General features: G+C 43.8%; 1 protein-coding gene across 8 annotated transcripts; it reads right to left on the minus strand.

Moving 5' to 3' along the window:
• Positions 1–22,315: 22,315 nt before the first annotated feature.
• PDE9A (phosphodiesterase 9A) lies at positions 22,316–89,335 on the minus strand. 8 transcript variants are annotated; one of them, XM_054973800.1, is made up of 16 exons: positions 89,235–89,335; positions 80,736–80,790; positions 74,895–74,965; positions 69,008–69,092; positions 61,131–61,212; positions 55,570–55,644; positions 51,580–51,666; positions 49,938–50,042; positions 39,458–39,540; positions 37,864–38,020; positions 37,080–37,193; positions 35,129–35,233; positions 30,764–30,892; positions 30,054–30,149; positions 26,778–26,818; positions 22,316–25,702 (listed from the first exon to the last, which is right to left on the minus strand). In XM_054973800.1, the coding sequence occupies exons 3-16, from the start codon at positions 74,914–74,916 to the stop codon at positions 25,651–25,653; spliced, it is 1,233 nt and encodes a 410-aa protein (XP_054829775.1). In that variant the 5' UTR covers positions 74,917–74,965; positions 80,736–80,790; positions 89,235–89,335; the 3' UTR covers positions 22,316–25,650. The 8 variants fall into 8 exon arrangements, with proteins under 8 accessions (XP_054829775.1, XP_054829769.1, XP_054829770.1 ...); XM_054973794.1 differs by lacking the exon at positions 89,235–89,335 and adding an exon at positions 88,165–88,181; XM_054973795.1 differs by lacking the exon at positions 89,235–89,335 and adding an exon at positions 81,033–81,130 and having other exon boundaries at positions 22,316–24,952.
• Positions 89,336–144,179: the final 54,844 nt, after the last annotated feature.

The raw sequence follows: 144,179 nt of genomic DNA on the forward strand, positions 1-144,179 counted from the left end.
AAAGGGAATTCAAAATGACAATTTTGAATTAAATTCTCTGCCAAGCAGTAATTTACACCTACAGGTATTTCATCCACAAAACAGATGCTAAGCTTGCTATTACTAAAAAAGAGAACTTAATTATTTTAAGTTCCAAGCGGTGTTCATTCGTCTTCTGAAGTTTCTCCAAATGCTTGAGTAACCATTGGCATCTTAGTTACTTCAAATACTAAATGCATAAATGGTCCCATATGCTTGTAGATTTGTTGTTTTTATTTGCATCATTTATACTCGGCCTTCCTCTCCAATAGGGACCCAAAGCAGCTTACATCCTCTCCTCCATTTTATCCTCACAACAAACCTATGAGGTAGGTTAGACTGAAAGTGGGTGACTGGCTCAACATCACCCAGTGAGCTTCCGTAACAGAGTGGGGATTTGAACCTGGGTTTCCCAGATTCTAGTCTGACATTTTAACCACTACACCATAGTCAGAAATTCACTGCATAGTTCATTGTCGCTGTCCCTTTTCATTCCCATTATTCATTTTGCACACTGATTTCTAGGTCACAGAGCTCTTGAAATAAACATTTAAATGGGGTTTCAGCTTTAATAGAATTAATAGTGAAAAAATGTGTCATTTCTTGCACATTCATGACTTGAGACTGGAATACTGGAAGGGCCTGCCCAGAATTTATGGTATCAGTTCAACAATTGAATGTTTTTGATTTTTGACAGGTGTGTAGAAAGCTTGATTCTGGCAATAGCATAACTAAGTTCTAGACTTGGAACTACAATGTATCTGAACGATCTTGGGCAGCACTGAGGACAAAGAATTCTGTTAGGGTAAAAGTTGCTTCAGTAATTGGGTCCCTAGAGATCCCATTAAGGTACAAAATAGTAGACAATCTGAAGAATTTAATTCATATGACCAAAGTAGTAAGTCTGGCAAGGACAATCTTGAAAGGAACAAAAGATGGGACAATAAGCCTAGTGCCAGCATAGAATAGCAGCTGCAAATCAGAGAGTCGATCTCTGCTATTCGAAACCAGATAGCAGTAAAACTTGAGAAAAGCAATGACCGCATCTACATATTGAGTCATGCACTGCAGCTTAAATTGGCTCCTCCTTTGCCTAATATAGGACATCCAAAGGTCCAGTTTTATGCTATGTATATTCATATGACAAAATGGCAATTAGTACACAAGTGGAGGAGTTCTGTTGAGCACTGTTTTCCCCCTGCTTGATTGCGATCTGGCCATGTTTTCAGACTAGTGTATTTTAATAATTCCGCCCTTTCTCTAAGGAGCTCTGGGAGGCATGAATAGTTCTCCCCTCCTCCATTTTATTCTCACAGCAACCCCACAGCTTCAACTGAAGCTGTTAGGCTGCTCTTGGACTTGTTTTCAGTCAAGGAAAAGATGCTAGGTGTTTTTCAGAACAATCCTTAGGTCTGCAGCGGTAGTTGGCTGTCAGTCCAACTGTGGTGCTGCAAGCCCACTCCCTAAAGGTTTCCAGCAGAGGCCAGGGACCAGGCAAAGAAACCACCAGAGGTGCCACGTGGGCCACAACTGTGCTGATGTCCCTAGCAACTGCAGTCAGGCCTACAAGACGTCATGGGGGCACAGTGGCGAGACCTGGATGGATGGGGGAACCAAACAATCACAGGACTGGAGCTGTGGGAACACAGCTCAGCAGATGTGTAAGCTCAGGCCACACTTTGCCAGATGAGGCCTGTGGCACACATCCCACCCCTTAAAGGCACAGGGCCCTGCCGAACAAAACATGGGCAGCGGCAGAAAAGCAGAGGGGAAGGGGAACCTCCCACCCAGCTTGGGCACCACAAAAGATCCCCAGCAAATCCACAACTATGCCCCTTGTGGCTCAAATGGGGGAACCAACCCAGGAAAGTGGCATAGCAGGATGGTTAGAGGTGGCTGGTGATCACCAGTGTGGGGTTCCAGGCTGCAGAGGCCAGCTCCAGGGTGCACCCCAGGTGCCACATGCTGCTGGAGGGGCAGGAGGGAATCATGCAGGGGTGGGGTAGGACAAGGGTATGGAACCCTGCTGAAGGGTCCCCCAGCAGCCCCTCCCTGTGCACCTTCTTGTCCTTGTCCCTAGCAAAGAGCCCCCAGCCAAGAACCAAGTTGCCACCCCCAAAGACATTGCCAGCCCCTCCATATTCTAGTAACCCCAGGATACAGCATCCTGCCACTCATGGTGAGTCTCCAGCAACTCCGGCCCTATCCCCACCCCCATGACAGACAGGGTGGGGGTGCACTTTGCTGACTAATAGCCCTATACCTGGGGCCCAGCAGCAGATCCAAGTCCATCATCCCTCCAGGGCTCACAACAGTTGCAAGGGGCACCACGCCACCTTCCCAGCCTCCCCCGTCTCTCATAGCTCCCACACCTCTCTGAAGATGTTGAGTTTGCCCACTGCAACAGCTTCACAGTCACTGCCTCTGGTGAATTCTCAGTGCCCAACATCCAAGGATGACCCATCTGCTAAGGCATGTTTAGAAGAGTTCAGGGCACGAAGATGGTCCACAGCACCAGAGACCAAAGGGAACGAGGTGGGGATCAGAGAGCAAAGCCTGTGTCATCAGACAGGGGTCATACCACACTGGCCCAGGACCATGCCTTGTGCCCACAGACACCTCACCATCTACCTCCTAGAGGTCCAGTGGCTGTGCATTGGGGGCTGCCACCTGATTGCTGACTTCCATTGTCTCCTGGCTCTCCTCTGTGGGATGGGCAGGGGGAGTGCAGGCTGCTGGGGCCTCGGTGGAATATCCCACACTGGCGGACAAGGGGTCTCATATCCATCTATTGCTTAGTGCCCGGTCCCTGAGGTGTCAGCCTCAGCAGCCCCCTCCCTGGGCCTACCACATTATGGCCCAGCCATGACATCAACACTGAGCAACTCACCTGCCAGGGCAAGGGCAGGTGCAAATGCATGCATGGAAGGGCCACTCCTATCCCAGTGGTGACTCAAGGCTCTGAGGCCAGACACCCCATGACCAAGACCTTGATTCTGTGGCCACTTATCCCAACAGGCAGGATCACTGAGCACATGATGGCCTTAGCACCAGGCAAACCGTCTGCCACTGACCGCTTGTATGGGACGATCTGGGTCATGAGGGGGGCATACACACTTCCAAACCAGCTCAAAGGAGTCAGTCCACCACTTCAGGCGGGACATCTGTGTGGGCAGCGTGGCTCAGGGCAGAGACTGCTGCCATGTACCAGAAAAACGGCATTGAGTGGTGGTAGAGCTGCTCCTGGCAGTGGCAAGGGCTACTGACATGCTCCATCACCAGCCCCAAAAGGCACACCAGGGTCGAATCCACATTCACCCATTACCCGCCTGTTTATCGGATATCTTCCGTTTGCCTCCAATCCGTGATTTTTTCCTCTTCGTTCACATCCCTGCTTCCAATCCGCCTTTCTCGCGCGTCCCTCTGGTCACACGGCCACTCAAAAACTGCTTTTTTGGGCGGGACCTTTTTTCCCGCCCATTTTTTAAAAAAATTTTTGAGCTCACTTTTCCGTTATTTCGATCTTGTGTTATAAAGAAACATCATTGAAGATAATGATGCCTCTCTTTCCCCCACTGACAGCACTGATGGCTCTTCTGTTTCTTTTTTGGAAATTTTGAAGCATGTGGGAAGCTTTCGTGGGCATTTCCTATGCAGGACAGTTCAGTGCTTGAATTTTACTGAAGTTTCACAAAGCCAAGCTTTGGGCAGGTTCAGGCCGGTCAGTCGCTTTGGATGAAGAGGGGCCGTACAAAGGCTGGTTTGAAAGGTGCGGGTTGCATGTCTGTGCGAGTGGAGCGCGCCGAGACGCCGCCCAGCCGTCCGCTCCCCCTTCCCCCCTCTCCAAGACTGGAGCGGCAGCGCCTGCGGAGTCAAGCCGGCTTGGCGGCCAGAGGGCCGTTTACCCCAAGGGGGGAAGGCTGCGCCCCCTCCCCTCCCGCGGACCGCCGCGCTGATGGGCGACCTCGCAGGGGCAGGCGCCCCTGCGCCCCGCAGGCCGGGCCTCTGCGTGGCGAGCGCCTGAGCCAGAGCGCCCGCAGTGGAGAGCGCGCCGCGCCGCGCATCCTCGCCCCCCAGTAGCGCGGCACTGGCTTACTGCAGAGAGAGGCTTGGAGGGACGCGGCTGTCTCCTCGGCCGGCATCCCCGGTCCGCCGCCGCCCGCTTCCCTCGGCAGCAGTTTTTAAAATCCCTGTTCGTCTTCAGCCCCCCTCCGCGGCCAGCCCACGGGCCAAGCCGCCTTTGCTGTCCCGGCAGCCCCCGCAAGCCCTGCCGTTCGGCTCAGCCGGGGATGCCTCGGCCAGTCCCTTCTCCGCTCTGAGCCGGGAGCCTCCAGCAGAGACTACGGCGATGTCGTTCTCGCGCTGAGGAGCGAAGAGGAGCCCTGCGCTTGCCGGTCTGTTGGCTGCGCCCGGGCTTCGACTCGGTCTGCCGGGCACCTTCTTGACCCCGGCGGGAGGGGAGGCGAGCGATGAGCCCTCTGGCTTCCCAGCGCCTCCAGCCCCGCCACTGGGGTGGCCCTCGGCAGCGACTGTTTTCTTTATTTTGAATGATTGATTCACTGTAATTTTGATATTACAGTAATATAAAATAAAAAAATAAAAAACAGTTAAAAAGGAAGTTTCGCGAGTCCGTTCTGAGGATGGATTCACCCCAAAATGATTTTTCAAACTACCAGATTTGATTCAGAAACAGCATAATCAATAAATCCAATGCTATGAAGTCAAAAATAGTCTTTTGCAGACTACGGAGCACTTGCAAGTTGAATCAGCCAATAGGAACTCTCGGAACGGCCAGAGAGACAGGAAGGGGGGTGGTTTTTAAAAAAACCGCGTAAATTGCGCATTGGCCCGTTCACGGCAACCGTGAAACTCCCGTTGAAAAACTGTGACCACATATTCGGGAGAAATGCGAATGAAATGCGTCTGTTTAATGAGGTAATGTGACCGTGGCTCGGGATTGCGGGGAGAATGCGGGGAAAACGCGGGAAAAAAGGGGTAATGTGGATTTGGCCCTTCTCTACCTCAGTCTAGTTGAGAAGGCAGGAATTGGTACGACTGTTGGCTGCTACAGCCAGACTACCCACACACTGAGAAGTACATAGCTGGGGCAAGGCAGCATGGCAACCTCCAGAGTATGCCTCCTCTCCCCAACACAGGATGGATGCAGGGCAGCGGGAGGGTGAGACAGGTTAATGGAGCACAGCCATTGAGGAAGGGGGTATGGGAATAGGACAAGGCTGGAGGAAGGGCAGGGTCCAGGGCACCCCATAAAGAGCACAACATGGCACTAACTGGCACCCCTTCCCCATGTCTTCCTATGGATAGTGATCCTCACTGCTACCGCTGGGGGTCTGGCTCATCTACCTCCTGCTAATGCAGTTAATTTGGGTGGCACAGTGAAACCAGAGTAGGCCTCAATACAGGAGATACCTGGAGTGCAATCAGCATGTTGCAGCTCTCCAGTGGCACCGGCCTGGACTGGTTCTGCCTAGTCCAGGCAGTCATCCAAGCCCTGTTTGAGGAGTCAGGCCCATTGCCTGCCTCCTGTGTAAGGTTCCCAGGTGCCTGCCAGTGGCAGGCAAACTCTTAGGGATTTACCCCCTTGTCTGCCGATCATAGCAAGCCCCCCTCCCCTCCAGAGGTTGCCTGCTACCAGCAGGCACCCAGGGTACGTGCACTGTGCGCATACTCCCTGGGGGCGTGGCAACCTCACTTCTGGAAGTGAAGTTGTGCGGGCCGCAGGAGCGTTTCTGCACTTTCTTTGGGGGCAATTTGGGGCCCACCGAATCAGCCCCATGCAAAGCGCCGGAGCGCTCACACGGCCAGCACAGTGACGTCACTTCCAGAAGCGATGTCACCATATCAGCTCTGGGGCATGTGTGCACTTCGAGCGCATGCAAAGAATGCCCAACACAAGGTGAGTGCCAGGTACCCTACCCTCCCAGTGGGAGGGGACAGGGACTTGGCAACCCTACTCCTGTGTCATCGCCATCTTTCAAAGAGACTTGCCCCTCTATTTCCTAGCCCCTGGCTCCTTTCAGGAAGTCATAGCCAAGGTCCTGGAGATGTTCCAGTCATTGTTGAGCCACTGCCTCTACTGCTTCCTGGATGGCATGCTGAGCCACCTGAAGGAACATGTGCGCTTCCCCACAGAGGAGGCCAAACTCCCAAGCTCCTGGGCTGTGTTTGCCTCATTTGAAGGCTTCCTTAACATGGTGAGACAATAGATTGTATCCACATCACCTTGGAGGAGCGCCGTTTACCACAGCATCACCACTTCCACAGCCTGAATGTGCAGACCACCTGCAACCACTTGGGCATCTTCATGGTCATGTTCTCAGACAGCATGTACAATGCTCAGATCTGTTTCCAGCCTCAACCACCTGCTGGTTGCATGGCTGGAGGGCAAGACCTGGCTGCTGGGGCAGTAGCCTTCTTGTAGAGGGGACAGTAGGGCCGCGGCAGTCTGGAGAGTAGGGTACTGACATCCATCTCCCTCCCTTCCACAGGTGACTGGGGCTACCTACTACTCCTGTACTTGCTCACAAGTTGTATCCCAGGGATGAACCAGCAGACAGAGCTGCCTACAATGATTCCTGCCATCAGACATGTATGGCCATCAAACAGACATTCAGGCAGCTAAAGATGCAGTTAATAGAATCATAGAATCATAGAGTTGGAAGGGGCCATACAGACCATCTAGTCCAACCCCCTGCCCAGTGCAGGATCAGCCTAAAGCATCTCTGACAAGTATTCATCCAGCCTCTTCTTGAAAACTGCCAGTGAAGGGGAGCTCACCACCTCCCTAGGCAGCTGATTCCACTTTTGAACTACTCTGACCGTGAAAAAGTTTTTCCTAATATCCAGTCGGTACCTTTGTGCATGTAGTTTTAGCCCATTGCTTCGCGTCCTATCCTCTGCTGCCAACTGGAACAGCTCTTTTCCCTCCTCCAAATGACAGCCTTTCAAATATTTAAAGAGAGCAATCATGTCCCCCCTCAACCTCCTCTTCTCCAAACTAAACATTCCCAAGGCCCTCAGCCTTTCCTCGTAGGGCTCAGTCTCCAGACCCCTGATCATTCTCGTCGCTCTCCTCTGCACCCTCTCGATTTTGTCCACATCCTTTTTGAAGTGAGGCCTCCAGAACTGCACACAATACTCCAGGTGTGGCCTGACCAAGGCAGTATAGAGAGGGGCTATGACCTCCTGCGATTTCAATGCTATGGCCCCTTTGATACAACCCAGGATTGAATTAGCCTTTTTTGCCACCGCATCACACTGACTGCTCAGTTTACAGTCCACTCTTACCCCAAGATCCCTTTCACATATACTACTGCCCAGAAGTGTATCCCCCATCCAGTATTTGTGTTTCTCATTTTTGTGGCCCAGATGTAATACTGTGCACTTGTCTTTGTTGAATTGCATCCTATTCACAGCTGCCCACTTCTCCAGAGTATTCAGGTCTTGTTGAATTTTAATTCTATCTTCTGGGGTGTTTGCTACCGCTCCCAATTTGGTATCATCAGCAAATTTAATGAGCAGCCCTTCCACTCCTTCATCCAGATCATTGATAAAAATATTGAAAAGTACCGGGCCCAAAACCGAGCCCTGTGGCACCCCACTAAACACCTCCCTCCAATCTGATGAAACGTTGTTGACCACCACTCTTTGAGTGCGGTCCTCCAACCAGTTCCCTATCCACTGAACTGTCCTATAGTCTACTCCACAGTCTTCCAGTTTGCCCATCAGAATGTCATTAGACAGTTTAGTAATATTGTGTTAATAAGAAATTGCTAAAGTATTTTTTAGACTGCTGACAGCTTGGCCAAAAGGGCTGTTCCAATTTCATACATCTTGTCAATTCTACTTTTTAAAGCCAGGTTTTTATATACTGTGAAGCTTTTTAAAAAGCAACATCTTTTAAATATTTAACCAGTTTAAGAGGATGAGGAAAGAAGCAATATTTTTGTTTTTAGCATCGGCAGAGCTGTTTATATTCCATTTCCCTGGAAATGTTCCATGCAGGTTGGAATTGGGATTCTGGATTTCTGAGAATTTCAGATTTTCTTTTGATGCTGGATTTGGATCTGGATAACATGTATTTGCTGGGCAGCCTTGGAGAAGTCATTAATGACCTATTTCACATTACTGTTGCGAAGATGGAAGAAGAGGAAGTACCTTCCTGTAAGTTTGAAAAAAATTGCATAAAGCTACTTCCCAACCCAAACACATAGAACAAAACATTTGTATAATTGTACCCCAATTGTATTTATCCAGCTGGAGAACAACCCATGCTCAAGAGTCTTGCTGTAGATCATGGGCAGACTGTAGCAGAGTGGCTGACATGAGACAGTCCCTCATTTTCCAAGCTTAACGCATAAAACTCAGAAAGAGCCCAAAAGCTCATTTTAATTGCACAGGCCATCTATTGGCTGGGTACAACAGAAATTATTCAAACTGGGCATACTAAACAATAGTGGGCATACTAAATAATAATGCATATCTGCATTTGAATGGCTGTAGGAACTCTTTCCCGTATCACAAGAAGTGACAGTAATTTTAAAGTAGAAGTTGTGGACTCTAAATTACCTTTTAAGACTTTTTGCACTGGGGAGAAGACCGTTAGATTACTTGTATGGTGGAGTCCTCTTTGACAGCCAAAGAGACTTTGCTAGGGATCATGGGACTTTCATGCACAAAAGCCATGTGGGAAGTAGGCTGTACTAAAGAAGTGAACTGAGTAAGATAGAGCAAAAAAGCTGACTGGATCCAACTCAAGGTAAAGTACTGAAATAAATTTGGGAAGTAAAATTTCCTGAATGCACTGAGCTAGTTTCCCTTCTCAGATGTCATCATATCCAAAATGAATTTCTACCTACAAAATCAGAATGACTACTAACTTACAGATGCTATTTATTTTCCATTGCCTCTACCAGTCACCAAGTGGCAGGGGAGGCCCCCTGGACTGGAGACCCAGATAACATGCCGTTGGAGTCAGCAGTGGTAGTCCAGAATGTCGGTGGCACTGCTGAACATGAGCAGGTTCAGGAACACACATGGCACCAGGGCTGCTTAGCCACTGTGGCCTTTGAGACAGTCAGCACCCATGTGGCTGAGGGCTGTTTGTTGATGGCCTCCTTTCCAGTTGATAGTGGTCTCTCACTCTAGTTGACACTTTCTCTCATGGTTGTATCCCTGCACCAAGGATAAAGGACTTATTCTGTAAGTAAAAAGTACTGTTGGTACATGCCTATGTAAGACTGCTGCTCCATGATGAGGGATGGTCCTGGGGCGATGGCAAAGCTTATTGACCCACAGTATTGGGATGGCAGGGCCAGGTCTCCTGGCCCAATCCCCACATTGTAGGGGAGATAAGAGGCAGGTAGCAGCCCAGGGTTGAAGTTTTCCCCCTGCATACAGGGAAAAGAATGGCCCGGTGGATGGGGTGGCATGGTGATCCATCATAAGAGCAGGGAAGGTGCTCCACAACCCCTTTATACCCCATCTATGGCAGCAGCTCCCTTACATTCACCATGGTGCCCTGCTCCTGCATCAGCAAACTACGTGGCTTATTGCCAGCAGTTTTGTGGGGGAACGTGGAACCCCGAGAACCCCCTTCTCAGAGCAGCCACACATTCCCTTGGACCACCCACTAACTTGTTCTCCAGGCAAGCTGCCCACAGCAGGCAACAGTGTGTGTGAGTGGAGGTGGAGAACTCCAGGGTGCCACTGGACCCTTGTGTTTTGCAGCTGACTAGGTCCAGTGGCACCAGAAGGACCAACTCCAATGATCCCAGCAGCACCATCTTGCTGAGAGCCTGCACTCTCAGACATGTGAAGGGGCAGACCCAAGAGGGAGGCAGTGGGGCAGGCAGAAGCATGGAGCTAGTCTTATCTGCTCATAAAAACAAGCAGGAAGGAGCTGTAGAACACCCCAGACTTCACTGAACTGCCAATTATGAAGAGGCCCAGTGTATAGAGATGCAACCTTCCTTTATCCAGTATGGTGCTGTGCCTCTGTGAGCCACTCTCAGGGGCCAGGTGCAAAAAGGTTGAGCCTTCCCTGGCACAGCATGCATCTGAGTGAGGCGGACTTGCTGGTTGGGAAGCTGGGCGAGACAAAATGATGGGGGCTAGGCTGGAACCAGTGAGTGAGCACAGTGGCAGGAATGTCATTGGTCATGTTCCCAAGTTTTCCTGTTGAATTACCACCTGCACAGATGTGAAACAAAGATGTACCCAATGGCAAATGGCACAGGTGCAACATTCCTGTCTAGCTCCCCAGCAGGGTCCACACACCATGGACTTTCTGTAGGAGGCTTCTCTAAGAACTCCTCCTTGGGTGTTTGTGCTAAATTTTCCCTTGATGTTGCTAAGTGCCCTCTCTGCCTCTTGCATCACCGAGGTGTAATGCTGTGTCTTCTAAGTCCACACAGCTCTGAGATAGGGTCCCATTCTGTGTGCCATTTGGCGTATCCTGGCTGGGGTTTTTGTAGTACTTGGGGGAGCAGTGATTTGGTGCTGGAGAGGTGGCTTATCTGCTGCTGGGGAGGGAGGTGGTTGGTTGTAACAGTAGTTGGAGTCTTGCACTCTTTGGGGGCTTTTGGGCTGTGCTGTGCCTGGAGGGGTGGAGGAGGGGTGCTTTGCCTTTTCTGTTGTGTGGGTGTCTATGGGCTGTGACGGGTATGACTTTTTTGCTAGCATAACTTTTTGCCAATGTTGGGGGGTGTCACTCACTCATCCCTCTCTTTCATCCCACTCTTCATCTATACCACAACAAGCATTTAAAGACACAAGCACACATTTACTTAAAATCATTACAGGGGGCATTCCCAGGCTGGAGCATCTTAGGGAGCTAACTCCAACCACGCTTCAGGTCCACCTCTTCCTGCACTAGCACAGGAGTTATGCAGCTGGCCAGCTGGCAGGAAGCTACTGCAGTGCTGCATCAGCAGCATGGACCAGCATGGCAGTGCAAGGGTGTGTGAGAGTGTAACTCCATCTTACTCATATCTCTGCCATTGTATGGCCTAGTATGCCTACTACTCAATCCTTAGGATTGTGCTGTTTGTGATGTAGTTTTATTATGTGAGTAGCTGTTGCAGAAAGTGTCGGTTACCTGCAAACAACTTTGCATGAACTTTCTGTGAGTGGGTCAACATGAGATATCTGACACATGAAGAAGACGTGTTGGGAGATACAGTGTTAGCCGAGAAGGGTAGTTTAAAAAGACGGAGCCAGTGGCAGGTCAAAGACTTTGCTATACACTGCAGCTGTGTGAAGGGGCTGTGAAATGCCAGAAGGGAAATTTTAGCCCATTATAATCTCTCCAGGTCTAAGCCCAGCTCTCAAAGGCAGCACCAGCCCATTTCCATTTCTCACTGCCCTCTGGTTGCAATCCCACACAATTTTAGAATGGAGTGGTAAAGATTGACAGAGCCTTCAGGGAGATGAAGATGAAATTAACAAACCCTCTGAGGAGTGATCTCCAGCGGCCCTGTCTTTTAAAGCTACACTTCCTGGCTAACATTGTGTCTATACTTGACGAACACTCTCCGAGGCATCTTGTGTAGAAAGACTTTATGCAATGCACGTTTACTTAGAACTCTTCTCTCTTTTTTCCAGAAAACATTTTATTTATAAAATGTGATACACAAACATATTGTTACATTTAAAAAAATCTTTTGTTAACCACTAAACACTAAACATCATTAAACTATTTACATCAATTCTGTTCTTGCTATCTTCTTTGTGTAACCATTTTTGTTTACTATGATACTAAAGAACTTAGAACTTTTCTGAGGGAACTTTGTGAAAGAAATTAACATATTTGCCAGACTTAAAACTATTTAAATGTTTGTCTCATTTGATGGTGGAGGTGTGAGAAAGAATGATTCTTCCTGTATATGCAAAAATGGGAGAAGATTGTAAGATTAATTTATTCCTTAAGCCTCACCTAAAGTTAGCATGATTCTATCTTTGTTCTTTCCTTAGACATTCTGCACAGGCTGATATATTTACCATGTTTTGTTTTCTCTCAAAGGACAGAATTTTCAGAGCCAGAAAGGATTCAATTGAAATTGCCAAATGTATTAGTAAATTTTGAAATGTAACTTTAAAAAAATTGCTTAAACAGCTTCTTAGTTTTTGGACTGGAGTGTTGTCATTAGCCCTTTTGATTGCTGTTTAATTGTAACTGTAATGTTCCTGCAGTTTAATGTTCTGCTTGCTAAGTTTAAAACGATCGACACAATTTTCTTTTTTGGAGTCATTGCAGATGATCATTCTTTTTTCCATAAAAAAATAACACCATAATTATTACTGAAGAGGATCCAAATACCTTTTCCCCAGCTGGACCTCTCCTGTGGAGAATTAACATTCTCTACCCCTCAAAGTGCTGTTCCTAGTCCCTCCCCGCTTCACACCTACTTTTACTTGGAGTGCTCTGTGAAATGTTAGGGTAAGGTCATGCATAGCTGCTATTGGACTAAGCTTGGGATATTAGTCTTTCACTATCAGCCAGCAGAACTTGAGAGGGGAAGGGAATCTCTCTTGCTCTGACTATTTTAGTATGAATGTGTGTTCTGGATTCAGGAGTGGGCCTACCTATCAACTCAAATTTATCCATTCATTTATTCATTTCATTTATACCTTGCATTTCTCCCAATGGGGTCTCCACTCCTGTCTAACTCCACTGCTGTCTAACATGCATGTGAAGAGACCACACATAGTAAAAATATGGTGTCATGGGAACAGTGTTAGTTCTAAAACTTGGGTCTATGCTATGGTAACATCAAGGCTTGACTATTGTAATGCTCTATACATTGGCCTCCCATCTAAGTTAACTAGAAGGCTCCAGTTAGTGCAAAATGCTGCAGCTCGATTGTTATCAGGAGCGAGCAGGAGCATGAACATCACTCCCATCCTACAGTTGCTCCACTGGCTACCCATCATTTACCATGCTCAGTTCAAGGTATTAGTTATTACATACAAAGTTCTTCACGGCTTTGGTCCAGCATACCTATGGGACCGCCTCCCTCCCCATGTTCCTCCACGGCAGCTTCGCTCATCTGAACAGGGTCGCCTACAGGTGCCAGGCTGCACACAGGTGAAGTCAGCAGCAGCCTTTACAAGAGCTTTCTCTGTGGTGGCCCCTATCCTGTGGAATGACCTGCCTGAGGAGGTAAGAAGAGCCTCCACTCTCCTGGCTTTCCGTAAATGATGCAAAACCGAACTATTCAAAAAGGCTTTTTATTCAAATGAGAGGGCTGTATTGTAAGGATGGGGTCTCAGATGCTTCACTAACAAGTTGGGGATTATAGACTTCATAACTATTTTTGCCTTATATATTATCTGCTGCTTTAAATATGTACTCCTATGTACAGCCAGTGCTCCATGTTGTCTAATGTTAGTCCTAGAATTGATTGTTTTGTTCCAGTATTTTTTCTACTCTGTCTTGGATCCTTGCTAATGCTATGTCTTTTAAACTTGCATCTGTTTACCTTATGGTACTGTATTGAAATGTACTTGATACTGACTGTATTAACCTCATATGTGTAATCCGCCTTGAGTCTCAGTGAGAAAGGCGGACTATAAATGATGTAAATAAATAAATAAGCTGTCTGTTCTGAGTTCGCAATCTTATTTTTTTTTAAGAAGTGCTTGATTGATTATTTTGGTCAGATAGTTTTTACTCTCTATTCTTTTCATATTTCATTTTTTATACTTTAATAAACATACAATTTGTTTTATCTCTGGTGGGGAAAAAAGAAATTCCAAGGTTTGTTTTGCTATTGCTGATAGCTCATATGACAAGGACACCTGATGCAAAAAAAGACAGCTGAAATAGATTTAGTATTAATTGTATTATAATAGCTTTATAAAAGCCTGTGAAGCATAGAATTGACTTTGATGCATTTACGCACACGGCATATATTAGTCTGATCTTCAAAAGAGCTTTAGTGCTGTGCCTGCTTCTGCAGCTACAACTGGGCAAACATACAATTAGAGGGATAAATGTCTACAATTAATTGCAGGTGCAAAATTGTGCATGTGGTATCGGAATGGAACATACTTTATATCACAATAATAGCAACAGTCCTTTTTAAAAAATGCAAACCTAGTTAGTTCTAGTCACTTAGGTTGGTTCTATCACTTCAGTGTCTTTTCAGTCCTGGGATGTACTTGTTGCCCCAAACTTCTATTAATGGAACACTGTTATCTGAATGCAGCCACTTTATGACAACTTTAAGTAGATTAATTCTGAATCATTGGAAAAACCTTTTCATGGTCAGAGTAGTTCAAAGGTGGAATCAGCTGCCTACGGAGGTCGTGTGAGCTCTCCTTCACTGGCAGTTTTCTAGAAGAGGCTGGATGAATATGTGTCAGGGATGCTTTAGGCTTATCCTGCATTGGGCAGAGGGTTGGACTAGAAGGTCTGTATGGCCCCTTCCAACTCTGTGATTCTGTGAGATTACTGTAAAATGCTTTACAGGGGGTTGCCTCTGAAAATAGTTCAGAAACTGCAACGCGGGCTGAATGCGTTGCAGCCGGGAGCTGAGTGGAACATGTTGCCAGGAGCATATCTCCCTTGTGTCTATAAACCTTGTAATCCAGAGTAAAAGTTTGTGTAAGGGAAACTTTTGTCCCCCTTATTCATTTTGTTCTATTCTTATTATTTTTATTTATTCTCTTTGTAAACCACTTTGAGTGCTTTTTAAATGGATGAAGTAGGATTTAAATCTCACAAATAATAAATTAAGCCAACCATATGCACTAACCCAGCTTATTGTCTTGTGTTCACAAACTGCTCCTTATATGGAGAATATTGATGAACTGTGAGATGAATGCAGGCATGTGAGTTGACACCCCCCATGAGTTAATAGGTTGGAGCCAGACTGTATGTTGGAAGGGGTGGGCTAATTTCCAACAATTCCTTCTTCCTGCAACCGATCTCTGATTTCCCTCCCATACTATTCTCAAGGGTCCCTGACCCCCAGGAGCAGCATTCCAGGGAGATCAGTGGGTTGCAATGAATCAGAATTAATTCTTCTTTTACCCAATTTCTCCTTGAAATCCAACAATCCATTTCTTTCCCTCTTTTTAGGGATTTGGGGTCTGTTTTGAATCAAGTCCATTTTGATCAAAAGAGAAGTTCAAAGAGGGAAGCAGCAGAAAAGATGTTCCTGGAAGATGTCATAATTTCACTCTACTTGCTAAGAGGTAGGGAGTTTCTTCTCAGACTTTCCTGCCCTTCAACTAGAGCATTACCCTCAGTGTGTAACATCCCCAAAACTGCAAGGGCTGAATTTACAAAAGGGCATATATAGCATCACCATGAGGTATAACAGAAAACTACAAAGAGAAATTAAAAAGAAATTTCTCTTTTGAAAGAGTAAGAGAAATCAATGGCTGTGGAGAAATACCTTTTTACTTCAGGGTTTGGGCTTGACAAAAACCCCACATTGAGTTGTAAAAGTTTTTTTCTCTCCCAGCAGAAAACTGGCGGGAGGGGGAAGTCAGTTGCTCCAAAGCATCACCTAAATACCAACCATCAAAGCTTTGTAAATCCAAACAGCTCTCCTGGCTGAAGGCAGTTAAATAGCCAGCTCTCACATCATAGCTAGAATCTGCCACCTAGGAGTTGGCACAGGGCTAGATTGTATCTTCCTAGGGATTTGAAGAAAGTATTCAGTAACCCACAAGGGGGTGGGAAAACAGAGGAGATAAAGTCCCTTGGCATAGAGGGAGAGGGATCCATTTTGCAGATCCACATAAACTCTCTCTTGACGGCTGCCATAGCACATGGAACTGACAAAGGGCTGACTGCCTTGACAAAGACTCCAGGGAAATGGGAAGCTCTTAGCAAACTGTAACTTCTGACTTAAGCAGCCTGCCTTAAAACAAGATTAGGTCAGGCATGTATAGAATGAGGGATGGGAACTGCATGTTTGCACCTTTGTTTTGTACTTTTTGCTCAATCCTTTGCTGTACTTCTACTTTTAACAAATTCTTTACTACTTTAAGTGCTGACCGTCGTCGTCCATACCACATAGACCTTCACTGTTTGAACATGTTATTTAAAATGGATGCCAGGAAAGGGAGAAAGTCTGTTGCTAAACTGCCATTTCCACAGGACTTTGCAAGTACAGCAAGTTGTCCCTTTAGTAACCAGACCTTGGGTAATGGGAGATGTGGGCACTGGACAAAGCCTTAGAACAGCAACACCGAAGGGAAGCTGGGAGTACTGACCCTCTTGGCAGGTAATTCCTAAAATGACCGGTTGGTGGTAGCTTACTGAAGAAAGAGAAAAACCTCTCTGACAGTCCAGCAAACCAGGAGAGTGGTGCACTGCCAGGTGGAGACTCTAGATGGTCCCTGGTGCCTAATCAGAGGGCTTGTGGGTCAACAGGGCCATTCTGCCACAATGGCTATATCTAAAAAAGTAAACTTGGGGGGAAATTCCATTCCGCATAACAATGCTATTCGTGATCCAACCCAATGTAATCCTAAACAGGCTTAGAATCCCAATTATTAGAGAGAAAGTCAAACTCTGATTAACCTATTTACCAGTAAATATGTTGTGGGTAAGTAGTAGAGGTGTGCACCCAAAAAAGATTCGGATTTCCCATTTCGGATTTACCCACAGTAGGAAAAACAATTCAGATGTTTAAACTGCTTCAGTATGCTCCATAAAGATTCAAGAATCTTAATGGAACACATTGAAGCTCAAAGCAGCACTTTTCTTGCCATTTGAAAATGGCAAGAAAAGTGTTGCTTTCAAAGTTCAAACTTCCTGCCCCGTTGCTTTTTTCACCTGATGGGAGGGGGAGGAGAAAGTTTGAAAGCAATATTTTTCTTGCCACTTGCAAGCAGCAAGAAAAGTGTTGCTTTCAAAGTTCAGACTTCCTCGCCCCACCACTTTTTTCTTCTGATAGGAGGAGGAAGTTTGAAAGCAATACTTTTCTTGCCACTTGCACTTCCTCGCCCCACCACTTTTTTTTCACCTGATGGGAGGGGGAGGAGGGTCCCCCCTCCTCCCCCTCCCATCAGGTGAAAAAAGCGGCAGAGCAGGAAGCCAGTTGAAGAAAGCAACACTTTTCTTGTCATTTGCAAACCCCCTTCTCCCCCCTCCCATTGAGTGAAAAAAGCAGCAGGGCAGGATGTTTGAAAGCAAGCAGCACTTTTCTTGCTCTTTGCAAATGCAAACAGCTAGTACTGAGGCTGCTGCTACTTTGCCTGAAGCTTTCTGAAGTGATACGAATCGCTTTGGAAAGCTTTGCATCGAGATTCCTGAATCGGCTCAGCAATGCTCAGAATCCCAAATCTTTCCAAATCAGGCCCGATTCGGTTTAAAAACCTGAATCAGAAACCCAAAGTGCACATCCCTAGTAACTAGAACTATAGTGCAGCCTTAAGCAGAGTTACCCCCTTCTAACTTAGAACTGTGCTGTTGGTTTTTTTAAACAAGATTCTCTGTGTGAAGAGGAAGGAAGGCACCTGAACATGTCTTGTGACAAGCTGAGTTCATGCACTTTAGCTTAATCTTGGCAGCATAAAGTGATATCAGAATACACTGTTTTGTGCTAGCATCAGTAAATGTGGACAGATTTCCATGAAAGGTAATTATTTTGAAGGTATAAAGCTTAGGTAGCATCTCTCGACTAAATAGCAGGCTTAATTTTTTGTTTTAAAATAGTGAAACATTCATATTAAAACCATTATATGGAGGGAGAAGCTAAGGGAGATGCTTTATAAGGATCCTGTAAAAACACCTAAACAGTAGAAAAATTGTCAGGCAGTTTTTTTTATTTGAGGAGAGGGGAATGTACACTTTGAGAGAGAAAACTGAAACTACAAGAAATCTCTTGTTACAGGAAGGGCCAAATAATTAACTGAATTACGATGTGATTACAGATGAGGGATTATTAAAAAATGTTATTTGTGTTTTTGTTGTATTTGATATATATAAGTAACATTGTAAACTGCCTTGAGTCCAGCAGGAGAGAAAGGCAGGCTAAAAATGCCTTTGATAAAATAATAATGTCTCCAAATAAATGAAATAAAAGGTCTCTAAATATTGGATGAGGTCTGAATAGCAAGGAGTTTGGGATTTCAGCAGCAGGCTAGGAATACACAGCATATTTCACTGAATTTTCAGTTATTGCTTAAGTAGATTTTTAGGTATCCCCTGCTTTTAAGGTCTGATGTGCTTTAGATGAGAGAGCAATAAAGACTTACATAGTCTTAGTAGCATTTCCTTAATTTACCAATATACATGTAGAGATGGGCAAAGGATCTATATGGGTGCAGAATTTCTTCCAACAGTGTGACTTTATCACCTCCCCATCCCCTGGCAGCCTGAAATGTCCCTTGAATTTGAGGAAAGGGATGATGATAAAGTTACACTCCATGGATGGAAATGGTAGCCAAGACAGATTCTGCACCCCAGGCAACTGAGAGTTAACTTGCTGTTCCAAACACAAATTTCTGTGTACACACACAGCATCTCCCCACTCCCCAAACTGGGACTGGTCACCATCTCCAGACTCTCATGGGTCAGTTATTTAAACAATATGCTTGCATGTATTTGAAAAAAGTCTTCAAGAAACAGCACTGAATGGACCAATTTGCAGGTCACCATATGCGACCATAACCAAGTAAGCTTCCCCAGCTATGTAATGTTTCAACGCTTTGGCTTGGTGCTGGTTGTAATGCTCACCTGCACCCTAAAGGAATTTTCATTTCTTAACAATGTTAGTTCCTGTTGCTTAGTTGTCATTGAACACCTACAATATTTTCCTTTTGGCGTGGCTTAATTATTGCATGATATTTTCCAAAGACACTTTAGCAGACCCCTCTGTCTGTCTCTCCTCTGTTGATGGTGATGGAGGGCATTCTGTGTGGGCAAATTCCCATTTTACTAGAATGGCATATTAATACAGAGTCAGACCTAAATGGGAAAGAGTCCAGTAGTACCTTTAAGACTAACCAACTTCATTGTAGCATAAGCTTTCGAGAATCACAGTTCTCTTCGTCAGATGCATCTGATGAAGAGAACTGTGATTCTCGAAAGCTTATGCTACAATAAAGTTGGTTAGTCTTAAAGGTGCTACTGGACTCTTTTTGCTTTTGCTACTACAGACTAACATGGCTAACTCCTCTGCATCTAAGACCTAAATGGAGTGAGTAAAGCCAGACACCTTCATCCACTTGAAAGCGGAAATCTGCAGTTGTGCAAACTATGTTGGTCTTTCATTTGTCATTTTTTGACTGTATGGGTTAAAGTGTCCTATATGTGTTAATTGTGGAGCTTGGCAATATATAGTGTGTGTAGTGTGCACCTACTTGGGAAAGAACCATTATGCTCATGGGCATAAACTGTCTCATATTGCAGCACTGAACAGAGAGGTAGGGCTAGTGGGATATAGGGGAATGTCTGAGCACATTGCTTGTGTGTATATTTTTCACATGCACCATGGCCCTATTGAACCCACTGGGCAAAGTTTAAAATAGGGGAACAGATAGGTTGGCTGGTGAGTAGGAAGGAAAGATGGAAGCAGGAAAAGGAAAGAGGTCATAGAGGCTTTCAGGAAAGGAAAAAAGGAAATAATGGCGAAGAGGAAAATGAGATGCTTCCAGCAAGTCCTTCCATGTCCCCCATTGTAATTACTTAGTAGCAAAGAATCCTGTAGTTAGAGAGATAACTATTCAAAGACAAGCTGGCAGACTACACAGCTCTGTCCACTCAGTGCTGTAATAATATATGTTTCAATAACCAATAAAATACTAGTTTGGAAAGCAAATCATACGTTTTACTGTGCATCTGTATTTTTAAAAAAAACATTCTTCTTTAAATAAAAAATGTGTGGAGGCAAATCTGAGAACTGGAATTATAGAAAGGAGAAAATATTAATGGCCTCTTCATGTTGTAGTGACACTCTGAGTGATTTTAATGTGCTTCATATACAATATCATGATTGCAATTAACATATCTGAATCTGCTGAGGGCATTAATGAGAGAAACTGGATCACAGCCAAGTAACTGTGTCCTTCGTTTGTCATTCCTCTTCTCTTGGAAATATTTAAATGTTTTCCCATTAAGGAAAATGTCAACCAAGGCCATACAAAAATTGAGACCTGCAGAAAATGAGGTCATTTATAATATGGCTTCCATAGATGCCTTTTCATTCACTGCTTCTGGAGGACAGTCACAGAATATTCTCTTAGTGCAGTCTGATCCTAGTTGCATTGACAAATTTCTGTTGTGGGCTGAGGAAGTTGGCAAGCACCTTGAAGTAGTCTGGTTGCTACCCAACTAGGCTTATGGCAGCATGACAGTTGAGAAAGTGGCCAGATGATTCCAGGAGGTAATTGATGATGCTTTGAAGGAACAGATAGGCCCAACCACCTCTATGAACTCTAACTGAACTCAGCTGGAATACAATCCTATTGATTCTCCTAGACATCTCTGAAACTTTCAATTCCATCAGCCATCGTATCCTTCTAGTGGTTTGGTAACTAGCTAAGGAAAGTAATTTTGTGAGATAGCTGCGTGACCTCATGTATTAAAGGTTCCTTCAAGGTCCTGTCTTGGACTCTGTGCTGTTTAATATCTACATGAAACCACCATGATATGTTGTCTGAACATCTGTAGTGAAATGTTAGTGATATGTGATAAACATGGTTCTAATGATCCTTTTCAGCTGCTTCAGGTGAGGTGACAGATGTCCTGAACAGGGTGGTAATGGACTGGAAGAGAGTCAATTCAAAATCTATTATTGTCTGAAATACAAATAAAATACTATTGGTTGAGAAAATACCTAAACAAGGATTGAGATATCGGACAGTCCTAGAGAGAGTTTCATCCATCCTTGAAAGAGTAAGTTTGCAATTTAAAGGTGCTATTCTATCTGTGTCTGTAGATCTCTAGATGACAGAACTAACTTTCCTGTAGAAAGAGATCCCTAGAATCTTCAAGTATTTCCCAACCCAGAGTTAACAACCCTTGGAAGGGGGCAAGTAGAGCTGGGAGAGGGCAGAAGATTGGCCTGTGACCTGAAACCTCAGCTCTGGGAGACATGTTGCTGCTTCTCCTCCTCTTTGTGCTCTTCTCTTGCAGGGCCTAAGGTGAAGCAGGAGTGGAACGTGCACTGCTGCCACCACCGCTCCTTCCAGCTCACTTCTCTGCTTTTGTTCCATGTCTGCTTGGTGCTCTTCCCTGCCTGCAGATGGTTGCGGTGGCTCAGGCAGCTCCTGCCCTGCCCAGTCTTCCTGCCAAGTTATTGGATGATGGTGTTAGAGATAGCTAGTGCTTGGGTGGGGAGGAGGAAGTGAAAGGAGGATGGTAGGCAGAAGGTGATGGCCTTCTTTGGAGGTTGCTCTCAAAGTCTGGTATTGTAGGCACTCACCCAGGTTTCCTAGAGGTCAGGCCAGTAATAATAATCTACCTTGAGTCTCAATGAGAAAAGCGGCCTGTAATTAAAATAAGATATATTTAAAAATCTGTTAATGAGTCTTATTGAGAGCCATTACACATGCAGACCTGAGTGCACGTGTTGCTTCCTAAAGACATACCTCTCTTTGCATCTCTGGAAACCTCATTTATGTTCATATCACTTTTTGTTTTCTAAACCATTTTAATGTGAATAAAACACCAGGAATAGCTTTTAAAAGAACACATCACTTTTGCTGGATCAGATCATCTATGGTCAAACTTCCTCAAATGTGAGCTAGAATCACTGGCTGGTTTCCTACCACTCCAGTCAGCAAAGTTTGAAGTCTTTCTTCCACATCATTGAATCATCTGGTGAATGCAGTGATAAGATACACACAACTTTTTACATTAAAAAACTACACAGTTGTTTACATTTTTACTTTCTCAATAAATCCATCTTTGGGGGGAGCTTCTATACCCGCCCTCCTCAGGATCGTCCCATAGAATACCTAAGAAGTTCCCAACTCAGATTTGGCAACCCTAGGAAGGGGCTGGGAGAAGGAGGACAGGCCCAAACCCTAAGAAACTACCCCAAAATGAAGTTCTGATAGCAGCAGCTTCCACAGACATAAAATACCTGGTGCCCAGAGGATTGCTGTGTGTTTGTATAAATATATGCTTCCTTGCTGGAAAAAACCAATAAATCTTGCCACTAAAAATATGAAGCAAATATAATGGCCATGATCCAAAGAAAAGTGTGTGAATTCTAACGGCATAACTATTTTGTTCCAAAGCGGATTCAACTGGGACGGAGCATAGTAGAAAGATTTCAGGAACATTTGACAAATGCTAGGAATACGGTAACATTGAAAATGGTATCTTTTATTCTACTATTAAGTTTGTTCTAGTTCCATGTTAAAAATAAATTACAATTATTTGGAACACAAAAGCAAAATGGTAGAACTACAGATATTTGTTGGCAGCCCCTTCCTCCTGGAACAATGCTGAGAAAACGGCCAGGCAGTGACAGAGAGAGAGTGTGAAGGAGGAGATGCTTCCGAGGATGAGTTCACATCATGTGTGAATTTCAGAACAGCTGGAACAATAGTTGCAATGAATAGAAATGGATAAAAATGGGATATAGTGAGCCCCCCAAATATGTTAGCTATCTCTAATTAAAACCAATAACATACATAGATAAATTCAGGAGTGATTAAAAGTTTGCCATTCCAAAACATCTTGTCACAGTTAAAGTGATAAGACTATTAGTCAGTGCTAGAGCACCCAGCATTAGTCACTGAGGTCCGTTGGAAAGGAAAGCCAGAGCTGAGCAAGATAGTTCCTGTTTTGGTTGGAAGAAAGTCTGGGTGCCCACCTACATGTTTCTTTTTAAAACAGAACTCTACTGCTTGGCAGCATATGGCTTGGGTACACGTGCCCTTCTCTTGAGCACAGCGCCTTCCTTGTGTGCTATTTTGTATTTATAGTCCACCCTAATGAACAGCGTAAAACAACCCCATGCAGAAATTACCATACATTTTCAAGTTAAAATTTACATCTAAGATTGGTACTCAGAGTGGTGTGTTTCTTATACTAGTGTCTCACCATCAGATCCCAGGTGACTTATACATCATGCACCTTTGGTTCAGAACTGTAGAGAATATATACAAGAGGTTCCTTGTTCTTTCTAGTTAATGTGCCTCTCTGGTGGTACAACTGTCACACTCTGGACAAAAACCTATGGCCTTATTCTGTCTTTGGTTACAGTAGAACTCCATTAGGAATGCTGGTTGTGTCAATTGCTCACACTCGCAGCCTGACAAACCAGAGTTTCAATAGAAAAGTCAGTTTTCCAGAACCCTTAATTGTATCTTTACAACCACCTCATCTTCCAGATGTGGGAGCAGAGACACAGCCTCTTTCTCAGTCCTACCTGCGTAGATAGGCTTCTTCAGCTTTTTCACATATCTCTTCCCCAAGTGCGCTACAGCAGGCTAATGCAACTTCTGCTGTGTATTTAATATAGTAGTACACTGCTTTTTCAGAATGATCAAAGCAGTTTCCAGCACAAGCCTAAAACAATGTAAAGCCCAGAAAACTGACATTGATCAATACCACATCCTAAGAAATATCACATTAAAACCATGTGTACACCAGAGACCAGTGCATCCAGGCCTTGTGGAACCTGATTCCCTGTAGAGGTTCTGACTCCCATCATATTCCACTCCTGCCTTTCTATAGCTCCACACATCTTGTGGTTTCATGTACAAATCTGCAATGGGACACAGTGGACAGTGGACAGTACATGTGGCCAGAAAGCGGACTAATGCATATAGTCTTTTACATGTACTCAAATACTGTCAAGCCTAGCCTTTGAGAATTCTGTACTATTAAGAAGTAGGTAGAAGGGAAAATTGCACCTGCTTTAAGATTCCCCATCCTCTCATTAATGCAAAACTTTAAGATGCAGAAACTATCTGTATCCTAGATGCCACATGTAGAGACAACTGATGGTTGGCAGTGGCACTGAAGCCCTGTCTATATTTGAAGGTTTCTGTGTGAAACAACAATTTAGTATTTTCATGCATCAATTACTCTTCTGTAACCAGGGAACAATGATGCCAGTTTTCAGTTGCTTACATTGGTCCAGACTCTCATTGTCTAATGCTGAAATGAATACCATAAACATACCTTTACCAAGTGCCTCAAACAGTTGCCAGCTTTTCTCCAATATAGGATGCCCTAAGAACATATGGTGACGCCTTATACAGAGACAGCAAAGAGATCCACTTTCAAAGAACATCTTTTGTCACACAGTCTGTGATTCTTCTAACTGTTAATTTCAGGGATTAAACTTTTTTTATATTTTGCAGATAAAACATGTGCTCTGCCTCTGAGCAATGTACTGCTCCATCCAGAACCACTCAGGCATATCATGCATACTGTTCATTATAGGAACCTCAGTTATACAAATTTAACCAAATTCTCAAATACTCATCTCTATGCACACTTAGCACAATTTCTGAGAGTATTTTGGCTAGCAGAATAGTCTAGCCACATCAACAAAGAGTTTGATAGCACTTTAAAGACTTACACACTTCCTGAGGCATAAACTGTCAAGAGCCAGGGACCCTTAAACAGAAAAGTATGTTACATTACCATGCAAAGCACTCTGGTGTTTGGCTGCTGAAGACTAATATGGCTACCATTTGGGATCTTTGTATTTTAGACACACACACACTACACACCATTATATATATTCTAAATAAATTAGCAGTGATGCTGGAAATGCCAAAAAACAACAACAAAAGAGCTTTGTTGGAATTTTAGTTATTTATTGCACTTATACCCTGTTTTTCCTCAAAAGATTGGCTCGCCTCCAGCTCCCAGGTGGTCTCCCATTCATATAGCTTATAGATCCAAACTTGCTAAGCCTCAGATTGGGTCTGCTTCATGTGGCTTCAGACGTTTCCCAGGTCAGCTGACAGTCTCCCAGCGCTGAGAGGTAAGGCAACAAGAAAGCCCTAAGCCATGTACATCCTTCTAAACTGCCATCTGTCCCCTCAGTCACCCTCAGAGAGGTGTGCAAAAGTGCCATTTGTGGCAATGAGAATAGGCAGAAGACCACGAGCAGTAGCTTAAAAACTTTGTCCTCCATTTTTCATTCTTTCCCCAAAGGCTCTTTCAGGTACTATTTGCTGACCAGGGAAGATACCATTATGGTTCTTCTGCATGGCCTGCTATCAGATTTTGTCTGAGGCTTCAGCAAAGTGACAGGAAACATCAACTAGGGTAGAGTCTGGCTCTTAATATTTAGATAGGCACAATGAGAGTAATGGTTGTTATTTTAATGGTCTACAACACAACATAAATCTTTCTAAAACAACTGTCTTAAGAAGTACAAATTCCCCCAATATGTCTGCATGGAACAAGCAGAAGTTTTTCAAAACATATAAAACCTACAAAAGAGAATAATTACAGCAACTTTTTTTGTATAAGAATATATTATTTAGAAGACAACTCTAAAAATTAAAAAAAAAACTTGTACAACAGCAGAGGTTCCTTATAATTCGCATCCATAAGGATACAAGCTAGTCTTTAGATAAGGAACTTGAAAAGTGCTTATGGTGATATCAGCTCTCCAACTGCATTCTTTTTCAATGCCATGCTGTCCCATAATGCTCAGCTGCACTGCCTCACAGCATGGACCTGGCAAACCTCAAAAGGATCTTTGTGTCCATTATAGTGCTGGAATTAAAACACAGACATCATTAGACCCAGATAATGTGTTCTCATCTATCCAGAATTTTTGGCACAGCTCAGATATACTGATTCAGCATCCCTGCTAGCCACACAAAAGAGCTCTGCTAATCCCTATTGTGCCACACAGCAGATCAGAGATATGGTGGGATTGGAGCAGGTAGAGGCATAGTCCAAATGTAAGACTGCTGTGTAAGCCATTGTAAAATGGTGCCACTTTTTTTGCGCATTCTGCTTCCATACAGTTTAACACTAAACATTCTTGTGCATACATGCTCAATAGGAAAGAGAATGGGTTGGATCCATACTAAATTTTCTGCTCATGCAAGGTACTTCTGTCAGTAGAACCATCCTTTCCCTACCCCCCACCGCCTACTGATCTCCCCGAAATGTTGCTTGTGGGCAACATGGGAGCAGCACGAGAGGCAAACTGGGGATTTGCAGCAGGAAGCAGAAACTGGTCAAAATTACCACACCGCTTCTGTTAGTGGAAAGTTGAGTCTGGATCCAACCCTGTATCTTTTACTATAATGAGTGAGACTACTATTCTGCCATGCAGAGAACTCTACAGGACTTGGGATCTTGCATCTGCTCACTAATGAATAGCATCAATCAAGGACTAATGGCCCCAGAGCTGGCCTCACTAAGATCAGAAACTTTTTTCAGGCAACTGAAGAGGTTGTTGTGGGTTTTCCGGGTTGTATTGCCGTGGTCTTGGCATTGTAGTTCCTGACGTTTCGCCAGCAGCTGTGGCTGGCATCTTCAGAGGTGTAGCACCAAAAGACAGAGATCTCTCAGTGTCACTGAAGATGCCAGCCACAGCTGCTGGTGAAACGTCAGGAACTACAATGCCAAGACCACGGCAATACAGCCCGGAAAACCCACAACAACCATCGTTCTCCGGCTGTGAAAGCCTTCGACAATACATCAACTGAAGAGGGATAATGCATTTGGCTATCTATTTGAGATATATATTGTTTGGACAATGTACTGCAATTCTTAATTTGACAGAACAGGCATTACCTTGATATGCCCTGTCATTTGCTTTGCTTCTTACTTTTACCTGCCTTCTGTGGCCAAACTTTCATTCTTCTTCTTCTGTAACTAGAATTAAGAGTAGAATAGATTAACTGACTTACTGACAGATTAATGGCACCTGCTTCCTTTATTGAGTCACTGGGCATAACCCATACATTGTCACAGCATGAGCGTCATTCATTCTAATGGACTTTGTAACAGCTCTTGTACAGGTTTCTCTAAAACCAGCTCAGGTCATAAAGAATCAGTGCTTTGGTGGGCACTGGGCAGCAGCCATTATATTTTTCTCTGAGACTTCAGTGTTCCAGCAATGGAAAAATCTGTTCACCCAATTGGACTATATTCTGTCCAATCTCTGCCTATATGTGATGAGAGAACAAGAGCACAGTTGGTATGCTTATCCTACAATCAGGGCCACAGGACATCCACCTGTGGGCTCAACGTTTCAATGAGGTGTATATGTGTAGAATCTAATCAGCATAGTCCAAATTAAGCGGCTGCTTCCTGGGGTTTATCTAGATCACCCATGCTGTTTAAAACTACACATCTAGAATAGTGCATATGCCATAGTCAACCATTACACTAAGAATGAACATCTTCTGGCACTGGAGGTGGGACAGACATGTTGGATAGGTGGATGAGGAAATGCACAATCATGTGTTGTTTCCACTGGGTCACTGAAGTATGGTAGTGATACTTAATGTTCCCAGCACCCTATCAACAGTTCCATAAAACAAATGATCTCATAATTCAGGTTGCAAACAGACATTACCACTGCACATTAATGCTAATTGTTATTCAGCTGTACAAGCTATCTTTGTCATATGGTATCAAAAGTGAAGACAGAGCAATTATCTATACACTCATCCCACTATTGTCTGTCTACAGTTTCCCCAGTGCTGCAAAAATCTATAAAACCTATTTTGACTAGAGAAAATGGTAGGATAAAAGAAATTGGCGTGGACACCGCAGGACTTTATGTATCCTGACACTTTCAACCCTCTTAAAAGTCTTTTCCACCTCTGACTTATTGGGGCTCTCACAGCTCACTTAGTCACTTGAGAATTCCACTTCTGAGACAGAAATCACAAAGCCAGTTTCAACAGGCATACTTATAATCATGTGAATTTGCTGCTTGCTTCAAAAGTTCCCATTTCCCCCAGCAGTTATGGTGCAATTTAATTGGAACGCAGTATGCCCCTGCATTTCAGGGGAGCTTCCACACAATGTCTCACTCTTTCTGAGTACACCTCTTTGGGCTCCCAGGGATTTCATCTTTGGGTTGATGCAAAAGGGGGGGGGGTTGCTCTGGTTCCAAGGAGGATGTATGGGATGCCTGGGGGTGGAGCATCTCTGCCAATCTGGGGAGGGAGGCAGAGCTAAACACTGCCTTCAGAATGATGGAGTTCAGCTTTGCATGCCCCCCTCCTTTTCCAGATCTTTAAAGGGCTTTTCCTCCAGTTCACAGATGAGCCACAGTGCTGTGAGCACCATGGCTGAAATATGAAGGAAAAGGGGGTGTGTGTTGGGCTACAAAGAGGCCTAGCACAACCGTTGATGTGCTGGTGCTTCTGCAATGACACAACAGAGGGGCAGGGGGATTGGTGGCAAGGACAGCAGCACAGGAGAAGGCATGCAGACTCTGTCCCCACCTGCCTCCACCCTATCTGTAGCGGCTTTCACAGTGGGGTTGGCTTTTCCAGTCCCCTTAGGTCCCATTCAAATGGCCTCTTTAACCTGCTTTGGCCTCTGAAGGCAAACAGATTTTTAAAGGTTTCATGCACCTTAAGGATAAAACACACACACAAACCCATTGGACCAAAAAAAGTTTTGGAAAACCTGGGTTAAGGCTTCATTAATTGCAAGAGGATAGTGTTTTATCCTTATGGTCTATGAAACCTTAAAAACATCTGTTTACCTTCAGAAGCCAAAGTGGGTTAAGTAGCCCGTGTGAAAGGAACCCAAAGCTGAAGTTTTATGGACATTTATCTGGAAGTAAGCAAGTATGCATAGGATCAGGTAGCATGGCTTTATCAATAATCATAACACCTTCAACATAGAGAGGTTTTGAACTTATTGGAAAGGAGGCATGAGTATTTCCATAAGCTCTCATTCTCTGTTCTGATTCACAACAATATTCTCAGGAATGTAACTTTTCATTTGAACCAGCCCAAGGGCTGAGGAGCCAGAGATCTTGTTGCTCTGGACTGCTGCCTCCCACACACAACAGTGCACAGTAACAAAAAGAATTCTTTCAGCATTACTAAGTTGGTCGGTGCATTTTCAGCATGGCTAAACTGTGTGAATTATATGCACTGTGAAGTCTCACACATTTTCCTCCATATAACCACTTTTACTGGAAAACAGATCTACTAAAGTTTAAAGAAATAATCTTTGAACACGCACACACACAACCTATGTGCAGCAGACTTCTCTGTAGGGATGTAAGTTGGCTTGTCCTGGTAAAGAGCATCTACCATTATATGCCTATGTACTATATAAACCTCTCTCTACGGATTGTATAAAATACTGAAACTTTGCAATATCTTGCTCTGTGAACATGAATCTATAACGATGCAAAATACTTTGTATACAAAGTAGTGTGCTTGTTAGGACTGCTATTGCCTCCTGTTAATTCCAGAAGCTCTCTCACTGATTCTCAACACTTTTTATTTGACCGTTATTAGGGAGTTGGATTTTCGGATGCCTTGATAGCACTTGGACTGGCAGGTTGCAGTATTATTAATGATCAGGCTTTGAAAGCCAAACACACCCAAGAAGACAGAGAGACGTGGAAGTTGGAAGTGCAGGCTGGCTGCACAGATTGGGCAGAATGGCATTAGAGGAAACGGGGAAGATAAGGAGAGGAAGCTTCCTGGATCTTGGTAGGAAATAGAGAGCACAGAAGGGCACGAAGGAAAAAGACAGGTGGGAGACAAAGATAAAGTGGGTCCTGAGAACCTGTTCTTCACAACCTGGTTGCAAAGGCAATGAATGCCTGTAAGTCAGCTGTCACTAAGGGCTGGCTGAAAGCTATGGATGAGACCTGAGGAAGAATATCCATTGTCCCTGAAAACGCCTTACCAAACCAGTCACTGACTAATCTCCAACAGGCCCCACTTTTTTGATCCACAGGGCTCAAAGATTACACCTGTCGTAGTATGCAAAGTTTTAAAAAATAATGGTTTTTTTAGGTCTTATTTTTCTTGCAGTAATTCCCAGGGTCCCAGTTCATGCATGGAAGTCTGCACATAGTCCTTTATGTCTCTGAGGAAGGAATCCCATGAAGGAGCCGCCTTACCTCTTTCATAGCATCCTCTATTTGCTTCAGCTCCTCATAGCGGTCCCTGGATTCCCACAGGGGTTGGAGCAATACTTCTTCAACCTCTGGAAAAAGCTAAGATAAAACAAAAAAGGTCAGTTAAGTTTTCTTCTCTAGAGTCTGTGTTTAAATTCTTTATGTTACAAAAGTGGGTCAAGTTGGTATTATAGATGTAGGATGGTGTTTGTTTCTGCTGCCTGACGACTAAAATTAATATTTTCTCTAATTTTAACAGATATTAGTTACTTATTAGGGTTGTCATCTGGTTACATTGAGTCATCTTAATCCTATGAATGTTAATCCTTTAATATTATTTAGTCAATTAAGGTTGTACTCCTATGGGTACTTGGTGTTAAGTCTCACTTGAATTAATTCAGATTCTTCCAAGTAAACATGGATAGGATTTGGCTGCAAAACTGTATATATTTGCATATGGATAAAATAAAAGTTTTGAAGAAAAAGGCACACTCTCTTCACTTTTAGAGACCAAAAGTATTCCCTCTTGTGTGTGAGAAAAAAGGAAATGTTTATTTTATGATGGTACCCAGTTTTTATAAATATGTACATAAAAATAATATTTTTAAATGCATCACCCAATTAAACAGAAGCATTTTCTCCACAAACCAAAAGTTTTGAATCAATTAATCCAATTGATTTCGGACATTAAACACTGCCATTTCATAGTTTACCTTTGCTATGGTTTCAAACATTGGAATAAGGACAAACTTCAGGAAACCAATCTGTGCTGTAGGTTTGGTCACTTTGTCTCGGTCCATGAAAGGGGCCACTGGAAGGCCTTCAGACTTTTCCCGGTCACTCTAGGACAGAGGTAGCAATTCATTATGGTAATTCCCACAAATGGGTAGCGAAGACAATAAATCCCTTATTGATTACTACCAGTGCAATCCTAAGCATGTATACTTAGCAGTAAATCCCATCGAGTTTAATGGGACTTACTCTCTCGTAAGCGTGCTTAGGATTATAGCCTATATCACAAGACATTCCAAACATCTCTCTTCCTCCCCACAGTGAAGGTAGGGGTCTTAAGTGACACTGAAACAGAGGTAGCATGATGTAAAGCTTGACCAGTGTGGTCTCTACCTCCAACCTTCTACATTACAGACTTAACCCAAGTGGCTTCTGAATGTATTAAGTCCAGCTCCAAGAAAGAGAAACAGGAAAAGAACAGTAGTTTTTTATTTTTTCCTCAGGGTTAGGGGAAGAAGGTAGTTCAGAAAAGAGGATAGGAATTAGAAACTATTTATAGGTGTAACCCACCCAGCCTTGCCGGGCACGTTCATTTATAAGGTTACTTTTATCTCAAACGGATGGAGATCAGGCCGGTGCAGAGTGCAGGAGCACTCCAGGGCCTGTCGCACCACCCCGGCAGTGTTCCTGCACTCTGCAGCAACCCAATTTGGCCTCAAGCAGGCAGAAATCAGGCTGGTGTAGAGTGTCGCTGTACTTCAGGGCCCATTGCGCTGCCTGGCAGAGTTCTTGTTCTCTGCACCAGCCTGATTTGGCTTCAAATGGGTGGAAATCAGGTTGGTGAGAAGTGCGGGAGCACTCCATGGCCCATTGCAACACCCTGGCCTGCTTGGGGATTGCTGAGGGCCAGGCTGGCATGGTGGGCCTCCCTGGTGCCTTGGCAGCTGTAGTGGCACAATCCTTCGGAGACCCCGAGGAGGCTGCTGCAGTGATGGAGAAGGCCAGTGTGGGAGTGCAGCCCTCCCCACCAGTGCACTGGGTGATAGTGCCGGGCTGCACCGGGCCTTCCCACAGCCACGGTGGAGCCTTGGGAGGGGTGCGCCACTCCTCCCCACCCCCTCCTAAGCGAGCCATATTGGCAATGATTATCCTTGCACAGGCCAGAGTGTGCCTGCGTGGGGATAAAAAGTGAGTTGTCACCAATACAGCTTGCCTTTTACATAGTAGGATAGTTGAATATTTAGGATTGCAGACAGCAAGTTTCACTCAAAAACTGGACCCTAAGATAACACAGCCTCCTAGCATGGTTTTCCTTCAGCACCCTGCTATGGATGCATAACCCTTTCCTCTCCTGGCACAGCTCTTTTGGCCATAGCCTTAAGCCTAATCCTGCGTTAACAGACAAAGACCAAAATACTAAAACGACTATTGCCAATAATAGTGATAAAAGAATCTCACTCCAGTCACAAAAATGTCTTAATTTTAGGCTGGATTATTAAAAGGTAGGATGCCAGTGACCAGGTTATGTACGGGTTCTTATCTTGTAAAAGAAAGGAAAGACTCTGATTAATATTTGTGAGCTTATTCTTCTCAAGTATCAAAGTAATCCATCTTTGTCTCTCCTCACTGAAATTTTGGCATTCAATTACTAGATGAGCCAAGGTGCCTATCTTCCCTGTATTACAGAAACATTTGTGTTCTGAAAAGGGAATTTTCAAAAAGCAACCTTTCCATTCTGGCGTTAGTACAGCGTTCAATCTAGCAGCCAAGACAATATCTCAATAGTGAGGTATCGTCATGGACTTAAAATATGCTGGTAAAGTATCTGAAGGTTCGAGTCCATTATAGGCAAGGGAACAGACCCTTCTCGCTCGCTGATTTGTGCTTCTGAAATCTAGCATCAATAACTGCTTTTTGACCCTTTGGAATGCATTTTTCTCACTTCCTTCAGAAAGTAGTAAAACTGGAGTAAAGCCTAATTGTTCCAGTCTCTGGTCAACCAGTCTCTTCCATTTACTCTGGAAGGGATCTTCTCTTAATCTAAAAAGGAGTTTGGATGCATACTCCTATCTCCACCCATTAACTATTTTTGCCTTTCCCCGCTCAAAAGGCAAACTTTGAGACTTCTGGATTTTCCTGAGACAGGACAGAGAGAACCTCTCTCTCTAGAGATGCAAGCCCTATCTAATGAAAAACTGAGTGTGTCTCCTTTTTTTATCTCACCCCCACCCTTCCATTTGGCCTCTCCTGACTGACTGTTAGCTGCTCAGCTCTCACACCAAACAGGATTTAAGGGGACTGGTGGGTTTTTTCTTTTTCTTTTTTCCAGAAAAGGCAGGACCCTTTTCCCATACCCTCATCATACAACAGAAAGTGAAAGTTCCAAGGCAGGTGTCCAGAAGAAGATGGGGAGGACTGGACATGTTTGAGAGTAATGGAAGGGGAACATCATAATTTTGCACAAAACTAACTCAAACTTAGCAGCAAGAAAAGCAGGATTCTGCCACCTGTGTACATTATGGACATTAATGTGCTAATTTTGAATATTTATTCTAATGTTCATCACAGAGAGGGATAGAGTTATGCCTGGCACTAGAGCTCACACCATATTTTATAAAACTCCACATATTCATATTAACACTAGAAATTACATATTCCAGGGCTAACCAGGCAATCAATGCCAGTGCTGAAGCCTGGACAGGAGAAAACAAGAACAGAGGAAAGTTCTGCTGAGCAAATGTGGACTTGTTCTACGTGGGACTGACTTGGCAGTGGTAGATCCAGGGCTTTTTTTCAGGGGGAACGCGGGGGAATGGAGTTCCGGAACCTCTTGAAAATGGTCACATGGCTGGTGGCCCGCCCCCTGATCTCCAGACAGAGGGGAGTTTAGATTGCCCTCCACGCTGCTCAGCGGTGGCGGAAGGCAATCTAAACTCCCCTCTGTCTGGAGATCAGGGGGCGGAGCCACCAGCCATGTGACCATTTTCTCCAAGGGCAACCCACTAAGTTCCACCACCTCTTTTCCTAGAAAAAAAGCCCTGGGTAGATCCATGACAGGATAAGGGAAGCTCTGAAGAGATGCCCGCATAAATTAAAAGTATATGCAAATTATCCTTGCTGAAGATTGCAGCCGATGTCTAACCATGTTTATGCAGAAGTAAGGGGGGGGGTCTCAATTCAAGTTGGAGCTATGATGTGGAGGAAAGAGGAGCTTTAATCCATTCCCTGCATGCTGTTGTGGAAACATCAAATGGCCTTTCTGAGGTTCTTTGTGCCCTGGTACTGCCAACACAGAACCAATCTTTATATTTCCCCAAATGGGGCAAATAGTGGCTTTGTGAAAGTGTTTAATCTGGAGAATGGCATGAGCAAGGAAGGAGCTATTAATCCAACCTTTGCTGCAGTCTTGTTCCAAATGGGGACACAACTGCAATTTATCAAACAACACACTCAACGTTGTCCAGAGTTTTCTTTAATATGAGCTTTACTTCCAAGTGAGGTATCCAGGATTGTAGTCCTAGGCTTTGGAAATGTCTTTGCCATTTCCAAATATGGACCCATGTTCAGACACTGGAGTGATGAGCAGAATAAAGTTACTTAGAAATGGTTTTCGTCTGAGTGAAAAACAAGACTGTTTAAGTCAAGTGAGGGCAGCCTCAACACTTTATTGAGAGCAGTCACTTTTTGACTGGTTTGGTCCACTGAATATTTCTGATGCATTTTTCCCTCATAAGAAATAACAGAACTGCCTACTTGTGCTTTCTGTCACAATTAAGCTTTGCTTGGCATTGGACCAGCTACCCCAGTTTATACACACACTAATTTACTAGCATGTGGGAGGACAAGTTGGCTGTCACTTTAATTTTGTTGTTGTTGTTGATTCCTGTAAGAAACCACCACCAGTGGAAATCCAGTGATAACTGAGGCACCATAAGGTGTTTTTTAAAATTCTAATGAGAATGTCCTTTGGATATGATCAGAGAACTTACTTTTCCTTTCTCTCTTTCCCCTTTTCTTTCTCAAAACACTATCCAGTCCTTAGTTTTAGACTTAATCATGAATGTTTCAAAGAAATCTATGCAGATATAAAAAATCCAAACCTGACCCACTTAGTGCTGCTCATTTAATTGACTTTTTCTAGGCTGTGATTGTCTTTTTAGGTTACAAAGTACAGTCAATTACAGTCACTTTTATTTGGTGACTATTGTCACAATGCAACACTTCTCTGAATTTACAGAGAAGGAGCTCTTTAATTTAGGTGGATATAGCATGTCTCTGGATAGATGGCTTTTAGTTACAGGGCTGAAAGAAGAACTATGGCATTTCTACATGAGATGCACTCTCACCTGCATAAAATACTCCTCTAACAAGCAGTCTACCCATGGTTCAGCCACTTCTATTGGGCGTACTTCATTGGAGATATCGCAGCATTTGATCAGTACCATTTTCAACTGAAAGCAGGAAAGCACCATGGTTAAGAAAGCTGCCATATTTATTTATGCCATTTATCAGACAGTGTTTCCTTCATTTTACACTGGGATCAAAGTAACAGAGAACTACAGACCTGATCAACTGAAAGCAATGAAGCATTTGCTACTGATTGCAATAGAATATAGTTTGTGCTTATGCTGCAGCCCCCATTGCACTTTTGTCGTGCTATAACAATTATTTGTGACTAGATTGTCTTGTTCACATGGGAAAATCCAGACTCAAATTATTACTATCGCTCAACAATAGTGAATATCCACCAGTGTGTGGGAATAATCCTAGTTCTCCCTGCCTAGAACCCCACCTGTACTCCATCTGACACATGGTGCTCCCAGATCTGCTGGTCGCTCCTTCCAATATGAATGGAACACTTCTTGTGGGGAGATGAGGCATTGTGCCTACAGTATGTTAGTATTATTATTTATAGCCAATTTCTAATTTGCTCTCTTCTGTCCACTATAAGGGTGTCATTTAAACTTGACGTGCATGGTTTCCATGTTCTTTGAGAATTCGTAGATTTGAAGAAAAACTGTTACCATATTCAAAAAATACTCTAGCTCATTGCTATTATTGATTGATGTATTTAGAAAATTGAGGTGGCTTAAGGTGACTCACAATTCACAATTCAATAAAATAAACTATAAAATAACCCCGCAGCCATATAAAATGCAGAAACAGCATAAAAACAACACAAAACATTATCAACCTAAAGTGAGCCTCATAAAATAGTTTCAAGCTAGAAGCAGATTATAGACATAATTTTAAAAGATCAAATCTCATAGTAAAAGGCCTGAGTAAAAGAAATGTTTTGGACAGTTGCTTAAAAGAGAGTAAGACAGGTGCCACGCAAGCCTCAAGGGGCAAGGCATTCCACAGGAGCAGCATCAACAGTGAAAAAGCCCTGTCTGTGGTCACTGCCCACCTCATCTCTGCAGGTGGAAGCACAGAAATCAGGACTTGGGAGGAGGGTCTTGACAATATTCTCTCTCTTTCTGTGTATAAAGTGCTGTCCAGTTGCAACCGACTTATGGTGAACCCTGCTGGGATCTTTAAGGCAATAGATAAATAAAGGTGGTTTGCCATTGCCTGGTTATGCATAGCAACCCTGGATTTTCTTGGTGGTCTCCCATCCAAGTATTAACCAGGGCTGACCCTTCTTAGCTTCTGAGATCTGACAATATTGGGCTAGCCTGGCCTATCCAGGTCATGGCCTTAGGAGCCATTGGGTGTCCACCATGTGCAGAAGGGAATGGTGGCAGTAGCACAGGGAGACAGACATTCCTTACTCTGGTATGCTTTGTATTCAACACCTAGCCTTCAACTGCAAACATCAAACTTCATATTCTCAGCTTGAAGCTCCTTTCCCACTGTAACCTTCAATTTGAAGACGTTCCTATCTTCACATATGATTTTTCAGATAGTACCTTTAGTTTATCTCCAATGGAACATATTTCCTATGAAAATGGAAATAATCCCCCTCCAACCCTGAGAATAGTGCAAAGGAGGAGGAAAATTGGCCAGTTTAGAATTTTTAAGAGGAAGTAGATTGGTGCTTATAGTTAGACCATTCTAATTAAAACCAGGTAACAGGAAGATGAGTGAAACAATCCTATAACTATTAAAGGATTGGTGGCAGAGATAAGCAGAACAAATGTATTTATCTATTTACAAAATGTGTCTCTCACCTTTCTTTTATAATGATACTCAAGGTGCATAAATAATTCTTTTGAAACAGACAAATCACTCCTATACCTTCTCCTTACCGCCTTACTTCTTCATCATACACTGAAAACAACAATGTTGCCTTACCTGGGTCACATGCCCTTCATTTGAATAATCAAAATTGTCCAGTATTTCCTTAAAGGATTCTAGTATTTCAGCATGTCTTGCCATGTCTGTTGCTAGGATTAAAGTAATTATTCCCTGTGCAAAATAAAAACACCATAAAGTATAAACTCTACCTTGCACACGTGTTACCTCCGTTGCCTCCTGGTTCTCCCTTTTAAAAGCATTTGCACAACCCATCTTTGTGGACTCAGGGAAAGTGCAACGAGTGCACCTTATAAGGAAAAAAATCTCTGAGAAAAATTGGAATGCATTACAGCTTTGCTGGGATCTTAGCCAATCAGTTCAAGTCACATATGATTTTCAAAAGTTCAGTTTCTCTCACGTTTGAGCCCACAGTCTGTGAATGCTTATTTCATCAAGTTTGGCTACTTTTCTCCAACAAAAAATTTTGCTTCTGAAATGAGAGGTTCTAATGTTCAAGCAACACTGACCTGAAAGTTCTTCCTCCTAACTCCAGATTATGACTGGCTGTCATTCCTCAGAGTGTTTTCAAGTATAGTTTTTTTCCTCTCAATGAAGGAGGAATATTTTATATATGCTTAAAACACTCTTGTTTACCATTGCTTCATGTATCCCTTATTTATACCTAGACAGTTAAACAAAACCTGTTTGGAGCTGAGCCCAAATAAACCCTAGTACAAATTAAGCCCTGGAAATATCCACTAAACAGAGGAATCTATCAAATACAGATACCTACAATACTTAAATGTACACAGAAGGTAACTTTGTCTTTTGTAACCCATACCTGCCTTATCTTTTTAAACGGTTCCTGATCAATATTGGAAAAAATGTTGCATTCTGGCTGTGCAAGAATCTGGAAAGCCACAGCACAGTGATGATTCTCGAGTGGAGAAATATCATTGTAGCGCACAGCAAGCTCTGTCCGGGCATTAATCTGGTACCTGACATGAAAGAAAAATACTTTAAAAAAAAAGGCATTAGCAATCTCATTCCCAAGAGGTCATACTTACTTGTGTTGTGAGAATAATAAGAGTTTGGCAGAGATCCGCCCCCCACCCCACCCCCACACACTTGAATCTCCTTGAAAATATGATACCCAGTACAGCTAATGAAATAACCTGGCCTGGATCTAACGAAAGGGCCTACATCTATGGAAAACACACGCACAGTTTGCTTACTGGTTTTGCTGCAGCAATGCCCAGCACAAAAAGAGAAACTGCTTATTAAACTGAACACAGTAACGGGACCTCTACAGTAAGTGCAGCAGACAAAGCTCCAGAGTATGTGTGTTTGTATATATGTTCCTTCCTATGTATATCTGCCCTTTCCTTTATCCCTAGTCCATACCATTTATTTTTGATTGCTTCTATTTCTAAGTCTTTATATTGTTTATGATAGCTTTTTAATATGAACAATGTATAATATATAAAGGGACATAACTATGGTCAGGGCTGTAGTTAGCTATAATGGGTTTCTGTGACACAGAATATTTTAACATTCCTTGTGAGGTATTTTTAAAAACTGTTTTCAAAAGGCAGAAATTCAAACATAAGAAGACATAATATTCTAGACATCCTGAGTAAGAAACATAGGGGGAAGTCACATATTTCAAACTCTGACCCCAACTAAACATGATGGTGTCGCATGCCCTCCCCCTCCAATGACTCTTTTGGCATTTGAAAAGGTACACATGGGAGGGAGCTCCACTCCATGGGCCCAATCAGGATTAGGCCCTCATGGCATTTTAAAATTACTTTAAACTGGAGACAGCTTCCTTGTGGCAGCCACAAGGATGCCATCACTTTTAGTTTGGCCCTTTCTGCCTCAACAATGAAATAATTATTTTGTTTGGCACAAAGTATTTTTAAGTATGTATTTGTTACACATATATTCTGCTCTTCCTCCAATAAACTAATAATAACCATAATATCACCTCGTGCTATTCCTTTCAATGGGCTTAGCTTAAAGTTTAGGATTTTACTGTCAGTAAAATAAACATGCCTATCTGCTTCATATCTTATGGAGCACATGGTGGCTACCCACTCTATAATATGGTCCTGGAACTATACCTATGAAGTCAGGCAGACAATTTTCCGTTAGGTTTTAAGTGCTGGTCCTTGTAGGACCAGACAACTGTTGTCTAACCAGACTACAATTAGGTAACAGTTTCTTTGTGATAGTTTGATTATGCCTGCTATATACAGGTGAGAAAAATAAAAAATCTATCCACTTAACATAGGCATCAAGAAAATACTTAAGTGCTCTCAGTTGGATTTAGACATGCTTAACTATGATCTTGATCACAGTGCATGTTTTGGTCTGCATTTGTACAAATATATGCTGTATGACTAACGGTCCCTGCCTGAAAGGATACATACGTGTTGTTATATCCTGGGTGATCCAGATCATGACACACAGATGCAGTCATTAGCATCAAGATATCAATCTGGGAAAGTTTTACCTAAGCAAGAGGGGAAAAATGCATTCTTATAACTTCCATATAACTTTTTTAATAAAGTAAAACTACATTTAAATGTTGAGGAAAATGATTTATAACTATCAGGGATGTGTGTAAACAAAATCCTGAACCACAAAGTCACAAAAAACCCCGTTTTTGAACCTTACTTGTGACTCTCCAGAATGGAAATGATAGTCTTGCCTGCTTGATAGTCATAGAAAACTTTCCTCATGAAATCCATGTTTTGTTCCAAATTCTGGCATTTACCAGCATTGCAGCATGAGCTCGCAGAACAGACCCATTGACCCGTGAGTGCTGCCCCTTTTTGCCTCTTCTCTTTGGTCCTGCTGCCACCACTCAGCCGTTGTCAGAATTACCTGTGGGGAGGGCCAAGACTCCCCACTCCCCCCAGTCAGGCTTGCCCAGCCTACTGCTACCAAGCACCCAGTTACCGCAGGGATTGCTTTCTGCACTTATGCACCACTGGGGGATCAGCAAATTGCCAACAGACCCCCTTCCTGTGGTGCCTGTTTTGAATAGCATGGATGAGCAGTGGAGGTCTATGTGGTACAGAGACTAGCCATTCGCATTTAAGAATATAAAAAAAGCATTTATTAAAAAGAGAAGAAAAGTTCACATTCACACTTTTAAGTACAGCACCAAAATGATCAAGGGGACTCCAAAGAAATAGGTAAAAACACAATTCCTCTGTCTCTCTCTTTCTACATGCCTAACTTTTACATGCCTAACTTAGCGATGATGATGATGATGATGATCAATCTACCTTTCTCACTGAGAGCCAAGGAGGATTACACAGTGCAAGTGAAAATACAATATAATCAGCAGCCAGGACATTCAGTGAGCAAAGTACAATAATGAACAACAGTTAGAACGATCAGTGAAGAGAGATACAATATAGTACAGTAGCAGAAATTTTGAAAAACAAGCATAAGCCAAGCATAGAGATGAAATCTTTTTGAAACAAAGAATAACTAATTTTCATGGCATGGTTAGCAATGTGGAAAGCTCCCTAGTAGGTGTATATCAGCAGACAGTACTCAACACAGTAGTGTATAGTCCCTATGTCTACCAATGCATCTTTCTGAGCTACTTCTTACAACACAGCCCTATAACCTGGGTAGAAAGCCATCCATAATGATTCAGTTTGGTATAGTTTGTGGAAAACCAAGCTAGTGGAAGCTTTCCTGATCTCCTCAGCCAGGCTGTTCCATAAGGTGGGGGCCACCACAGAGAAAGCACATGGGCAAGCAACAAATTTTGCCGAACTGCAGGGAAGTATCTGCAGAAAGCCCCGTTCAGAGGAGTGAAGCTGCCATGGTGGAACATAGGGGGAGAGACAGTCGCACAGATATGTGTGGCCTAGGCCATGAAGGGCTTTGAATGTGACAGTCATGATTTTGAATTGAGCCTGGAAACTGATGGGAAGCCAATGGACTGCCTGCAAAATGAGAGTCATATGCATGTTTCATCTAGCTCCCAAGAGTAAATGAGCTACAGTGTTCTGTACCAGCTGGAGTCTCCAAGTCATTACAGTAGTCTAGTCTCAACATTTCTGTGCCACGAATCCAGTGGCCAGATCAGCCATGTCAAGGTAGGAGGTCATCTTCCAGGCTGGTCTGAGTTGGGAGAAGGCCTTTTTTGCAGTTGCATTTACTTGCGTCTCTAGCAGAGAGCTGGATTGACTATAACCCCAGGCTCCAACTGAGACAGCGAGGGTCAGGTGAACCCCATCAAAGGGTGGAAGCACAATATCCTTCAAGATCTTTGCTTTTCCAATCAGCACCACTTTTGTCTTGTCTCTGGATTCAATTTGTTTGCTTTCAGCCTTTTGACAACAGCTGTCCAGCAGCAACTTAGTATCTCTACTGCATCACTAGGGGATCTGGATAAGATACCGCTGGTGGACTCTATGTCTTAAGGTAGCCTCTCTATCTTAGGAAGTTCCAGCTTACTGAGAAGTCCTCATACCTTTCATGGTTCAGGCCTTCAGCCTCCATAGGGCCAATGGCAGCTGCCTGCAAATAGCCAGCACCTTCAGCTTCCAGCTCAGATTAGCCAGGTTTTATTATCTCCCTTGGCCCACCCTTTGGGGAGGTCAGAAAGGCTCTTTCTGAGAGCTCCAGGAAGAAACCTGGCATTTTAGTCCTCCCCTGCTGCCCTCCCATCTGGAAGGGTAAGCTTTTAGCAGAAAGTCTTTTGGTCACATCTGCATGACTAAAGCCCAAAGCTGGGTGCAGCTTAGAAAACACCTGGCTCTCCCTCCTCCTTACCTGTTCTCAGCTAAATGGTGGGGGGTGAAGGTTTTGATACAGTCCATGTCTACAAATAAAAAGCTAAAAGACACTTCTTAAATTGAGGGTGAAGGTTTTGATACAGTCCATGTCTACAAATAAAAAGCATTTCTCCATAATCTGTATTCAATTTCTCCCTTTCAATCAGATCATTGCAAGAGAAGAGCAAAGAGCATTCCCAGAAATTCCAAAGACAGCTGTCATTTTCATGATGATGATGATGATGATGATGATGATAATAACAACATTCGATTTATATACTGCCCTTCAGGACAACTTAATGCCCACTCAGAGCGGTTTACAAAGTATGTTATTATTACCCCACAACAATCACCCTGTGAGGCGGGTGGGGCTGAGAGAGCTCCAGAGAACTGTGACTAGCCCAAGGTCACCCAGCTGGCTTCAAGTGGAGGAGTGGGGAATCAAACCCAGCTCTCCAGATTAGAGTCCCGTGCTCTTAACCACTACACCAAACTGGCTCTGATGATGATGATGATGATAACAACTGCGCTCTTCTAGACAGATTAGTGTACCACCCAGAGCAGTGAACAAGTGAGTGCTATTCAGGGCTTTTTTTCTGGGAAAAGAGGTGGTGGAACTCAGGGCCAAACTACAAGTGACGCCTGATGCTAGTTGGACACTTGTCAGCTTCCCTCAAGTTTTGATGGGAAATGTAGGCAGCTTGGCAGAATGTTGACAGTTGAAAAGTCCACTGGACAATAGTCGGAGAGCCAAGCTGCAAGACCATGATGCCTACATTTCCCATCAAAACTTGAGGGAAGCTGACAAGTGTCCCAACTAGTGTCAGGCGTCACTTGTAGTTTGACCCTTTGTGGGTTGCCCTCAGAGAAAATGGTCACATGGCTGGTGGCCCCGCTTCCTGATCTCCAGACAGGGGGGAGTTTAGATTGCCCTCCGCACCGCTCAGCGACGTGGAGGGCAATCTAAACTCCCCTCTGTCTGGAGATCAGGGGGCAGGGCCACCAGCCATGTGACCATTTTCAAGAGGTTCCGGAACTCCGTTCCTCCGCGTTCCAGCTGAAAAAAAGCCCTGGTGCTATTATTATCCCCACAATGCAGCTGGAGAGCTGAGGCTGAGAGGAGTGGCTTAGCCAAAGCCACCTACTGAGCTCATGGCAGTAGTGGGATTCAAACTAGTAGAGTTCTGAGTTCGAACCAGTCGAGTTCTAGCAGCCAAACCACATAACCACTGTGCTACAGCAGCTCCAGTTCCCCCCCGCCCCCGCCTCCGGAAATCCTCCATAGGAAATAATGGAGCTAAACTATGATGCGTGTGTGTGCGTGTGCCTGCACACACACAAAAAATCTGGGTTATCGGAATGGGGTTCTAGGGATACCAAAAAAAAAATCTGGGATCCTTGAAATCCAGATAAGATTCTCTAATCTGGTTTGGCAAGACTAGAGGAACTCAAATTTATCTGCCCATTATTTCCTATGGGGAAAACAATCTGGGCGTCTGGGGGGGACAGTTTTCAAGCAAAATCCACCAAATGTTCAGGGAACTAGTCCTGATTGTCCACTAATTGCCCCCACCCCAGTTTCAGGAAGATTGGACCCTGGGGGTCCAGATTTATGGACTCCTGAACAAAGTGCCCTCAGCCATTCTCCATAGTTTCCTATGATGGGAAAAAGCCAAGCAGGCTCTCAGGCCTGCCTTGGTGTGACGCTGCCTTGGTGTGACCTGCCTTGGTGTGACGCTGGACTCCTCTTTGTCAATGGAGGCCCAGGTCAAGGCAGCTGCCAGAATTGCCTTTTTCTATCTTCGGCAGGCCAGGCAACTTGCCCCCTATCTCTCAACCCATGACCTAACGACAGTGATCCATGCAACGATCACCTCCAGATTAGATTACTGTAACTCGCTCTTCACAGGGCTTCCTTTGGGCCTGACCTGGAAACTGCAGTGGGTCCAAAATGCTGCTGCTCGTGTCCTGACAGGAATTTCATTCAGGGCACATGTGACTTCAACTCTGCAGCAGCTGCATTAGCTCCCCGTGGAATTCCAGATCAGGTTCAAGGTTCTGGTTCTGACCTATAAAGCCCTAAATGGATTGGGACCAGCATACCTGAGGGACCGCCTCTCCCCATATGCACCTCGGAGAGCTCTTACATCTGCAAGTAAACACCTACTGGTGGTCCCTGGCCCCAGGAAGGCTCAGCCGGCCTCGACCAGGGCCAGGGCATTTTCTGTCCTGGCCCCAACCTGGTGGAACTCTCTGTCGGAAGACACTCAGGCCTGCCAAGATCTTGGTCGAATCCACATTACTCAGTCTAAGACGCATGTTCCCCGCATTCTCCATGCAACCGAGTGCCGGTCACATTACCTGATCCAACTGACGCATTTCATTCGCATTTCTCCCGAATATGTGGTTACAGGTTTTCAACGGGAGTTTCACGGTGGATGTGAACGGGCAAATGCGTAATTTATGCGGGTTTTTTAAAAACCACCCCCATTCCTGTCTCTCTGGCCGTTCCGAGAGTTCCTATTGGCTGATTCAACTTTCAAGTGCTCCGTAGTCTGCAAAAGACTGTTTTTGACTTCATAGCGTTGGATTTATTGATCATGTTGTTTCTAAATCAAATCTGGTCGTTTGAAAAATCATTTTGGGGTGAATCCCTCCTCAGAACGGACTCACGAAACTTCCTTTTTAACTGTTTTTTATTTTTCTCTGGATTACTGTGATATCGAAATTACGGTGAATCAATCATTCGAAGTTAAGAAAACACAGAGCAGGACCTCCATCACGCCCCCATGTTTCCCCCAAGTTATAATCGGTCCCCAATGACATTTTACATTTCCACGAAAACTGTCAGGGATGATGTTCTATAACCTCACACCAGGAAAATGGGGCGCAAGACGTGCGGGCACACTGTTGGGTCTCCGTCAATGCATCAGAGAGACAAGACATTGATGTTTCCTTATAAGGCAAGATCGAAATAACGGAAAAGTCAGTTCAAAAAAATAATTTAAAAAAATGGGCGGGAAAATTTGTTCCCACCCACAAAAGCGGATATTCCAGTCGCTGTGTGACCGTAGGAGTGCGCGAGAACAACGCATTTGAGGATGGAATGTGAACGGAGGGGAGAAATTTGCGGATTGAAGACAAACGCAAAAATACCGGGAAAAATGCGGGTGTGAGGTGAATGTGGATTCAGCCCTTGTATCTTTTTGGCGGGCCTGTAAAACAGAGATGTTCCGCCAGGCATATGGTTGAGGCCAGCACTGGATCCATCTAATTAGCCTCCCTGCTGGTCTCCTGTCAGTGGGGGAGGGGGGAGCATATGGTCCCTCTGCCTCCCCATGCTTGAAGAGTTAGAGGTTCACCAACCCACACCTCCACCCTTTTCTTCCCTTGTGTATGGTGGGTAGGGAAAGGGGGAAGTGTGTCCCATTTGGAATGTGGATATCCATGAGATGTTATTTTATTGGTTTTACTTATTGTATCTTATTTATGATTGTGACCTGCCCTGAGCCTGCTTGCGGGGAGGGAGGGCTAAAAATCCAATAAATAAATAAATAAAATAAAGGCCAAAAATCAGAGAGGGACAAGGCTGCCACTGGTCAAAGGCACACTCCCAAAAGCAAGCTCAACTCAGAGAAAGCCCAACAGAATCAAATCAATGTGCCCTCTGAATATGGTGCCCACAGCCAATCTCCATTGTTTCCTGTGGTGGGGAAAAAGCCAAGCTGGCTCTCTGGGAAAAGCACAAATGAGCAGGACAGCCAGTTGCTAAAGACATGCTCTCAAATGCAAGCTCAACCCAGACAAAAACGACAGCAACCAAGTGAAGCAAGGGAATGAATGGAATGCCCCCAGAACAAAAGTGAAGCAAGGGGACCAACATCAAACCAGCGAATATATTATATCAAACCAGCGAATTATATCAAACCAGCCAATTATATCAAACCAGCGAATTCCACCCAAACCAAACTGAAGCAAGGGACATGCTTGCAATTTAGCCCAACAGAACCAGTGCCTCACTCGCCTTCCCTTCCTTCCCCTCCCCTCTTGGAAAAAAGTGGGAGAAGTCTGGGAACCAGCCAGTCAAGAGACGGACGTCTCATTTCCTGGATTAACCTAGATTCATTTGGGATTCTTGATCCTGGTTCCATAGATTCAGGATTCTCTAAACTGAAACAGGAAAGCTGGATTTAGCCAGAGGTCTGTCAAATTGTACCCCTTTGTCCAATCTGCTTGAAACTGAGGGCCAAGCTACAAGTGACAAATGACACTTGAACGGCAAGTGGATTGTGTGGAGGGCAAGTGAACAGGGAGAAATACACTTGCCGTTCAAGTGTCATTCGTCACTTGTAGCTTGGCCCTTAGAGGTTCTATAGATTAAAGGGAGGGTAATGTTCTATGTCATTTTGATGTGGTCAATGCAAAAACAGCTGCCCCAGAACCTCCAGTTGGTCCCCTCTCTGTTTCCTGTTTGAAAAAGAATAGCCACGAAAATTATGAGATCAGGAATTTCAAGTTCGACCCAGCAACACTCCACCAGAAAACTATCAAATCACAATCTATATGCGCCCCCTCGCCCAGCTGGTGCGAAATTTTGGGCTTGGGTGTCATCAGTACGCTGTTGATGGCTGACCGGCCTGGATCAGCCCTGGATGTCCTGGAGCATGCATTTGAAGTTGTGGCTGGATGGTTGAGACAGAGGCGGCTGAAGTTAAACCCCTCGAAGATGGAGATCCTGTACTTGAGTTGCAGGAGTGTGGATTTGGGGCCCAGGCTTCCTACACTCGATGGGGCAGTGTTTATACTGGCTCTGAGAGTTAGGAGCCTGGGGGTGATCCTGGATGCCTCCTTGAAAATGGAGGCCCATGTCATGGCGGTTGCCAGGATGTCGTTCTTCCATCTCTAACAGACCAGACAACTTGCCCCCATCTTTCGACCTGCACCTTAACTACAGTGGTCCAGGCAATGGTCACCTCTGGTTAGACTACTGTAACGCGCTCTACGCAGGGCTTCCCTGGAACTTGATCCGGCCTTTACAACTGGTCCAAAATGCAGCAGTACGTGTCATCACCAGAGTGCCTTCTAATGCACACGTTACACCAGTATTGCGGCAGCTGCATTGGTTACTGGTGGAGGACTGGATCAGATTCAAGGTTTTGGTATTAACCTATAAAGCCCTATGCGGACTGCGACCGGCGTATCTGCGGGACTGCCTCTCCCTATGTGAGCCCCAGAGGATTCTTCGATCCAGTGACAAACAGCTGTTAATGGTCCCTAGCCCCAGGGAGGCTCGCCTAGCATCAATCAGGGCCAGGGCCTTTTCGGTCCTGGCTCCAACTGTCTAAAGAGACTAGGGCCCGGCCAGATTTGTTATCCTTCTGCCGGGCCTGCAAGATGGAGCTGTTCCGCCCGGCATATGGTTGATGCTGGTTGGGCCTCCCCACCGGCCGACTAGAGGAAAACATGCCCCCCTACCCACCCAGCCTGTTAAATACTTTGGAGATGGTTGGGTGGTGGTTATTGGAGACATCTGCTGCTGTGTGTTTTAAATATTTATGTGGTTTTATTGGTTTTAAAGTTATATGTATTTTAAATTACTATACCGATTGTAATCCACCCTGAGCCTGCTGATGTGGGGAGGGCGGAATATAAATTGATTTAAATAAATAAATATAAACAAACAAACATTTTACTCAAAAGCCATGGATTTGAAAACATCATGAAAATTTTCAAAAGGCACACCCCCTAATAACTATAAAGCTTTACAATACCTATATGTATTGCAAGCAAGGTTCAAAATGAGGTCTTTTTTGGGTAGCAGAGTCTCTCTACATGAGACACCTGGGCACGTGCTCATCAAGTGCCAGGAGATGCAATGATAGTCAGGAAGTATAGTTTTTAAAAGACAAAGCCAGTGGAGATGGCTCTGGAGGGGACGGATTCTCTCACACCCCTTTGCTGCCTCTGGCATGCTAGACTGTCTCTCCTTCTGGAGCCTTTGCCCTGCCGCCCTCACTGCTTAAAAACTTTGACAACAGCTCTGCCAGCTCTGTCATTTGAAACTATACTTCCTGGCTAACACTGCATCTTGTGTAGAGAGACTCTCAGTTAGAGCATATGGTCTGCTTTTAACAGCAGAGGCTCTCCAGTCTTTCAACTGATCTTTTTACCTGGAAATTCTGGGAACTGAACCTGGGACTTCCTCCATGAAAAGATTTTTGCCTCTGCCACCGAGCATTTATTTATTTATCAAATTTATACCCTGCCCTTCCAGCGAATGAGCTCAGGGCAGCTAAGAGCAGGAAAACATTATACATTAAGATCATCAACAATTATTTAAAAACAATATTTAAAAAGTTCGATACAACAGAAAGTACCAGACTGGTGCCATAAACAGTACAGGCTACATTGAATTAATGCATGGCCTTACCCCAACCATTAAGCTGCAATAGTGACAGTGGCTGTCCCAAGTCCAGGGAGGCAGGTCTTTCACATCACACATCACCGAATACCTCAACCTTTTAACTGGATATGCTGAGGACTGAACTTGGGATGTTCTGCATACAAAGCAGATGCTTTATCGTTGAGCCACGGCCCCTCCCTACTATTTTTCTAATAAGTTGCAGATGGTGAGCCATGTTACTTTCAGGCACTCAGTAGGAATCAAATCAGGATTGTACCAGTTGGTTGGAAGCCAAGGCATTGCCCCCTCCTTTGTATTTTGATCTGGCTGACCATCAATAAGATGTTGCAGGGGTAAACAAAATCATGTTGTGGACTTGCTGCTGTTCATGAGCTGACAGTTCTCTCTCTGGTTGACATGATCAGGAGTCCCTGAACTTGACAAGACTGTTGACTCCCTTTCAACTAAATTCACGATCTGATTCATTCACTCAATGTAAACCAACGAATTGACTTCTGGAGTATATACTCCTTCCCAACTCCATGGATAAAGGAAAATGATTCTACATTATGTTTTTCAACACTAAAGCAAGAGAGAACATGGCCGTCGTCACACGAGCATCTCTTCCATTAAATTTACAGCATATAGCGTCCTACCTGTTATTGGCACAGTAACGTTTCTTTGGGTCACCTAACGGCTCTTCGCGCCACCAGCTGTCCACACCGAAGCCCTCTGTTCTGTTCTCTCTAACCGCACAGAAGCAGCTCCCCCCCCCCTTTTTAAAAAATTATTCTGGCGTTTAATTCCGCTATAACGGAATAACAGCATATAAACATTCCGTTAGAGCAAAACATTATGACCCTTTTGTTTTTCCAACCTTGAAATTATATAAATAGCCCTTTGCCCGCAGAAAACTCCCTGTCCGGCATGATCCCCATCGCTGAAGACTCTGCCATGGCGATTGAGTCATTTTTACTTCAGCAGAAAGTGTGCATTGTGTCATGTCGTTATGGCATTATAAGTACATAATAAAATTTAAAAAAGGGGAGTCGCAGGAAGAAATGGATTCTGGGATTGAAGGGAGGGCATAGGAAGTTGCGAGGCGAAATACATCGATGTGAGGCATTCACACTGAGGCACAAAATAGCGCGACTATCAAGCACAAAGCAGAAGAGAGAAAATCGCTACAGTGTTGGAATAAGGTGGGTGTTTGCCGGGAAATAGCACCATTTTAGCGCTAAATAAAAGCCCGTGTGACGACGGCCCATGTGAGCAAGAGAACATGGATTTCATGAACTTTTTAATACGAAACAGATCACATATTAAAAACTTTGCCTTTTAATTCTAATTCTAGTGTGGCACTGCTCAGAGTCGAACAGGCTGCAGAAGCCATATCATTAAAGTAAGTAGAACTTTAGTATACTAGCAAAGCACACACGTTGAATGCAGAAGGTCCCAGGTTTAATTCCTGACATCTCCAGGTAAAGGATCTCAGGTACCAGGTATTGGGAACGATCTTTCTGTGCCAACACTATGGACAGCAACTGCCAGCAGTAAGAGCAGACAATACAGAGCTAGGTGGACTGGGGCCTGACTTGGTATGAATGCAAATTCATGATGCTCATGATGCTTTATGAATGTAAATCCATTATGTAGTAACACCAGGGAAATGGAGAGAGCTAAAGTGGCCAAATAAAGACACACCTGGAGACTGCAGAGTGAGATCATGCTGTACATCATCTGGGTGACACAGAAGCAATGTCGAAAATTATGGAATGGATTGTTTCTGTAATTGTCATGAATGCACAGCTATAAAAACAAAGAGGGAAAAATTGATAAGGAAAATAAGGATGGTACTAAATCCCAACAAGCAAATCTTTAAAGCCCATTGCTATGCTAGTACTTCCCTCCCCCTTGGTTCTGTAAGGGAAAAAGGAGATTTAATGCAGAACCTTTAATTATTTGTTTGTGGTTGTCCTCTATTTAACAGTTCCTTCTGCCTGCAGTGACAGAGTGTAAGTTCCCCCGTTTGCACAGTATTTGGAAGTGCAAAAAGTCACTCGTGCATCCATTTTCCATTGCACCTCTGAATGTGAAAAGCCATCCAATCACTAGAGAAGCTGAGGCTGTAGTAAAGAGGACACTCTCGTGTAGCCTCAGGAGGAGTCAGAATGAAGGTTATGATATGGTGGTGGAGGGGGCCAGTACCTTGCTGACTCCTGTTTTTTTTTCTTTACAATATTCTAAAGATGCAGATAAACTCTGTGCTCAGGGGCATAATATGGAGTTTCTGGAATACATGGGATGTATGTTGCTCTGAAAAACTTTTAAGACCTGCATCTGTATAGAAAGAGATCTGTCCTCTGTCACAGAATTCAGAAACACGAGGTTACAGAAAGGAAGACAGTGCTACAGATGAATACATTACAAATCATTTCCCCATGTTCTAGCAATTTCAAGTGACAGGAAGATTTGATAATCATAACGAGAAGAATAAAATGCAGTGTTTGGCTTCTATTGAATAGTATTATTCATAGCACCCTTGTCAATTTGAGAGCATGCTTGGTTTCCATCCCTCCCTCCGCCCCCACACAGATCTTTCTTGTTTTTTAATGGTGCTGCTTCCATTTTATTCCCACTAATGTTTTTATTATTATCACATATATATGAAAGCATAGGGAAATGGTCTCATCTATTCTTTATAAAGTTGTTCATAGGAAGTATAATTGATACATGATTTCAGCCTACTTGGGTGGAATAAGGGTGTAAACCAAGGCTTAATGCCAACACCTCTAAGTAAAAATGATGTGAACTGATGTAAGGCATGGAATGGCCAATGAGGCAACAGGTAGAAGAATCTGGAGGTAGTAGGAACAGATGCATATAGCTGTTATCTGCACTAGTTCCTGTCATTTGGATATACCAGTCACTGAAGAGGCTTAGTTAATCTTTTTACTTCAGTAAAGTACCAAACACATCTGAGATCAGGTCTGGAGGCAGACACAATGGTAATCCTTAAGTTGTAAAGAAGGCACTTGTGTTATAGTCTGGGACATTTTCAGGAGCTGTTTGGTATTTTTTTTATTTTTATTGTTATTTTAAGTTATTATAGTCCACCTTTCTTCCTGAGACTCAAAGCAGATTTCACAGTGTAGTTCAATATAATCAACAGCTGAGGCATTCAACAAATAATAGAATAGGGTATAGATTGCAGAAATTTAAAAAAGCAGAAATCTGAAATGCTTTACTGCAAGTACCTAAATATGGGCATACATTTTTGCAAGTGTCTAATTTTTACCATCATATGCATTTTAAAAACCTATACAAAATCCAGTGGAAGTCTTACCAGCCATCGTTTCAGTGTGATAGGGTTGATGTTAAAGTCTTTCACTAATCCTAAATCATGATACATATGTTCTAAACAGCTCAGCATCTGGGGAAACAAGAAAGGTTATTTTTATATGACTATCTCTTCTGCATTAAAAATATAGGGCTGCCTTTTGGGAAGGCGGGGTGGTGGTGGTGGTGGTGGACCTCAGCAGGGTATAATGCTGTAGAGTCCACCCTTCAAAGAAGCCATTTTCTCCAGGGGAACTGATCTCTGTAGTCTGGCTATAATTTGCAATTCCAGGAAATCTCCAGGCCTCACCTGGTGGTTTGCAACCCTATTGTACATCTAGCTTGGGAAGGGGGAGACAGCTTCAATTTCCTTCTTTTCCATGAGGATCCCTGAGAAGCTTAGACAAGCCATGATGACTTGCACATTAAGGATGTGCACCTCCTCACAAGAGCAAAACAGTGCCTCAACCGGGCCGTTTTGGGTTAGTAAAAGAGCATGCAGGGTGGAAGCTCCTTCCCCCACACTGCAGTCCCAATCTGAATTGAGCCTCTACACATCTGAGAAATGAGTTCCCATCTGACTGCCTCAATTTGGGGAACCCAGACCCAACCTGTGAAAACACTGTGATGTGTGAAACACCCGTTAATATGTGGTTTGGTTCTTAAGAATAGGAAAGAATTTTTCAATTTATTTCAACAGAAGTAGACTTTGTTTCTCAATTATTTGAATAGATAGCTGGGTAATTATTTTTCTTCAATAATGTAATGACAAAGCAATGTTAATTATATTCAGATTTTGCCTTTTGTAATTTACAGATAAGAAAAAAATAAAAAGCAAAATAAACTGTTTTTTAAACAGCTCTGTTAATCCTGCTAATAGAGTGATCTGAATCCCTGTTAAGCCTTTGAATCATGCTTTAAGTGCACAAGAATGCCTCCTCCCAACAAAAACATAATAGCAGCAGAAGATAATGGAGGTTGGCAACAAATGCACGCTAAGCCTACTGATGCATGTGTGTCTTTCTGCAATTATTTTTATCTTGCATTCTCCATACAGGAAACAGAACCGGGTATCTGTACATTCCAGCTCTTAAAATGCATAGGGGAAATATTATGTTAAGCCAATAGACATAAGGTATGTATTTCGCTTTTTGAGAACTGTATTCTGATCATGCAGCATTTTTGGCTGCAAATAAAGGCATCCTTCTTTATGTCCTATTATAGATCTTTGCTGAGCTTTTTTAAAATTCCCATTATCAGGGAGGGGGTGAGGGATGGAAGGAAGAATGAAACATGCTTGTTTGTCAGTCACCTTCAAGAAGGCCATTATATTACTGCTTTGCATTCAAACAATGTTACTGAGTTGTGATATATAATCTTATTCACAACACATGGGAGGGACTGCACCTCAGTGGTAGATCATCTGCTTGGCATGAAGAAGGTCCCAGATTCAATCCTCAGTGTCTCTAGTTAAAAAGTTCATGTAGCAGGTGATGTGAGAGCTCTACTTGAGACCCTGAAGATCCACTGCCAGTCTGAATAGACAATACTGACCTTGATGGACCAATTGTCTGACTCAGTATAAGGCATCTTTCTGAGTAGAGGTGGGCACGGACCTGGAAAAACCCATGGACCGTTGGGCCCATGGTCTGTGGCGTTTCACAGACCATGGACCATAAACTTTTCACGGTCCAACGCCAGCTCATGAACTGATCGATTTGTCAGTCTGGGCCAGCGCTGGGAGAACTGTTTGCCAGCAGGGTGGAGAAGCTTTAACAGACCATGGACCAACGAAAAGTCCGTGGGGTCCATGGAAAACAGGTGTCCACGACCCACCGATTCACGAATGCCAAACTGACGCGGTCCGTGTTAAATGTTGGTCCATTTTCCAGTCCATGACCACCTCTATTCCTGAGTCCATATATCTCACAAACTCAGGAGGTGTTAAGATAATTGAAACACCTTATAGAAAGGTCAAACAAACAAGATGGTGAACCAATCAGAGAATACCACATGATACTATGTTTATCCTGGTTTATGTGATTGCTTCTGAACATAAAAGCTATATAAGATGAGCTACTAGCGTGTTCCTAAATATGTGACTGCTGTCAGTTGTGAGTAAGACAATCTATAGAAATAATATCCAAAAATCCATTTGCAATTACTCTTTGTCAACTATTTTTGGGAATGACGTAACAGATAACAGTCCATTTTCTTTAAACAGATGCTGAGAAACTGCATTCATTTGAACAATGGTGTCATAGGACAAATCTTTCACAGATATCTCCATTAATCTAACAAGTTTTAAAAATAACATATTTGGCAAATTCCAGCCTTCTCATGAAAGGGAGGGTAGGAGGGATTACATCATTGCTTAGTTCTTATGGCTCCTTCTTACATACTCAGGGAAAGGCCGATCGCCACCTTGGGGTCAGGCAGCAATTTCCCCCAGACCAGTTTGGCTAGGGATCCTGATGGTGTTTTGCCATCTTCTGGGCATGGTGTAAAAATTGGTGGAAAAGATCCCGTAGTTACTGCCTCTTGCATAGCTGTCTTCTTTGCTGCTAATTCCTTGCTGCTAATTCTCTTATTGCAAGGATACCAATTCAGGTAACAATGGAGCAGGGGTCACTGGGGTTTAGGGAGGTGAGATAGTTGTGAATTTCCTGCATTGTGCAAGGGGTTGGACTAGATGACCCTGGAGGTCCCTTCCAACCCTATGATTCTATGATTCTTTGGCTGGTGTCTATATACACAATCAGAAGTAGCCTCAGAATGGTTTGAAATATATTGGCATACAAAATGAAACTTTTATGTCAATCTATCAGATCTTAAAAAATATATATTTTTCACATTCCTGTTTTTCATGGGCTGTTTTAGTATGCTGATGACCAGCCAGTATGCTCTTGTAGACCCACTCCAATTTAGAAATGTGCATACAAAAACTTCAAAACTACATTAATCCAGCAGCTCTTTAAAATAAAATGTATTGAAACAATGGGGGTACTTTTGTGGCCACACTATGGCAGTTTCCCCACATCTTTAAAACAGTGCCCCACTCTCAGAATGCCGGCGGCTTCTTTGCACGATTTCTGATGTCACCTGGATGCAAGCAGTGATGATTCCATTTTTGTGGTACCACGAAAATGGAATCATCACTGCCTGCATCCGGGTGACATCAGAAATCGTGCAATGAAGCCGCCGGCATTCTGAGAGTGGGGCACTGTTTTAAAGATGTGGGGAAACGGCCATAGTGTGGCCATACAATATGATTGCCTGAAATTAACTCTGTGCAAATCACTTACAAGCGAAAGGAGAAAAAAAAGCAGAAGAATATGAAATAAAACACTCCAATCCACTGGAAAAAGGCTTGGATGAAAAGCCATTCCAAAAAACAACTATGCTTTAAAATTCCAAAAGAATTTGAATATTAAAGCGGGAAATGCCTCTGTTGGTTGCAGGCCTGTCATTTACTGCAGATTACGAGGTGAAGGCACTTCATAAGCCTCCTACCATAGGCTCTTTACTTATCTATTGTATGAATGTCCTGTTATTTACGTTTAATATGGAATTGCTTTTTATCATGGGTACAGTAGGTGGCTATCTACAAGGCACTGCCTGATCCTTATCCATTTTTGCAAGCTACATTCATTTACAGATGATTCACTGGTGTGGCCAGTGCTATTTTTGTTTTTTAAAAGTTGCCAGCACTCATATATAAAGTTGCACTGATTTCCACCAATTCCCCCCTCAGGACTTAGAAAAGTAACCCCACCTCAAAGTGCTAGTATTCTGTACAGTACCAGTGAATACCACCACATAAAAAGCTATGAGTGTGGCTCTTCCCATACACTCTTTCTTTGGGAAAAAATTCTAACATTCATTTACACCTTTTCAAACCAGTTTCCATGGCATCTACTTATAGGCAAACATTCTCAAATGTTCTGGAATACCCCCACAGAATAACAACCACAGTCGGTGTTTGCCACATCATTACCTCATTGGGTTCCCATAGCCAGACATCAAAACTTGGTTTTCTAAGAGCTTCAATTGTCTCCTGAGAAAGCATGTACTGTAGAGAAAGTAAATAATTGTTATTAACTGTTTTTTAAAACAACAGTTTTATCTTTATCTTGAGATCAGCTATTTTGATAAATTCCACATTCAGCTCAAGTTCTTCTGTGTTTGAACTGGAATTCATCAAAGGTTAGATTGGGGAGAAATGGTGGGAAATGGGGGACACCAGCAGCATCTCTACATGCTGATGTCACTCCTGTGCACTCAGAAGTGACCTCAACAGATCATGGGAGATCCCCAGGGATGCCCTGATATTTAGCCCCTGGCAATGCACTGACTTCACTTCTGGGCTCATGGGAGAGACATCAGCACACTGCCAATGATATGAGGATTTCGCCAGTGAGCTGCCCATGACTGGGTAAGCCCCACCCCCTTTGTTAATTGTCAGTGGGGACTTGGCAATCCTATTCTGAAAACTGTTGGCAGTGTGGGAAAAGACAATTGGTGAACTAACACCAGTTAACATTGCCAATGAAGGATCTGAACCAAGTGACCCCTGAGGCTCTGGCAAAGTTGCTACAGCTGGGTTGTGCTTGCTGCTGGCCACCAGCAGCCCTCTAGGGCAGTTGGCCACTGGGAAATTTCCCTATAAGTTAAATGGTCTGTCTTTCCCGATAAGGATCATGGTGAGGAGGTCACACAGAATGGAGGAACTGAGGAAATCTGGAACTGAACTGGCTGCTAGCAAGAACTGAACTATCAAGTGTAGCTGCTGTGGCTATTGAAGGTATGTGATGAAAGGAGCTCTGACTCTCAAAAGTTCATACCCTGGAAATTATGTTGGTCTTTAAGATGCTGCTAGAATCTTGCAGCTCTAGCTAAGAGGTTGAATTCTGGCACTTCCTAGTTGCAAGACAGGAAGATCAATCCATTACATTTGCTAAACGCAAGATGGTGCAGGCTTGTTTGAGACTGCAGCTCCCCAGAGAATCTTGAGGTAGGGACTGGCACTCCACCATCACACCAGTTTGCTGATGTCACTTCTTGTAAAACCCAGAAGAGATGTCTTTAGACACTCTGGCATTTACAAAAAGTGTCACTGTGACACTTCTGGAGTCATACATCCCACCCACCCCAAATTTCCTTCCACTGGTGTCAGGAAGCTGGGAGATCTCCTGCTAGAGCAGGAGGCCTGGCATCCCTAAATCTATGAAGTGACTCATTACTACCTGGGAACCATATGGGCTCTTAAGCTTTTTTTTTTTGCTTTCAGCTTTAATAACATTAACAACAACAAGAACAACAACATATGTCTCTAAGGCTTATAATCACTTAAATGTAAGGGAAAATATGTGAGCTGAATTCTGCCTAAACGCTTAGTAAGATACAGCCTGCTCCCACTTTCCAGTGTTCAATGAGAGAATTATGTCACTGTGATGATTGACACATATGGGAATCAATGATATCTTGTTTCCTATTTCCCAGCCTCAGATGATCTGACCAACTAAGAGGAGACACATTCGGGATGCACTACTTTCTGTTAGAAAAATCTGTCTTCAGAAAGCAAGACCTCAAAAAAAATGACTGACATGTTGGTGATTTCCTAGTACTCAGTCCATTTCCTTTTTTACTTCACACCTTCCAGATCTGAGACTTGTTTTTGAAATTGCTGAAGAAGGAGGTGGGTTCTGGGCTCTTTAAAACACTGTATTAGGACAAATGGGATTTTAAAAATTAGTTTCCTATTATGCAGGCCAGTTTCAAACATTAATATTTGCTAAGATTCCATATAATATTGTGTTCACATTTTAAAATACAGTTAAAATACAAAAGACTTCAGTTTATCTGTGCATATACAGTATTACATGAAATTCTGGCATATATTAATGGGAAGTTAGGGTAGAGTGAAGCTCTCCAGACATAGCTATTTATGGGGCATGACAGTATGGCCACTCAGGCCTGCCCGAAGTAGAGGCGCCTGTTATTGTGTGATGTATACAGAAAAGTTGGCTGGGTCCAACACTACATTTCTTACCTGCTTTAATCTTCCTAGACACAGACATCTGGGTTCATGGGAATGGCTCACCACCCCTAATCCCTACCCTTTTCCTACCTCCATTTCTCTTTGCTGCCCCCTTGATATTAGTGTCTACCATAGCATTCCCTGTCAAGTCTCTTCCTTGCTATAGTCTCTTTCAAAGTCTCTCTACACAAGACATCTTACACGAGTAAGATCCAGTGTAAGATCTCACACTTGTTCTCCCACTGTGGATACATGTGCACTGCTAGGGAGACAGAGTACACTTGAATATAAGACCACACAGAAAATAAGTCACTTGAGCATAGAGGTGGGCACGATCCAAAAAAAATTAACGATCAAGCTGATCGTGGATCCGCACCGGTGATGACCCCCAAATCACCGATCCACACCGATCATCTCCCGTTTCCGATCCGTGGATCGGGGATTGGGGAGGCCAAAGCGGGGCGCTCTGCTATTCCCAGCTATGTGGGAAAGTGGGTGGTGGCAGCCGCCGGGTGCGTGCAAACACTCCCGCTCAGCTCCCTTGAGCCCTCTATTTACCAAGTATTGCCCTTCTAGTCATGAAAAAGCCAAATCATTTGTACCCCCTGTCTAATTAGAGTTCCAACCAGCTGAGAGTTTAAAGGCGGCTGTATTTTCTTTTGCACATTAACTTCTCCCCCTTCTCGTTCTCAACTGCTTGCAAAAGGGATGCAGTCGCTGGGCTGAGAAGCCAGGAGGAGAGAGAGATCTCTTTTCAGTGTTAACTCTTTCAACACACTAAATGAACTCAGAGAGGAGCGCAAAACAGCTTCAGCTGATAGACGCTCTCAAAGCCAGGGGTTTTTGTTTTCTCTCTCTCTTAACCCCTTCCTCTCCCAATCACTTTGCTTGTATTTTTCTCAGGAAGCCACCTTTTCACTCACAACTGTTTGCTTTTCCTTCCTAGGGGAAATATTATCAAGTTTCTTGCCTTAAATTTCTTTTGCTAAAAAGTTAACCTCAAGCTGCAGTATGAAACCTCCGTGTGCTTTCCAGACTGCGCGCTGCCCGTTTCTCTCCCTAGCTCAAGCAACAAGTACTGAGACACAATGTTTTTTTAACCCCTGATTTTCCCTATTCCAAATCACAAAACAAGTTTCTCTCCTCCTTAATTACAGAAACACCTTCTTTTACTCTTTAGACCTGGTCTCTCCCCAGCGTTTCTCCTTTATACACATATATTAATAAGCAAAACAAAAATTATGTGCCAAGACAAAGGGGAGGGATAAGGAATGGGTGTGTGTGTGTTATGGATGTGGATTCAAAGCCAAAAACCAAAACAAAACAAAGAAATCCCTTCACCAAGTGCACAATTAGTACAAATCTGGGACGGAAGGTGGCTCGACTCTCACCGTGCCACCCCCCCTTTTCTGTTCTCTCCTATACACACACTCACACAAACATCAGGATCCCCATAGTTTGTTTTGACAAACAAGACAGATAAGGACAGGGGGGGCAGGAGGACTGTGTTTGGCCGTCAGAGCTGCCTATCAGGGTTTGCAGGGATGAGATGGAGTGCCCATGGCTACAGAACACACCCTTCCTTCCCCCTCCTTCCCCTGGGTCTCTTCTCCCAACTGGTGAGTGCGTTGCTGCTCCGTGGTTGGAAGGAAGCCCTGCTGATCAAGGAAAGCTGGGCTTCCATTCAGGTTTCCAGGGCGACAGAAGGAGGGCAAACACAGCTCAGGCATTCCCCTGGCTCCGTTGCCAGGGGAATAGATTACTGCCGCCTGAGTGTCTGGATCCCCAATCAGATCCCGATGGCCCCGATCAAGCCCGATGAAGCCCCCCCCCCCGAACGCTGGATCGGTCGCCGTGAACGAACCGATCCACCGGGTCCCGATCGCGCAAATGCCATTATCATGGGTATTTTTCTATCGTAATGCCGATCATGCCCATCTCTACTTGAGCATCCCCATGTAAGATGTCTTGTGTAGAGAGACTCTCAGTTATACCCCTATTAGATATCCATACTATCCTTGTCTGTTTCTGTACTTTCCCTGCTAATTCTAGTCCCACCTCATCCTCCATACATAGCAGTAATTGCTTTTCTTGTTGGGGTTGGGGGAGTGGACTACAGCCAGTGTTTATGTTTTAAAATGGGAATCTGGGACTCTTTCTGGGACTCACAGCCTTGACCTGAAAGCCCTTTCTCCAATCCTATCTGGCTTGGGGTGATTATTCATTACTGAGAAAGCATGCCACACATGTTCAATCACTCATATGTTTTAAGGGCCTGAGCTGTGGCACTGGAAGAAGGTTCTGGCTCTGGATTTTATCCTCAAGGACCGTGAAATGCCCTACATGGTTAAGTCTGTTAGGATTGCCTTTTGTTTGTTGTCTGTGTGACATGGACGAAGGAAAAGATATGATACATGTACAAAGGTGGTTGGATCTTAACTTGGACTTGGTCTATGGTCCCTTACAGCTCTGTGATTCTCAGTTTTGTATGATTTGTGTCTAAAGGCAGGAAAAGTGTTGGCTTTGAGATTCAATTGGTACATGCTCTCTTTAATTTCTGTTCTACTTGGCAGCTATTGACCACCATCAAGTTTTTTTCCCAGTGACAAACATTACTGGGTTGAAAGAAGGCTTCAGTATTACTGCTTCACCTAATAATTTAAATTTTAGTTAAATATTAAGAGTTTTGTTCTATTTTTCAAAATGTCTCCCTGATTTTGAACAGCAAGGTGGCAGAGAATATTTAAAAACAAATTGGCGCCAAAGATCCATCACCACTCAAGTCAAGCAAATTCTAATTTTCTCAGCAGAGGGAGATGGTGTGAGGGGAACAATTTAACCATCCCCACATACACAATGTAGTATCGATTCCTGTAGATTCTATCTGCTGTGAAAAACTATTCTGGATAATGGATCTTCCAGTTTTTTGTCTGATTTGATCTTTAGTCACAATAGTCCATAGTTACACCTACAGTCTAGTAGTTTAAGGCTTCATACCAAGTATACATTAAAGTATATCTTATTGAACTAAATGAGACTTGTGTCTCAGATAAGACAGTTACGATTGGGCAATAATACTGTACTCCTATGCACACTTTGTTAGGAATAAATTCCACTGAAATAATCTGCAGACTGAGTGCTGGCCATTTTCCTTCTAACCAAGGTTAAATTCTACAAGTTAAGAGAGAATGTTTTGCTTTTACTGGTACAACTGACAAAGAAGAGTTTGGGGAAAAAACCCAAGGAGAATTGTTATATTTAGAATTTCTAATTCTACATCCACTTTAATGGAAAAGTAGATGTCTATCATTAAAGCAGAAAAAGCAAGAATGGTAGGAGAAAATAACAGAATGCTATTGATTGTTACTTATAGTTTCAAGCTAAAGTGTCTCCAGGCAATCTCTTGAGGTTGAAAGCAATTCAACAATAATTAAAGAATTACAGGGACCAATATATGTGATTGAAATGAACTGATTAACTGATGTAACAATCTGCTCTGTAAAAGGATATAATTGTACCTTGGGATAGGATGGTACATCCCTTTGGGGTATCAGCTTCTTGTTTTCATCCAGAAAGCTATATTTACAGGGACAGTTGGTCCTGTATATAAAACAAAACCAGGCCCTCAGTATTTATACAATAAATTTGTATTTTTGAGCATACAAGTGAATATATCAATCATCTTGTAACTGTTACTAAGAGCTCAACTATATTTCTTGTAGCCTTTTTCTTTTGCTAATGCAGCTCCTCCGGGGTTGCTTTATCAAAGAGGCATGGGGATAGAACAAGAAGAGAAGAGGATTGTAAAACTTACCTCTCCTGCCCTTTTCTTACAGGGAAACCCCACCCCAAGTTGCTGTCACTCCCAGTGGGGAAAAATATGGATACCTATAAGTATTCCCCAGCTGAAGTAAAAACAGTGTAGGGAGACATTTACCAACAAGAAAATGGCTGGGGATTAAATAATTAATCAAGTTTCCTGCACTTCCCACATCATTCTTCCCCTTGACAAAACAATCCCAGTACTTGTATTTGCAAAAGAAAAAAATCCTTTAAAATAAAGACAAAATATGTAGTTAAACCCCAAATAAGTTCAACAAAACTATTATTGGATCCAGATAAAAAAACAAGAAATGCCTGCAGCTGTTCAGAAGACTATCATATTTGGAGCTATGGAAAATAATCTAGATACAGTTGCCCATACCTAAAGATTAATTCATAAACTTCCCCAAAATTCAGTTCTCATTTCACCACCAACTACTTTTCTGTAATATAAAAAGTCTGAAATATAGTTGCATATTTCTGAACAAGCATTTAGGACCCAAGTCAATTGATATTCCTGTTGATTTATTTACCAGGCATTTTCAGAAATGCAAGTATATTCAAGAATCAAGACACAGAGAAGAGACATGGTAGAGACTGAGAAATCCTCTTTTTCCCCTATAACACATAGTAGTTACAGAAAGCATCCCTAAATATAATCAAAAGTAGTGAGGTGCCCTACTCACATTTAAAAACCAGTTTGTACTGCATTGTACTTAATATATTGATAAACTCAGAGACACTTTATATGTATGTGTGAAGGTAGAGATCTGCTTGCGTAAGAATAACCACTGTAATATTGGTGGGGTGGATTTGTGGGTGAAAAATTGTATGTGGTTTTTCTAATCACCCAAGAGAAACTGGAAGGTTCCTTCTCCAATTTTACTGTGATGATGACACCACTCAGCTGGAATGCACTGAACAGCTCAGATGCATTCTCTTCACTTTATTGTTTTACTTGAGCATATTTCATAGGTGAAATTTTAAAGCAAATAAAATGCTGTAATTTTTTTTTTACTATTTGCAATATCCATGTGGTTTCCTTCCACGTGAGAAAAAAGTGTGAAAGCTTCCTTCTGACTGCATAACAAAACCCTCAGTTTTCAAAGTTTTAGATTTCAATAGATTGGATACTATGAACAAGTTCCTTGCCCACTAGATAGTCTCTGTCATGAAGAGCACTGTTTCTTGTGCAACCATTTCCATTTGCACAAGGGGTCACTGAAAATCATTGCTTGTGTGCAAATGGAAGGATCAGCTCAAGAGGAAGTGTGCTACACAGCATAGATTATCTAGAGTGCACGGAACTTTCACATAAGATCCAAGCCACAGTTATTTCACATAGGATCAGTTAAAACCTGTGGTTTTTCACAATGCAAACAGCGGCTATCCTGGAATGTTTTTTCTCAATACATCACAGCTAGCCTCTCTCTCTTAGCTAATTTGCTTTTTCAGTATTATGCTGATTAGAAGGAACAATAGAGGATAATGACATCCACAGTAATGACTTCATAGAGTCAGGAATTTGATATGAGTGGATTATCACAAGTAAAAATGTATGCTCCAGCATGCTAACTAATCCCAAGAACTCATAATCAGTTATTTATGTTATTCTTTAATATATTTATAGTCCGCCTTTCTCACTGAGACTCAGAGCAGATTACATTGTGTAAGTATTTCATACAAAGAGGCATCTAATAAGCACAGTGTAGGTTGGTTTAATCAACATGAGGAGATATCTAATGAGGAATTAGGGTTGCCAACCTCCTCTAGGTGGGGCCTGGAGACTTCCCAGAATAGGGTTGCCAGGTCCCTCTGTCCTCCCAGTGGGAGGTGGGGAACCCGGCACCTACCTTCCTTGTTGTCTATCATGCATGCACACTTCCAGGCCCACATGATGATGTCACTTCTGGGAAGCGATGTCATCGTGTGGGCTGCGGCCGCCCTGAAAGGGCTCCACGGGGGGGGGGGGGCGAATCAGGCTACTGAGGAGGGTGGGAGTGCTCTCACAATCTGCAGCGGCCCAATCCAGCTCAATCTGGGCCGATCCAGCCAAATATGGGCTGATTTGAGCCCGAATTGGGCCAGATTGGGCTGCTGTGGAGCGCAGGAAGGCTCCCACGCTCCACAGTGGCCAGATCCGGCCCAATTTGGGCCGGATCTGGCCCAATTCAGGCTGATTTGGGCCCACAGAAGCACATGTGCCACCCAGGAGCACACCTCTGGGAGGCCTGTGCCTGCCCCACCGGCGAGATAAGCAGGGGCAGGGGGTGGAGGGTGCCTGCCCCCAGTGGGGGACTGGTAACCCTATCCCAGAATTGCTACTGATCTTCAGACTGTTACAGAGCTAAGTTTCCCTGGAAAAGATGGCTACTTTGGATGGTGAACTCTGTGGCATTATACCATGCTGAAGAACCACTCTCCCTATGCTCCATGGCCAAATATCCAGGAATTTTGCAACCCAGAGCTGGCAACTCTATGAACAATGTTCTAGGATTACCAAAATCTGAATGATTACCAAAATCTGAATAAATATTAGGTATGATACAGAGTGTGGATATAATGAAGAAAATGGATTTACATTTGTAGAAAACAATGATATTATGACAACATGGCTGTTGTTGGCAGAGTTCAAGAAGTAATCAAATCCATGCTTTGGCATTTGCTTTCAATGAATTTACTGTAACAGGATTTTTGCAAAAGACAATGACTGTATGCCATTAATGCAACAGAGAGACCTTAAGAACACAAGCACTAGCACATACTAATACACAGCAGAGAGCAAAAACAACAAGAGGTGGCTTAAACTGCAAGAGAAAACATTCAATAATCCCTAAACACTAGACAATGCTTCACAGCTCCCCCTAGGGTACAAGTGGACTAAACTACTTTTTTCAGCAGTATTTACAGTAACTAGACTCTTAGCAGGCTGTCACTTCTCCAGCAAGGGTCATATGTAGGGTTCCTGGGTGCCCAGAAGTGGCAGGCAAACTCCTGGCAATTTGCCTCTCTGCCTGCCAATCACGGGCAATTGGCAGAGGTGGCAAGCCTCCTGGTGATTGCTCACCACTAGCAGGCAACTCAAGCAGGCAGGGCATGATGACATCACTTCTGGAAGTGAGCATCATGTTGGCTGCAGGACTGCTCCAGCGATTTGTGTGGGGCCAATCTTTGGCCCCAAACAGGCCGATTTTTGAAGAATCAGCTCCATGTAAAGCGTGGGATCATTCCTGTGGCAAGCATGATGACATCTTTTCAACATGCCCAGCTGGGAGCACACGCAAAGAGAAGAAGGCCGGTAAGTACCACCCCCTCTGGTTGCCAGGGAGATCTGGCAACCCTAGTAATATGTGTAACAAACTGATAATACATATACAGTGGTAGTCTATTTCTTTTTACAGACAGCCTTCCTGAACTATTCTGTTATAGTATAGCCCTATTACTTGTATATAACTTGCTGAATGACAGGAGCACGGGAGCCCATCTCATCTCAGACAGGCCATTCCACAATGTGGGGACCACTATACAGAAAGTACATATATGAGTATTTGTTCTCTTTTTTCCCAGTAAGAAATGAGCCAGTCCTTTCTTTTTCATAAAAATTTGCATGCTTTGCTAAATGTCCTCCATTTTCATACACACAAAAGAACATAAACATATAACTCACCTTAATGTTATCCAGGATGCGCTTGGAAATGCCCTATAGGTGTCCATGAAATGTAATTATTGTGTACTGGATAAGGTAACGTCTTCACCATGATGTAAAACTGGCATGTTCAACAGCCAGACTGGTCAAGACTTTATAGTCTATGATCAGATCTCTGTATTTGGAAAGGTCTATACATTGCAGCTGTGAAGGGGGTGGGGAGGAAAATTTGAGCAGGATCACAATGTTGCTTGGGGGAGGATTTTTAGACACTTTTTCTCAAGCTATTTCCTGAAATACATTTTCCACTTGAAGCTGCCATTATCCTTGATGCTTTGCTGGATTTTAATTAATATATTTTAAGGTTTTGTTTTCATTGTTTTTACTTTGTAAGCCGCCTTCAGCAGGTCCTTAAAGAGGCAGCACAAACATTTTCTAAAAGAAGGAAAACAGAACACTACAGGGACTCTTGAAACATGGCAAGCTTTCATTTAACCTCTTTGCTGTGAGAACAGGTGGTATGTAATAAAACAGGTCTACCCATTCATTCTTTTCCACATATTCCCCAGGCATCCCCTTTTCCCTTTCATTCAGTTGCCACTTTTTTGGGGGGGGCAGGTATCTCATGAGTAAACAGATAGAGACTGCCCAGTCTCTGCAGTATCTTCATGCCTGTTGAATGCTGTGCTTCAAATTTCTGCTGGTAGTGTAGCTGTTAAAGGCACGGAAGTCTTCTTGGTCAGACCAGTGAGAGAGTGGCCAGCTAGCAACCTTAATATTTTCTCTCAGTAAGGAGAACAGCATGCTGTTAGCAAGCAAGACATTCTTGAGACAGTTAATGTTAGGACCAAGAATGGAAAATTAATGCTAGATCTAGGCTGGGCCTTTGAAGTCTTTCAGTTTATCTCTTGGTATGAGAACAGTTGGTTTGCTCAGTGACTCCAGGATCAAGATACGTTTGCATTAAGTCAACATTCATTTATGCTCTAGGTTTCAAACTACTGAGCAACAGTTGCCTAGGAAACCAAAAGCTACTTGTAATTGTACTCAATAAGTTCAGTGGAGGTCTTTTTTAGGGACAAAGGCCACACACACAAGGCAGACCCTTTTCTTTCCATGCAAGGGAATAAATGAATGATTCATAGCAATCCTGGAGCATATCAGCTGTGCGCTCTGTGCTGCGGAGTCTCCAGCTTGGCTGCCAATGCAAGAGCCATCTGTTTAGGCTGGAGATGGGTAGTGGGTGGAACATTGTGCAAGTTTTAGGAGTTGCATTGTTTTCAGTTTTGGCTCTTTGCTCAAGCCAAATGCAAAAAAAGTGATGTTTTACACTGATTTTCATGATAAGGCAGAAAGAGGTGGAGTGTGTATGTGGGTGTAAAGGCATGTCATGGGAAATAGGCTTCAATGGTTTCCTTGGAAACAAAGGAAAATTTTCAGTCACAAACTATGCAAGTTATTTCAGGTGTTACACATAGGCATCTGGGTTTGAGGTCTATTTTTTAAAATTAAACTAAAAACTCAGAGGTTTATATCCTCATGGGTTTACTCAGATGTCTCAGATTTTGGGAAGTATGCCCTAGACATTGTCAATTCAGAATTGCAATAAGATTCCAGACCATTTAACTAGGTTTGAGATCAAGTGAGAACAGTTTTCATCCTTCTGAACAAGAGTATAATGGGGAATCTTAACTTCTCATTAACTATATAGATTTCTATATTTGTTTTTAACGGAGAAAATATCCAAAATTGAGCTCTGCAGTTTATTTATCTTTTAAATGGTAATAACAAAGCTGAAAGATGACTACACATTAATCAGTAGAGTGAGAACCAAAATGAAATGCCACTTGGTATCTTGACAGGTAATGATTAAGGGTGAAGGAGCATTTGCTGTACCTTGTGTACCTTTGGAAAGAAGTACTAGCTATGTAGAATAACCAGCTAGACTTAATTTGATCAATTAATTCAGAACATGCAGCTTAACCTTCTGTTTTAGCAAAAGACTTTTCCTGAACCACTAGTCCCTGATCTCCCCTTACTTATTCTAGCAGTACAACCCGCCTTCTACCCCATTGCCTCTTCCCATTCCCTAACCTTTTCCCCATCCCTGCCTTGTCATCTCTGATATGAGCTGTAAGCATGGGCCCCTCCAGACTAGTATGCTCATCACATTTCCTTTCCTTTCTTTTCATGTTTTGTCTCCACACTATCCTGGTACTAATCTTCAAGCATTGCCAGTACTGTTAAGCTTCATTCTCCAAGAACTGCAGGCTTGGATTTTCAAGAAATCACAACAAAACCTATGCATCTTTCATCCCACCCACCCGTATCCCCCATTTAATGCAGTTAAAACATAGGAGATGCAGGAAACCCTTGAGACAGTATCATGAAGAAGCTAGATTCTGGAACTGTAGATTTGCTTCTACTGTAATGGGCAAAATTATCTAGGGATCTAGATGCGATTTCTTTATCACAGCCTTTATCTTTAAAGGATAAAACAAAACAAATGATGAAGAAAAAGCAGGTGAGGAGATAAGGACAATAGCCAGGTACAGAGACAGCGTGGTTAGTGTCAGCTTAGAACCCGGGAAACTCAGGGCAAACCCTCACTCTGCTATGGAAGTTTTCTTAGTGAACTTGGGCCAGGCACTCTGAGGGCCAAGCTACAAGTGACGAATGACACTTGAACGGCAAGTGGATCAAGTGGAGGGCAAGTGAACAGGGAGAAATACACTTGCCGTTCAAGTGTCATTCGTCACTTGTAGTTTGGCCCTCAGTCTAACCTACTTCATAGGGTTTCTGTGAAATGAAATAGGGGGAAATGGTGTTACTAGTTGTTTTGGATACCCATTGGGGGGAAAAGCAGAATATAAATATCTAAATAAACAAAGATCAATTGCACAAATGTTTAACTTATTGAATAAGATACAAGGTTTTCTGCAAGACAACCAAAACATAGCTTGAAGTGCAAACACAGTTGAGCAACACCCTTTAAGTGATTCTGTACAGCAGATGATGTGAAGAACTCCTGGGCACACCCTAAACTCTTGGTGAAAAAATCATGTTAAAATACCATGATACCACAGAGGGAAGTCATGACAGTGAAACCTTTAGAAGGCTGCAGTACAGAAATTTTGTCCTCAGGAAATATCCAGCTCCTCTCATTTAATAGCAGCTCTGATGTGTCTTAGCTGCCATCCCTTATCCTAATGAATTCAGTGACAGAAAAGGCTCTGTTTTCCAGTTTATACAGTCTACCAAACAAACTCTGATTGTTTCTGCTGTTGCTTTAATTATAACTTCAAGTTTGGTAATATAGTAGATTGGCGTCTTTGGTCAAAAAGGAAATACCTCATTTTTGGGTAAAATATAACATACACATTTGCTCATAGTACAAGATTTTAACTAGAGGTGCTTCCATGTGTATTTTGTGATATTCTCTCAGATTACATTTCATATCTGAGCAGGTTTATTTAAAATAATAGGCTCTTACCAAACAAATGTTTTTCTTGGCAGAAGATTTTTTTGTTCTATGCATAAAACTAGGGCCAGAATTTTTTATTACCGGATGGGTAAACAGAACGAAACCAAGATGTTAATCTCTCTCTCAGAGTTATTTTTCCAGTCAACTGGAACAAAATACTTTAACTATTAGCTTGCCATATATTAGATTAAGGAAGCAAGTGTTTTCTGAGTACTTAATAAGCTGCATACAACCTTATGTTTAAAAACTTCAGAATGTCACAAATTATAAATATATAGTTGCACGCTTATGTGGGAGTAATCCCTATAGAATGGGAACAAAACCCATTGAGCTGAATAGGGTTTTCTTCCGAGTAAACATGCTTAGGGCCCAAGCACTAGGAGTTTAAATCCAGAATCTTTTCTCAAGAGGTGACCTTAAGGACAGAAAAAGACAGAACTTACCTGGTGTTCCTTGCTGCCATTTCATCCCTCATCTTTTTAATATCACTCTTGCACTTTTCAATCTCCACTACTTTCAGTCCTTCCACTGTCAACAAAGTGAAACAACAGGGGGGTTACCATGGAGAAGCCTGGAGGATCTCATTTCAGTCATTGTGCAGAATTTCAAAAGGCCTGGAACAGTGGAGTTACCTAGTGATAGTGAGTCAATGGATCTTTTGGCCAGAAACCTGCTCCTGGACAAGCAGGTGCTGCTGCTGCTGGCACCACAAGTCTTTGTAAACTACCAGGATTTTAGGAGATCATAAAAACAGTTACCATCGCTATTGTGAGCAGGCTGCAACATTCAGTTGATCTGCTGCTTTTCAGCTTTTCCCTCAGAACATGAGTAGTTCAAAGCACTAAAAAGCCCACTGCAAATATTAACATGAAGCACGATATTGTATGGAGACAAACTTCCTACTGTTCTTAAAATCCCTCTAAATGAGACGGGAACATAACAATGTCCTAAATATCCAAGAGGAAGTTGTGAAAATCATAGCTACAGAAATCCCCAAGGGAAAAGTAATTTCAGTTCTCTTTATTTAGACCTGGTCAGCCCATGCAGCTCTACAGAATGTGATATAATGGTCTACATGCGTCAAACTACAGATAAAGGAATCACATTTTGAATTCTCTGTTACATACACAAAACTCTCTGAAAGTAGAAAACTAGCAAAGCGAGTTGGGAGAGATAGAATCTGTATTCCTTAATATTAGCTTTTTACTTGGAGGGAGTTGTTGGTTTTTTTAACATGGAAGGGGACTCAAAAATGGCATCCCTTCACTTGCAGCCTTGAAGCAGCACAGTCTATTCTATCACTTCAGCATTCTGTTGCTTGTGTAGATTGGTTAAAGTGTATTGCGATTCTTTAAATAACAAGTAATCAGAAGTTGAAACCAGCACTGTAAATGCTTCTCTGATTAAGCAACATGTTTGATTTCTTTAGGTTGCAAAGGATTACATTTTGTGAGCACTGAAAGATGAATAAATCCAAATCCACGGGCACCTCCATCCTTTCTCTCTCATATCTGCACAGTCAAGGAACTAATACAGTGCCATTTTTATGTACATATTATTCTTAGTAGGATCATTTCACAGCCTACTTGTTTGCAGTGCTTGCTTCTTGTGCGCATAAACTGATGCTTAGGAAATGCAAGGGATCGTAAACTGTTTAATTGGTATTAATTTGATCTTAATATAATGGCTAATCTCCTCTGCCTCTCACACAGTACAGCTTGCAAGTCAAGCAGAATTGCCCCAGCGGTAGCACTAGCCATTCATATCAGCAGAAAAAACAAGTTTTTGTCATATGTGTAATTGCTGTTGTTAGCTTTGTGTGAGTGATTGAAAGAAAGAAAAGCAGAAGAGTATGGAAAGTTTTGATAGAAGACAGAGCACCGAGTCTGACCTTGATATCTCAATATTCAACTGCCATTAAAACTTTGGGTGCATTTGTGGAGTGGAATTTCCCTCTCCTATTGCAGCTTGTGCTTTATGAAATGCAACCTCTTGGGGAAAGGTGGTAGAGGTGGACCCTCAGGATGGCATGGGGAAACAACATGGGGATCTGCTGTAGGAAGGGCCAGTCAGCAGAAATCCTCACCTTTTGTGCAAGCAGAAATGCAGCTTGCACAAACAGGAAAGAGGAATTAGGATCCAACCCATTCTCACATACCTTCATGTGTGCATTAAGGTGGCCTCCTACTTATCTTTCACTGAAATAAATGGAGACTATGTATCAAGCCATGACAGGTACATCATTCCCTATAGCTATACTTCCTTTCTGTGGATGGATTCTCACATGATGGTCTGAAAATGAAAAGCTCCTGGAAACACTCCCTCATGGAGACAGCATCATGAAGGAGCCCAGGCTATGAGCAGGGCCAGTGCCAGAGTTTCTGGCACCTGAGGTGAGATACCTACTTGTGCCCCCCCCAAACTTTGTCAAAGATCCATTTCAGGAACTACCCTCCATGCTCATCCTTCTCCCCCTCCCCTTGGGTTTGAAGTGAACGACAGCTGACAGCTAAGCATGTGGTGTATCAATATTGAAATAAACTATTGGACGGGAGGGGGAAGGTGGGGTGATATATGGAAACTAAGGGATGTGATAAAGAGGGGGCACAGTGCGGGGCGCTGCTTTGCTGGAGTGAAGGGGAGAGCAGCATTGAGACTGGAGAATAGGAAGGGGGAGGAAGAACAAAAGGGAGAAGGGGGAAGGAAAGTAACAGAATTTAAAACAACAACTTTAAACCCAACAACAGTGATTTGCTCCTACCTGTCGCACAGGGACTGAAAGGGAATTGTGTGTGTCTCACCTCACTTCCTCCTTCCTCTGCAGCGGTGCACACACAACTAGCCACTCTGTCCACCAAAAGCAGCCCCCCCCCAAAGCCTGAGGAAAGGTGAGAAGTAGAATTGATGCCATCGGGGAAGGGGAAAGGGATGTACTAAAAGGAATGACAGGGTTGCCCACTGGAAATAATGGGAGAGGCTTGAAGGTCCATTGGAGAAAATGGGAGCCAGGAATGCCATTTACTTGCTTTTTTCTACAGCTACAGACAAACATGGCTACCCATCTTGATCTATCAACACAGGCTCCAGAGTGGAATGATAGTCCATGGAAAAAGAATCAGTGGTCTGGGACTGGAATGGCAGTGGGTGTGGAATGACATGGGGTGTCATTCCAGTCCCAAAGCCCTGACCCTATTCCCAGGAGCAGTCGTTCCACTCTTTGACCTGTCATTCCAGTCCCTGATCACAGGTTATGTTCCTAGGAGCTGTCATTCCACTCTGGTGCTGTCATTCCAGTCCAAGAACACTTCTGCTACTCCCAGGGGCTATCATTCCATTGTGGTGCCTGTAATTCCACTCCAAGGATGCTTCTGCTACTACCAGGGGCTGTCATTCCACTGTGCAACCTGTCATTCCTTCCCAGAACACAGATTCTGCTCCAAGGAGCTGTCATTGCACTCTGGGAGTTGTCATTCCAGTCCAAGAACGCTTCTTCTACTCCCAGGGGCTATCATTGCATTGCACTCTGGGGGCTGTCCTTCCAGTCCCAGAGCACTGAGCCTATTCCAAGGACTGTCATTCCACTCTGAAACCTGTCCTTCTGGTCCTCGAGCACAAACTCTATAGCTAGGGACCATCATTGCACTCTGGGGGCTGTCATTCCACTCCCAGAGTATTCCACCTGGTCCCAGAGACCTTTATGGAAAATCCATTCCGCAGTTCCTTTGCAACTTTTTTTGTGTTGTGATGCATTTTAATGGAGCCCAGGCAAGTAAATTGGCATGGCATCCCTGGCTTCCATTATCTCCAATGGGCCTTCAAGCCTCTGCTATTATTTCCAATGGGCAATCCTCCTGTCATTCCTTTTAGTACATGGCCGGGGGGTGGGGGGAAGCAAGAAAGAAAGGAGCAAGGGGGAGAAAAGGTGAGACGGGAGCTTGCTGCTCCCCAGCCAACTAGAGTGTCTCTTGCTCCAGTGCAGAAGCTTCACCCAAGGCTTAAATTGAGAGGGAGAGAGAGAGGAGGAGGGGAAAAGGGGCAGAGAGAGAAATGTCCCCACTGATAGGGCTGAACTTGAAGTTCCACTTTGGGCAGTTCACTGCCCTCGTGTCTGATGGGAGGGCTGGAGAGGCAGGCAGGTGCCACCTTCCTCCTCTCCTCAGGTGCTGGCTGAACGGGAAGGCAGGGCTGCCCTTCTACACTCCAGAAGAAATGCCCTGCACCAAGAGTGGAGAATTCCTGCACGGGAGCGCAGGGAATGCTGGTCGTTGGGCCAGCACAGCGCCTCCTTTAGAATTCAGTGCTCGAGGCAGCTGCCTCTACCGCCTCTATGGACATGCTGGCCCTGGGCATGAGATAGAGCCAGCTTGTGAAGCTAGGCAGGTCTAATTTGGAGTCCTATGTAAGCTACTTTAAATTCCATGGGGGAAAATGGTGGGATATATACAATAAGCAAATAAAAATAAAAAGACATTCGAAAACTACTCAGCAATGGATTGCTCCAACTATGAATTTCCACTTTGGCATCCCACGTTCTTTGTGGCTGACATTAGCAAAGAGCCCCTCAAACCAGAGCAATCCATATTGTGAGTAACTTGAAGATGTTGCAGCCTACATACTATGCATCCATTCTCTCCCAGAAGCCTCCCAGGTACATCATACAGATACCTGTACCAGGGAGCCAGAGTTAGTCCACAACTTAGTAAAATGATTTTTTTTACAGTCATTTTACTTGTTAAGGAACATTCACACAGTTTTTAGTCCTCAATAAGAAAACAAAAAAAGTGTTGGTGTTTCACATTTACAACAGAGTTCCATTCAAAATCCTTATCAAAGAGACACAACAACCCTTTATCATTCAAAATAAGCTGAGCAAATTTTACACGTGCATTGAAATTTATTTATTTTATGGCATTCATAGTCTGGCTAAGACTTAAATCTTTGAAGCGTTCTAAAAATTAATAACTTTCTGCCCGTTTATTACCCTGTTCCACACATTCAGACATTTGTGTCTGCACATTAATTCCAACAGTTTTTTCAAATTTTACCATATCATCAATAACAAAAAACACCAAACAGAAGAGCTGCATAATGAAAATTGTGGAACTCAAGTGAGAAGACGCTTTGCACATGGACTGCCTCCACATAGCAACTTGCACACTATAGTATGCTTTTGTGAACGAAGCCTCCCCACCAAAAAAGATATGCTGTTTGGGGAATTTGTACGGTTTGAGAAGAAAGGAACTGGCATAGGCTGTGGAGAGAAGCAAGACAGAGCCATGTGGTTTTTATGAATATAGCGTTGGACTTAGACCAGGAAGACTGGAATCTCTGCTCAGTTATGAAATTCACTGGGTGAACTATAGCCAGTTGAATGCTATCTCACACACTATTTCTCGATCTAACCCATCTCACATGGTGCATGTGAAGATAAAATTGAATGCCTACTTTAAGTTGAAGGAAGGAAGGAAGGAAGATTGCTTTCTCCTTTAGGTAATGAAGCAGCTGTCCCATATGCTGGATCCTGCTTTGGCATCCTAAACTTGTAGCTGCTGCATCTCGATGGTGGGTGAAGTCATACTAACTACTTCCTTTTCCATGTGCTGGCTGCAGTTCCTTGAGTTTCCTGGACTTGGAAGCAGCTGAGGGGGGAAATCCAGCAGTTTCTAAGTAACCAGAAGATACTTTCCATTTTCTTCTATCTGGAAAAGCAGCATAGAGCCTGAAAGCACAGTCCTCAGAAACAAATGGAAGGAAGGAAGTGGAAGAAGTGTACCTCAAGACAGACTTGTCGGGACAGACTGCAGCCTTTGTTAAGGATTCTCAGGCATCAGACCTGTGCTTACTTGCTTGGTAATATTCCCCACTGAACAAGGGGCTCACATTAGTTTACTTCTGAGCAAACATGGATGGGGATCTGACTATATCACTGCAATCTTATGGAGAGTTATTTGATTTCAATGGTCTTAGACTGGAGAAACTCTGCATAGGATTGCACCATAAGATATCTAAGCCTGGTCTGGGGAATATGAGCTCCACAAGAAGACTTGTCTTTCAGGTTTATGTACGGAACATGTTTATGAAAGAGGTGCATTAAAAGAAATAGGTCTGTATGTGGTCTTTTCAAATATTCATTCTAACCAGATAATTAGGAATATAAAACTAGAAGCTTATTTTTCAAAGTATTAACCCCCCCCAATAATATTATATCTCACAAAACATAAAAGGCAGAACAAATACTCATAAAATATATATATCCCCCTCAGGTCTCAGACCTTCTTAATTTACACAAAACAATTCCAAGTTTCAATTAGGGGAAAAAATGACACTCACATTCAACTCTTTTCTCCAACATTGCCAAGTGATTAGCTACTTCTGTTTTCAGTTCATTGATTTTAAATACCCTAGAAGGGAAAAAAGACTTCAAGTAAAAATGCAGCTTGTATTTTTTATAACTGCACAATTAAGTAGTTTTATTAGAAATCTGAGTCCCTCAGGGAAAACTAGTGGGAAAACACACCCAGGTCTTTGTATGCATATTTTAAAACATCTTATAAAAAGAATTCTGTCAGTGAAGATGCCTTTACAACAAGCTGCTGCCCTGGTCCAGCTATCTGATGAAGCTTTAAGGGTAACACTGTGCAAATGTAGTTAACTCAGCCCACAAGCCTTTCCCATTCATTTCAATGCAGAGGAATGCTTTGTGCATGGAGCAGTCTCCTGTGAGGATATGCAAAGTTCTCCATTCAGTGCAGGTCAGGGGCTCTCTTCACGTTGGGTATCGTGTGCTGGGCTGTGGGGTGGAGTCTTGGAGCCGAAACAGATGAGACGAGTTCCCTCAATTCAACCTGGGTTGAATTGCCTCAAGGTTTGATGGGAAATGTAGGCATTTCTCCTTCCCGTCGCTCAGAGGAGGAGGAGGGAGGAGGAGGGCTCCTCTCGCTCGGCCGCCGCCGTTCCCAAGCGCGAGGGACTCGAGGAGCCTGGAAAGTGGCGGAGGGATGCTCTTAGGCTGGGGCGCGGCGGCGGTGGCGCTCTTGCTGCAGCCGCCCCCTGCGCTCCCCCGCCCCAGCCTCTTCCTCTCGTCCTCCTTCCTCTCAGCTTCCTTCTCCAGCGGCGAGAGAGGCAGCGGCTGTTTCGGCTGTTAAAGACTCTAAGAAATATGTCTCTTAATGTAAATGTCTGATATTAATGCAATTGTATAATCTGATATTAATGCAATTGTATAATCTGATATTAATGCAATTGTATTGTTATAAAAGCGCTCATGATTAGTGGCTAAGGACAAATATGAAGCGCTCCAGGCACATAAACCACAGATTCCAGTCTCTCTAGACTATGGGAAGTATGGGTAACAAACAAGAGGAACTTGAAGTCTTAATACAGATAGGGAACTATGACCTAATAGGCATTACTGAAATTTAATGGGTTGAGATACACAATTGGAATATTCAGACTGAGGGGAACAACTTGTTTAAAAGGAATAGTCCAATAAGGAAGGGTGGAGGAGTAGCACTATATGTCAAGGATATATATACATGTAAGGATATAGCAGAATCTGAGCATGGGAGGTCAGATGAGAGCATCTGAGTAAAGATAAAAAGGAGAATGCAATAATAGTGATATTATGGTGGGGGTCTTCTACAGACCACTGGGCAAGGCAGAGGGCTTGGATGATATACTCCTAGACCAGATTACAAAATTTTCAAAGAGATGGAACATAGTCATCATGGGAGATTTCAACTACCCTGATATCTGCTGGAAGTCAAACTCTGCTAAAAACATAAGGTCTAATACATTTCTTGCTGACAACTTCATCTTCCAGAAAGTAGAGATGGAAACAAGGATGTCTGCTATTTTGGACTTGATTCTCACCAACAGGGGAGAATTGGTTGATGAGGTAAAAGTAGTTATCATCCTGGGTAGTAGTGATCATGTAATTTTGGAGTTTTAAGATCTTGGATAAGGGAAAAGTTGAACATAGTCAGATGTATAGATTGGATTTTAAAAAAGCTAATTTTAAAAAGCTCAAAGTCATGCTGGGAAGAATCCCATGGTCAGAAACACTCAGGGAGAAAGGCATTTAAGATCGGCAGGAGTTTCTTAAAAGCAAGACATCGAAGGCATAATCACAAACTATTCCAATGAGGAAAAAAATGGGAGGAACCTAAAGAAGCCAGGGTGGCTCCATAAACAGCTTTCTAAGGATCTGAAAATTAAAAAAGACATTTAAGAAATGGAAGGAGGGCTGTATAAGCAAGGGTGAATATAAACAACTTGCCAGTGCTTGTAGAGAGAGTGTTAGAAAGGCTAAAGTTCAATATGAGCTTAGGCTATTGAGAGATGCTAAACACAACAAAAATGGTTCTTTGGTTATGTTCGGAGCAGGAAAAAGGATAAGGAAGGATAGGCCCACTGCGGGAAGAGGAAAGTGAGATTTTAACAGGTGATAAAGAGAGGGCAGAACTGCTCAATTCCAACTTTGCCTCAGTCTTCCATTGCAAGGGGAACTGTGCTGCTGCTCACCCTGGCAAAAAGGGATCACATGAGGAAGAAATGGAATTGCAGCCTACGATAGATGTTGGGGTGATACATAAACACTTAGCTTTTTTAAATGAAATCAAGTCCTCAGGATCAGATGAATTTTGCACCCTAGGGTACTAAAGGTACTATCATCTCTGAGAATTCTTCGAGTACAGGTGAGGTGCCAGAAGATTGGAGGTGGGCAAATGGTTGTCCCCATCTTCAAGAAGGGGGAAAAAGGAGGAGCCCATTAATTATTGACCTGTTAGCTTGACATCCATACCTGGAAAAGTCCTAGAACAAATCATCAGTCAGTCAGTCCTTGAGCATTTAGAAAAGACAGCTGTGATTACTAAGAGCCAGCATGGGTTCCTCAAGAACAAGTCATGTCAGACTAACCTTATCTCCTTTTTTGAGAGAATTACTGCTTTGGTGGATCAGGGGAATGCTGTGGACATAGTTGATTTCAGTAAGGCTTTTGATAATGTTCCACATGATATTCTGGTTGACAAGCTGGTAACATATGGTTTGGATCCTATTACTGTTAGATGAATTTGTAACTGGTTGACAGATCATCCCCAAAGAGTGCTTGTAAATGGTTCTTCATCTTCCTGGGGAGAAGTGACAAGTGGAGTGCCTCAGGGGTCTGTCCTGGGCCCTGGTTGTTCAACATCTTTATAAATGGCTTGGATGAAGGAATAGAGGGCTTGCTCATTAAATTTGCAGATGATGCTAAATTTGGAGAGGTTGCAAGCACAGCAGAAGACAGAAGCAAGATTCAAAGTGATCTTAACAGGATGGAAAATTGGGCTAAAACTAACAAAATGAATTTCAACAGAGATAAATATAAAGTTCTGCATTTAGGTAGGACAAATCAAAGGCACACTTATAGGATGGGGGACACCTATTTTGGTAGTAGTAAATGTGAAAAGGATCTATGGGTCTTAGTAGATCATACACTGAACATGAGTCAGCAATGTGATGCTGTAGCTAAAAAGAAAAATGTGATTTTAGGCTGTATCAGCAGATGTATACGGTGATGGTATAGCTTTATTCTGCTCTGGTTAGACCTCATTTGGATTACTGTGTACAGTTTGGGGCACCACAGTTTAAGAAGCATGTTGACAAGCTGGAATGTGTCCAAAGGATGGTTACAAAGATGATGAGGGGTCTGGAGACCAAGTCTTATGAGGAAAGGTTGAAGGAGCTGGATATGTTTAGTCTGGAGAGGAGGTGAATGAGAGGTGATATGATAGCCCTCTTCAAACATTTGAAGGGCTGTCACATAGGGGATGGAGCAGAATTGTTTTCTGTTGCTCCAGCAAGTTGGACCAGACACAACAAGTTTAAATTAAAGCAAAAGAGTTTTTGGTTAAAAGTTAGGAAAAACTTCCTGACAGAGCGGTTCCTCGGTGAGCAGGCTTCCTCTGGAGGTGGTGGGCTCTCCTTCCTTGGAGGTATTTAAGAAGAGGCTAGATGTTCATCTAATACTTATGATGATTCTCTGACTTAATATGAATATACACAGATCCAGAGAGGGAGTGCATGAAGGGATGAGCCAGCGCTTGGCTCTCGTGGCCCTTTCTTATATGCCCAGGGTAATATTGAGCACTGCTTTTGAGTCTCAAAGGAATTTTCCTCGACCAGACAGTCTGGGAATCCTGGAGGTTTTTTGCCTTTCTCTGAGCATAGAGAAGGGGTCATTGAGGGAGGTGAGGGGGAGATAGCTGAATTTCCTGTGTTGTGCAGGGGGGTGGACTAGATGACCCTTAGGGATACCTTCCAGCTTTATGTTTCTGTTTCTGTCTCTTTAGATAATACAATTGCAGAGTGGCTCACAATGATGATGAGGTGTTTAGTTTTTATGGCCTAAATTACTAGTTTTCAGATTTTTAGCATCAGAGACCTTTTGAATTGTCTGCCAAGGAGCCATTGCATTTATACAACGGAATCCTTGACTGTTGCAGGGGGTTCTGGGAAGTTTCTAAACTACACAGCATCCCAGCGCAGCCCTTGTGGGCCTAATTATTGCTCCATATGGAATGAGAGTGAACCCTGACACATATCCCACCCCCTCCAGATGTTTCTTTTAGGAGATGGTTGTTAAAACTAGGCAAGCTGTCTTCCCAAGACAAGTGTTTCTACCATTACTGGTCTTCTTACTAAAGGATACCTAAGAATTACCTGATGACACACAGGGGCTACTCTCAGTTTGAAAGCCACTGAGATAGAACAGTTTTATGAGAGTGGAAAAACAGGCACCCTTTCTTCCCCAACACAGATCCTAGTCATACAGGTGAAGAGTTTCTCTCCTCATTTCAGTTAAAAGATGGGAAGAACAAGTGCAGGATGATCCTACAGAAGTTACTCAGAAGTACATCCCTCTGTGTACAGTGGGATTTTTTTTCAAATAAGGGTGCTGTGACAGACATGACTAGTTCCAGCTTCGCCTCTCCTGGGAAACAGCCAATGAGAGCTGGCAGAATGCTGGGGCTAGTGACCTTTGGAAGATCTGTTAAGGGAGTTCATACTGGAGAGAGCTGCTGAGGGGAGGCAGCAGTTAATTGCTGGCTGCTGACACTTGTTAATTTATATTATAACCACCCACTATTATACAAATATGGGGTTATATGTGCATCTCTTAACATCAATATTTCTGTGTGTTTTAAATCATTCACTCCTGCATTAAATATCTTGCAAATAAGTTATTCTGGTTTCTATTTTAACCCTAGCTGTCCAGAAGTTGTTGGCTGAGGGGAAATAAAACACATACATGAACATTAAGCATTCTGGTCATGACCAATGAGCCTAACTCAATGATGGCAATATATAGAGCAAGTAAACACTGCTCTATATCCCCAATACCCCTGGGCAGTAGCTGGGTGAGGGGCAGTGAATATAGGGAGCTGGTTGCCTGTCTTGTGGAGCCTCTGGAAGAGGACAGAGAGGGATCCTGTGTGTGTATTCAGGGCAGGACTCTTGCCCTTAACTCCTTGTAAAACCCTGTACCTGTACAGGGAGCTTTAAGGCAGATGGCAGTGTCTCAGAGGGTCACAGGAGCATAGAATTGCCTTAGGGTCTGATCACATGAGATGTTAAACAAGAGTAAGGTTGGGGAAAAGTCCCATTTAACTTGTGACCAGCATTCACCTTCAAAATAATGTGTGCGGGGAAATGAGCATGTGCTTCGTGATTCCTTCTCTTCCACCTAGCATGCTTTTACAGACAGAAAATGGCCATGGTAGGCGAGATGTTCATCTTACTGCTGAAAACACATCTCCTGGGCAGACACATGGAACTGGCAGTAAGACAAACAGCCTACCCTCCATGACCTTTTCTATCTGCAAAAACATGCTGGTGGAAGAGAGGGAATTACACAGCTTCTCCTGCCTCCTGTGCTCAGAAGTTCATTTTTCCACACACCCTGTTTTGAAGATGAGTGTTCAGTTCCAAGTTAAATGCTAGTCTAACTCAATCTAACTGATGTAATCACCTTTCTCTTACTGAGCAATCTATATAAATTTCTCAGTGATTTAGAAATATCCTGTTTGGTTTTCTGAATGATATTTTCTGAAGTATGCTATTTGGAAGTTGTTTGTTCAAATCTATAGAAGCAGAAAATATCATAAAACTACCTTGTAAACATTTTACCTTGAGAATTGTTCAGCCACTTGTGCCAGCAAATTCTGGATCAATTCCTCTTTTTCTATAAATATGTAAAAAATAAAAAGGAAAAACTATGAGATAATAAGAAGATGGAAGACAGCAGATATCCAATTCCATTCTAACAACAGAACTCTAAAAGAGAACATCTTTAGCAAAACAGATAAGCTTGGACATTTCCAGCAAATCAACACTTGCGAAAAGTTGCCACTGTGGAGATAATCAAAGGTTTGAGAAATCCAACATCTCTTTTGTCCTTGGTGTAACTGCAGGTGTTATGCAAACCTATAGACGGGGCAGATGTTTGTTGAGATCAAATTATGTTCTGAAGCATGAAGATCGATAGTCTTTATAAATGGCATTTGCAGCAGTACAACTGCAGGTGTTCTTTTTAGTCATACAATGATCACCTTGAAAAGAAAAAAATTACTTCAGATACTGTTATATTTGAAATTGGAAAGGTAACACTTTAAACTAAATTAGTTTTTCCCTTCTGTCAGAAATGAAACATTTCCTTTGATCCACCAGTCCTCAAACCTTAATTTTGTTAAAGTTCTAGTTATTTGAATTCATGGTGTATTCCTACATGTACACCTACATTTCTGTAACTCTGTATAAAGAGCATTCTTGTTTTTACAAAATTCAGGCTATGAAATATATTTTACCAGTAGGCAAAAAGGAAGCATTCTGCTACAGTGTCTTGTGAGGATGTTTTGGAAAGTAATAACTATTTTAAACATACAGTGTGGGCAGCCATTTTCTTGTTACTTTCTATAACACCTTCACAACATGCTTTTAAGCACTCTATACTTTGTCATAGAAATACATTTTCAGTTCCCCAGCTGATACACAGGGCTTATTTAAAAAAGAAAAAGGGGAAAGTGAGAAGGAAACGGATGAAAAAATATAAAGAGTTCAAATCTACTTATTTTCCATGCCTAGAGACAATAGATCAAATCCTAGCATAATGAATATATACATACTTCTAGAAAAAAGTGTATTTAGAACTAGTAAAAGTGAGAACAAAACCTGGCAATTAATGAACTCCCTTTCTAGATAACTGGTTTGGTGGAACAGGGAAACACACTGCACAAAATTTACAAAAGGTTTGGTCAGCAGAGTTTTCAAATGGAATTTGGGTTCAAATTAAATCACAGCCAAGAATACATTTGACAGATGTCTCCCAGCATCAGTTAGCCGGGGGTGGGGGGTGGGGGGGAGGGATCCAAAGAATTTCAAGCAGAGTTCACAATCCATGCTCTATAAAATTGAAAGAACAATCTATTTCAAAAGATTGTTGAGAAGATGAATGAGATCATTGTAAAATGCTTTGCAGACTTAGTTCAAGGTAAGTTAAAATGGCCTTTGACCTCATTATAGAGACAGTAATGTTTCATCCAAGAAACGGTAAGAATGAAGTAGCCATTATACAGAGGGCACCTAGCTTATTAAAAGGGATCTTTCAAAATAAAAGTGAATAGCTTGGAACTGGAATGGGAATAAATATTAGGTAGAGCTTGGTAACTTTTGACTGTTTGCAGCCCAGTAGGTAGAGAGTACCCTCAAGTCAGAGTTGACTTATGTGACCCCACATGGGGTTTTCATGGCAAGAGACTAACAGAGGTGGTTTGCCCTGCCCCTCACTTCCCCTCATTTCCCTCTTGAGAGTTCCACCACCTCTTTTCCCAGAAACTCTTGAGAGTTCCACCACCTCTTTTCCCAGAAAAAAATCCCTGCTCCCATCCAATTACTAACCAAGGCCACCCCTGCTTAGCTTCTGAGAGCCAAGCTACAAGTGATGCCTGACACAGGTTGGACACTTGTCAGCTTCCCTCAAGTTTTGATGGGAAATGTAGGCGTCCTGGTTTTACACCTTGGCTCTCCATTACAGCTGCAAGACCAGGATGCCTACATTTCCCATCAAAACTTGAGGGAAGCTGACAAGTGTCCAACCTGTGTAAGGCGTCACTTGTAGCTTGGCTCTGAGATCTGATGAGATCAAGCTCACCTGGGCTATCCAGGTCAGGGTTTGTACTCCAGTACAACACTTCATATGTACTGATTTAGAAAGGATGATAAAGCCAGTATGGTGTAATAGTTAGAGTGCCTCAGGACACCTAGGTCCAAATTCCTACTTAGACAGAAAGCTTGTTGGGTAAATCACTCTCTTTCTAAGCCTTACTTGCCTCCCAGACACTAGGAGGGGGAAGAGAAGCATCCATGCCACCGTGATCTCCATGGAGTAATGGTGGAATAAAAATGTAAGACTGGGTGCAATCATCAAACTGCAGATTTCCATTTTAACTGGAAAGGACTACAGAAATGCCCAAGGACAGAATTAATCTTAAGAATTACCCCAGTGAACTTGAATATGGAGGTATAAGCAATAATCTAATATTCATCAGAGGTATGGTCGAGAATAGAATGTATGCATTCAGTGGTGTGTTAAATGATAAAAACAGGCTGATGAGCAGAACAATATCAAGACACTGAAAGGACCTGCATCCCTATATTTTGCATAGGTTAGATGATGGCTACATCTCTATGTCAATGTTTGACTCCATTTTTTCAAAGAAACTTATTAGACAAAACATTAAGGATTCAAAAGTGAGTGGTTAAAGTTTCTTCTACACCTGCCACTTGTAGCATGATCCAAATTAAAATGGCTTTTATCAGTGCAGAATTACTCTGGAAACGATATTATTGCTCTCTCATCAGCAGTGAGCAGGCTGGGGGTGTGTTGCCTTAATTCCAAAGAGCTTGCCTGTGTGCTCTGGCAATGGGCACTCTTTGGCTCAGTGCTGAAACAAGCTGTCCATTAGCTCCACACTATAGCAGGGGATTATCTGTGCACCCAAAGACGAGGAAGCGCTTTTGAAATATGGGAAATTCTGTAGTTATCTATTTAATTACAGAAATTAAATTCACAGATGCAATAATGGCCATTTTCACACTACTAACCGGCTTCCGTGATGTTGTGAAACATCGCGCAAAAAACACGGAAGATAGCGTCTTCTCACAAGAGTTTTGCGCGACATCGCACAAAACTCTCGCAAGAAGACACTATCTTCCACGTTTTTTGCGCGATGTTTCACAACATCACGGAAGCAGGTTAGTAGTGTGAAAACAGCCGATGACTGACAAATCCAGTCAGCTACAGGGAACAAGGGCATTTAATGCCCATGTCAAACCTTCTTCTAGCCTCTTAGGCTTCTGCAACTCCTGGATGTATCTCTGATTTTCCTTGTGCAGGAAAAAACATATAATAATGGAAAAACTAGCCTTTGCTTTCATCTGGTACAAGGTGTGCAAAAGTCTATTGCATAAAAAGCATAGTAAAAATTCAGACACATGGAGGTGCTCCAAGTGCTCTGGTATATTGCTACATGTCAGGCTTTGGCATGGCTGCACAGAGTGCCAGTGGGCCTGAACTACAGCTCCCAGGCACAGACAGGGACAGCAGAGGTTCCAACTTTGTGGAAGGAGGGGAGGTATACTTCAGTTGCTCCCTCTCTATGATTTGTAGGCCTGCTCAACCTGTCGAACTCCTCCTCCTCCTCTTTGCTCGCATACTCTCCATAACTCTCCACTCCTTCGCCTCTCTCCACCTCTATCACCACTCCTATACAACCCACCCCAAGCTCCTTACTGAGCCTGTCTTTGTAGGGCTTCTCAACTTCCCCCTCCCTTCCTCCCAGGATCTGCCCTATCGCTGATGCCCTCCAGCCAGGTATGCCCTCAGGTATTTCCTCTCTCATCCCAGTCTCTCCCTGCTCTCCTTTCTTGCATGGTGGGGCTAGATGTAACCCAGCTGGTAGCACCTTCAGGTGTTCCTCCTTTCATTCCTCCCTGCCCCCTTATCCTTTCCTGCATGGTGGGGCTGGAAGGGCCTTTCCAGGCGATTTGGCTTGGCTGCCTCTGCTCACGAGGAGCCACCCTGGCTACCTGGGTTATCCTTTACTGCAGGATGGGGTTGGCAGGGCTTTTCCAGGCAATGTGGCTTGGCTGCTGCTGCTCCTGAGAAGCCACCCTGGCCTCCTGGGTTCTGGTCAGTTCCCCAGGGTAAACTTTGCAGCTGGTTCCCCTTAGGACCTGGGTAGGGGCATGTAGCCTGTTTGCCATGGCGTCAGTGTCCCAGGTAGGTGTGCGTGCCTCTTGCCCCTTAAGGCTTGGCTGGGCAGCATGCATCCAGCTGGCTTCTCCAGTTGGCTTATTTCCCCCCTCCCTCTCCACTGGCTGGAGCTGCGTCAACTCCTCTGGGCTCTTTGTGCCTGCTGCTGGGGTGTCGTCGGTTTGTAGGTAAGGGGTCTGTGGCAAGTCCCAGGGTGTTTGGGGTACTCACCCCGGGCACAACAATTACAGCTGTTATGTCCCCACCTGCCCCCGAGCTCTCGGAGAATAATCCAAGCTGAGGCTTTTTGCAAGAGAGAGAGAGACAGAATCCCTGCCATTGCTCTTCCCCAGGCAGAGAATCACATTGAGCGACTGTTCTTTGTCAGACTACACTACCTAGGGAATCTTTCAGGACCTGACACATGAAGAACACATGTCTAGTGTCTTGGTTAATTTCGTCTGGTGTCTTGTATAATTTCGCTCTTGCAAGGGGATGCTCAAGCGATTTACTTTCTGTGTGGTCTTATATTCAAGTGTACTGTGTCTCCCTAGCAATGCATGTGTATCCACAATGGGAGAAAAAGTGTAAGATCTTTCATTTGAGCATTCCTGTGTAATGTGTCTTGCATAGAGAGACTCTTAGAGGATATATAGAAAGCATGCCCTAAGAGCCCTGCGGCACAGAGTGGTAAGCTGCAGTATTGCAGCCCAAGCTCTGCTCACGACCTGAGTCTGATCCTGGCAGAAGCCGTGTCAGGTAGCCCGCTCAAGGTTGACTCAGCCTTCCATCCTTCCAAGGTCGGTAAAATGAGTGCCCAGGTTCCTGGGGGTAAAGTGTAGATGACCAGGGAAGGCAATGGCAAACCACCCCATAAAAAGTCTGTCAAGAAAACGTGACGCAATGTCCCCCCATGGGTCAGTAATGACTCGGTGCTTGCACAGGGGACTACCTTTACCTTAAGTGTGCCTGACAGAGATATTTGTGGTGCATCAGTTTATTCGGGTTCTCGGCTCTAATAAATTTATCTATTCTTTGCCAATATTTTCTGCCTTGATTGACTTGGGTGCTGATCCTTGATTTCAGGGTGTCCCAACACTGGGATACAGGTGAGTCCCCTCATTCTGATACTCTACTTCCATGAGCTTGCAACTATTAGAATCTTTTTATAGCCATTCCTTTGATAACAAACTGGCTCTATATGTTGAAGTAGTGTTTAGTGTCTTGGACTTTAGAAAGCACAATCCAAGGGATGGAAGAAGGGGGCTTGCCAGGTGTCTGTTGTAGCTTAGTTCATTGCTGAGAGAATGAAAATTTGATCTTTTATTTGTTAGAGGTAAATGCCTCAGAATCCCTTCTTCACACAAAGTGTATCAAGGCAAGCACATGTCACTGAATTAATAACCTATGAACTGCCCGTGTTGAATCTTACCAAAGATCCATCTAATCACAGAATCATAGGGTTGGAAGAGCCCTCCAGGGTCATCTAGTCCATCCCCCTGCACAATGCAGGAAATTCACAACTACCTCCCCTCCCCCCCATCCAATGACCCTTACTCCATGCCCAGAAAATGGCAAAACACTGTCAGGATCCCTAGCTGAACTGGCCTGGGAAAAATTGCTCTCTGACTCCAAGGTGGCAATTGGCATTACCGTGGGCATGTAAGAAGGGGCCACAAGAACTAAGCACTATTGTAACCCTTCCTGTCCTCCCTCTCATTATCTTCCTAGGTTCATAGAATCAGCATTGTTGTCAGATGGCCATCTACCAAGCCCTTGAAGAATGCTTGGTAGCTGCAGCTAGTGCAGAATGCTGAGGACAGATGGCTGGACAAGACCAGTTATTGGTAACATGTGACCTCAATACTACAGCAATTACACTGGCTACTAATCTGTTGCTGGGTCCATTTCAACAAGTTGTTTTTGTCCTTTAAAGGCCTATTTGGCTTGGGACTGGGGTATCTGAAGGAATGTCTTCTTCCATATGTTTCTGCTGGAAATTAAGATCACAGGGACTGAGTTGGAGGAACTCCTACTTGGGGAGGGAACAAAAGTGATTTCTAAGATATATAAACTTTTATTGAAATGGTATACAGAGTATGAGACAGTCAAAATCCAAATGGTAAAATGGGCAGTAAATTGTAATAGAGAAATCACAATGGGTGCATGGGAATATCTATGGGAAAATACACTGAAGATGTATGTACTAGTTTAAAAGAGAATGGTTACAAGATGATGTATAGATGGTACTTAACACCGAAAAAGTTAGCAAATGGTAATAATCAAATGTCAAACAAATGTTGGAAATGTAAAAAGCATGACGGTTCTTTGTATCATATGTGGTGGACATGTGAAAAGGCCAAGCTGTTTTGGTCTAAGATTTTTGCGTAAATGTCATCAATTTTGAAAAGTAGTGTGGTAAAGAGCCCTGAATTGTTATTATTAGGATTGAATATAGAGAAAGTGAATGTTATGGATAGGGTATTGCTGTATTATATGATAGTAGCAGCAAGAATATTATATGCACAGTACTGGAAACAAGAAGAATTACCAGAAGTGGAAGATTGGATTCAAAAGCTGTTGTACATGGCAGAAATGGACAAACTGACAAGAAAATTAAGAGAGCAAGATCCAAATGAATTTATTATAGACTGGGAGAAATTTAAAAACTATTTAGAAAAGAAATGGGATGTAAAAGGACAATTATGGTCTCTTGACAATTACTAAGAATTTATAAATGAAGAAGTAAGAACTTTGCCTTTAACAATAGAGACAAATGGAATGTAGAGGTAATAATAAGAAATAAAGGGGTTATAGTGCTGTTGGGAGTCAACACAGAAAAGGGGGGGAGGGGAGGGGGTGGGCACATATATTAATATAATGGGAGATTATGTTGTAAGATGTATAATGAATGTATGTTAACCCATCCAATAAAAATTTATAATATTTTTTTTAAAAAAAGATCACAGGGACTGACTATCCCATCAACTAAAGAAGTGCATTTGGTGAGTACACAAGAGAGGGCCTTTTTGGTGGCAGTCCCATGATTCTGAAACAATGTCCCCAAGGACATTGACACCTAACGTCCTCACTGTTAATCTTTAGGGGGCAGATGAAGACAGTGATGTTTTAATTAACTCAGTTTTCTTACTAGCAGTCTTAAAAAGTGTTCTTGAATTCTGGGTTTTTTAAAGCATATTTTATTGTTATTTTATTTATCTTGTAAGTCGCCTTGAATTGCTGCATGATAACAAATGACTAACAAATGTTTTACATACATACATACATACATACATACATACATACATAAATCATTCCAATAGTGGATAACCAGATATCCTAGGAAACTCATCAGGAGAGCAAAATGAAGATTTTCCTATCACTTGCTTCCCTAGGCATTGGAAATAAGATGAACACTGCCTCTGAATATGAACCACAGTCTATATCATTATTAAGAAAATACCACATTAATATACATTATTTTACATAGTTTCTTGCAAATTAATGGTTCCATTGTTTTCCTAATATGAGAACAAAACTAACACCTCAATTCTCTGTTTTTTTTTTAAAGCAGCAGTTGCTTTCAGCAAATTTGGAGTATAGAAACTAATGGCTGTTTATCAGCCTGAGCTTAATTGTATGATGGATCAATACACTAGGTTCTATTCTGTACACATTTACTTAGGAGTAAGTCCTATTGAACCCAGTGGGATTTACTTCTGATTAAACAAGCATAGGAGTAGGCTGCAAGTTATTGTTTTAACAGAATATTTCCCAATTACTATATGATAAAGTTTAAACTTGTTCCATATGCTGTTAAATATAATTTCTATGTGCAAAAATAAAAGTAAAACTAGTAGTTTTCTGTATTTTTCTCTCTCTAGTATTAATGTATGTAACAGTGCAAAGAAGATACTGAGCAGGTGAACACCATACTTAACTCTTCTTATATTTAAGGAATTATTGCATTCCAATATTTAAAATATATTCCTGATGGATATTGTTGTATTTTAAGCATACATTTTGTCCAAACTACATCTTCTTAAAATATATTTAAAAGTACATTGTAATTTTGTTTTTGTTGTTTAGGCAAAGATTTGACTTAAGATTTGAAACATTTTTACCCTAAAATGGAGCAAACACTCAAAGCACAGAGTTCAAGTAGATCCAATAAGATCCTATTTTATCCTGTTTTTATTAAGCAACCCGAAACTGCAACAAGCGGAACAGTAAATTAAAAGATTAGTTCTAGTCAAGGAAATACCTTTCACTTATCTAAAAAGCAGTTTCAACTTCTGCTGGAAATTCAGAGGCCGAAACTAAACAAACAGCACATTTTTAATTAAAAATAGCATGAAAGATTTGTTGCTGCTTACCGTATAAGCCACAGAACGTTATACAAGGCCAATGCAAACATAAACTCTGAGACCTGTGGATCCCAAATTCATTGCCTCTCAGAACTTTGGCAGAGACTGAAGCAGACAAGAGAGTGGCAAGGCCCTATAAAAATGATGGAAGAAAAAAGGAAGAAAAAACCCACCCCTAACTCTTCTACTTTCCCTCCCTCTCATTGTCAAAATTCACTTGAAGTACTGGCACATTCTAATCCCGAGAGCAGTCAACTGCAGCCTGATGTTTATAGATGTAATAAAAGAATGAAGACGTATGTTTTTATAACCCCAGAGTACAGTAAAGATATATGACTAACAAAGGCAGTTCCTCTTGTCTTAAAGAGACAAAGGTCCCTTTTCCCCAGCATTTGTGTTAACTCTTTGCTTCATTCACAGTCTCGTATTGCCTTTCAAGAAATGGGAATAATTTTTTCTGCTGCTGCTGCTATATTGAAATACCCTTTTGAATCTGCAGAATGCTCAAAGTCCTTAATGGGTTCATCCTTATGATCTACCTGAGAGGAAAAGGGGTTGCCAGCATTTCTTCTTTTACCAACTGTATGAAAAGAAGCAGAAATTGGACAGGTGAAGCTTTCTCCATCTGCAGGCTGGGGAAAACTTTGCTAACATCACTATTAACCACATAGGGCTGTTGCTGGAAAATGGTTGGAAATTTTAATGAAATAGATCACAATTTTTTCCATGTTAAACCAGGGAACCAAGAGTGAAAACCCCAAAGCCATGTGAATTCCTGGTAGAAGTCCACCTCAATCGAAGTCTAACTCCCAAGACCAGGGTCCAAATCCCACATGACCTGAAAATTGTAGCTCAGGGCTGTAAGCCACAAGCTTTTTATTTTATTTATTTCAATATTTTTATCCTGCTTTTCTTCCCAACAGGAACTCAAATTAACCCATGAAATACAAAAAGGACATTTTAAAAAAGCAAACGGGTGATGGTGGTCTAACAATAAGCAATACAGAACACTACATTCTGGTCTAATCCCGGATCTTCAGTTATACTCTTCTAAACTTCAGTGGACTTAGAAGAATGTAACTCTACTTATGATTGCACTGTTAGGCTGTGAGGCATGGCTGAAGAGCCAAGGGCCCAAACCTCTTTGACACCTGCTATTTGGCTCACACCTCTTGCCACTTGTGACATATAAACAAATCAACAGGAGAAACTATGAGCACAAACTTAGAACCAAACTACATGAAACGCCAGATATATGTTCTTCATGTGTCAGGTCCCACAAGGTTCCCTGGGTAGTGTAGTCTTACAAAAAACAGTCACTTGATGCAATTCTCCACTGGGAGTAGAGCGATGGGAGAGATTCTGTCTTTCTCTCATGCAAAAAGCCCCAGCTCAGGTTTTCCTCTAGGAGTTTGGGAGGGGGGGGGGGTAACAGGAGGCAGGAAATCCAGGGTGGCTTTTTGCAAGAGTGGCTGTTCTTTGTAAGACTACACAGGTTTTTCACATTGAGCAGCTGTTCTTTGTAATGTGCTTTTCTGTCGGCCATGTGCTTTTCTATAGGAAAATGTTCAGTTCTTTATGCCTAGACTTGCAAAAGTGGTACAAGATTTCCCTCTCTCATTGTAGATTTGCACATGATTTTGCAAGGACACTATGAAAATCTTGTTTTCTTTACATGGGCTGCATTCTACAGATGAAGAATAGCCAGATGGCTACCTGAACAGGCTCTATCTAGCCCATGCACCTTTCTGCTTGAATGGAGAACAATGGACAGTGAGAGTGAGGTTGCTGTTACCTCACACAGGCTGCTTTTCTAGCATGAGGGGTTGGGCAAATCCACATGCCCTCGGAGCATCCCAGCAGTGTGCTAAGTGTTCGCTAAACACCCAGAATTATAGCGTCTTTCTAGCGCGATTTCTGAATCATGCTAGAAAGATACTATACTTCCGGGTGTTTAGCGAACATTTAGCGCAACGCTGGGATGTGCCAAGGGCATGTGAATTAGCCTGTTGTCTTATGACTAGAGGTGGGCAGAGACTTTGAAAAAACCATGAACTGTCAGCCCGTGGTCTGTCATGTTTCATGGAACATGGACCACGAACTTTTCACGGACCTGCCCCAGTTCATGGATCAGTTCATCAGTCCATGGTCCATCACTTCCAGGGGCCCTTGGACCGCCCTCTTCGCATTCAGAGATGCTCAAAATAAAAAGCTTTCCCGCCTCCCGTCAACCAAAACCCACCTCGATTCCCGCAATGGAAAAAGGAAAGGATGGATGCCTTCCCCACGTTTGGTGAAGGCAATTTTAATTCCCCTTGCAGAGAGGTCCTATTATCTCCCCAAGAACATGATCGAGATCTAAGAACACCCCACCAACTGAGAAGAGGTGGCCTTTGGAATCCACCTCACCGATGGGTTGGCTGTGACAGAACATAAGGGAAACGAATGCCTTCCCCACCTTTGGGGAAGGCAACTCTAAGAGTCTTTTTGGGGGTGGGGGGCCCACCACCCATGGGGGACACAACATTAGTGAAAGCATGTCCACTCCACGAGTTGCCACAATGATCAGGAATCTGTCTACCTGGATTTCAGTAAAGCTTTTGATATGGTTCCCCATGACATTCTAATGGGTAAAGTTGAAGACTGTGGACTGGACTATAGGACAGTTCTGTGGATAGGGAACTGGTTAGAGGACTGCACCCAAAGAGTGGTGGTCAATGGCGTTTCATCAGATTGGAGGGAGGTGTCCAGTGGGGTGCCACAGGGCTCGGTTTTGGGCCCCGTACTTTTCAATATTTTTATCAATGATCTGGATGAAGGGGTAAATGGGCTACTCATTAAATTTGCTGATGATACCAAATTGGGAGGAGTGGTAAATACCCAAGAAGATAGAGTTAAAATTCAACAAGACCGGAATACTCCGGAGAAGTGGGCAGTTGTGAACAGGATGCAATTCAACATAGATAATTGCACAGTATTACATCTGGACCACAAAAATGTGAAGCAGAAATACAGGATGGGGGATACACTTCTGGGTAGTAGTGTATGCGAAAGAGATCTTGGAGTAAAAGTGGATCTTGGAGTAAGAGTGGACTGTAAACTAAATATGAGCAGTTGGTGTGATGCCGTGGCACAAAGGCAAACTCAGTCTTGGGTTGTATCAAAAGGGCCATTGCATCGAAATCGCAGGAGGTCATAGCCCCTCTCTATACTGCCTTGGTCAGGCTGCTCCTGGAGTATTGTGTGCAGTTCTGGAGGCCTCACTTCAAAAAGGATGTGGACAAAATTGAGAGGGTGCAGAAGAGAGCGATGAGAATGATCAGGGGTCTGGAGACTGAGCCCTACGAGGAAAGGCTGAGGGCCTTGGGAATGTTAGTTTGGAGAAAAGGAGAATGAGGGGGGACATGATTGCTCTCTTTAAATATTTGAAAGGCTGTCATTTGGAGGAGGGCAAGGAGCTGTTCCAGTTGGCAGCAGAGGATAGGACTTGAAGCAACGGGCTTAAATTACATGCAGAAAGGTACCGGCTGGATATTAGGAAAAACTATTTCATGGTCAGAGTAGTTCAAAGGTGGAATCAGTTGCCTAGGGAGGTGGTGAGCTCCCCTTCACTGGCAGTTTTCAAGAAGAGGCTGGATGAATATTTGTCAGGGATGCTTTAGGCTCATCCTGCATTGGGCAGGGGGTTGAAGGTCTGTATGGCCCCTTCCAACTCTGTGATTCTGTGATCATCTGAAAGGGGTGTCTGTGAGGTAAGCCTTACTTAAAAATAATAATAAAATAAAATAAAGTAAGTGCATAGTATAAAAGTGATGCAAATTCTAAATTAGACATTAAATTAAAAGTTATGCCATCTTATACAACCAATAAGTATATAAACAGTTATAATAGTTTTGGGAGTAAAACAAGCAATATATTTAAGTTTCTTTGACCTGATAAACAAAACATTACATATTTGTTTTCCCTAAGTCTAAATACATAACATTTCTCCTTCTCTTTCCTTCCCTCCCTGCCTCTAAGCTTTTATGTCACTTACTTCAGCCTAAGTAATCGAAGAAATCCTTCCATTTTCTCCAACACTCAGTTTTTGGTCTATTTTGTAAGTAGGTAGTCAATTTGGCCATTGAAGCATATTTGTGAATCTTATCTCTACACTCTGGGAGACCAGGACAAGCATCATTTTTCCATTTTCCTGCAAATAGTGCTCTTGCTGCCATCACCATATAATGGTAGAGGTCTCCTTGTTCTTTCCTCACTTCAGTTGGTAAAATATTTAAGAGCATACTTTTTGGATTTAATTTAAATCTGAGTTTGAGGATCTTTTGCATCTCTTCATGTATTTTTTTCCAGTATTTTCATGATTCCTTAAGTCCACCACATGTGGTAAAATGTTGCATCCATATTCTGACATTTCCAACAATGTCCACTGTAACCCTTACTAATTCTCACAATATCTTTAGGAGTAATGTACCATCTAAAAACATTTTATACCAGTTTTCTCTCAGTACCTGGCAGCCTGTAAATTTTATGTCTTTAGTCCATAAATTTTCCCATAAATCCACTGGAATAGATTCCCCAAAATTTTGCATCCATTTTATCATACAAATTTTGACTTGTTCCATTTCTGTATGGTATTGCAGTAGTATTTTATAAATCTTCCCAAAAAGATGGGACAGGTCCCCAGATATTAATAGTTCATATTATGTTTTCCCTCTCAGCCTGCTGCATTCTTTGAGAGTTTGATCCTTTAGTCTTGATACTAAAGGATACTAAAGCCAAGGAATGTTTTTGCCTTGTGCCTGGATTTCTTGCCAGGTTTTTATGTTTTCTTCTTTGTCTATCATTGATCCCCCCTAACTGGGGGTGAGTGTGTCTTTAGTACAGAGGAAATGGGAGGTGGGATACAGTAGACTGGCAGCAGCCAGAACCCACTGCAACAACATGGTGGCCGCGGGTGGATCTTTCTCCACCCCTGGGGAAACAGAATGACATGTCCTTTAAGGGTGTGTGTGTTTGCACTGTGTGAGGAAGTCTGCGACAGCCAACAACCACGTCAACATCAGGGAAGGGAAAGGATGCCTTCAGCTGTCAAGTGCACAGTCCACCTTTGTACTCTGACTAACTGGTTCCTGACCATCTCTACCACACAGTTGTAGAGGCAGGCAAGACTTGTTGGCCAACAGTCCACCACAAGGGCATTGTGAACCCGGGGGCAAAATGACGCAGTGCCTGGCAAAAGCCCACACCCTCCAACACGGACAAAGATAGTCTGTCCAGAGCTATCATCTCAGCCAGTACACGAGTCTCCGCCTCCTGAGCCCTCCTCTGAATCTTTTGTTTGGCACAGACTACTGCAAGGGAACAACCTCCTGAAGGGTAGCCTGCCTGGAGGCTCCACTCCCATCCACAGCACCCTTGGTGCAAGTCTTCTTCCTCGGGGTGGACTCCTGTTCCCCTCCCCCTTCTCCCTCCTTTGAAGCCCTCTTGGCCCCTTCACTGGATGGTTCTCATTGAGGCAAGATGTTCAGGTGATGCCTTTGCAGATATCTGAAGAGTACACTGGATGACAGGTGATTGGGGTCCAAGCCCCTACACACCATGGCATTGCAGGCCTGGCAACACACCAAACAGGGATTGTTGGGGAGGGTTAGGAAGTGCTGTCAAAGTGTGGGACTGAAATGGCGACCGGTGAGTTGGTGAGTCAGGAGGAGGATGGAACTTTAACCGCTGAGGTGTGGGCCTGAACTGAGAGGACGGAGTGCAGGCAGGGGCATCCCCAAAAGGCTGGGATGTAGAGGAGCTGGATGTTTCTCCAAGACCCCCAATGCACCCTGAGATCCCTCAAAAAGCTTTAGCAGCTGCTCTTCCTCTGGCAGTGCTAAGAGCTCTCCTGTCTCCTCCTCGATCCTCAAAAGCAGATCCATATAAAGAGCCTCTGCCTCTGAGAACTCCCAGTCTCCAGGATGGCTGGTGCTGGGCACTGATGGTGATGGGCTACCAGGACAACTTCAGCATTTCTTCCCCCGACGACCACCCTTCCTCCTCATTCCAACCCTCATGGTGCCATTAGAAGAGCCCTCAGTTGAGGAAACCCAATAAGCTTTGTCCCAGAGCCTTACTGCAACCCTGAGACTGGGTTGGGGCACAGCCCTATCCCAACATCACAAATAAGAATTGAAAGGGGGGGGGGAAATGAGACAGAAGAGTGAGCCCTCAGCCAAGGAAACCCAATAAGCTTGGTCTTGGAGCCTGACGGCATCCCTGAGACTGGGTTGGGGCAGAGCGCTATCCCAACACCACAAATAAGAATTGAAAGGGAAGAAAAAATGAGACAGAAGAGCGAGCCCTCAGCCGAGGAAACCCAATAAGCTTGGTCCCAGAGTCTGACTACAGCTCTGAGACTGGGTTGGACCAGAGCTCTCGGCTAGCCCACCACCCCACAATCAAATGAGAATTGAAAGGGGAAAAAATGAGACAGAAGAGCCCTCAGCCAAGGAAGCCCAATAATCTTGGTCCCAGAGTCTGACTACAGCCTGGAACCTGGGAGCTGGAGCTGGAACCCAGAGCTCTTGGCTAGCCCGCCACTCCACAATCAAATGAGAACTGAAAGGGAAAAAAGGAGACAGAAGAGTGAGCCCTCAAGGAGCCTAATAAGCTTGGTCCCAGAACCTGACAGCAGCTCTGAGACTGGGTTGGGGCAGAGCTCTAGGCTGGCCCACCACCCCATGATCAAATAAGAATTGAAAGGAAAAAAATATTAAACAAGAGTGAGCCTTCAGCCAAGGAAACCCAATAAGTTTGCTCCCACCCACAGCCTTGCTGCAAAACAAGCCCCAAGCTTCCCTCTGGCGCAATCTGAAAAAAACTTCTGCAACAAGCAGTTCCTCCAAACTGGCAACCAGCTGGAAACCACGGCTCACTGCAGGGTGTTATACGTACTGCTTGCTCTCATAGAGAATAATGGGAGCTCTCTGGTTGGCAGCCAGAGCTGCCTATCAAGATTTTCAGGGCTAAGATTGGTGTGTTCCAAAGGGAACACAAGATCTGCAGGCGTCTCCCCTACCTTGCCTAGGGGATTGATGGCTTGGCGCTGGGATGTCTGGTTTCACGGACCAACAGGCCAGCCAAAGGTCATCGAGTCTGTAAAAAAACGCATGAATATGACCCGCTGGCTAGTGAATGCTAAACCGGCCCAGTCCATGCAAAATTTTGGTCCTTTTTTCGGTCTGTGCCCACCTCTACTTATGAAACGTCTAGCTAAGTCACTTACTTGGGTAGGGATGCCAGACCCCCAGTGGGGGCGGGGGATGCCCGGTTCCGCTCCCCACACCCCACCCTCATTTACCTAACCAGCAGGGGGTGCGCACCTTCCATACGCCCTCCCTGTGGCGCTGCATGCTCCCATGTGCAGCAGCTGCTGGTATTGGGCCCGTTTGGGGCCAGATTGGGGCCACCGCGGAGCGCGGGAGCGCTCCTGCGCTCCGGAGTGCCTCAAAACAGACCCATTTTGGCCAAAATCAGGCTCATTTTGGGCCTGTTTTGCCATGGATCAGGCCCGTTTTGAGGCGCTGCAGAGCCTGGGCGCGCTCCCAGGGGCCGCGCGATGACATCACTCCCAAAGTGACATCATCACGCTTGTGGGGGCACCCCCCTCTCCCCCAAGGTAAGTGCCAGACCCGTATCCCCTGCTCGGAGGTTGAGGGGGCCTGGCAACCCTATGCTTGGGGGACAAGTGCCAAAGCACTGTGTGGGAAATTTGCTGCTGCTTCCTCTCCATATGGGAGGGACCATTCCAGAGGCTACTTTGAGGGAGTTTATGACCATGATCTCACTTCAAGCACCCTGTCCCAACTCCCAAAACTAGCCTGCCATCCAGTTATACCCTTTTAGGTCCACTGAAGTCAATGAGCTTAAGAAGGGTATAACTCTGCTTAGGACTGCAATGTTAGATTCTGTGTTGCAAGGTCTGCAACCTATCCTTTCTGTAGATAGTAGAAAATCTCTCTCTCTCTCTCTCTCTCTCTCTCTCTCTCTCTCTCTCTCTGAGAATGAATAATTGGTCTTTGCAACACTATGTGATAGTTCTTTTTCAGCAACTCACTGAGGGTGAACAGTAATAATGACTAAACATTTACTTCCTGGTGACTATGGTGAGAAGGGAGATGCGTGTATTTATAGCCAAGAGTTCAGTACAGATTTATGACTGATAAAGGATAGTGCATAAAGCATTCTACATCTGGCATGCAGCATGGAAGAATTTTATTACAGAAGGGACCCTCAGGATAACACTGTGGCATAAAAGGTCATTTGCTGTCCTCAAAAGTTTAACCCAAAACAACTTATGACACCATCAAAAAAAGCTGTCCTTTTTTCTGCTCTTGTAGATCTAAATTCATTGCATCCATGTGTTGGTCATGACTGTACAACCGCTTTTCAAAATATTCCTAGATATCGGGATGTGATATTTTCGAAAGCATTTATTTTGGCAAATTAACTTTTGGGGGAGGAATCAATATTTTTTCCCAATATTTTTCAGTGAACTGCAGAAAGTTTACACTACTGCAGCTAACATGTTACAGCTGCAGGGTAAAATGCAGCTTCTCCCTGTGGCTGTCTTTTGCATAGTCACGCCTTATTCTGTATGTAGAACTCTCAGCAAGATTTCTGGACTGACGTCAATGGGAGCTCTTCCCAGAACAAACATGTTACATTCAATAGAACTCATGCTGAGGGTACAACACCTGCAGTGTGGGAATAAAGAGGAATGTTTGACCTCCTTCTTTGAAAGCTGAATTATGTTGGCTTTCAGACTTGGACAGCAAACAGATGTGTACTAACACTGCACAAGAAAACTGCTCTTGAGTATATACTGCATCAAGTTCCTTAGCTATGATTTTCCTACAAAAATAAAGGAGGGAAAGCTCCACAAAAGAAACATTTTAGTTGTAGCTGGGTTAATGTGCATGGAGTTGAAGGACCCTATTGACCTTCCAAAGATATCTTGTTACAGAGAATAGGTGTTCTCTCTCTCTCTCTCTCTCAGCCCTTTGAGAGCCCTGTCCTGATCAGGTGTGCAGCTCAGGGTGAGGGGAATTAATGCTTTCCTACCTTCATGGACGATAGGTCCGTCGATGGCTGGTGGCCATGGAGAATAATGGGAACCTCCATAATAAGAGGAAGCTAATCTTTGAATGCCTGTGCTAGGAGGCAACATTGAGGAATTCCTTGGTTTCTCTGCCATATTTGTTGGCCCTTAACAGTATCTGATTGGCCACTATGTAAAACAGGATGTTGGACTAAATTATTAGTGGAAATGCTCAGTGTTCACATGTAAACTGGATTCACTATGTTAAGGAATATTTTGTGCCTGAAGAGAGTGCATGCTTTAATTATACCTTAAGGAGGAGGTTACAATAGTGGACATTGAAAGAAATAATCCTTAAATGTAATCTTTATTGAAGATACAAAACTAATAGAAGGAAAAGCAGCAAAAAGCAGGTAGATTCAAATATAAAACTCTAAATGTGAGGGATTACTGAGTTTAGAGTAACTGGATGACATATAAAATCGCAAAAGCATTTGAGGAATGAGCAACAACAAGCAAATCAGATGATTCCTAGGTACCTTTCACACTCACAGGTTAACATGCCATTTCCGAGGAGTCGCCGCAATTGCAACAGATTCAGCTCAGCACCTGTGCGTTTCACACTGTCCAAGAAGTTTTGAATTGGCGTCCTGCATTTTGTTTCACACTCAATTCAAAGCTCCAGTTTTGTTGCGGGCTTTGTGGGCTTTGGAATTCACATCACCCATTTTTTTTTTAAAAAAAAGTTTGCACGTGCGTTGTAACATTGTGATGTTACCACTTGAAACCCCACCCCTCCCTATGCACATCAATACTGAATCTCTGTGCAGCCATTTTCGCACTCTAACTTTTCATGTTTGAAAATAGCGCCGAGGGGTTTTGAGAGCTGATTGTCCCTCCCCAGCAAATTTTCTGGCCATCATTGGTCTCACGCAATCGCGTGAACCCTGAATAAGTGTGGTGTGGTGAACTTTTTGGAGAAAATGTAGACTCCCCATGCTTGTTCGAACGCCATTTTAAGGCCATCATTATCATTTATATTGAGCATTAAAAAGTCAAAAGGGAAATGTGTCCAACGTTCAAATGAACTGAAGTGGTTCTTTGCAGAGCCAGAAAGCGTATCTACTGGTGGTGATTTCCCACGGCACCTTTTTCCCAAACAGCAGTAATGTAAGAGCGTTGCTTCCTATCCATTGATTTTAAAAAAAGATGCACAATACTGAAATGTTTTTTTTTGTAAATTTTTTTTATTTTTAATATCTAACATAAAAAACTACAAAAGACTACAAAAGTATAATGGGGAGAAAAAAAAGGGAAAGGGGAACTGGGAAAAAGGGAAGAGCAACATACAAACAACAAACGCTACACTACATGTCTTGTATTCCCTTCATGCTGCAATTTTTCTTAAAAGTTAACTTTCTAATATGCTATCAGATTGGTAGATCTTATACAATACAGACTATATTCAGGATCAGGTTTTCCTCCCCCCCCTACGTCTCGGTCTCAGCTCTCACAATACTGAAATGTTACCGTCCTTTAGAAATACAAAAAAAAAATTACAGAAAGAGTGGACGGGATGCTGAGGAGGGTGGGTTTTATTAGATCCACACAGACAAATCAGCTCAAGGAAAATGAGAGGGCAATATAGAGAAGCAAACAGCTCAAATGTGACGAGGAAGCTTAAGAGGAAGCCACAGCAGCAGAATGTAGGAGCAGAGGGGGGTGCAAGGATGGGAGCCAGAGGAGAGGAGAGGCTGAGCGGAGGCCTTGCCAAGGGGGAGAGTCCCCCATGCCCCTTGCTCATTCCCAGCCTACTGCCCTCCTTTGCTCCAGGCTGCACATAATCCCTGGTTCAAAAACTTGCCGGGATTTAGCAAGGGCAAGAGGCAGCTGAGCGAAGATTAACGTCGGTTCAGCCCCAGACCGAGCACTGAGCACCTCGTGTGCTGCACAGCCGAAGCCCCCCCCCCACTGGGGCTGACCACTAAGCCAAGTTGCTGGGACGGAGATGCCAGGGCACAGAGGGTGAGTGTGCAAACTTGCACTGCATGAGTCCAGCCCTGCCCGCTCTGCGTTCTGCTTTCCCTGCTTGGGCCAGGCCAGGTGGGTGCCTGGCTCCCTGCTGCCAGCCAGGTGGGCTGGATACGCTTCACCGCACTGCCACCAAACACTGAATCATTAAAAAAGGGAGCAGACAAAGCAGTTAGGGAGCTGAGGAGAGTGAGTGTGGTCAGATCTGCACAGCCCAATCAGCTCCCGAGGAAAAGGAGAAGGGGGGAGAGAAGCAAAAAGGGGACAAAAGTGTTCACACTGGTATTAATCGAGTCAGCCGCGAGTTGGCAGCGGCTTCAAAATTAAAATTGTGGCATGTCCATAGGGGGAAAAATCAGGGACACCATGGACTAAGAGCAGCACTGCGTCCCATGACTAGCTTGCAAGTGTGAAACCTCTGCAAACATGGGACATGAAACAAGTACGGATATGCTGTAATGTATGAGTGTGAAAGGTACCCTAGTGAAAGCCAACTCCAGTCATGCTAGAGCTGATGGATCCTTCCTCACGTTAGTCCACAGAAAGAAACCACCATTCCAGAGAAAAGAGGAATGTGTAAATGCAAATGGCAGAAGAGAGAAGTTAGCAGAAAAGAGAAAAAAGAAATCCTTGACATGGAGAACAATGCAGGAAGGGAGATGCAGGGCTGGTGCCAGCGTTTCTAATGCCTGAGGAGAGATACGTGCTCTGTGCGCTCGTGCGAAACACGCACGTGCTCTGGCCCTGCGCAATTACATCACTTATTATGTCGTCACGCAGAAGTGTCCCTCTCGCCTGAGGCAGGCAACAGTGGCGAAGGGGTGGAGAGATGAGTGGGGTGGACCGCTTCCCTACTCACCTCCCCACTTGCTGCCGCGCCACTGGGGCACCCGGCTTGCTGGGATCTGAGCTGCGGTGGGCAGCAGCAGCAAAGAGGCAGAGAGGTGAGTGGGGCGGCCTGCTTCCCCATTCGCCTCCCCTCTTGCTGCTGTACTAGCTTGCCGGGACCCGAGCCATGGCGGGCAGCTGCGGCGAAGGGGCAGAGAGGCAAGCAGGGTGGCCCGCTTCCCCACTCACCTCCCCGCTCACTGCCATTCTGCCAGGGTGCCAGGCTCACCGGGACCTGAGCTGCAATGGGCAGCAGCAGCGAAGGGGCAGAGAGGCGAGCAGGGATGGGACCTCCTTCTAAGTTCAGCGCTCGAGGCGGCTGCTCCCACCACCTCAATTGATGCGCCGGCCCTGGGGAGATGCTATGGGAGGCCAGCGAATTGTAAAGCTGCTAGCAGAGAACCAAGACATGAATGAGCTAAGAGGAAGAAAGGGAGAGGAATATGTGGTTTGAAAGTTGAAGAGATGGAAAGGTAGAATGGGAGAAACAGAAATCATTCTCTGCCTATTCCTTGAAGCAAGAATCCTGCTGTTTTATGTCAGCAGTGGAAGAAGGCTTGAAGAACAGAACCAGTTATGAAAATGGAGGAGTAGTGATACCCTTATTATACCCTTTTCTATTTCAGGTTCCACATGGGGTACTGATGGACTAATGCTATTGGTTAAGAACATCTGCTCTTTGTAGTCCTGGGAAGTGTGAATAAGTTAGGAGCAGAACCTTCCTGCTTGTCCAAGTGGTTGATGGTTTTAATGAGATAAGTGCATTTGTGATCAGGTTTTTAGTCTGCCAGCATCACCCAAAATGTGAGGTTAGGTGGCAATCTTGACTGATCTGCCATCTATAGTCAGAAGAGCAATGGGCTCTTCCTGGATTTATGACTAAATCCTCCAGCAAGAGCTTTGGTTATCGTCCTGCAAGTGGGCCATTGCATTGTGGTCAAAAGAGTGTGAGGGGTTCTACTGATATATTCTGAGAGTTGGCTGCTTCCTTTTGAAAGGAAGAGGACTTCCTGCATTGATCAAGAGACCCTGTTTTAATATAAAACTAAATGCATTTTCCAAGGCATTTTAAAGCCAAAGATTCTTGGGGTGCAAATGACCCCAATTTGCAGAGTATGGGGGTGGAGGGCACCACATAGCAGGATGCTACTGGTTTAATTCAGCAGAGCTGTTCTTATGCTGGTTTTTAAACTGGAAATAGCTCAGAATTGTTCCTGTTTGCCCCAAACACCCAATTAAAATTACACTGTACCAAGAATACCAGAGGAAGGAATAAAGATGTTGCTGTTTCCTGCAAAAACAAGCCCCCACCATGGCAGCAGCAGCAACCACAGCAGGAACAGAGTTTGTACATATCTATCTCTGTGTTCTTTCCAGCTCATCCCCATTAAATCATTGCACATGGACACAGTGCCCCTTGAAGCCCAGAAACATGTAATGTAATGTAATATTACAGTATGGCTCAAGTGGGAAAGGAAAACAAAGGAGAAAATGTGGATCTTAGTTCCACTCTTTTGCCTCCAAATAGGTCTCCTTAATTAGTCGGGTGAATTAGCATTAAGGAGGCATGAGAGGGGGTAATGGGGATTCTCCTCCATCTATGTCTACAGGGATTGTTCCTCAGAGAACTCTCAAATAAACAGGCAGATGTTCAACTGAAAAGGTTTCTTTATTAACAGAGGGATAAAAGGCAAGCATACAGAAAACCACGCACAGCATACACACAGGGCTAAGAAAACAGGGAGGAATGGGAAAGCAGTTTAGAGGGAAGGGGAATAATTACCAGTCTTGAAGAGGAGGAAGTCTGCAGAGGAGCAGCAAAATAACCAGCGTTTCATGGAAGAGAAGAGAGGCTCAAACGAGTTTGGGGGCATGTGTTTGGATCCGAAGATTGGATCCGAAGTTTGGATCCAAACTGTCAATGTGCCTTCCACCAATTTTCACTCCACCTTCTTCTAGATCCAATCCAGTTTTCCTTATGATATGCTCTGCATAGAAGCTGAACAGGTAGGGATGGGAGATAATATGCATCCTTGTCTGACATGTTTGCCAACTGGAAATCATTTTATTTCCCCATATTCTGTCCTAACAGTAGCCTCTTGTCCAGAGTACAGGTTGTGCATCAAAATGATCAGATGTTGTGGCACCCCTATTTCTTTTTTAACACTATCCATAGCTTTTCATGATCCACATAGTCAAAAGCTTTGCTGTAATCTATAAAACATAGGCTGATTTTTTTTAGAAATTCCCTGGTATGTTTCATTAGCCATCGTAAATTTGCAATGTGATCTTTAGTGCTTCTTCCTTTTCTGAATCCAGCTTGAACATCTGGCAATTCTTGTTCCATATATAGTAAGAATCTTTGCTGTAGAATTTTGAGCATCACTTTGCTTGCATGAGAAATTAACGCAATAGTCCAGTAGCTGCTGCGCTCTTTGGTATCCTCCTTTTTGGGAACTGCAATGTAGACTGAGTGTTTCCAATCTGTGGTCCATTTTCCATATTTCTTGACAGATTCTTATTAAGATTTTGATGGACTGAATTTTTGTAGCTTGAAATAGCTCTATTGGTATTCTATCTACTCCAGGTGCTTTGTTTCTCCGAATTACTTTTAGTGCAGCTTTTACTTCACTTTCTAAGATTTCTGGCTCTTTGTCAAAATATTCTTCTCTGAAGTTATCTGACATCCTTCTGTCTCTTCTATATAGTTCTTCAGTGTATTGTTTCAATCTTTCCTTTATTTTGTCCTGATCAAATACTGTACTTCCATGTTGATCTTTCAGCATCCTGAACTGTGGTTTGAATTTCCCTTTGATTTCCCTGATCCTGTGGAACAGATCTCTTGTTCTTCCTTTTTTGTTGTTCTCTTCTATTTCTTTGTCTCTGTATGCTAGTCGCTGAAAAGCTGCATTTAGAATTCTGACTCTGTTTCTTTCACCTTTTGCTTTTGCTTCTCATCTGTCTTTAGCAATTTTAAGAGTTTCTTTTTCTTTTTTTAATATCTAACATAAAAAACTACAAAAGACTACAAAGATATAAGGGAAAAAGGGGGAACTGGGGAAAAGGGAAGAGCAACATATAAACAAAAAACGCACACTACTCTACATGTCTTGTATTCCCTTCATGCTGCAATTTTTCTTTAAAGTTAACTTTCTAATATGCTATCAGATTGGTAGATCTTATACAATACAGACTATATTCAGGATCAGGTCTTCTCCCCCCCCCCTGCGTCTCAGTCTCTGTTCTCTCTGCGCAGCTGCAACTGCTGTGCTCGTTCTCTCCTCCCCCACACTTTCCCCTTCAGACTTTGAACTTTCTTCTTGCTGAAACTCCTGATGGTTGATCAATTAAAATTAGCATTGCAAATCTTTACATGGTCTTTAAATTCTTCAGGAATATTATTTATATTGTATTAGGGCACTGATTCTTTTATTGTTTCTCTTTATCTTTATTCTGATTTTTGATATTAGCAACTCATGATCTGTATTACAATCAGCTCCTGATTTTGTGTTGCTAACAACAAATAAGGGCTCTTATGAGTTATCAGCAACAAACCAAAAAACTTACGTCCCCATAAATACAATCAATCAGTCACAATCACAATTTTATCAATTTTAAAGTGCAAAGTGCTCCAAAATATAAGTGCATATACAATGGTTAAATTAATCCCAGTAACTCGAATTATTAACCATGACAGCCACTGGCACAGTGTAAAGTAATATACCTGCTGGAGGTGTCATTCACAATTTCAAATGCTCATTGACAAATCTTACAAGAATAAATATACAGTAAATACAGGAATATAAACAATGAATTACAGGAATAAATAGTATAATACATATGGTAACAAATATTATTATAATAAAAGTGAGCCCATAATAAATAGATAGATTGTTTTCTTAAGTCCTTGAATAACTTCTCCCTGATGGAATTAATTCTCGCTTGTCTCTCTAGGTTCACCAGCACAATGACCCGGACCCACTGTACAGGGTCTCAACTAAGAATGCCATCCACATCCTGCAAGACCAGGAGTACTGTGGTTAATACCTTCATCCCTACAGGATACTAGCTATTCTCCTGTTTCATAATAACTTTCTCAAGGAATAATATTCATATCCTAAAATGCAAAGAGTACACCACCAATACACAGCCTAGTACCAAATCAACTTATTCATAGCTTAAATAAACATTTTTTTTAACTCACAGGTTGTTTTCATTCTATGTGCTCCAAAGATTTCCTTCCTCAAATCAATGAGCATGCTGACTCACCTCTGCTGATCAGTATCTTCAAAGGAATCTAAAGCCCTCCCTGATACAAATTGCTTAAAGCTACACATCTCAATCTCCCCCGTTCATGAATAACAGTCTGTGCCACTCATCTATAAATAACATGACTAGTCTATTGTTAAATTTAAGCCATGTGGTGCAATGGTATTTAATTCATATGTCCAGAAAGCTTCTCTTTTCAGAAGCTCTCTGTGTAAATCCCTCGATCTGTCTATCTTCAAGACCTGCAAAACTGAATACCTGACCTGCCTGGCATCCTTACGACATTCCAAAAAATGTTGAGTAAGATGTGCATCCACTACCTTATTCTTTATCCTTGAAATATACTCTTGGATCCAGACCTTCACTGCTCTTCGAGTACTGCTAATATAAATTAATGGGAAAGAGCATTCTATGATATACACCTCCCCCATAGTGTTGCAGTTAGAAAAATGTTTGAGCTTGATGGTGCAACCTGTCCTAGTCTTAGAAGGCTATAATTCTGAATGTACTAGTAAATCTTTAAAGTAATGGGTACGGCGGACTCCTATAGATGGTAAATCTGCACACCCAAGTATGTGTCTTACTAAATGCCAATGCCTCCTGACTATTCTACAGATACCACCGGCCAGGTGCGTATAATCTAATGCCCATCTCTAGTAATAACACTGTCTGGGTATCCCTGTCTCCGAAAATCCCTACTAAGTTGGTCTCTTTCCCTCACGTAATCAGAGTCCCTGGTGGAATTTCTACGCAACCTCAAATATTGCCCATATGGTAAGTTGTAACATAAATGATTGGGATGGTGTGACTGAAAATGTTGATATGAATTCCTATCAGTCTGCTTCTTAAATGGCCTAATGCCCACCATATTGCAGGAGGTCCTGAAAGTAACAATATCCAAAAAACTTACAAAGTTGCTACTGTGATGCCAGGCAAAATGAATGTTAGGATCCACTATGTTCATCCAATTGGCAGATTGTTCCACTGAATCAACCTCATTATAAAAGAAATACAGGTAGTCTATGTACCTTCTGAAAGTTACATTTTTGGTTCATTCCTGATCTTGTTTAAGCAGATGGAATAGAGCTTCTCCATCTTCTGTTTCCAATTATGTAATCTATCTGGTTCCTGTATTGGACACCTGGTGATTTCCCCGTATACAATCAACTTTCTGGTTGTGTCATGGGGCTTAGTGAAGGTGAGGACTCCTCGGGAGAAAAGTAGCCTTGTGTAACCAGCCAAGCTAGCTCTTTTTTTTAATATAGATTTTTATTTTTTAATTACTAAACTCAAAAAACTACAAAAGGGAAAAAGGGAGAACAAGGGGAAAGGAAAGGAACAACATATAAAAAACACACACTACAACTACAACTACAAGTCTTGCATTCCCTTCATAATAGTTATTTAAAGTTAAACTTTCTAATATGCCATTAGATTGGTAGGCCTTATAAAATACAAACTACAGTCAGGATCAGGTCTTCTTCCCCCCCCCTGCGTCTCGGTCGCAGCTCTCTCTGAACAGCTATAGTAGCTGCGCTCACTGCCTCCTCCCCCCTCCCCCCTTCAGATTCTGGATCTTCTCCTTGCTGAAACTCTTGATGTTTAAACACAAAGTCCCTCAGTTGTGCTTCTGATGTTATCTTGTAGGCTTGATCTTTATAACTGAACCAGATGCCTTCTGGAAATAACCATTTGTATTTTATTTCACGCTTCCTCAGAAGAGCTGCAAACCTTTTGTATTTGAATCTTCTTTTCCGAGCTAGAAATGGAACGTCCTTCAATATCTTAACCTTGTTACCCAGAAAGTCCAAGTCCACATTATACGAATTATATAAGATGGTGTCCCGAGTCTTCTTAGATGAAAAGTCAATAATAATCTCGCGAGGCAGCTGACGCTTCGTTGCATATTTTGAAGATGTCCGGCGGACTTCCAAAATATTGCTTTTTAACTCTTCTTTAGTTGCCTTTGCGGATGACGTCAAAAGTTCCGACACCAAATCCTTTAAATTTTCATTTTCCTCCTCCTTTACATTCTGAAGACGCAATACCGTCTGAGCACGTTCCACTTGTAGCCCTATCAGTTGATTCTCCAAAAGCTTTACTTCTTTGTTTGTAGTTTTCATGAGTGGTGTGTTTTCCCAAGCAGACTGCTCTGTCCCAGACGCTACGTCTTTAATGGTTTTCACTTCATTCTCAATTGTGTCAACCCTTTGACCGATTTCATTTAGCTTGTCAACAAAGGGCTTCATAGCTTCAACGATCGACCGTTTAACCACCTCTTCAAGAGACTCTCCTTTCCCCTGCAATGCAGCCGAGACAGATTTGCCCACAGCCGGGCTCTGCTTTTTCGTCGCCATCTTGGGGGGGGGGGAGTCCACCAACTAAGTTTCAAAACTCAATGAAGGGGAAGATATCCGAGCCTTCTTAGCTTCAACTCCCACCAATCCTTCGCATACGCTTGGAATAACAGAAGAGATTCACTACTTACAGGTTTTCACCTTAAATCTGCTTGTTGCCATTCTCCATGGCCCGGCAGCACGCGATGTACTGCACAAGTCTGCCGGCCTCCGTTGGAGCAAACGGGCAATTTACCCCCTGCATCGACTTCAGGGGGCTCTTCCCGCAGCGCTCCGGACCCTGGCCCCCTCACTGGGAATCCTGGGGGTTAACCCTCGCAGGTCAACCACCCGGTCAGGCTGCTCGGGCGCTTCCTCCCGGACCTGCGGAGAGGAGCGTCCGACATGGCCGGGAAAACGAAACCGAATCCACCAGCCAAGCTAGCTCTGATACAGCAGAAGCCAGCAATCAGGAGCTGCTGGCAGATCAGAGTCCATGGCCAGCAGCTGAGCCAGAAGCCCCAACACCCTTCAGCCCCAACACCACTGGTGAAGCCCAGCCAGCAGTTACCCAAAGCCCTCAGACAGCAGCTGAGCCAGCAATACTAATGCCTTCCAGTTCCAACACCACTGATGAAGCACCGTCAAGGACACCCAAACCTCCAGCTTCACCCAGAGAGCATGGTAGACAAAAGCAATGAGTGGAACTACAGGAGAGGTGGCAAAGTGCACACCTCCTAGCGAGACACCAGCTGCTTGTTGAGAGCGATGAGGAAGTAAGCACAGGATATCTCCCAAGCATTTGGCTGCGAGCCCAGACTAGCTAAAAAACCCTGCCACAGACTACCAGGGAGCATGGAAGCAACACTTCAGAATCCTGTTCCTGCTGCAACCACTCCACTGAACCTGGCCTTGCCTTACTATTGTGACATTTGGACCATGCCTTGACTCTGCCTTTGCCTAGCCCTTGGGACTTGCAGTTAACTGATCTTTGGACTGCCTGACCTTGCTATCTGGACTCTGGAATGGACTCTGACCAAGCTACTGGACCAGCCCATGACAGGTTGCCTGAAACGTGTCAGCAATGAACAGGTTTCTGGTTTCACAAAATTCTATGAGTTGCTCTCCTGCTTCATTTCATGATCCTAGTCTAAATTTTCCAACAATGTTTGATTCCAGTTTATCTCCTACCTTTGTGTTCCAGTCACCTATAATTATCAGCATATCTTGTTTAGGTGTATGATCAATTTCTTCATGAACACTTGTGTAAAAAGTTTTCGATTTCTTCCTCGTCAGCATCTGTAGTGGGGGTGTAAACTTGAATGATGGTTATGTTAACAGACCTTCCATTAAGTCTGATTGATAGTTATTAATCAGACATTGTGTTGTAGCTCTTGACTGCTTCTGCTATGTCTCGCCACAGTATTAGAACTACACTGTATCTTTTGCGTTCGTCATTTCCGCAGTAAAACACTTAGTGGTTTTTCTGACTGAAAATGTCACCAAACCATAGCACCATCATACTTCACTTGCTTCTTCTCTCCCCCTTCTAATTTTTTTTTTTTACTGAGAATTATGTCTGATTCCATTGATTAGGTTAAAACATGTGGTGTGGCTGTTGCTCTGTGGTAGGACACATCCTAGGAATAGCTGTGACAGAGCAGATGCTTTGTAGGAAGAAGATCTCTAGTTTCAACCCTGGAATCTCCAGTAAAGGAGCTGAGGGAACAGGTGCTGGGATGGATCTGTCCGAGGATCATGGAAAGCAGCTGCTAGTCAGAGTAAACAATACTAAATTTAGGTCAAGCTACACCTTTCAGTTACCTTGGGTTTATCCTTGTGTCTGCTGATGCCATTTTTAAATGATCTATAGTTTTTTAACACAGAACTGTGAGGCTCCATCCAGAACAGGCAGACAGCGAGGCAGCCCAAGGTATATAGGCTGGCCACCTCACCCTGAGGTGTGGCAAAGCCAGGCAAGAGCAGGAAGAAGACAGCAGTAGCGGGATCATATGTACTCACTAGCTGGATCACCATCTTGCTCATGTGAAAGGAGGTGAGAGTAGGAGGAAGGTGGTGGCAGTATGCAACTGCCTGCACCTTCAGATATGGGGCTGCCACCATGTGCCATCTGGAGCACGGGGGGGGGATGGGGAGCTGGGTGAGCAGCTAGCAAAGGCAGAAATGGCTAGGCAGAGGGCTGAGGGGAAATCCATCTCTCCCACACCTGGCATGCAGGGGCAAGCCCACACCTCCCAGAGAGCTGACGACTGGCCTGCTGCCACTGTCTTCTTCCTGCTCTCACCACACCTCCAGGTGAGCTGATCAGCCAGTAAGACCATATGCCTAGGGCTGCCTCACTCTGTGTCTGTTCTGGATGGGGCCTCACAGCTAGCTCTGTGTTTAAAAATTACAAATCAATTAAAAATGATGTCAGCAGACATGGGGACAAACCCATGGGAGTTGTCGTATCTAGTTTGGCCCTTAGATGAACTAATGGCCTGTTTCAGTATAAGTCAGTTTCATAGGTTCATCCAAAGCCTTACCCAAGAGAGTGACTGATCAAAAGGCCAATGGACATAATTTTGGATTTTTCCTTGATATAATTGTGATAGAACTCCATTCTTATAGACCATTTCCAGGAGGAAACCTTTTCACAAAGACAATTGCCAGTAAAACACTCCTACTGATCCAAATGTGTCACATCTTGTCATAATTTGGCAGTTTAGCCTTAATATCAGATTGCCATTTGGCATAAGCATGGTAGGGTATATCTTTAATTATTAAACAAACTGTGGAGTTTCTTTGAAACCCTATTTACCATCAACACAATAAATTGGCTGATCTGTCAGGAGATAATAGCCATGTTCCCAGTTTCTCACACGAGCTTCCTACCAGGACAGCTGTATAAATCTATGTTGATCCAACATTTTGAGTCATATTGGTGTCCCAGGAGATCAATTGTTGTTGACATTGTGTTTTCTCCTCCTGACTGTTTAAAAACACCAAATGCTAACCAGAAGGGCATAGAATTGACAACTGATAGCTACAGAGAAGGGTGCTTCCAAGTAAGATACAGGAACTGAAATGAGATGGCTACATTATAGGTCAATGTTCAACAGGAAAAGAGCGATCAGTGTGTTGTTCTTGTCCATCTGTTACCCCACATCTTATCACAGAAGACAAAAGGTTCAGAACTGTGATTTCCTCTTTCAGGGTGCCTGTTAAGTTCAGTCATGCAAAAATATTTATTAGGTTTTCTCAAGGATCTGCAAAATACATCAATATGCATCCCAGCCACATTTCAACCTTTGGGTTCTGCAAGGACCTTTTTCACTTCAAGGCCTGCATTTCATGGCTATAAGCAGAGCAATTTGACAGGAAGGACCAAAGGGTTGGCACTGGATAAATGCAACTGTGTTTCTTGTGGTTAGATTGTTCGTCTCCAAACATTTATTGATTTATTGATTTATTGATTTATTGATTTATTGATTTATTGATTTATTGATTTATTGATTTATTGATTTATTGATTTATATTCCACCCTCCCCACATTTCCAGCAGGCTCAGGGCAGATTACAGATACATAGAGATTAAAATATATAAAACAATTATTATAAATTAGCGACCATAAAAACATCCAGATTTACACAATGAGCTGTAAATGGCATATAAGTATTCAGATGGCAGGCTTTCCACTCAATAAACACAAATATGGTGGCCAAGGGGAAAAGAATGGGCCACCTTTTATATACAGTATATAGACGATATTGTATGGAAATGCAACTATTTAAGCATGTGTTTACTATCCACCACTGAGACCACAATGGCTACTTTTTGCCATGGAAACTAAGGCGTTTAGCACCTGAATTAAAGCAAGCAAGCAAATTAATTCCATGGGGCCTTCAAATATTATAGCAGTGCAAGTGAGTTAGTTCCATAGGGCCTTCAAATATTATAGCAGTGCTCTGATATGAAACCATGGAAAATGGTTCCCATCTGGCACAGAAATTGCTATTATTACACCAACTATTTATTTGTATCTCATCTTTCCTTTGAGGAACTCAAGGTGGAGTACATAATCATCCCCCTCATTTTATCCACATATCCCCATGAATCAGATTAGGCTGACAGCCTGGTTCCAAGACACCCAGTGTCTTTCAAGGGGTGGTCGGGGGGGTTGAACTTCTCCAGTGCTTCTGGGCCAACCTTCTAACCACTACTACCCATGAGCTCTTTAAAAACAACAGGCATGTTATTTGAGATAAAATGTTTAGAAAGGTAATAAGGTCTATTTTCTAAAGCTAGGATTGCCAACCTCCAGATGGGGCCTGGAGATCTGGAATTACAACTAATCTCCAGACTAGTTCCCCTGGAGAAAATGGCAACTTTTCAAGGTAGAGTCTATGGCATCACATCCCTGCTGAGTCCCTCCCTGTCCCCCTCTGTTCTCCTCAGACACTGCCCTTAATGTCCAGGGATTTCCTAATGTGAAGTTGGCAACCATAAGGCACTTAACATTTTCTGTACTGAATCCCCTAAAGCTGAAACATTACTCAGAAATCCATTTAAATACCAGGTTATAAATGTTGAGAAATGTGCTTTTTAAAAGCATTTTTGCAAAATAAAATTTTTGCAAAATAAAATTTTAAAATTGTGGCAAAAAGATACACATTGTAGCTAAAAAAACATTTACCTGTCAACTGCCCAGTGGCCACGGGTATTACTTTGTATGGAGTACTACAAGAGAGAAAAGAAAGACAGTTAAAGCCTATATTTTTTCAAATGACTTAGCTGCTGTGATGAAACATGGGAGGAAGGACTAAGGGAGTTCTGTAACTTGTATTCAGAATTTATCCAGGGAAAAAAGAATACACATTGCCTGCAAATCCATTTCCCTGATGACACTCAAGAGGATATTGCCAGTGTTTGAATAGTCTAACGAAATCTCCATTCCTGCAGCTATTCAAAGACCATAGCAACACATTCTCTGTTTGAGACGAGACCTTCATGAATCAGATTGGGAAGGAAGTGATAATGAACAAAGCTTGTCTTGGAGCATGAACAGCCTCAGTGGGAAAACAAGGCCAAAGCAGGCCATGAAGGAGCCTGGGAAATTGAAAAGGAGTTTTGGAAAAATTGAAGGGCCTTAGGCTGTGTGTTAATGAGTGCGCACCTCCAAAAATGTCTCTGTGTGAATTAATGTTTCTGTTTGCTTCTTCTAGTAGACAAGTTAAAAAAAACAAAACCCTAGACGGATAAGGAACTCCCAAAGGCAGCTGAGTGGGATGGAAAAAAGACATTTTCACATTAACTACTTCTTACAGTGATTTTTGTTTTATGGAGATACACATGCTTTAATAATATATTTTTTATTAAAGACCATTATAGATATAATAGCCTGAGTAATTTTTCTTGTGTTCTACTCTACACTATCTTATTCCAAGCAAACACAGTCACACAAAAACACAAATACTAGAAGTGAACAAGCACTGCTATTTTTCTGAACTTATCCTCGTTCTAAGACAGCATGCCTACCTTTCTGAGTTTGCTGGCATAGTAGGATCAATAGACACCATGCAGTCATCTGCTGTGAAAAGTGAAATGGTTGTATTCCTGAAAAACAATGGTTATTTATTTATAAAATATGTATAGCCTCCTCTTTTGTCTTGAACAGCCCACAAGGTAGCTGTGACTAACACTATGAAAGAAAGAAAGAAAGAAAGAAAGAAAGAAAGAAAGAAAGAAAGAAAGAAAGAAAGAAAGAAAGAAAGAAAGAAAGAAAGAAAGAAAGAAAGAAAGAAAGAAAGAAGCTAGCATAAACAATTCAATGCAGCAGGGAAAAAGCAGTCAACTGAATTTAGAAGTAGGGGCATAAAATAATCAAATGAACCAAGGGACACAACAATTCTCTCTGAAAGTTTAGTTTTGACTTGATGCTGAAATGTCATCAAAGAAGTGGCAACACAAATCTCCTTGAGGATGGAGTTTCACAGTCTGAGCATCACTGCTGGGAAGCTTACCAATGACCTTTGAAGGTGGAGACACATGGAGAAAATTTAAAGTTATGTTTGTTTAGATAAGTCTATGACTACTACCACCAAGCTCAAACATCACATAACATACTGGCTAATGCAAAATGGGGGAGAAAAGCAGAAAAATTACTGAGACTTACGTACCAGAAGATTCAAAACTGGAATAAGAATGCTGACATGAGCACACCAAATGAAAACGCACGTATCTGTAACTTTGCTTTGGATAGTGTTCCACTCTTGCTAGCATGTATTTTTGAAAAGATTTTGGAAAGCTTATTTATGCATTTAGATAGTTTCAGGTGGGTAGCCATGTTGGTCTACAGTTGGACCCAGCTCTTACTCTTCGATTTGTGGATTTATTTCCCTCTCCCAACACTGGGCTTTTTATTTAAAAATTGCTAGAGCATTATTACAATCTACTGCTGTGATCTACCAGTTCCCAGCTTTCATTAATAAAAAAGTAAGTCTCTAGCTCTTTTGGTTGTGGAATTATAAATAGTGGTGTGCGCTTCGGGTTTCCGATTCGGGAAAAATACACGAATCGGACCCAATTCACAATGATTCGGGATTTCTGAAATGGCCCCAGCATACCAGGGCCGTTTCGGAAACCCCGAATCAAAGATTCTGGAAGCTATTTGTGTAGCTTCGGGAAGCTTCGGGACAAGGGGTTGAAATGTCCCTCTCCATGCCACTGTGCAGCAGAAGGGAGAGTGACATTTAAACTGCCAATCAGCTGTTTGTCGGGGCTTTTCCTGACAAGCGGCTAAGTGTAGCCTGCCGGGGTGAAATGCCCTTTTAACTTTTAATCCATTGAGTGATTGAGTGGCAGAGCAGCAAGTTTAAATTTACCGCACTGCCACTCATTCACCCAATGGAGGGGAGATGGAGGAATTTCTCCGTCTCCTCTCCATTGGGTAAAAGTGGCAACAGCTGCTGCAGCAAGTTTCAGCTTGCTGGGTCACTGCTTTCTCCTTCACCCGATGGAGGGGATATGGAGGAATTTCCCTGTCTCCCCTTCATCAGGTGAAGGGGAAAGCGACAGCCCGGCAAGTTTAAACTTGCTGCGCTACCACTCATTCATCCAATGGAGGGGAGATGGAGATGAGGCAGCGGTAGCTGGAGCAAGTTTAAACTTGCCGGGCCACCACTTTCTCCTTCACTAAACAGAGGGGAGATGGAGGAATTTCCCCGTCTCCCCTCCATCAGGTAAAAGAGGCAGCGGCAGCCACAGCAAGTTTCAGCTTGGTGTGTTGCTGCTTTGTCCTTCACCCAACAGAGGGGAGATGGAGGAATTTCCCCGTCTCCCCTCCATCGGGTGAAGGAGAAAGTGGCAGCCCGGCAAGTTTAAACTTGCTGCACTGCCACTCATTCACCTGATGCTGGGAAGATGGAGGAATTCCCCCATCTTCCCTTCATTGTGTGGATGAGGCAGCAGTAGTCGGAGCGAGTTTAAACTTGCTGGATTGCTGCTTTATCCTTCACCCAATGGAGGGGATATAAAGGAATTTCCCTGTCTTCCCTCCATCGGGTGAAGGAGGCAGTGGCGGCCACAGCAATTTTAAACTTGCCACGTCACTGTTCATTCACCTGATGCTGGCTAGACAGGGGGATCTCCCCTGTCTCCCAGCATCGGGTGAAGAGGAGGCTGCGGGGGAAGTTTAAACTTGCCACACCGCCGCTCACTGACCTGTTGTCAGGGAGATGGGGGAATTCCCACCTCTTCCCAGCATTGGGTGAAGAGGAACCTGCAGGGGGAGGGGAAGCTTCCATGTGCTCCGAATCTTTACAGGCATATCGAAGTGGCCGATAAAGCAATTTCCAAAGCGGCTTGCCGCTTCGGAAATTGCTTATTTCCGACTCTTTTTCCCACTTCATAAATTACGAAGCAGGAAAATGGAATCTTTTTTTGCTGCACACCCTTAGTTATAAGCAGAAATGTGCAACCTATATTTTCCCCTTATAACTCCACAAGGAAAAAGGATAATTTTTTAAAAAAAATACAAGTTAAGAATTAGTGCACTGTTGCAATAGATCATCTTAATATTATAATGTTATAGCAATTTGTCAATTATTGATTTTTTAAAAGCCCCAAAATGTTTCTGTTGTAAATGGAGAAAGTGGTGGCTGTTGGGGATAAGGTAAGGAAAATGGCAACAATGTGGTAGGATGAACAAAAATGCATACCTTCCCATTCACATGGTGCCCACCTGCACTTTGACTGTGATCTTTTCAACAAGATTGTACTACAAAAGATTTGGGAAAAATCACAGCAAATCAGGAGAAATCATAGAAGGAGAATGAATAGAGGACAACATTATACGGATGATCCTGAATACATTTCTGTAAAGAACAACACATCAGTGAGGAAACAAGAATATATTGCAGCACAGAGTAGATACCACTTGTCCTATATATTAGCTTTTATGAAGTGGTTCAAGAGCATTCTCAGGTCACTTTGACAACTAGAAAAATAGAACTAGCTTTGTATTTTCTTTCCTCTGGGGCTTGATGTTATTAAGATTCTTCTCCTTGACTGCAGCCTTCTTCCGAATAAATAGCTCAAACAGCATCACCAGTCAGAGAACGTATATTCTGTATCATTTTTTTTGTTACCACCAGCACGCATACATGCAGGACAACAGGCATCATTTCTGGGTCAGTGGTCATAGTTGCTATGTAGGTTCTGTTGCAATCGGCCACTCACAATGCCTTGCACATTGGAGCTGCTGCATGCCTGTGTGTGTGTTACTCTTTTGATAAGTAAACTACTTATCTTTATCTAAGGTGGGAATGACTCCGACTCCTCCTCTCTGTCTCCATTAAGAGATTCTTTCCTCTTCCATCATGGCCTTACAAGAAGAAGGATGTACCTTTTCAGAGCTCCTACCATGAAGGGCTCATCTATATATCCACCTACAGCCTTGATGCCGGGGAATAGGAAAGTAATGTTTTAGACTAGGCTTTCTTCTACAAGAAAAATTGCTGTAAATAGAATCTTCCTTGATAAATGTAAATTCTGTCTTTTCTACAGTTTAATTGCTTTAAGATTAATTACTGCACATTGGGGAAAAACATTTCTCTCTGGGTAACTCTGCTACCATACGAAATATAACTATTTCTGGTAGGTTCAATTTATGAAGCTGCCTTATACGGTATACCAAGTCAGACCATTTGTCCATTTAGCTTAGCATTTTTTGCTCTTCCTGGTGGTGGTATTCCAGAGTCTCAGGCAGACCAAGGACCAAACTAAATGTGACTGCATCCTTGTGGCTGTGATATGGATGCTGCTGCCATTTTAAAGTGATGTTAAAATGCTGGATTGGGCCTGCTGCATGATACTCCTGTCATCCCCCCCTCCCCTGTGCCTTTAAAATGATGACTGCATCCTTGTAGCTGGCATGAGCATGCCGTCATGTATAGTTTGGGCCCAAGGTCCTTCCTAGTGCCTGCCAGGTTCTTTTAAAGGCTGCACATGGGATCTTCTATATGTAAAGCATGTGCTCTACCACTTAGGTGTAGCTGCCAGAGTGAGTTCTTGATCCTCTGACTTGACAAATTAAACAGTGAAGGACTGACTTGGTTTTGAACTTTTGACAAGCTGTATTTGTATGAAAAAAAACTTTTTAAAGTGGCTCTCTTTCAACAGTTTGTGAATGGCTTAGATTGTTAAATAAATCCTTTAGGACAATACAGTATAATCTTCAATAGTTCAGACTGGTGATGTTGTTTGACCTATATAAATGGGGGGAGAGCAGACATATACAGCATCAGCAACAAAGCAGATCAGCTTGACTATACAGCAGCCTTGCAGACTTTTATGGGTAGTATATAAGATTGCAATTTATAAAAAGGTTAACATGAGATGAGCATATGATGCAAATGTGCATAGCATGAGTCTTTAGAGAGTTATAAGAATATTAGAATAATGTTTTGTATATAATAATCTCATTATCTGCTAGATTCTATAACAATATTATTAGCCATTTATGGAACTATTCGTAATGTATTAACATTTTACATAATGTTTACAAATTAATCTTTAAGATAAAGTGTGAATCATTTACAGCATAGGTGACCCAGCTCTCAAAGTGTTCCACCAGTGTGAGTTCCGTTGGAATGAACACGGCTTTTGCCACCGGAGTACTATGAAGATAGGGGTGAACCAGTCAGCATAACTGAACAAAGAGTCAACTAGTTACAAACAAGTCACTTTGTTTTCAGATGAGCTTTCAATATGGTGGCTGTAGAAGGGATGTGTGGATTCCAGATCCAGTTAAATCAAGAGTAACATCTTATTGTTGATAGGGAAGGGATTGCATCTTTATGTCTACACTCTACTCCTATGCACCTTGTTGAGAGGATGCTGCTGGGGGAAGGGAGGTGGGGGTTAACAGAAGGCAAGAGACTATGTGGTGGCAAATTTCCAACTCTAAGATCCCTATGTGGACAAATAGATAGTGCCCTGGCTTAGACCTTCTTCCAGAAAACAGATTTACTGTACAATTGTCCCAAGCTTTCAGAAATCATGCATCACAAGGTTATTGAGCAACATAAATCTACTGTTCCACATATGTCACTGAAGTCAATAACAAACATTTTGTCCTATTTTTTTAACATTTAGGCTAGATAATGGCATCATATTTCAGTACTTCATTTTGACTTTTATACTTTCTGTACTGTTATGAAAAGAAACCTACGGTGCCAGCCTAAGCAGTGCTACCACACCATTCTAAACTCATTGTAATGGACTCAAAACTGGGGCCGTCGTCACACGGGCATCTCTTCCGTTAAATTTACAGCATATAGCGTCCTACCTGTTATCGGCACAGTAACGTTTCTTTGGGTCACCTAACGGCTCTTCACGCCACCAGCTGTCCACACCGAAGCACTCTGTTCTGTTCTCTCTAACCGCACAGAAGCAGCTCCTCCCCCCCCTTTTTAAAAATTATTCTGGCGTTTAATTCCGCTATAACGGAATAACAGCATATAAACATTCCGTTAGAGCAAAACATTACGACCCAACTTTGAAATTATATAAATAGCCCTTTGCCCGCAGAAAACTCCCTGTCTGGCGTGATCCCCATCGCTGACGACTCTGCCATGGCGATTGAGTCATTTTTACTTCAGCAGAAAGTTTGCATTGTGTTATGTCGTTATGGCGTTATAAAGACATAATAAAATAAAAAAAAAGGGGAGTCGCAGGAAGAAATGGATTCTGGGTTTGAAGGGAGGGCATAGGACATTGCGAGGCGAAGTACATCGATGTGAGGCATTCACACTGAGGCACAAAATAGCGCGACTATCAAGCACAAAGCAGAAGAGAGAAAATCGCTACAGTGTTGGAATAAGGTGGGTGTTTGCCGGGAAATAGCGCCATTTTAGCGCTAAATAAAAGCCCGTGTGACGACGGCCTTGGTTTCTTGTGATATTGCGGCCTGAAGAAAAAGAACGTATATTCTCATGTTTTCCTCTGAAGGTTAACAACAGCATACTCCTCTCTAGTTTTGATTAGAGAAAATGTGTTGGTATAGGAGGAATTTGTGATTTGGCTTTAAAAGGCAAAAGGAGATCTGTAATCTCTATCATATCTAGTATGATCCCTAAACTTTTGGAAACAGGTAATAGCCTCAATATCAATAGCACACACAAAGAACCAAATTGCATGCAAACAGAAGATAATTAATTACCTTGGCAGACCAGTTGCAATGCAGAAGAGTTCCATAATGTCTCTTGAGTTACAGTATTTGCTGAAGGCCACCTTTCAAAGGAAAGTAAGTTTGGCATTAGAGTTGCCAGCTGCAGGAAGGGAAATTTCTGGAAGTTTGTGGGGTTGATCCTGGATAGGATGGGGAAGGATCTTATTGGAGTATAATCCATAGAGTCCCCCTGCTCCAAAGCAGCTGTTTTCTCCAGGAGAACAGACCTCTGTGGCCTGGAGATTGGTAGCAAATCCAGGAGATCTCCACTTATCACCCGGAGGTTGGCAGCCTTATATGTCTTTAGTTTACATAATAGTATTTCACTTAGGATGATTTATCACAACACTTAATATCATTCTGCCCCCATTATTAACTCTTTCATTTAAATTCTCTTACTGTATTTTTAGTTATGTGTGCAAATAAGAAATGTTTACTGGAAATACACAAATAAGGAAGTGACAGAGATTAAATACAGGCAGCTTCCCCTGAGTACCTGGAGGATAGGTTGACAAGCCACCCACTTCCTGGGTGTGCAGAGAGGAAGCTGGGAGGGTCAGCCTGCTGTTATCCTGGCCTGCAAGGAGACACGCAAGCTGGCTGGCAGCTTCCCAGGCATGCAGTGAGAAGGCCAGGCTGGCCAGCTGGCCACTTCCCCACCCCGCAGCTGGCTGCTTCTCCAATGCACATAGAGGCAGGCCAGCCAGCAGCTTCCTAAGTGTGTAGTGAGGAGGCTGGGCTGGTTGCTTCCCAAGTGCACAGTTTGTTCGGTATTTTGATCCTGTTCCCCCCTAAACAGTCCGAGAAAAAAACCAGACTATCCAGGTAAAACCAAATACCTGGCACCCCTACTTTTGGATCTCTCACACTGTTATGCTCCATTCTACTTGGGTGCAACCCATGTTCTAGGGGCTCCTTGGGTGCTGCCTTTACCTAAGGGGCTGGGGCTGCTCTTGGGCTCAGTCGTGCTGAATTCTGCTATGCTGGTCTCTGCCACATCTTCCCTCTCCTGTCTGGGGCTGTCCTGGGCTTTCCATGGCTCCTGTGGTTTCTTCTCAAGCCTCCCATTGTCAGCCCTTTGCTGGCCCTTGAAGTCCCCAGCACTGGTTCAGGCCCCACCCTTCCATTGGCAGTAGTGTGCCACTTCTGCCTAGATGTATTTATTTATGATTGGGCCATTGGGAGTGTCCCATCAACATCTGGCCTGACGCAAATATTTTTTTAGAGGAGGAAGAAAGATAGAACAAAAAATATGGGGACTGCAATCTAGTCTATATACTGCTTCTGTTATTTTCTGTGGTATTTCTTGACTTTCTTCATATTATCCCATTGAGTTTAGATTGTTTTCATCCATTTCGGGCTCTAACATATCTCCCTTTGTGCCCTTTTACACATTTTCTGAAGTAACATTAGCCTTTTTGACTACCAAGGCTTCCTGGTCATCACCTTTCAGGAAAACCGTAGGTCTGATATATAATAGGATGTGTAGTTGGAACTACAATAAACAAGATCCTTCCTGAACAGAGCCCACAATAAGTGGCTTGCCTACAGCAGAGGAAAGAGTCAAAAGATATATTTGCACACACTGGCAGGCAGGAATGAGGGGAGGGAATAGAGGTAGAGAACAAAGTCTTTCCTCTTCAGTAATATGCAACTTTCCTACCCTCATGCTGTCAAAGGGAGTGCAAGAGTAGAGGGAAAAGCTTCAAAAGAAATCAGTGAACACAAAAGACCAGATCATAGCTTTCTTTGATAGCAAGAACCCCTGAGTTAGGATGTGAGATCTCTTGGATATCTTTACTGTATTAAAAGGCAATAAAAACTATAGGGAACTCAGTATGCACAAATCTGACTTCTCTGTGTCCCACTCTGAAATGTGTTTATCATTGGAACCAGTGAAGATGTCAGTTGATTAATTTCCTAACACAACTAACTTTAAAGAAGCAGACAAATGATCCAAATTTGGCTCTTCTTTTTTTGCATATTCTTAATTTTTAAAGGCGAATAGTCTTTTCAGACAAAGAGGGTTGTTCTGATAATCACAGGGCCAGATTCTGGAAGTCCACCAGCATACTTAGTAAAATAAAATCTGATTCTGATCTGCCTGAAATGTTTGCTAAAGAAGACTTCTCAGCAAATGGGGATGTGAGGGATTGTTGGAACAAACTGACAGGCTGACAGCATGTTACCAGTCTGCTACTGGCACTAATAGCTGATGAATGCAATAAACGAAGACCGGATGTGATTGCTGTTGAACTTAGAATGAACTTCTGAAACATGCTGGGCTATTGAGCCTTGAAATCAATTACCATTGAACAGAATGAATACAAGATAAGTGGGATATGGCAATATAATTGGGAACAAATGAAAGTCAAGTTAGCTTGGTTAATTAAGACTGAAGCCAGGAAGATATAACGAATTTAGCAGATCTCTTTCCAAGCCATAGGAGATGATGGCTAAGCAAAATCATGGCACCTGATAAATATATGACTTTGTTATGCATATGTTGATGCTATGGTACAGTTTAATAAAAGCTTGTTAGTCTTCTTTGACCCTGGGATTCTGCAAACGGCCAAGGTAAACACCCAAGTTCATAAAACACTCAATCCATTTTGATAAGCATCTCAGGATATGAACTGCAGGATTATCTAAAAAACATTAATAATAATATGCTATGAACGATCTTTTCCTTTGCTATCTGATGTTCTCCAAAAAGAGAAAAAATAGTAAAACAGCCATCTGGAAAATATCCATGATATCTCTGCTGTTCCTTCACAGTATCTACCCGAAATGAGTAACATACCTGCATGCGCACATACACTTCAAATTTAAATTGAGATAACAGCCTGGGAACCCTATGACGTATATTTATTTTAAAATGTGTATTTCCCCCTTCAAAAATCTTGGGAAGGATTACAAAACATGGGGAACATATTCAAGCGGCAAATAATTCGAACATTTAAACCCCAGTTTACCAGTGAGGGGTGGGTGGGAATTGAAACACTCAGCCAGCCAATAAACCACAAATACTACCAAGCTACAACATCAGCTAAATGCTCTCTCAAATACAACTGACTTGCAGGCTTTAATGAAGGCTTGGAGCGATTCATCTGCCTCTCAGGGAGATCACTGCACCATGTGGGGAAGGGGCAACAGTAAATTCTCTTGCAGGAATATTTGTCAAACAAGCAATAGAGGAATGGCCTTGAACCCTAACCCTGTCCCTTAGTATCGGTCCCTGAGAGGCTGGAAAACCCCATGGCCATCCCAAGTGACCACTCCGTGGTGACACACTCCCTTCTCTTCTCTTGCTTCCCAGGGTTACCAAAAACAAACTAGGTAACAGCCACTTCCACCAGCAACTCTGAGACTATCTCCTGCTAAATGGGGTTGCACGCCTAGCACTCTGTACCTGCATCGGCATTTAGAGGTTTGACTAGTTGCTGCACTTCCCACTTTACTCCTACAAGCTAGTGTGGTGGGTTCCAACTACCACAACTTCACAATTTCAAGCTATCATGCTTTGGGCAAGTTTACCTGCTGTCCCTCTCTATTACTGTGCTTAAGATAGCATAGCAAGACCACATAGGCATGGTGTGTTTCCAAAGACAAGGTTTAGAGCTTTTAAAATATAAGTTTAATAAATGAATAAAAAGAATATACATAGCCTGTTCAAGCATTTGGGATGAGCAAGGTACAAAGAAAGGGCGAAAACATTCCATTCCCTTTCCCTACACTCTGTATGTATCCTAAACAATGTTTAAAATATGACAGGTTATTGTTATTTGAAACTGCAGTACTTAATATTTAGCATTACCTTAGTTCTCATGGTTGTGACTTCTCCCATTGTCCCTTACCACATATGCAAGAAGAAGTTCCTAGGAAACATTTAGTCCTTCATGGTTTGTGCTCTTCAACAAAGAGCAAGATGGAAGAGTAAAAGTGCTTCTCTGCGTTCAAAGAATGTATCTCCCATTGAGAGACTGTTCCCTTCCAGGGTCACACAACCCTTTCTGATTGAGGAGGAAAGGTCTCTTATCTAGCCATTTGGCTCTTAGAAGTCTTTGTTCCTTTAGTGTGACTTTCTAGCAAGGTGTGAGATGGTAAACTATTGTCATTGGCCACAGCCATTAACATATGTAAGCACTCAAGTACCCTGTGCTTAGAGCTTGATGGCTCATCTCAGTCCCGAGTCCCTTTTTTTCTGCCAGATCTGAATTTACAGCAGAATTTACAGAGTGGTAAGCTGCTGTACTGCAGCCCAAGCTCTGCTCACAACCTGAGTTTGATCCTGGTGGAAACCCAGTTCAGGTAGCTGGCTCAAGGTTGACTCAGCCTTCCATCCTTCCAAGGTCAGTAAAATGAATACCCAGTTTCCTGGGGGTAAAGTGTGGATAACTGGGGAAGGCAATGGCAAACCACCCAAAAAAAAAAAGTCTGCCAAGAAAACATTGTGATGCAACGTCCCCCCATGGGTCAGTAATGATTCGGTGCTTGCACCTTGCTTGCACCTTTACTTTTTAAAAACCTTTTTCACACACAGAGAGAATGCAGTCACAAGGATTTTGGTGAATTTTTGGGTGGAGGGCATTTGTCCTCACAGGCCACTGGCACTGACAGAAGTGATTGTAGTTCTGTGAGGAATGCAAGAGGGTATCACAAAGATAAATCTCTGTATCTTCACCACCAGACTTCAGTTGTCAAGATTCTTTGGAGGGAGCCATTACCACTAATGTATATAATGTATGTAAGGCCTCGTTGTCACAAGCACATACATTACTTGATTTCCCTTATTATACGCATCATGAACTAGCATAAATGTCTGGATTAACTCCACTGAAACTGTGTCTGCATCTGAAGTGAGGAGAAAATTGTTTCTACCTGTGGCCCATTCAGACATGCAAGCCAATGCACCTGTGCGCTGGGCTGAAGCTTTTGGTTATAAATAGGCCCAGAATGAATGTACAGACCTAAAGCATTAGCCGTTCCTCCCACTTTCCAGTTTGGAAACAGAGAAACTAGTATGGCTGTATGTAGCTTGTGTGGCCTTTCCCTTTAGGGCATTTCAGGGCATGTTACATGATTTATGTCAGATCTAGAGTGGCTTCCCATTTTACCTTTATACAAAGAAAGATGCCATGCTTCCTCATTTTGTATTTCTAATTCATAAGGATAACTTGTGCATCTCCCCATCAGGAATTTTATGACATATACCTCATCTGGAGAACGTGAAATGTTTGAGTTCCCCCTTTTCATACCTCCACCCCCGGTCTTTGAGTCATTCTTAGAGGAGGACAGGTTCTGCTTTAAACATTACCACTGCATCTGACAGATTGTAAGTAAGCAGTCACGTCGGGTAAGGTGGAGCATGCATCTTTCCAAACCTGTGCAGTTTTCCCGTGTCAGTGCTGTAATTCCCTGGGAGCTTCTGGCCCATGAACACTTTCTGGTTTGGAAAAATGCAAAAGTACCTTTGCAGGCATTACTACTTTTACATGGTGTTGAGAACCATCATGGGGAAAAGCTTTTGGCTTTTGCACTCTTTTTCTGCAGACACCAAGCATGCCAAGGTAAAGGCAAAGAATCTTCATCCCTGAACATGGATCAATGTAGAGAAGATGCTTCACGTTCTTCCTGTGCACCAGGATTGGTTTCAAACATGGGCCTTTAACTTGGCATGCTTGCTGCCTGAATGGGAAAAATTGGTTTTATTTCTCTATTTGTTTTCAATTCAAAGTTCCTATTCATTTCATTTTTTCTGTTTTAACTACATTCATTTCATGTTTTCATTTGTTCTGTTTTCACCACTGATTTTTGTTTCCTGTTGATTTCAGTGGGAGATCTAGCCAGTACTGTATGCAATCGGCTTGGCCTCTGCCATTTTAATAGCCATTTTAATACGGCTGCTTATGATATTAAAGATGTTCAGGCCTCTGGAGTTAAAATGGCTGCTGTATTGCCACCAGAGAGCCTCTAACAGTTCCTGAATCCTGCCCGGGAGAACATGGCATGAATGGAATGCTGCACAGGAATGTGGAGTGAGGCGATTGGATTTACTGTCTCTCCAGCCCCTCAGGTGCCCAGTGCAACAAAGGCCTTGCAGTGATCCCCACTTAACACATTCCTTTTCCTCCTTCCGTGATGAGATCTCCTGTCCTCGATTGAGGAGCTAATCAAATGATATTCATAAGTATATACAGATGTTCCTGGAAAAGTACAGTCCCTACCTAAAATCCATCAACTTAGCTCCGGTGGAATTCACTAACGATCCCTTTTGTGCAGCACTAGAACACATTTTGCATTTGTATTCACACACCCAGGTAGCTGCCAATCAAGGTACTCAAGCCTTTTGTCTAACCCAGGAACTAACCATTGGAGCCTTTGTTCTAACGGCTAGGTGGGCTCTTCCACCTCAAGGCACATTTTACCTTTAAAGGTAGAGCTCTGGCCCCATTCAAATTGTACATGCTTAATGGACCCACAAGCACTGTTCCCTTGAGGTTTGTTCTGAGCCTCTTGTTCTCTTGGCCGAGGATGCTGGACATTTGAAGCTTCTCTCTCTCTCTCTTCACCGCGGACTGGACTACTCTTCATGATAGGTAAATATACTTGCTCTCTCTATTCCCAATTTCTGGCTAGGTTTCCTAGGACTCTCTCTCTCTGTGTAATCATTTCCCCCCAAGTAACTTTGTGTGCATGTGCATGAATCCCTGTTTTTCAATAAAAGTTGTTGCTTGATTTTAAGAACCAGCCTCATTTGCTATTTGGGGAGGGGACTTCGTTAAAGCTGGTGATTGATCCACACGGTTACCGGCCTCTTGCATAGCCATCCTTCTTGCTAGCTAATTCCCCCACAAATTATTTATTGCAAGGAGACCACTTCCGGTAACAGTACATCTTGTAACTCTGATAGTTTCTGATATCATTGTGCCATGAAAATGGGATCGTGGCGCGATGATGTCATGAAGATGGCCTCATTCTGTGAGTGATGCGCGACATTAGGACATGCAGAAACAGCCTTTAGCATGCAATTTCCAGACATTCTACTACATCATCACGGCAAATGATGTTCCAGATTTCAGAGGTATAGGACACGTGTTTATTTTAGAGGTAATTTTCAAAGGTATACATCATATAAGTTCCTCCTTAGTTTCTGTGACAGACTGTGCTGAGTCTTCTCCTGCTGTAGGGTTTGGCCTGTTAGTTTGTTGGAGATGTTTCTCATATGTGTTGAAGTAGCTGCGGCAACCCAGAAGAAACAATGGCAGTCCATAGATGATAGGAGCACAAGACGTTTGTTGATACTACTTTGCTCCCCTTGATAGCACAGTAGTTGCCCTGAACATGACTGCAGACAATCATTTTGCACAGACTTGGTAAACAAATATGCTTAGTATCAACCTGATATTAAGAAAAAGTAAAAAAGACAAACATCCAGAACAATGAACACATTGACTTTAGAAAAACTAGTTTAAGAAAGCAGTACTAAAAACCACATTAGGGAGCAAGGATTTTGTTTTTTACATTAAATTCATATTTAATATGGAAGGGTATGATTGCTTGATTCTTTTAAAAGATATTTTTGCTTCTGATTCACATAAACGGATGCGCTCCTCGTATACTTTTATTTATTATATTTACATCCCGCCCTCCCCACAAGCGGGCTCAGGGCGGGTTACAACAGAAGATAAAATATACAAGATAAAATCACAATAAATTAACACAGCTTTCTAATAAAACACCTGCTCACCATATAAAAACCATATAACATCTGACGGAGGTGGAGGTGTGGCTTAACCATGCGTGGACGCTCATATATGGGGGGTAGATGGTCAATACCCCCTACAGACATAGAGAAGACTGGGGAGGCTCATTTGGTGGGAATCCTGATGGCCTCAGCCATACGCCTGGTGGAACATCTCCGTCTTATAAGCTCGCCTGAAGGAGACAAGAGGGCCCGGGTGTCCTCGGACAGAGAGTTCCACCAGGTTGGGGCCAGGACCGAAAAGCCCCTGGCCCTGGTTGAGGCCAATCGAGCCTCCCTGGGGCCAGGGACCACCAGTAGGTGCTTACCGGCTGATCACAGCACCCTCCGGGGAGTATATGGGAAGATACGTTCCCTCAGGTATGCTGGTCCCAGTCGGTTTAGGGCTTTATAGGTTAAGACCAAAACCTTGAACCTGATCCGGAACTCCACAAGAAGTCAGTGTAGCTGCTGCAGTACACTGATGACACCCAGCTGTATCTGTTGTTGGACAGATGGCCTGGCTCGGCTCCAGAAGCCCTGATTAGAGCTTTGAATGCCGTGTCTCATTGGGTGAAGCAGAGCAGACTGAAGTTAAATCCCATGAAGACGGAGGTCCTGTACTTAGGTCATGGGATGTTGGAGGGGGGGATACATCTTACCCAGAAATGGGAGATTCGAGACTGGGCAGTAACTGGATGGGTCGGTGGGGTCCAAAGTTGGTTTTTTCAGGTCCTAGCATGGATCCCCACTACAGATCAATGTCTGATTTTATACCACTTTGGTGAAGAAACACACTGCCAGGTCTCTTATGGCACTTTATGCAGCCTTTGTAGACTACAAAATGGCATTTGCTAGTATCTAACGAGATAGACTATGAACAAAATTAGAGGCATCTACAATAGATCATAGTCTCCTTGCACTTATCCTCGCATTACACAAAAATAACTATTTGATAGTAAGTACTCCACAAGGACGTCTGTCCCAATTAGTCCCTGTCGTGCAAGATGTGAAGCAAGGATGCATTTTGGCCCCTTTGTTATTTAAATTTTACATGAATTTCATGGTACAAGCCCTTGCCAACTTGGATTTCACCCACCCAAAATCATATCGTTAAAGATCACATAAGTGAACAACTGAGATCTATTGTAAATCAATCGCTAACTCAGGGCACCTTCCCCTGGCCGCTCAAACAGGCAGTTATCTGTCCGCTAATTAAAAAACCATCCCTAGACAAAACTGATGTGGCCAGTTATTGCCCAGTCTCTAACCTGCCCTTTCTGGGCAAAGTGATTGAGAGAGCAGTAGCTGACCAACTCCATTTAGAAACAGAAGTGGGCATCAAAAGATGTGCCCTGGACTGGTTTAAATAGTTTCTCATGGAACAGACTCAAAGGGTTGCCATCAGAGATCAGCTATCTCCAGAATGGGAACTATCTTGTGGGGTTTCGCAGGGCACAAACTTATCTCTCATGTTATTCAACCTTTACATAAAACCTTTGGGAGAACTCATTTACAGCTATGGAGCTGGATGTCATCAATAAGCAATCCAACTCTATATCTCGCTATTCAGGTCCCCACAGGATGCAGTAGAAATCTTAAATTGCTGCCTGACAGCCGTAGTGAAATAGCTGAAAAATAACAAATTGAAATTGAACCCAGACAAGACTGAAGTGATGCTTGTTCGGAAGGCAGAGATCTTGAAAGACATTGTACTTCTCACTTTCGATGGAGTTCATCTGCCCCTTGCAGACTCAGATAAGAGCCTAGGGGTAATACTGGATCCAGTGCTACTACTAGAAAAACAAGTTAAGGCAGCCACAAAAATGCTTTCTACAACCTCACTGTAGCCTGGAAGATGGCTTCTTACCTCAACGTGGCCAGTCTGGCCACCTGGATCCATGCTATGGTTAACATCAAAACTTGACTATTATAATGCACTATACATTAGTCTCTCATCTAAGTTAACTACGAGGTTCCAACTGGTGCAAAATTCTGCAGCTCAACTGCAGCTCAAGTGAGCAGGAGCATGAACATCACTCCCATCCTACAGTCATTCCATTGGCTACCTATCAGTTACTGTGCTCAGTTCAAGATATTGGTTATTACATACAAAGCTCTTCATGGCTTTGGCCCAGCATACCTGTCCGGGGTCTGGGTCCCAGCCCCCAGACTTGGTAGGAGGGAACAGCAGGTCAGCCGGGCTGATGGGCAAACAGAGGGGGCAGCCAGCAGACAGCAGGTCAACTGGTCAGCCAGCTGACAGCAGGTCAACCGGTCTGACTGGCAGGCAGAGGGGGCAGCTGGGGGACAGCAGGTCAACCCCTCCCACAGGCAAATGGAGCCAGAACCTGCCGGTGCCAGGGGCAAGGAGCAAAAGCCCAGGGCCTCAGGAGGCAGGGGGAGACAGAGAGAGGCCAGCGAGTCCCACTCCCCTAGGGAGGGAAAGGGGGCTAGGCAAGGCAGAAGGGGGCAAGGGCAGAGGGATTGGGAGCCCAGCAGTCACCCACCCAAAGACCTTACCTGAGGAGGAGAAGCAGCAGCAGCCCCAACAACCCAAAGCCATGCCCCAGCTAGAAAATAGTAGCCTGGCCCAGGAGTTGCCAAAAGCCAAGCCACTCCAGGTGGGGCTATTGGAGGCACTCTGCAGGAAGCCCTGGGCAACCAGCCAAGGAGCCGCAGCTGGACCCACCTTCAGCCATCAGCTCTGCCAGGGAGGCTGGGCTGCTAGCCAGGGGACTGCAGCTGGACATGCCTTCAGCAATCAGCCAAGGCAGGGAGGCTGGGCAGCCAGAGAACAAGGCACAGCTGGTGCTGGTCAGTGGGGCCAGATCAGCTACCCCAGCTGCAACTGCTTGGTGCAGCCCAAGGCCAGGCTGGAAGAGGGGTGGGGCAGTAGAAGGAAGCCTTATAAAAGCTGGCTGGGAAGAGCCCTGTGGTGGTGGGTGTGAGTGAGGAGTGATGATGTGGAGTGAGAGCAGTAAGATGCAAGGGTGGAGGTTTGGAGGAGAGTTCTGGAAGGAGGAGATGAAGGAGGACGCAGAGGGTAAGCAGGCCAGGTTGAGCAGGCCAGCGAGTGGACTGAGAGGGAGTCTGGGTGAGGTATACCGCCCCTCCTTCCACAGAGCAGGGTCCTGCAGAATCCCTGGCCCCCCTGTGACGTCAGGAGCAGACCGCCCAGTGCCACGCCCAGCGGCAGCGGCGGCAAGCCCTGACAAGTTGGTGGCCCGTACGGGGAGAGACGTTCCAACGCAGGCACCAGTCAAGGGGCGGCCTCCCAAGGCCGCCGCCCCAGCGGAGCTTGGACCGTGGCTGGAGGAACGCCAGGATAGGATGTGGGGAAAGCTGGAGGCAGCCTACCCAGCTGCTCCAGTAGAACTAGCACAGACAGCGGAGCTGCAGAGGCAAGCCGGCGTGCTCACTGAGGCCTTGCCAAGGGTTTGCGCCCTCGTTTGGGAAAATAACCCACCGCCTGGCAAGCAGGTGCAGAGTCTATGTGCCACTGTGAAGATAGGCCGGCTGATCCTACAAGCCCTGTTAGACTCTGGGAGTGCAGTCTCAGCAATTCGGCCCAAGCTCCTCCCAGCTGCCACCCCAGTGTACCGCTGGATCCCAGTGACGGATGTGATGGGCCGCACCCAGCCGTACCCTACGGCCCTAATCACGATAGAGTACCTAGGGGTCCGCCACCAAATGGAAGTTGCCCAGTTAGCTCACCTACCCGTACCAATACTGCTGGGAAGAGATGCCCCAGGGTTCTTCAGGCTCCTCCAGCAGGCAGCGAAGAAATTGGGAAGAGACACCCCAGGGACTGCCGGGTCTCGGCTGAAGGCGGCAGGGGAAGTGACAGACCCACAAGTTGCCACCGCTCTGCAAGTGGAGGAGGCCAACGACCCGGGAGAGGGTCCCTCCACCAGGCCAGGGGCAGAACCACGGGCTGGAGGCCCAGCTGGAACCCTTGCAGACCGCCCATTCCGTGATGCCCAAGGGGCAGATGAGTCCTTGCAGCGCTTGCGAGAGACAGCCGCTCGTGAGGAGGAGCAAGTGCGGGATGAACGGAGGTCCCAACGGCTCCCTCGCATCGAGAAGCAAGGAGGGGTCTGGGTTCGCATAGCTCGTGCCCCAAATGGCCAGGGGGAGGTCCGCCAACTACTTGTGCCAGCAGCCTATCGGGCGGAAGTCCTCCGCACGGCCCATGAGCATTCTTGGGCCGGGCACCTCGGGCACCACAAGACCCTGAGGAAGGTTCTTGAGCAATTCTTCTGGCCCTCCGTGAATGCAGACGTGAAGGCCCACTGCCGCTCGTGTCCCACCTGCCAGCGGGTGGCAGCCCGCCGCCCGCCGAAGGCCCCCCTCTCCCCGCTGCCCGTCATGGAGACGCCCTTCCAACGCATCGCAATGGACTTCATCGGACCGCTGCCACGCACACCCCGGGGCCATCGCTTTGCCCTGGTGATTGTGGACTATGCCACGCGGTTCCCCGAGGTCATCCCGCTGAAGACCATGCAGACCCCGGGGATGGTACGGGCCCTGTCCAAGTTTTTCGCGATGGTGGGGCTGCCAGATGAAATTTTGACGGATCGGGGGGGCCCGTTCCGTGCCACAGCCATGCGTCAGCTCTGCCGGAATTTGGGGATCCGGCAGGTGTTCACCTCGGCGTACCACCCTCAAACAGACGGGTTGGCAGAGCGGCTGAACCAGACCGTCAAGGAGGCTCTGAAGAAGATGACGCGGGACAAGCCTCACCAGTGGGACTTGTACATCGACCCGCTCATGTTCGCCCTCCGGGAGACCACGCAGGCCTCCACTGGCTTCAGCCCATTCGAGCTGCTATATGGGCGCAAGCCAAGGGGGATGCTCTCCCGGCTGACGGAACGCTGGGGGCCCCGGGCCAGCAGCCCCGCGCCCCCCATACAGGAGTACGTGAGCCGGCTCCGTGACCGGGTGCAACAGTCCCAAGCGGAGGCAAATCGCAGACTGACTCGCACCCAGTCAAAGCAAAAGGCCGCCTATGACCGGGGTGCGCAGATGAGGACTTTCCAGGCCGGAGAGAAGGTCCTCGTGCACCACTCGGTGTTCCCAAGAGAGGAAGGGGACCCATGGAGGGGTCCCTACCAGATTCGAAGGGTGCTGGGCCCCACCACCTACGAAGTCCAGTGTGGGGTCGGCCGGCGTCGGCGGAAGACCCTGCATGTGAACCTCCTAAAGCAGTGGCACGAGCGCCCAAAAGAGGAGTGCGGCGTGGCTGAGGACCCGCTAGAGCTCCCTGACAGTGTGCTGCCTTGGACCACTGATGCCCCGGAGTTTGAGGAGCCCAAGGTGGACCCTCAGCTCAACCCAGCTCAGAGGGCCCAGCTACAAGACCTCTGGGCTCGGATTCCCGGGGTCTTCTCCCGCAGGCCGGGCAGCACGAGCCTGATCCAACATGCCATTCCAATGGACCCGGGGCAGACAGCCCGGGCTACCTGGCGCCCCATCCCCAGGAAGCGGTGGGAGGCAGTGGAGAAGGAGACCGACGAGATGCTCAGGCTTGGGGTAATCGAGCCCTCGCGAAGCGCTTGGAGGAGCCCGATAGTCTTGGTGCCCAAGCCGGATGGGACCACCCGATTCTGCATCGACTATCGCGAACTGAATAAGGTGGCCCAGTTCGATGCATACCCCATGCCCCGAGCAGATGTGTTGGTAGACCACCTAGGGTCCGCCCGCTACCTGTCGGCCCTAGACTTGACGAAGGGCTACTGGCAAGTGCCCGTGCGGCCAGCGGACCGGGAGAAGACAGCCTTTGCCACCCCACGAGGCCTCTTCCAGTTCAAGAAGATGCCGTTTGGTCTACACGGGGCAGCTGCCACGTTTCAGCGGCTGGTGGACCAAGTGCTGGGAGAGTGCCGGGCGTATGCAATGGCGTACATAGATGACATCATCATCTTCAGCCCGGACTGGCCCACCCACCTCCAACACTTGGAAGCTGTCATGAGGGCCCTCCAGCGAGCCGGACTACGGGCTAACCCAAAGAAGAGCCACCTGGGGTTCCAGGAACTCCAGTACCTGGGCTTTGTGGTCGGGGGAGGCCGAGTTCACCCACCACCAGACAAGGTGGCCTCAATAGCTGATGCCCCCCAGCCCCGGACCAAGAAGCAGGTCCGACGTTTCCTGGGACTACTGGGGTATTACGGGCGGTTCATCCCCCACTTTGCCTCCCGAGCCGCCCCCCTGACAGACTGCTTAAAGAAGGGGCTGCCCAACCAAGTCCGGTGGACCCCAGCACTAGAAGCAGCTTTCAAGGACCTGCGGTCAGCCCTCTCTAATACCACAGCCCTGTGGAACCCGGACTTTGACCGACCCTTTACGCTGGCCACAGACGCTTCTGACACCGGCCTTGGGGCAGTCCTGACTCAGGAACGTGACGGAACCGACGTCCCCATCCTCTTCCTGAGTCGGAAGCTGCAGCCCGCAGAGAGGCGCTATGCAACAGTGGAGCGGGAGGCCCTAGCGGTCAAGTGGGCAGTGGGGGCCCTGCAATACTACCTGGCCAATAATCCCTTTGTCCTACTAACGGACCATGCGCCCCTGCAGTGGCTCCACCACATGAAGGCACACAACCCCCGTGTGCTGCGGTGGTACCTCTCCCTCCTCCCCTTCCGGTTCACCATCAAGTACCGCAAGGGGGCGCAGCATGTGGATGCGGACTTCATGTCCCGCATGTTTGAGTCTGACCCTGACCCCCACAACTCAAAGCTAAGCGGGGGTGTGTGTCCGGGGTCTGGGTCCCAGCCCCCAGACTTGGTAGGAGGGAACAGCAGGTCAGCCGGGCTGATGGGCAAACAGAGGGGGCAGCCAGCAGACAGCAGGTCAACTGGTCAGCCAGCTGACAGCAGGTCAACCGGTCTGACTGGCAGGCAGAGGGGGCAGCTGGGGGACAGCAGGTCAACCCCTCCCACAGGCAAATGGAGCCAGAACCTGCCGGTGCCAGGGGCAAGGAGCAAAAGCCCAGGGCCTCAGGAGGCAGGGGGAGACAGAGAGAGGCCAGCGAGTCCCACTCCCCTAGGGAGGGAAAGGGGGCTAGGCAAGGCAGAAGGGGGCAAGGGCAGAGGGATTGGGAGCCCAGCAGTCACCCACCCAAAGACCTTACCTGAGGAGGAGAAGCAGCAGCAGCCCCAACAACCCAAAGCCATGCCCCAGCTAGAAAATAGTAGCCTGGCCCAGGAGTTGCCAAAAGCCAAGCCACTCCAGGTGGGGCTATTGGAGGCACTCTGCAGGAAGCCCTGGGCAACCAGCCAAGGAGCCGCAGCTGGACCCACCTTCAGCCATCAGCTCTGCCAGGGAGGCTGGGCTGCTAGCCAGGGGACTGCAGCTGGACATGCCTTCAGCAATCAGCCAAGGCAGGGAGGCTGGGCAGCCAGAGAACAAGGCACAGCTGGTGCTGGTCAGTGGGGCCAGATCAGCTACCCCAGCTGCAACTGCTTGGTGCAGCCCAAGGCCAGGCTGGAAGAGGGGTGGGGCAGTAGAAGGAAGCCTTATAAAAGCTGGCTGGGAAGAGCCCTGTGGTGGTGGGTGTGAGTGAGGAGTGATGATGTGGAGTGAGAGCAGTAAGATGCAAGGGTGGAGGTTTGGAGGAGAGTTCTGGAAGGAGGAGATGAAGGAGGACGCAGAGGGTAAGCAGGCCAGGTTGAGCAGGCCAGCGAGTGGACTGAGAGGGAGTCTGGGTGAGGTATACCGCCCCTCCTTCCACAGAGCAGGGTCCTGCAGAATCCCTGGCCCCCCTGTGACGTCAGGAGCAGACCGCCCAGTGCCACGCCCAGCGGCAGCGGCGGCAAGCCCTGACAATACCTATAGGACCACCTCCTTCCCTATGTCCCTCCACAGCAGCTTCGTTCATCCGAACAGGGTCTCTTGTAGGTGCCAGTCTGCACATGGGCGACATCAACAGCAGCCCGTACAGGGGTATTCTCTGCGGTGGCTCCCACCCCGGGGAATGGCCTGCCTGAGGAAGTCAGGAGAGCCCCCACTCTCCTGGCTTTCCACAAACAATGCAAAATCGAATTATTCAAAAAGGCTTTTTTTACTTAGATAAGAGGATGGTATTGCAGGGAGGGGGTCTCAGATGATTTGCCAATGATTTAGGGACCATAGACTTTACCACTATGTTGCTTTATATATTATCTGTTTCTTTAAATATGTACTCCTATATACTACCTGTGCTTCAAGCTGTCTAATGTCAGTCCTATAATTGATTTATGTTCTCTTTCAGTAATTCTTCAACTCCGTATTGCATCCTTGCTAATGCTATGTCTTTGAAAACTTGTATTTATTTACCCTATGACATTGCTTATGGAAATGTACTTGACACTGTATGGAAATGCCTGCCCTTGTCCTTGCTACTGATTGTACTAATCTCACACTAATCCACCTTGAGTATCAGTGACAAAGGCGGACTATCAATGACATAAAATAAATAAATATTATTATATGTGAATACCATGGTCATTTTATCTTACTTTGAAGTAGGGCTCAGAAGAGCCCTTTGGGTGCTTACTACTCATTGCAAAAAAGAGCAGTTAATAAGTTTCCAATAGATCAAAATTCTTGTCTTCACCAGCCTATTTGCTTCTGCTGGCATATGACTGCAGGTTCTGGGGCTGCAAATTGGACACACATCCAAATATATATTGGAATGCTCATCCAAGCACGAATACTGTCAATTTCTACTGCAGTCTTTCTCCATCCACATGCTAGTGTGACTAGATGTAAAAATGTCTTCTAAAATCAGTCTGGAGTTGGATAAAGGTGTCAATCTTTCCTGACTGCCTCTCAGAGACAAGCTAGGTGTGTGTGTGTGTGTGTGAGAGAGAGAGAGAGAGAGAGTGAGTGAGTGAGAAACACTATTACACAACTGTAGCTTTCTGGTGTGGAAATAATATTTTGATCAAAAACGAAAATAAGTCATCGATTTAGTTGATGGCCTTTAGTATTATCCATTCATGATAATGCACCTGAAACTTGGAATGAGTAGCTATTTATGAACCAAAGACTATTAAATTTCTGTATTATATTATTAATAGTTGCCTGAGAGTGTTGCCACATCTGGAATAGTGGCATGAATCAAAGCTACCCATGCTGCAACCTGTACCAGAAGGGTGGGGGAAACGTTTACAAGTCTTACAAGAAAACTAGCTTACTAATCTGGAGCCAGTTCAGAGATGTTTTCGGCCTTCATAAAAGCCTAGCGGCTGCCACAGAATATGGCACTGAATCTTGAGAGCACATGGTGTCACCACACCTAGGAAAGTAATATAAGACCTAACCTTTGAGAGTTATGTAGAAGAGTACATTTCAGTAGGCTCAGCTTTTTTATAAAACTCTGCATGATAACCAGGGGCAGAATAGTTATCAAGTTGAGTCAAGTGGTCCCTGTGATGCTGGCAACAACCAGGCCCTGCCCTGAGGCCAGAGGCCCCCACAGCACTGCCAGCACTGCAGGGGGCCCTTGGTTCAGTTGGATCATGTCTGCTAGTGGCCCTCCAGGAAACTGACCCAGTCAATTAAAGGGTCAGTCAGTTCACCCTTGGATCCAACACAAGTTGAAGTACAGCCTCCTAGCACAATGTTTAGAATTTTACAATATTTTATGGCAATGAAAAGAAAAGAGAAGATGAAGCATATGAGGGTGGTCTGACACTTGAACTCCAAAGCAAATTCAAGTTTTTATTGGAATTCATACCTGGAAATGAAATCAAGCTTGCCTCAAGTGAATCTCACTTGTAGAGTGTCTAGCAGCTGAAGGAAACAAAGATTATATTATGCAGAATGCCAAGATCTAATTTCATTCTTTTGTGGAGTTTTTATAAGGAAATAGAGTTTTTATAGGGAAATAGAATTAGGCTAGCCTAATTCTAGTCCTCATCTCCACCTCACACATTCCATCTCATAAATTTCTGTTACTGATATGCTGGCAATAGTACAAAACCATCAGAGTTACAATAAAGAACTGATTGAGTACATAGGTATAGATAGTGCCATTAAAACTTAGAACTAGTGACTTATTAAACCAAAAAAATTATGTGTAGGGTATATTGGATACCACAGCGTCTTTATACTAAAGGTTTAAGCACAATGTCTAACTGCTTGTGGTATAATTCACAAAGTGCATTTCTTAAGCATGTGCTTTGGTCCTGTTTAGTCATTCAGCCCTTTGGGGAGGAAGTTATTAGTCATATTAATTTTGTGTTAGAAAATGTATTTATTTTTGAGGATGTTAATGCACTGTTAAACTACAGTACTTGCCTGTCTCTTCGAATCTAACCAATGGTCAACAGAAATAAACCCTCCATGCCCTTACAGTTGCTCAAAGATTTATACTTCAGCATTGGAAAGACTATATATATATATATATATATATATATATATATATATATATATATATATATATATATATATATATATATATATATATATATATATATATATATATATATATATAATTTTTAGATATTTGGAAATTTTTTATACCTATGTATAGATTTGCCAATAGTGTTTTTGTAGCCAGCACTGTTTTCTTTCTCCCCACCTCTCTCCTGTTTGCTTTTTTATTTTTCAAAATATTTTTGCACTAATAAAATATTTTTTTTAAAAAAACGACTTGGGATTGGATCCTTGGATCCAGCCTCTAATATTGATTATATTTAACTCATTTGTTATCCTTGTTGTGAACTTATTCCTTTTGTATACAGATGTCTAAGAATGCAAATTGGAGAGGTTGTAAGTTAGAAAATGGCTTCTCTCAAATGCCCTCAAACAATTTAGGTGGAGGTGAACAAATCCAAGGGATCACAAATAGTACTTGTGTGATACCCATGACTAGAGATGGACTTTTACCTCTGAACTAATCATTGTGCGGTCCCAGTTGCCTTAGTCAGCTTAACCAACTTAGCCACAAGCCAAGCTCCTAAAACGACCTCCTGAGCTTTGGTTGGTTTGGCTTCAGGGAAGGGCATGGCCTGCAGCACACATCTCCTGACCTCCTGATGCAGCAGTCAACCAAGCATATTTATAATGTGTAATCCATCTTGAATCTCAGTGAAAAAGATGGACTATAAATAATGCAAATAAATAAAAATAAATATCTCAGGCGGACTTTCCAAATGTTCACTCCTTTAGATAACATAGGTTTCCAAACCTTGGCCCTTTTCACTCTGCTTACCTCCACTCGCAATGATGTGGAAGATTGTGCAAAAAATGCAGAAGATTGTGTTTTCTCGCGTGAGATTTGCACAATGTCGTGCAAATCTCGCGCAAGAAAACACAATCTTCTGTGTTTTTTGCGCGATCTTCCGTGTCATTGCGAGTGGAGGTAAGCAGTGTGAAAAGGGCCTTTCTGATTGTTCATAATTTTATTAAAGCTGGGATGAAAAATGTTCAATCTGAATTTTAGGGGCTGGTTAGTGGCCTCGTCTTCGGATAACTGTCTCTATTAGTGTGAGTTGTGCCTAGGGCCATCTTCTGTTTCCTGTGGACTAATTTTAACTAGCCTATATTCATGTAACACATTTTAATAATTTTCCTTCTAAAATGAATTTGACTGTACCAGTTTAATTGAGAAGGGAACAATTCTCTAATTGGATCTATGCATTCGTACGGTGTATATATAATATTACTCACTTTTAATCCTCACATGTGTACAATTTAAGTCAACATGCATTTCAATACACTAAAATATCTTCTAGTTTTGCTATTTGAAATTAAATCCTTTCAAATATATGGGATAATGGTATAAAGAGGATTTAGCTCACCATGGTGTCAAGCTAAATGTTAGAATTCACTTAATGAGTGCCCTCCAGAGACCACATTCCTTGGAAGATGAAGGACGGAATTCTTCTAATTATATCTTTATGTAGAGAGAAAAATAATCTCCTGTTTTATCCGTCAATGAACCCTGACTAAGTACAATGGAATCTTTATCTGCTCCTCCTAGGAATCTTCTCCCACTCAACACCATACAGTTAGAATTTAATCACTAATAAGTCTCATTTCCTCTTCCCCATCATGTCCTCTTTTCCTTCCCTGCCTCCCCAGCCTCTCCCTTTTTTCCTGCTTCTTCTTTCCACCCACTTTCATCACCCTTCACCCTCTCTCCCATCAGCCTCTTCTCTATGGCTCAATTGTGTGGTGCTGACTGAGAGCCAGGCCCAGTTGCATGGTGCGGAACTTGCAACAGCTTGTGGGGAATACTTCACTTTTCCCTGTATCCCCGTCCCCAAACTATTTCCTTTTTTTCTCCACATGGCAGCCTCCATACGCTCACCTTTCCCTACATCCTTCTCTCCTTCAAACCCATTCAACAACTTGCCTTTAATTTGCCTTCCATCTTCACCTATATTTTTTAATTTACTCCATTTCTATACTGCCTTTCTCCATAATGGGGACCCAAAGCAGCTCATTCACCTTGCCTCCATATTATCCTCACATCTCCCCTGAGAGGTAGGTTAGGCTGAGAGTGTGTGACTGGCTCAAGGTCACCCAGTAAGTTTCCACTGCAGAGTGGTGATTTGAACCTGGGTCTTCCAGATCCTACTTGGAAATTGTAACCACTACACTATATTGGCTTGACTTGAAGGGTGTGTGTGTGTGCTGTTGAACATTAGCAAGCAGCCAGGCCTGGGTAAGCCATGCATGTTATGTGGTATTAAGTTGCCCAATGGTTGCTTCTGGGCCTGGCCCAAGTGAGTCCTCCTTTTTAGGCCCAAACAGACCTGGAAAGGGCCCTGACCCCCCCCCTCACCTTTTACTGACAGAAACCAAACATGGAACACTAGCTAAACTGTTATGGATTCTGCAGCGGCCCAATTCAGGCTGATTTGGCCCTGATTTGAGCCAATTCAGTCTAGATCATGCCACTGCGGAGCATGGGAGCACTGTTGCACTCCACAGCAGCCCGATCTGGGCCTGATCCAGGCCAATTCAGCCTTAATTCAGGCCACTGCGGCATGTGGGAGCACACCCCGGGAGGTGCATTCCCCCCCATCAGCCAGGTAAGCAGGGGCAGAGGTGGAGGGTGGGAGTGAGAGATCCCCCATCCCCAGTGAGGGGCTGCCAATCTTAATCCAATCTCCAGATTTAAATATCCTCATATCAGGGCCATTTGGCTATAAGTATATAGGTTCAGCAAGCTTTTGATTGCCATATCTTTTAAAACATCCAGATTTTCCAAATATCTGCAACCAGAGCCAGTTTGGTGTAGTGGTTAAGAGTGTAGGAGAGCTGGGTTTGACTCCCCACTCCTCCACTTGAAGCCAGCTGGGTGACCTTGGGCTAGTCACAGTTCTCTGGAGCTCTCTCAGCCCCACCCACCTCACAGGGTGTTTTGTTGTGGGGATAATAATAGCATACTTTGTAAACTGCTCTGAATGGGCATTAAGTTGTCCTGAACGGCGGTATATAAATCGAATGTTGTTGTTGTTATATGCTCTTTAGAAACAAAAGCAAGAATAAGTACCACCAAGGGAGGTCAGGGCTTGGTATTAGGTTCTTCACCAACATAAAAGGGCTAAATTAAGCACTGGGGCAGTTGTTGAAACAAGTTGCCTTCTTCAGAGCTATCTGCGATCCTAATAATCCTTTGCCCTGACACTGATATTCCTCAGCTACATTTCCCTCACTACAGCCACCTTGCTTTTGGTTTCCAGTGCCCACTACCTTCTGCCTGTCTGTGTGGCTCCAATCTGTCCTCAGTAGACTTCATTCTATTTTGATGGGCCTCAAGAGGCCTATACAGGATGCTGATGAACATTTAGGGCAGCCCATAACTATGAAAAGTGATGTATTTATTATCCACCCTTCTCCTTAATGGGGGCCCCAAGTGGCTTACATTATTTTCGTCTCTTCCATTTTATCCTCACAATAAGCCTTTGGGGTACATTAGGCTGAGAGTATGTGACTGGCCCAAGGTTACCATGTAAGCTTCCATGGTAGAGTGGGAATGTGAATTCGGCTCCCTCAGATCCTAATTCACCACTTTAGCTACTACTCCACAATGGCTCTCATAGCTGAACAGAGGTAAGAAGAAAAGGTTGCTGCCCATAAACAGCATAGTATCATGTCTCTAAAGCCCATAGAATCTTTCTATATAATAGTGTTTTTGCAAGGAAAATCATAAGTTTATGTTTCTGCAGAGGATTCACCAAGATAATGCTACTATTTCTCAGAAACTGAATTTTCCCTACATCAGATCATAATATTGAATAACTGGGAAAATGCAGTTTCCCATCTTGTAATCCCAATTATTGTAAGACCATCTATAGATCATCATGGATATGCTACTCTCACAGTCTTGTTTTGGATGGAACCTGTGGCATTATCATGGTTTATTAAGCACAGTGTGCTTGAAAATTAATAATACACACTAGATCATTGCCACAGATGTTAGAAGTCTCTTCCCATTTTGACTGCTGTGGCACATGTTTTTAGTTTATTTTCTATGTTTTATTATTGCTGTTGGAAGGCTTTCCACCCCTACTCTCCCTCCCTTCTCCAACCATAAGGCTACTCTTTGTCAGCAAAGGTACCTCCTTGCATTTCCATTACATGGCAGAGGGAATATGACTCTACTGGAGCTGGATAGGGACTAGTGCTACTTCAGTGCTTACAATTAATTACAAATACATCTGGAAACCCCGTTAGTGGTGACACATTTACAGGCAGACAACCCCGTTGTATTCAGGCAAAAGAGGAGAATTTATCCTAAAATTAGTCCTTAGTCTTGAAGACTAATGTAATACACAAAGGAAAGGGGTGAACAAGCAAGCTGCAGTTCCCTCTTTTCAAAAGGGATAAAAGAACACCGTGAAATCATGTCTCAGAAAAAAACTTTCCTCAAAAAAAGATGAAGCTGTTTGGATTTTAAAAGTGACATTCTATCTACCTCCCATTGTTTATTATAAAAGCACTTCAAGAGCATGGAAGCAAGCTTATGTTCAAAATTACTAATTTGATTCTCTGCCCTTTTGAAGTTGTAGATAAAGATGCCCCTTTGTTTGTCTACCCACCACTGAGGCCATCCATATTCAAAGAAGTTATGATAGAAGTTTAATGCTCTCTATCTGTGTATACATGCAAGGCACCTTAAAAATGTTAGTTGCTGTTAAAGAAAAGTAATGTAAAGTAATATTAAAAGACTTTTCTACTTTTCAACTAAACTGTTTCTTCTCATCAGTCTAAGCAGGGCTCTTATTGTGACAGACTCAGTAGTACTGAGTATTGGCACCTTTTGGGGGCTCTCCCAAGTCCTGAGTGGGGAATTGGTGGAAATCAGTACAACCATATATATGAATACTGGTACAATTTATTGAAAAACAAAAAAGCACTGATTTTTAGTTTCTTCATCTTTACAAATGTTTAACATTTTCACTTTGAAATACTGGCAGAGAAAACTGGCAGAGAACCCCCCCCCCAAACTCCTGTGCAACTTTTGTTCACATCTATACCAAATGTACACAGCAATTGCCCAAGCTCATAAATGAAAAGTCACCCATGTATGCCAAATCTCTGTTATCTGAATCCTCTATCAGAGTTCCTTTGCCATAGTCATTTGCCAAACTGAAGACCAAACAGGAATGAGAAAATATTTATAATTCAATACGGCTCCACAGAAGAAGCAATGTTTGTAGTGGACGGAAGATTCAATTGTAGTTTACAATACATAAAAGGGGGGGAAATGCTGGACAATGAACCCTGTTTACCACAGCTATGATTGGATCAACACATCAGCAGGTAATAAAAACATAAAAAGTACCTTTTGAATCCTTCCATCAATATCCAGGTAAATACACTTGAGCCGGTATGTTGACAAGCTGGATCCCATCTTTTCTCAGACTGGCTACAGGGTAGACTTTTTTTGCAGTTTTGTTAGAGCCGTGCTACAGTCAGAATAAGAGCCAGCCAGCCAGTCTAAGTAGTGTCTGATGCACGAGTGTCTTTTCTCTTCTCCATGCTATAGACTCAAGCTATGACAGTCCCTCCTCTAACATGCCTGCACCTTCCTGTGCCTTCCTGACACCTCCTTTCAATTTTTCATTCCTGTGACTCCAGCAGCCATGGACGGGAATGAACCAAGCCTTGGATCCCGTCTCCAAGTGTCCTCTTGATTCCCATAGCAACTCTTCTTGGCTTCAGATCTGGAAGCCTCTGGGCAATCAGTGTGTAATGCTGTACTGCAAAGTAGGGTTTGATTAGCTGCTTTTGACACACAAGACAAAATACCACTTAGCACTGAAGAAATTATCTACATTTATCTTGCAGTCAGCACCAGTCACTCTTATTGTACAATTTCAGCATCCAATCCTGTTAGCGACATGTCTACACATTTTAAAATGTATGACAAGCTCCCAGCTGCTCTAGTTGCTGAATTGACATTTTTTTTAAGGGCACAGTATAGCAGGAGATGGAATTATCCTTAGTCAGTTTCTTTTAAAGAAGCTTCTGCTTTAATAGTACAAAAAAATCTCAGAGGAAAAAATAGGTTGCAGTCCTAAAACATCTAAGGACTTTAGGGAAATGCTTTTAAAAATTGAATTTCTCCTCTGCTTCTGCAGTTCTGGGTCCTAAATGCATTCTGCTTACAGGAGTGAAAACATATTTAGGTTGATAGAGGTCATCATCACCCATAAGCATTAATTTGGAAGAATGGGATAGAATGCTGCATTACTTTGACTGTAAATAAATTCCAAATGCCGTCTGTTGAATGTCACTCAAGCTCTACATTACCAGTGCCATCAGGACACAAGAAACTCACCTGTATGGTGAGCTGCAGGCTAATTTTCCTGCCATCTCTAGGAACACTCTATCAAGCTGGCTGAAAAAAAGTTTGGGGTGTGTGTGT

The sequence above is a fragment of the Eublepharis macularius genome, chromosome 3, assembly GCF_028583425.1.
Source record: "Eublepharis macularius isolate TG4126 chromosome 3, MPM_Emac_v1.0, whole genome shotgun sequence".
Classification (NCBI taxonomy): Eukaryota; Metazoa; Chordata; class Lepidosauria; order Squamata; family Eublepharidae; genus Eublepharis; species Eublepharis macularius.

Excerpts from the sequence above, each read along its gene's own strand:
- PDE9A (XM_054973800.1), bottom strand. The coding sequence starts at position 74,916 with ATGTTGGAGAAAAGAGTTGAAT. Across the intron at positions 69,093-74,894 it reads GTTGGAGAAAAGAGTTGAAT|TGGAAGGACTGAAAGTAGTG; the intron begins GTGAGTGTCATT and ends CTTTGTTGACAG. Across the intron at positions 25,703-26,777 it reads AGTTTGGCCACAGAAGGCAG|CACTATAATGGACACAAAGA; the intron begins GTAAAAGTAAGA and ends TTTTAATTCCAG.